This window comes from Rhododendron vialii, chromosome 6a (assembly GCF_030253575.1).
Source record: "Rhododendron vialii isolate Sample 1 chromosome 6a, ASM3025357v1".
Classification (NCBI taxonomy): domain Eukaryota; kingdom Viridiplantae; phylum Streptophyta; class Magnoliopsida; order Ericales; family Ericaceae; genus Rhododendron; species Rhododendron vialii.
In genome coordinates, this window is record NC_080562.1 from 9,363,143 (window position 1) to 9,478,685 (window position 115,543).

Below are 115,543 nucleotides of genomic sequence, written 5' to 3' on the forward strand. Positions count from 1 at the left end.
GCCTACACTGGCACAACAGGCTCCGGACATGGAGATCGAAGTAGGAATCCCGGGCAGGATCTTCGATTACCGATCACACGGCGCCGATGGCCGTGGAATTTCCCTTGCCGATCACCCTCTCTGCTGATGACAAATCATGGCCTAAGGCCAAGCCCCTGAACCTTATTTAGTCACCACCAACACCCGCTCCAACTGCCGCAGGACCACCGAGCAACCGGATTAGGTGCCCAACATCGACTCCATTCAGCCACCACACCAGAAAAAATGAGAGACAGTAGCAAACAACACACAAAACTTATTTGCCCACCATCACCACCCACCGGATATGGGGAAACCAGACCGGTACAAATTCGGACTGGGAAAACCAACCGGAGAGAACTGGAAAAACACTGGCAGAAAAAGCAGAACGGAAAAAGGAAAAAAACCCCAAAGCCCAACCACCCACAACCACCACCCACCATCGCCGCCCGTCGGACACTGCTACTAGATCAAGGGGCCGAGGGGAACCGAAAGAGAACGAGACCACAAACCTCCAGCCTGGGACTCATCTCCCGGACCACACCCGAGACCCATCCCAAACGGAGAGGGTTTGAACCAGGAGAGTAGAGAGGAGAGGAGAGAGATGGGGGGAGGAGCCGGGAGGGGAGGAGGGGAAAAGAGGAGGCGGCGCCCCCTCCCCCCGGCCAAACCAAGATTCAGTGGATTTTTCTCTGGATAAGGTAGAGAGAGAGTAGGCGGTTTATACAACCAGTCTGTTTGATGGATGAAAGCAACCTCGTCGATCAAAATTTTCATCGGTAAGCAATATTGGTTTCTCCTTAATTTCTAGGTTTGTTCAAGTCGGATATCAAACCATAAATTGTGTAACATATAGGCTATACCGTGGGAGTATATAAGGGTTCAATGTATTTGAATTTTGGGTTTGGTTAAAAATAGATCACATAATTCTCCGGTAATTAAATTCTCGCCTCTTGCTTTTAATTCTCGTTCCGCACTCTCGTCTTACTTTTACTCATGTTCACGCACACGCATTGCGTGACGGGTTAACGGTTCCTCTTCAAAGCAGTTGTGGGTCATGGCCGGTGGCATTTACTTGGACTTGGTTGTGCGTGTCTACACTCCTTGTTTGGACGGAATTGCCCATTTTTATGCTGATTCAAGAACTTCATTTATTTCAGCATTTAAGAGAAGAATAACAAATGGATCGGGCTTCTCTGCTGCGGAGATCGAAGGATGTATGATTCAATCTAAACCATTCATATTGACAATCAATCGTTCAGATTTGTTGAATATTTTGCCGGTAAAAGTCTTTTATTACCTGTAAGAGATTGAAAACAAATCTGAACTATTAAAAATATTATTCGACGGTCGCAACCACTTGGACTGCACCTCCTTGGACTGCAGATAAGCCAGATTCTAACAAATAACATGCCAGTCCATTGGCCAATCATTCAACGCTCCCAGGGTACGAGTACCATGTGATACTCCCTACAAATAAAAGATCGTCTTAACACAACGTAGGTCATTCATTTTCGATCTCCAGTATTCAGCAATAATGTCATTACTGCAAAATTTGTCACAACGTAAATTGTTTGGAGTACCACGTGGTACTTCAGGAGCGCTGGATCCCATCCCTTTAGTGCGTGAACATTATCAAATTTGAGTTCAATTTCCTTCAAACCAAATGGATCTGCCGATGAAGTTTCTTTGATTTTGGTCCCTCGAGTTTCTGCCAAGGATACACAAAGTTTATCAAACCCTAGGAAGGCTTACATTTAAGATAGAAGGAGACTTCTAATGCAAAATGTAGAAGGGATATTCTCTCCTCTAGTTATCCTCCCTCCAATCGTCTTCTAATGCAAAATGTAGACCTGACTCGAGTCTCACATTGATGATGTGATATTCTATTTTGTATGTCACAATTTATGTATAAATTGTCCTTGCAGGAAAATAAAACCCAAGTTGGTCCAACATGTTACTTGTTAGCAACATATAATTAAAATCACATTAATCTTTAAAAAGGATGGGTAGTGTTCGAACAGACACTTGCCGACTATTGATTGGCCGCCTAACTGGTCCTTTGAATATGCATGATTTTTGCAATTGTAAAGGCACACACAAAACAAAAAAAAAAAAACAGTTTGGATCATTTGTATAAGACCTTTAGTTGTCCATAGATATCAAAGGAATGGTCTCTCACAAAAGAAACCATATTTCTAGAAGGCATCCTCTTCCATTGACTGATAAACCACATACGTGTCCATAAATGATAATCTAAGAACGACTCCAGCTAGCTATAAGTCCTTCTTGATTGGGATTGGATCCCAAAATATATGCAAATAAGGTCATGAAAACTACTTGGAAAAATGACGGTCCAAGACATGTTTTGATAATTAATACCTGCCAAAGACATGCTGAAAATATTTGTTAATGCTGAAAATGTTCTTGATGGATATTAATTATCAAAACACGTCCTTGTCCGTCATTTTTCCAAACTATTTACAAGGGAGACCGTGCATGACCGGTCTGGATTGTAGAACGGAGTGGAGACCGGAGGGTCTATGAGTCTTTGGCACTATGAACAATATTATATCCTCTAGTTTTTGGGTACATACAACAGTAGTCTCTGCTATAACCGTATAGTCTGCTTTTGAAGGTGCTAGGAAATTTCATGTCCCCAATTAAGGGGAGAAGAACACAAAGAAATGTTATAACTCTATGAGCTGCTCCAATTAAGTGAGTAGACTAGGAAATTAAGGTGTGAGTGGACTCACTTGTTCAATGATTCTGGTACAAGTTTACTAGTAATGGTCTTCTCTCAATAAACTTAAACTTATCCATAAGGCATTTGGAAGAGAGAGAGAGAGAGAGAGAGAGAGAGAGAGAGAGAGAGAGAGAGTCATTACTAGGATTCATTGTTTGACATGACCCTTACTTCCCTTGTTTTTTTAAAGTTTACGTGAGTTTGGCCTAACTTCGCTTTTTAGTATGATTTTTTTAGTTGTTTTTTTTCCTTAATCTTTGTAAGATTCAGATCAAATTTTTACATCAAATTTTTATTTTTGACTAGAGAAATCAAAAAAGTATAAAAACATATACCAAAACTGAAAAAAAAAATCATATAAGACTACAAAAAAAGACCCTTATTAAAAATTCGACGTTTTCAACTTTCTGGACCTTGTTCGCTGATTGATGTGAATTTTTTTTAACTTTGGTCTATGTTCATATATTTTCTCGATTCTTGTAGACAAAAGATATGATACAAAATTTCACCTGAATCTTATAAAAAGTTTAGAGAAAGCAACCAAATAAGCTATGCTAAAAAACTCCTAAAAAATTAGGCCAAACTCACCTCAGTACTCTTAGTTTGGCCAAACAAAGAAGAAACCTATCCGTCTTTTCCATTCCACAATTTGCACCATCAAGACTTTTACAACATTTTATTGTATATTGTCCAAGAAAATGTATTGACACTCTTAAATCAGCGGGAGACTTAAACAAGATTGCGGTTAAGTTCTTACAACAAAGGGAGAAAAAAAAGGATGTGCATTTGTAACCATCCTTGTATTAGACTTCATTTCTTCTTTGAGTTGGCATCTTGCCATCTCTTTTTTTTGGGGGTTTGTTCGGCATGCATATGGTCGTCTGAGACTTTGGTGCCAACATTGTCGGGATGTTTGTCATCCTTGATTGTGACGCCTCTATCCCTTTCTCTTTAGTCTAATTGTAACTCTTTGAAGATTAATGAAATTTCTTCTTTCGCCGTTTAAAAAAAGAAAGAAACTCTAATGGATGCATCAAATGAGTGATCCTAATGCTTCCGACTCATCACCAATTTACAATCCGCATGTTCTCTATTGAAGGCAACAAATTAGAATGCACATGCTCTAGTGGTCCTTAGGATTATGACCATCCCTAGTTTACTATTGACTCTTGATGATGAATACGATCGATCATCACCGATTCAAGATTAAACAGCGTGCATACAAGGTTACTGCAAACTTTAATTCAAACGACGTGCATACAAGGTTACTGCAAACTTTAATTCAAACAACATGCATGAAGGAAACAAGAGTCTAACATAGCAAGAAGTACACATGCTCAAACTCAATTGAAGGCAACAACTTGTATTACGAACCAAATAATACAAACTACAAAGGGACTCTACGGTCCCAGAAAGGAAAAAACAAAATACAAAGAAAAGTCGCAGAAAAAACGGCTTCGGTGCAAGAACCCGCCAATCCGCTCATGGGAATGGATGTATAAATCTTAATCTGCACCCAGTTACGAGGTTTCCTATTTTCCGAAGTAACCCAAATACTTTTCCAATGCTTAAAGTCTTCGAGTGCAGCACTCTCATGAATCATCATGGCCTTATATATTTTTTTAAACGGCAAAAAAAATTTCATTAATCTTGAAATTGTTACAAGATTAATAGAAGTAAGAAAACAACATCATGTTCAAAAAATAATTATCTGTCTAATCCGAAACCCAAACCTATGATTGGCAAGAAATCAATCCAAAACACACATTTGGAACGAAACCCCCTGAAGATGCCGAAGCCAAAACACTCTATACGAGTGTTAAAAACTCAGATCAGTACAAATACAGCACATAAAAGCAAATGGGCCAAACTCTGATCATGACCTTGTACTACTTAATTATGTTGGTGAGCCCAAATCAGATTAAACTATTCAGGGTAGGTTAGAATGGATGTGGTCCATGTGGAATAAATATTTGGTAAAGTTCAAGAAAACAAATTCTGAATTCTCCCCAAATATTCTCAAAGGAATAAATGTTTAGGCCCAAATAAAATACTCCATGCTGCCTTATTTTGAAGTTTTTTTTTTCCCTAAGATTTTGAGAGTGATTTTGCCACTCTTCAAATTATTAACACTACTCCCAAATCAATATGGGTTGATTTTGCCACTCCCCAAATTATTCACATTTGGAAAGTAACAAAATCAATAAATACTTTTGGCACTTCCCAAACAATTTGGAGAGTGACAAAATCACTCCCCTATTTTAATTTCCATGGGTCCCAATTGGGCCGGTCTAGAAAAATATGTAAAGCCTGTTGGGAGGGAGCGTCTCCCACCACCCACCACCCACTTCTGACGTTCTTCCCGCCCTTTCTTCAATTTCAAACTTCAAAACTGCAAAATCCTCCTTTAATTTAGGCAATTACTAATCCCCCCGTCAGACCCCTGACACGGGTCACTGTTTCTCCCTTTTACCCCCGACCCCACCTCCCCTTAAACCGAAAATACCCCCGTTGGGCCCAAAAATATCCGAACCCATTTTCTGTTATTTATTTTTTATTTAATTAATAATGTTTATAATCTGTATCATTTTTCTTTTTTATTTACTTAAAAATATTTTAGTGTTCCGATTTTCAATCCAGTTGAATCGGTGAAAAGATCTTTTTTTTTATCATTTTATCTTTAATGGTCATAATGAATTTTTGGTCTCATAGAATCAAATATCTCTTAGGGCTAATCAACAAGAGCCCTAGAGTCAAAATTTAATTATGGTCATTTAGGATAAAATGATCAGGAAACTAAAATCTTTCCACTGGTTCAAATGGATTGAAATTTGAAACACTTATCTCTTAGGGTTAATCAACGAGAGCCCTAGAGTCAAAATTTAATTATGGCCATTTAGTATAAAATGATCAGGAAACTAAAATCTCTCCACCGGTTCAAACGGATTTAAATTTGGAACACTTAATTTTTTAACTATATTTTTAATATATAAACTGTCTAAAAAGGTTAAAAAAAATTAAGTGTTCCAAATTTCAATCCGTTTGAACCGGTGGAAAGATTTTAGTTTTCTTATCATTTTATCCTAAATGGTCATAATTAAATTTTGACTTTAGGGCTCTTGTTGATTAGCCCTAAGAGATATTTGATTTTGCAAGGCCAAAAATTCATTATGACCATTGAAGAAAAAATGATAAATAAAAAAGATCTTTCCACCGATTCAACCGGATTGAAAATCGGAACACTAAAATAATTTTAAATAAATAAAAAAGAAAAAAATACAGAGTATAAACATTATTAATTAAATAAAGCAAAAAAAAAAAGGTTCGGATAATTGGTTCTAAGTTGCAGGTGCTTGCTTCAAAGTTGCTTGCAGGTGTTTGGTTCAAGGTTGCAGGTGCTTGGTTCAAAGTTGAACCTGCAACATTGATAGGATTGTTGCATGTTGCAACAACTCGACAGAGCATTGGCATATATATTCAGTTGCCTATATATTCACTTGTATATGTCTTGGTCTGTATATTCACACTTCCTCTCATTTACCACATCTTCAAAATTTCCTCTACTTTTATTTCATTTTCATAATTTATAAAAGAACATTATAGATCAGCACAATTATTCATTTTTGGAAAGTTGGTCAGTTGGGAACAATATTGCGAATGATGTTCCTTGTGGGGAGAGCAGCTCCTACGTTGGCCGTGATTACAGAGCCGAATTTACGACTGACTAGGTTAGTTATTACTGTCGTTATTATACATATTTGTGACTTACTTTGAAAAATAGGCTGCATAATGTTGTGTGTAATATTACTGTTTATGATTGACCAGCCGAATTTACAATGCCTTTTTTTTTTTTTTTTATAACAAAAAGAGCATAACTCACTCATTTTTAATCCAATCAAAGTAAGACAAGTCCCCAAAGTTAACTAATCCATATATGTAACTCTAGAAAAAATAATATAGTGACTCTCTTTACAAAACAAAAGCAAAAATCTCAAAACAAAAGGGGTATTTCCAGATTCACCCTACAGTACTGGACAGCTTGCAGAAAAAAAATCATAACTAATTCATTTTAAATCCGTTTCAGTTGATTCCAGCGGCTAAATCTTTCCAACAAAAAGATCTACAACTTACTTGAAGAAACCCGGTAACAATTCGTAGCTTAAAAGAGTCAAAAATGGAAAAAACTGAAGCTTAGAAAATTTTTCCTAGAATTACAACATGTCTTAGCATCCCTTTTGGCTTGCATGCAAACCAAATCAACTAAAATTCAACAAAATAAGATAGAAGACAGAAGAGGTAAACTGTACCTAAACTCAAATGGGTTTTTCTCTCTCCTCCTAAGCTCTCTCTCTCTCACTCTCGGACTTCACTCTCTCCCTCTAGCTATATATGTTTTCTTTTTGTTTTGTAAAATGCCACAATCATGCAGAACAAATCTTTTATATGTACAAGAGAAATGGTAGTGGGTCAAAACAAGTGTCCTTGGTTTGGACATATGTTGTCTATTCCGGCCACTTAGCCATGCAAAATCCCATGCGTAGGCGCGCGAGCGCCTACAAAAACTGTCTGGAATTCGATCTCAGAAAAATACCAAATTCGCGTTGTAGACTAATTAGAAAATTTTAAGAATCGTCTTACTCTCGGAATTCTAAGGAAAAATCCAAAACTTTGAAATTTTAATGTTTTGTCATATCTATTACTCTTTTGTCATGTTTCAAGGAATATATCTAATACTCCCTAAACCAAGTTAAGAAAAGACATATGTAACTTCTAAAATCCACGGCAAGTTTTGTTTGATAATCCCAGTCACGTGAAATTCACTTGCACACACAACCCTCTTTGTTTTCGTCCCAAAAATGGGTCCCATTTTTTCAGCTTAATTTCACGTTCACACATACACATCCAACAGTTCATGTGCACAGCCTCACGAATTCGGATTTATTATAAATGAAAAGATTATTTTAATATACGAGTCAACCACCACCATGACCTGACTCAATAGAAAAATAGGGTACGGGTCTCATAACTATCTCTCATCTTAATGGTAAAATACCATTTGTCATCAAATTAAACTTAGTTAAATACGAAGTATTACAGTAAAGAAGGATGTGTAAAGACACGAGAAACGAGAAAAAAATAATTTAAGTAATTTAATTCCTCCAATTAATAGAATGTATTTTATGGGTGTTACATTTGTTACTTATTTTGTCATGTTTCAAGCATATCAGCTTCCCACGTGCACACACCCTCACTTATATGCAAGAATCAATTTTTTTTAATATACGGGATATTACATTGTGCTTATACGTATTCATTTTTTTGTTATAGATATTTGAAACTAGAGCTGTCATGGTAGATTGGGCGCGAAGAGTTGGTAAGGAAAATAGTTTTGTGATTGTCATAAGTAAATCTGCTCGTATAAAGGGCAACAAGATGCCGAAGTGCATTCTTATTTGTGAAAGGGGCTGATTGTACAAACCGCCACAGGAAGGGCATTCAATGCAAAAGAATACTGGAACTAAAAAATGTGATTGCCCGTTTAAGCTGCGAGGTGTACCACAACCTCTAGACGGTGTCATGTGGAGTTTGAAGGTTGTTAAAGGTTTTCATAACCATGAACCAACGGAAAGTTTTGAGGGACATGAGTACCCATTGGATACTTTAAAGAGATAGATGGTTGGAAAAGGGGCAGCGTTGCCATCGGTGGTTGTTTCGGATAGGGATCTGGCACTTCTTGGCGCCATTGAAATATGTTTCCCCTTCGCATAACACATCCTTTGTATTTGACACATAAACCAGTGTGTAATGAAGAAGTGCAGCCCTATGCTTGGTACGAGGTGGGACGAGTTTTTCGAGGCATGGCAGTTGCTTATTCATTCATCGATACCGATGTCTTTGCAACAGAGGTGGAATGCCATGTGCGAAAACTTTGAGCAATACTCTAATGCCATACAATACCTTTGGGATATATGGTTAGGTCCTTACAAAGAGCGATTTGTTGCAGCATATATAAACCAGTTTATGCACCTTGGGAGCAATTCAAGCCAAAGGTAACTTTCCTATAGTCATTGTACATTTACTGTCCTGCACTAAAGAATACTTTATGTAACTTTCCTATTTAACATAGTGTATTATTAAATTGCAGGGAGGAGTCTGCGCATACGAGGCTCAAACAATACTTGGGAGATACCATGTCCTCGCTTCAAATATCTTTTCAGAAAATAGAAAAGATGTGATGTAGGACAAAAATGGAGAGTTTTTGTATTTTATTTTCTTTGTTTTAGAATAAGATTTTGGTTAGGAATATTTCCGTTTAGGTTAGAATTATTAACTTTCCGTATTCGGTTTAATTTTGATTTTTGCCTTTATTAGAATTCTTGGTCTACAAGAATTAAGATTTTATTTTAATTAATTAGGAAATATGTTTTATTTAATGCCGCTTGTTTTGGCATGATTTATTATTTCTTTTACAGTAGGATTTCTAGAGTTAGGGTCTTATAAAAAGGGCTGTAACCTATTCAATTATTAGACTTTTAAACTTTTATCAATAATATTACAGAGATTTTCTCTTTATTTCTTGACGCGGCGGAATTCACGAGAGACTAGTTAGCGTACTAGTCCAAACGAGATAAACAACTCGTCGCAACGAGCAATTCTTGCGCACAAGAAAGAAAGAGAAAATCTCTGTAATATTATTGATAAAAGTTTAAAAGTCTAATAATTGAATAGGTTACAGCCCTTTTTATAAGACCCTAACCCTAGAAATCCTACTGTAAAAGAAATAATAAATCATGCCAAAACAAGCGGCATTAAATAAAACATATTTCCTAATTAATTAAAATAAAATCTTAATTCTTGTAGATCAAGAATTCTAATAAAGGCAAAAATCAAAATTAAACCGAATACGGAAAGTTAATAATTCTAACCTAAACGGAAATATTCCTAACCAAAATCTTATTCTAAAACAAAGAAAATAAAATACAAAAACTCTCCATTTTTGTCCTACATCAGTCTTGACGCGGCGGAATTCACGAGAGACTAGTTAGCGTACTAGTCCAAACGAGATAAACAACTCGTCGCAACGAGCAATTCTTGCGCACAAGATAGAAAGAGAAAATTTCTGTAATATTATTGATAAAAGTTTAAAAGTCTAATAATTGAATAGGTTACAGCCCTTTTTATAAGACCCTAACCCTAGAAATCCTACTGTAAAGAAATAATAAATCATGCCAAAACAAGCGGCATTAAATAAAACATATTTCCTAATTAATTAAAATAAAATCTTAATTCTTGTAGATCAAGAATTCTAATAAAGGCAAAAATCAAAATTAAACCGAATACGAAAAGTTAATAATTCTAACCTAAACGGAAATATTCCTAACCAAAATCTTATTCTAAAACAAAGAAAATAAAATACAAAAACTCTTCATTTTTGTCCTACATCAGTCTCCTTTTCTTCAAAAGAACTCGACCTCGAGTTCTCATTAGAAACTTGCCACCTTCCATTCCAAAGAAATAGATATTTTGAATACTTCAACCTCTTGTTCGTCTTCCAAAAATCATTTAAAGAAAAGTATTTATGCAATGATCTTTTCTCTTCGTACTTCAACTTGTTAACAAGATGTATTAGACGAATGTTCGGAACCCAATCAAATTGTTACACACCAAGAAAATCGACAAAATTAGCATCATTAATTCTGCTTTGCCCGCAATCATGTTTTGAATCCTTTCCATGAATGTATTCTTCGACATGATCGTTGGCTGAATCTTTTGAATCTACTTTTTCGGACACCAATTTACTTTCGTCAATGTCGCTAACCAAAATCTCCTCATTGACACTAATATTAGTATCAACCACCTCCAATGGACAATTATTTTGGTCATCAACAACTTGATCACCAACATCGATACCAATTTTTTTATTATCAACTTCAATTATAGTTTCCTTTTTTTCGCTAATACCAAGGTCAAATTTCTCTTTACCGTCAGCTTCAATGTGCCCACAATGACTGCATTCAACATCGACCTCCACTGTTTCTTCGATGTTGGGCTCAACAAATATCACCTCCTCTAGTTCAACTCAATCTCCTTCCTCTTCTGCGATCTCATATCCATCATAATAGCTGGAACATGATGAATCTGAGATTGAAAGATTTTTATCGGTTTGTTGACGCTTTGAGTGACCTGAACCCAACAGTCTCAGTGATGTGTCCCTCGAGTTTTCAGTAGCCGCAACGGTATAATTTTTATTACTTGAAAAAGAATAAGACAACTCAAGATTATCTCGGGACAATCGCTTGGACTCAAAATTTCTTTGATACTCTTCATATAACATCTGACCATGATGCGATTGAAGAAATCTATCACTCATCAATCGTCTCATCCTGAGCCATGTCTTGACTGGTTGTTTATACTGGCGCTCCCGATTATATTGCAATTCCTTCCACCATTTAGAAGCATAGCCTTGTAATTTACAAGTCACGTATCTAACTTCCTTTTCTTCCGGAATTTCCATATACTCAAGAAACTTATCAACTTTACGAAACCAATAAATTAAATTCTCAGGATGGCAATACCCATTAAAACTAGGAATTATTGGTTGTACCTGAAAAGTTGAAAAGTCGTCATCTGTGCGGTAAAACCTTTCAAACCTTGAATGTCGCTTATTCGACTGATATCCATAATAATCCTCAAATAACTCGTCTTCAGATTCATCCTCGCTATTAAGTTGATAATAAGAATATCTTCCGAAGACGTTTTGATTAATAGGTTGGTTGCGGGCAAATCCCTCAACACTGTTCCTATCAACTTTGCGTTTAACAGATTGACCATGGGCAAATCCCTTAGTGCGAGTCCTGTTAAATACTTCACCACGACGAACGTCAATGGGTGTGTCTTCAACTTTGTTTGGTGCCATCGAACCAGGTAAAGCCTTGCTTAGATACCACTTGACGCGGCGGAATTTACGAGAGACTAGTTAGCGTACTAGTCCAAACGAGATAAACAACTCGTCGCAACGAGCAATTCTTGCGCACAAGAAAGAAAGAGAAAATCTCTGTAATATTATTGATAAAAGTTTAAAAGTCTAATAATTGAATAGGTTACAGCCCTTTTTATAAAACCCAAACCCTAGAAATCCTACTGTAAAAGAAATAATAAATCATGCCAAAACAAGCGGCATTAAATAAAACATATTTCCTAATTAATTAAAATAAAATCTTAATTCTTGTAGACCAAGAATTCTAATAAAGGCAAAAATCAAAATTAAACCGAATATGGAAAGTTAATAATTCTAACCTAAACGGAAATATTCCTAACCAAAATCTTATTCTAAAACAAAGAAAATAAAATACAAAAACTCTCCATTTTTGTCCTACATCAAGATGTTGAGTAGCCAGTTCGAGGATTTTCAGGGGTCGTTTCAAAAATCTCTCAACATTCCACGACACATACATCTACATGAAGGCATTTATAGTGAAATCAGAGGTCGCATTTCATTACAGGCAATGAACTTGATCCATAAGTAGGCACAACGCACTAATAACGAAGCCAGCCTTTGCTTTTGTAAGATCAAAAGGACACACAGATTGCCATGCTTTCACGATATTGTACTTTATCGTTCTGTGGACAGACCAATTCCGCTAAACTCTATCCACCCTCACTGGAGTACGTTGTCCATGCACGCCCAGAGGCATACTGATGAGGGACCACGATCCGACAAGGCAGCTCAGCTTATTGAAAGATTAAATGAAATGGATTCCAACAGTCGAAAGTCTATGATGGACAGATTTCTCGATATGGCAGATCCATCTCGTTGCACAGTTCGACCTCCAGCATACAACACAGAACACAGGAGTCGACCAACATGCAGAGATGGGCAGCATAGAGGTTGTATACCTTCCTTCACAATATCCACTTCAGAATTTCAGGCCTCACATATTCAAACATCGCGAAGGAGCAATGGGAGGGATCACCTCGTTCAGAAATTTCCTCAGCAGTATCAACGTTATATTTCCCACTGTGTTGACGTTCGAGCCGATGGTCATTGTGGCTTCAGGGCAATCGTCGCGCAACTCTATGGTTCTGAAGATGAATGGGCTCAAGTATGACAGGACCTTATCCAAGAGATTGAACAAAATAGGGTCCTGTACGATTAGCTTTAGCCAGAACGTAATTATGTACCCCAGGTGCTATAAAGACTTTGTTACTTCCAGCCATCGGCACCAGAGGATCATTGGATGGATTCTATATCATTGGGACTTGTCATTGCATCAACGTAGAACGTTGTACTACATACATTCGATATGATTGCTTCGAGTTGTTTCACTCACTTGCCGTTGAGCTCCCATCCAGTTCCATTAGAAATGCACACACATATAGCTATTGGCCGTGTTAATGGCAATCACTTCGTGCAAGTTTTCCTATACCGTCATTACCCTGTACCACCCATCATCATATGGTGGAGGCCAAATGCATCAAATAAAGCACACGGATGGGCTCATCCTTATGAATCACGCCTCCAATTGTGGTACGAAGTGATGCAGATAGATCCGTCCGGACGACAACCATAATTTGGCAGAAATATTGATTAAATTTGTGTATTTATTTATGTTCATGTATTGGTTCTATATATTAAATTATAATTAAATGAAATTCGATTTCAGTTTGCATTATTGACTGTTCAGAGAAATATAAAGTAATTTACTTGAAAACTCAAATATAGAATTTTCAAAAAATGAAGGGCAAAAAAAAAAAGAAAATTGATATTCGCGCTCCAAAAATTACTTCAGGCGCTCCATGCTACAGTGTTTTTCCAAAACTATCCTTTTGCAATTTATTTGATTCTTCAGGCACTCCCTTAAAATTACTTTAGGCGCTCCAAAATTTACTTTACTCCTCCTCTGTCTCCTCGTTACGAAAGAAAAAAGAGGAATGCTTGTGCCTTAAGAAGGGAGGGCACAAAGGTGGTGCTAGTGGTGTATCACTATTTTGGGGTTTTCTAATGCTTAGTGTTATATATAGCTGTTATTAGTTTTAGTGGATGGATAGTTGCTACTACTAGTGTTTACAATATTTGAGATTGTGGTGCTTTTTCTTTAGGGGGATGGAATGCTTGGCCTTCAAAATTTCATTTTGTTCAAATTGGTTTTTTGTTGACACACCAATTGGTGTTGAACTATCTTATCTAACAGTATTTCTATGTTAATGGCGTTTGTTTGGTTGAAGATCTTGTTTTGTGGACCTCCACAAAACCAAACAGAAATAGGCATGACCAATGCAGAAATGTTCTAGCTACTGTATTTATTTTCACAAGAGAGCAAGAACGGGAGAGAATTCTAGCTATTTTATTTTCCGTTTGGTTGGGTCCATATTTCTGTTTGGAATGCCTTAGTAAATGAGGAGCTAATTTGGAGATGGAGTGCCTACAGTAATTTTGTATCTTGAAAAGTGTAGTGTTGTAACTTCATTAAATTTTGGAGTGCCTGCATCAAAACAGAGAGCCCTTAAATTAGCTCCCAAAAAAAAAACAAAGAGATAATATATTGGGCCTAAAAAAATTATTTAATTTTTCATATTCAATATTAGACTTGTTTGATAGGTTTCGTTGAGTAGATTTCAAATATATAAAATTTATTTAAAAAAATACGTGATTTCAACATTTTCAGACAGTTTATATATTAAAAAATATGATTAAAAAATTAAGTGCTCCAAATTTCAATCCGTTTGAACCGGTGGAAATATTTTATTGTTCTGATCATTTTATCCTAAATGGTCATAGTTAAATTTTGACTCTAAGACTCTTGTTGATTAATCCTAAGAGATATTTGATTCTACGATTTTCTTAGGATTAATCAACGAGAGCCCTATAGTCAAAATTTAATTATGACCATTAGGATAAAATGATCAGAAAACTAAAACCTTTCTACCGATTCAAACGGATTGAAATTTGGAATACTTAATTTTTCAACCTCTTTACACATTTTAAATTACCATAAAAATATAATTTTTTTGTTTTACATTATTTCACCATCAATATTAGGCTCGTTTGATAGCTTTCGTTGAGTAGATTTCAAATATATATAATTTATTTTAAAAAAATAAGTGAAAAAAAGTTATTAACATTTATAATTTTATAAAAAAATAAAATAAGAGAGACAGAATGCGGGGAGAGAGAGAGAGAGAGAGAGAGTATGGGTAAAACCGGAAACCGGATGGTCGGTGTCAGACCCCCTGACACGGGGCGCAATTAACAGCTCTCAAATTTAAGAGAGAGAGAGAGAGAGAGAGAGAGAGAGAGAGAGAAATTGCTTCATTTTTCTGTTGGGAGAATTACATTTCAGTGGAGAGAGGGGCAAAAAATGCCCAACTCATGGACCACTTTTTTGAAAATTCATCTAAATATGAAAAAGAGAAAAGTAATTCCCAATGCATGGAAAATGCTATGTAAAAGGTCTAATATACCCATACATATTTGAAACCTTAAAAATTAAGTTCTTACTTTGTGTTTTTTTCCCTGACACCCCACCCCGACCCTACAACCCCATTTCCACATTTAACCTCCCCCCCCCCCTTCCAGTTTGATTGTTTTTTTTTTTCTTTATTTCTTTTTCTTTCTTTCCTATTTGAATCTTCTTTTTTTTCATTTTTTTTCTCTTTATTTACTTTTCTCTCTTTCTATCCGACTATTTTTTTTCCCTTTTTTGTCCTTTACAGATTAAAAAATATAGTTACAAAAATAAGTGTTTCAATTTTCAATCTGTTTGAATCGGTGCAAAGATATTATTTTTTTATCATTTCATCCTAAATGGTCGTAATAAATTTTTCACTCTAAGGCCTTTCAATGTGCACCCTAAGAGAACTCTAAAACTAAATAATGAATCTTAGGGTGTTCGTTGAAAGGCCTTAGAGCCAAAAATTTACTACGACTATTTAGGATGAAATGGTCAGAAAAATAATATCTTTGTACCGGTTCAAACGGATTGAAATTTGAAATATTTTTTTTATACCATTTATTTATTAAAAATATAGTTAAAAATTATGTATTTCAATTTTTTAGTTAAAAAATATAGTTGAAACACAAAGTCCTCCTTTTATAGCCTCCAGAAATAGCATGAGGTGTAAGTATTGCCTCTAATGAATCCGACTGTTTTTTTTTTCTCCTTTTTTTCCTATATACATATTAAAAAATATAGTTAAAAAATAAGTGTTTCAATTTTCAATCCGTTTGAGCCGGTGCAAAGATGTTATGAAAATAAGATGCATCTTGTATCAAGGTATTAAGGTGTGTTAATTTAAGTTGTCCCATGTATGAATCTAAGTTGCCCCGTGTATGAACCTAAGTTGTCCTCTAAATTGCCCTGTGTATGAATCTAAATTGCCCCATGTATGAATCTAAGTTATCCCGTGTATGAACCTAAATTGCCCTTTAAGTTGCCTCGTGTATGAACCTAAGTTGTCCTCTAAGTTGCCTCGTGTATGAATCTAAATTGCCCCATGTATGAATCTAAGTTGCCTCGTGTATAAGCTTAAGTTGCCCCATGTATGAATTTAAATTGCCCTATGTATGAACCTAAATTGCCCTCTAAGTTGCCCTATGTATGAACCTAAATTGTCTTCTAAGTTTTTTTTTTTTTTTGGTAATTAATTGTCCTTTAAGTTGCCCCGTGTATGAATCTAAATTGCCCCATGTATGAATCTAAGTTGCCTTCTAAGTTGCCTCGCGTATGAATCTAAATTGCCCAATGTATGAACCTAAGTTGCCCCGTGTATGAACCTAAGTTGCCATGTGTATGAATTTAAATTGCTCCGTGTATGAACCTAAGTTGCTCCTAATTCATGACAAAAGGGAGAGGTAATTATTGTCTTCAATTCCATGTCTTGGGAATTATTGTTTTCCTTCCCATAATTGAGCAATTCCAAAAACATGGTCCATGAGTTGGGCATTTTTTGCCCCACTCTCCACTGAAATGCAATTCCACCTTTTCTGTTCAAAAAAGCTTTCAGAAATCACAACTGAAATTCTGAAACTAATCCATGCCGTGCAATGGAAATTCAGGCCACCCCTTTTCCAGGTATCACTTCTCTCTTCTTGTTTCGATAATTCAATCTCAATGTTGGCATCAACACAAAATGTAGTCTCAATTTCTTGTCAAATCGATAGATTATATTCATTATGTATGTCTCCATATTCACTAAATTTTGCACTGTACAACAAAAACCCAGGAAAAACACAGCCCTCGAAATCGAAAACAAACAAGAAAATCATCCAAGCACCAAAAGGGAGTGCCAAAGAACCGCCAATTCAAAGGTAAACAATTTAATCCATTTGCCCATTTACTTTATTACTTGAATTGTTGTCTCTAAATCCGAAATCTATAGCTTCAAATTCCTCTGTTCTGCAGTCAAAAGCGAGTATTCGGCACAACTCGAAACCAAAACATTCCTATCAAAGCAGTAAGCAACACCAATGTTTTAAAAACCAAACCGGACCGACTCGCGAAGCCTCTCAAGAAAAACCCATCAATTCAGGTCTCCCCAAAACTACCCGAACAAACCCGATCCACTCATGGTGAGAAGAAATCCCGAGGAAAACAGAGCAAAGGTGAGTAAAAAGAAGAAGAGTGTGGGGTTTGAAGAACAAATTGGGAAAGGCAGTGGAGTGGTTTTGGCGGAGGGAGACGGGAAAGGGCCGCCTCGGACGCCGGTGCTGGGTTCGCCGTCTTTGAACAAGCCGAAAAGGGTATCGGGTAGCATGCCGTACCAGAGTGCAGAGAGGTGCTGCAAGTGCCGGTTCGATAGGCTCGAGACCTCGGCTTACTGGCTGGGTCAGATCAAGTTGGCAGAGTCTGTGGGGAAGCATTTGCTTTCTTCCGGCTTGCCCGAATCGAAGGCCGAGGTTAGAACTCTTTTCTTACACCTTGTTAATTCAAATTGCTACACAAAAAGAACACACATATGGAGTATAATTCTATTGGCACATCGTTATGGGCAAAAATTTGAGTTTTTGAGTTAAGTTTCTTTAGCTATGCGCATTTGGACTGTATAAAGTCTCGTCCCGCTAAGATTCTTATTTCTTAACTACTTAATTTTTCACTTTACGAAACAGGACATTATCGACTAATGGTTGTTATGCGTGTGTGCTAGAATGTGGGTGTTTGTGATGGTGGAGTTTGGTTCCTTGCCGTATTTTCAGGACTTCTCTGGAAGCAAACTTAATGAAGTGAATGGAGATGAAAGAAGAACAACAAAATGGACTTTATTATTCTTCGGGATAGAAGTCGATCACAATGAGAACACAGTCGAACAGACAATTACGTTACAAGCTACTCCTAGAGCAAGAAATGTAAAGTACAGATAAAAGTAGAAGTCTTTGGGCGATTGATTGGGGGTTGTAACAGTTTTCAATTCTTGTATTTATAGTGTGTAGCTTCGTCTTGAAATTCAAACCAGATGGAATTCCCTCCTCCGGTTTGAATTGGGCGGTTACTTCCTTATTTTGCTCCATGATCACGTTCCCACTGTTGTAATTGCTTCAACTGCCTGTATTTATTGCCTTGTCCACAATCTGCTTGTGATTTGTTCTCCAAAACGTGTTTCGGATTTGAATAATTACTAACCGTCGATCAGTCTACTTGATTTTCCTTAATAGGCTTCATATTGAATTCAAATTAGTCTAAAACATGTTGACACGTGTCACATTTGACCTAGTCGATCATAATAGACTAAATTACCAAATTATGGTGTAAACAGTGGGCTAGGATCGTGACAGCTGTACACGCTGTTTGTACAGAACCTACTGTACTAGTAGCAAGATCCAAGTATTTCTTAATTTAGCAAGTGACTGATCAAATTCATGCCATAACTAGTAAACAATCCACACGTCAATGTTTTTTAGTGTAAATTATTTTTTAGCTCCCTGTATAAATACTACGCCCGGTTGGTTGTGCAGAGGACTACAGGGTTCCCGGTGCCGCAAGGTGTGTTCTCCAATGTTAACGTGACCTTCTAATTGTACATGGAAATGTAAAAATGATGCAGAGACAATGGGGTCAAATACCTAAAATCCCGAACATTCTATTGCAATTAGGTCGTGCTTAAAAATGATACAAGGCAATAATGTAGTTTCAAATGAAAAAAAAGTCAGCTGTCAAAGAGTCATTCTAGAAAGCCCAATGAATCCTTATGCTCTTCAAAAGTCTCCAATGACAATGGAGTCAATCATAGACAAAAAGTCATGTAATAAGCTTCTAGGGGGTAATAAGCTTTTCAAAAAAAAAAAAACTTCTAGGGGTAAGGTGATCATCCCAAGTAAGGGAAAACTTGGATTAAGCTCCCACCTTTCCATTTGAAGAGCAATTTTGTTCACCAACACCTTTCAAGAGGGTAAGTTTATCCCCATCTGAGGAGATGTACGTTGCTGTTAGATCTCGCGCGTTTCGTTGACTAGAATTGTTATCTTATATGTCTTGATTTGTTAGGAGTATGCAAAAATTTAGCTCGATTAAATGTCAAAATTAGTTAATAGAAAAACAAAAACAAAACCTACCGCATATATCACCAAATGTGGGTAAAATAACCTTTGCCTAAGGCGATGGAACTCTTTCATATTTTTTTTTTCAAATGTCAAAAAGATTTTATTAGAACTCGACAAAGGATACATCGAGGAAGCAAAAGGGACAAGTCCATTTGTATGTAGACATCAAGCGTTTCCAATCTAACGAAATTTAATCTCCAAGATCACAGGTTCAATCCTCACAATCAATAAAATAATAAGGGGGTCACTCAAATTTTATAGAGCTTGTCGAGAAAAATATTTGTTTTAATCATTAAGATCTGATGGAAGTTAATACATGTTCATAATGCATTTATCCTTCAAAAAATAGGTTCAGACTTCTGACACACACTGAATCAAATCCACCAAACCTTTTTTTTTTACAATAGGTAAATTCATTTTTAATACAAATTTATCAAGATCCAATTTTTATGATTTTAAACACGAATAATGTTATCGATGAATTTTACCAAATAAATAATTCAGATCATTAAAGCGACCCTTGCTTGTGCCACAAAAATGCTGACTGCACGTTACATCCCCGTTAAAAAAGGAAACAACACACCTCAAAAAGACAAACAATTATTGTTATTTTCCTATGATAGATATGAAAAGCTTAGTTGCAAGGTTGAAGGGGAGAGGGGAGGTGAGTACTTGAGGGTTGAACTATATATATAGAAATCTCGTTATTTGTATGTATGTATGTAGTCACTATGTATGGGTGAGAAAACTGGTCAACTCGCGTGTTACTCTTCCGGAAAATTTTTACTACTGATGAGAAATTTAAACCTCGTGGTCACTCGGTCACATCCAGCCATTTTACACAACACAATCTCACTTTCAACGTATTATTTTTTGCGACTTTTCTGTCACTAGGCAAAAGAAAATTTGATGAAAAACAAGAAATATGGTCCCATACCAAATAAAAACCAAGTCTACAAAGTCAAAAACAGGGTTGGCCAGAGAGAGAACTAGCTACTAGTTGGGACCTTCACCGGTGTCACCACAGAGACACAGAGAGAGAGAGAGAGAGGGGGGGGGGGGGGGGGGGGGGGGGGGGGGGGGGGTTGGGTGGGGAAAAAAAAGATGTTGATCGAACTTGTCCCCAATCTTGAATATTGACTTTGTCTTCCATATCTCCCCTTTCCTCTTTCATTCTTCTCTTTTCCTACTTCATTCTTGCTGATCATTCCCTTCCTCCACCCAACCCATGTATACTTAGAGCACTTCTCTCTCTCTCTCTCTCCTTCGATGATTACATAAAAGCCACTCTGTGGGACATAAAATATTGCAAGCAAGCATGGCCGGCGGAGGAGAAGGAGAAGCAACCACCGCTGCGGCGGCATCGACCAGTACCACTCGGTCTCTTCAAGAAACACCCACCTGGGCTTTGGCTACAGTTTGCTTCATATTCATCTTCGGTGGACTTCTCATTGAGTATCTCATCCACCGACTAACTCATGTGAGTTGTACTAATTAATTCACAACTCGTAAGATGGTTCTTGGGTGCTGTTATGATGATCAGAAGGTACTCTACAAAACAAATTTCACAATGAACCTTGCTTTGGACCTTAATATAACAATGATATTCCATCTTCTTCCCTTTTTTCTTTTCTTTTTTACCAATATTATATACATGAGCGAAAATTAGCGGAGAGTTATTAAATTAGTCCGCAGAGGATCTGCTGTACATAGCTTTGAACGCCAACCAGCCGCCCCTCGAGGAGCTCGAACCTAGGCCTCTACTAATGATATTCCATCTTAATTGGTTGCAGTTGCTAAAGCATCGTCGAAAGAATGCCTTGTATGAAGCAGTAGAGAGGCTAAAGTCAGGTAATTCATTTGTGTATTGGTAGCATTTTTTTTTTTTTTTACAACGTATATAAAATAAAAAATTGAGAAAGTTAAATGTATGAGAAAAACTCTAGGAACACAACAATTTGCACAATAAACCTATGTGGCAAAGTTTCACTGGCAATTAGATGGACAAGCTTGTTTTTAACTACCCATGAGATACTACTACATAGACATGCTGTGTAAATATTCTGCACGTTATTGTGTTTCTCGATCTCCTCTACATATATATAGCTTATGTTTTGAATTCCGAATATGTTTGGCTGTTTGGGGCCAAATGGAAGATTATATTTTTTTTTTTTATCATAAATGCAGATGATTTGGCCACAAAATTTATTTTGTATGCACTTTTATGCTTTCTTTGCATTAGGGTTTCTTCCACAAGGGTGTGTTTGGAATCGACTTTGCGGTTTGGTCCCGGCAAATCCAACTCGTGCTTCCCTCCATTAAGTTGCATCCAAAAGCGCCCTTATATCATCCTCTCTTTAGCCTTGTAATACCAAGATTACCCTCACATGATTGACTGATTTGGTGCATTCAAATGGATTGATTAATTTGGTGCAGTTTTGATGCTCTTGGGTTTCTCTCCTTGCTACTAGCTGTAACTCAAAGGCCCATTTCCAAAATCTGCATACCAAATAGCCTCGCGAATTCCATGCTTCCGTGCCGTAAAGCGGTGCAAACTAAAACAACGAAAGCTCTGGGATATTATTCACATGACCATGTCAGGGCAGCATATGATCAAGCTGATATTTCACATTGGGAGAGACGATTGGCGGAAGACGACTCTTCTTCCTCCTCGGATGATTGTGGTGAGGTATGTACTCCCCCGTCTTCACTTAATTTGCTCATTCAATGTGAGTGAGTTTGTGTATTTGTTTGTGCATGTGTTCGTGGTTTTTGCAGTACCACTAATCAGTGGAAGCATACCGCAACAAAATTAAAATAATTACATGCTTATGATTGGTTTCATGTTTAGAAATAATGATGCATGCTGAAAATCCATGTCAATCCTATAACTGTAGACAATATTTATACTAATAATTTGTCGTTTGAGCTTGGCTCCCGTGAACGAGTTTTAAAATTTTGTATTTTTACTTGACTAGTTTATAATATAATTAACTAAGCCAATCTCGAACGAACTTTTAATGAATCTCGATCGAATACGAAACCAGCTCTCGCAATATATAGATTTTATACATTTTACTAGTATATGTGATCAACTAGCTAGCTAGCCTAATAATAATTAATGTTATTATATTATATTCCAGGGGAAGACCTCTCTAATGTCAGCTCAAGGGATGAATCAGCTGAGCATCTTCATCTTCGTCATAGCAGTCATGCAAGTTGTGTACAGTGGTGTTACTATGGGTTTAGGAAGAGCAAAGGTTTTTTTTACAAATTAATCTCCTCTAATTAAACTCTCCGGCCATTTTGGTTTCGTCGATCTGTATTTCCAGGTCATCACTATTTTTAAATTACTATGAATTACTGTAGTATTTTCTTAATAGTCACCAAAATGAGACAGAAAAGTTGGGTAAGTTTTAGTCAAAAAAAAAAAAAAAAAAGTTAGTCAAGATCTATTAATTCATGTACGTACTGAGAAGTCACGAACCATAAATTCATGAGACCAGTTTTCCCGACACACATCCGTCGCGGGCCTTTCATCTTTAAAGAGCTTGACCTACTTGCCTTCTTGTACTACACAAGTTTCTACAACTCTTTTTTTTTTCCGAAGAGTTCATTGACATCAAATGTGAGAGTTTACAAGACGATTGAGCCCAACAAACTAAATCAATACAAGAAATAAGCTCATTAAATGGTAAAAAAAAAAAAAGAAGAAATAAAAAGACCATTAAGGGAAAAACACCCACACGCGTGTGAAGAGATTCAAACTCTTGACCTCCTAGAGAAATACAAGAGTCCTAGGCAACCGAGCTAGCCCCGGCTGGTGGGATGCAAGAACGGCCCTTTTTTTTTGTGGTCACAAAAATTCTACTACGTAATTAATAGACTTGTGGTAGGTCGTTTTTTACACCAAAAATAAATAATTAAAACTGAGCGAAAACCTCAATTCAAATAGAATAGTGGTTTAAGTCAAGGTATCGTACCACGGAGATCAAGAGGCTAAGTTGTTGTATTTCTGAAATTAATTCCTAATTCAATTCAAGAAAGAGTGATTGGATTTTGCTTAACTAAAATTATCTAAGTAATTAAAAGCAAGAGAGATGTTTGATTTCAAATATGAGAAAGGTCTTAGGGTTTCGAATCCACCCTAACTTCGTAACCAAACGATTATGTTAATTTTAAGAAACCAACTACCAAAACGACATTGATTCACTAAAAGCTACAAGCCCTAGTGATATCGCCAAGAAAATTGCATGTGATTGAAAACCGGATATAATCTATCTTTGGTTGGCACGAATCGTCTTCGATTTTATAACTAATTAATCTAGGCACGATTCGTCTTTCCTAGGCATAGATTATTCTAATTCTCAATTTCATGCACAAAGAATATCGGTGTATAACTATGTATTTGCAACCACAGAAAACAAATACATAATACTAGATTGGAAGAATAACGGTGAGTCATAAAAATAAGTCTTAATGTTATATAACCATCGTTTCGGCAATCGAAATCCAAAATCAACATAAATACATAGTTACTTGGTTAGGGTTTCATCACACCCTAAGAGAGAGAATTAGTTGCTCATGGAACGGAGAAGAGAATCGGAAGGCGCTAATGTGATCTCCATGATCAGTAGGCTTGAAAGCTTGCGCTCGTCCACGTTTTCTTTTCCACGGCCAAAGCTGCTGCTGACGTTGAAACCCAATTCCCCGTTCTTCCGAAAACTGCTGACTAAAGTCAGTCCATCCAATGACTTATATATAGGAGTAGGTTTTAATGCACTATTAACATAAATGCCCTTGGACTTCACGTTATCAAAAATCAGTAATTCAACTTCGAAGGACTTGCACTTTAACCTCGAACCTCTATAAATTCTTCTTTTTATCCAAATTCTTGAAAACTGAGTTCGAGCAACCTGTAAACAGAAAAACACGTAATAAATACCAACTAACAAATATAAAAGACTGATAAATATATATTGGAGGGCCAAAATATGTATATTTTGGCACTTATCAACTTGACAGTTGCACATTTTATGTTGAAATATATCCAATATATGCAGTGCGGTATTTAATTCCACCCCCGTTAACTCTTTAACGCAATTTCTTTTCTTTTCTTTTCTTTTCTGCTTTTAGTTTTTAGAGTAAGTTTTATTTCCTCGGTTATTAATAGATGAGGCGATGGAAAGCTTGGGAGAAAGAAACACAGACAGTTGAATACCAGGCAGCTAATGGTATGTATGTGTGCTAATAGTCTCATGTTTCTACAAAACATAAGGCTAAGTTCCACTAAGGGATTTTTTTTGGATTTTTTTGGGCTTTTTTCGTTTTGTCCCGTTTGTTCGTTTTGCGACAATTTTTTTCTCTATATTGATTTGCATGTGACGAGAGGAATCAGAAAAGTTCATCTTATGACAATTTCATAAACCAATGTTGTTCATCAGAAAGCCAAATTTCAAGGATTGAAAAGTTAATCTTATGCCAATTTTCTTGTAACCATGCATTCAGATCCAAATCGATTCAGACTCACAAGACAAACGACCTTTGGGAGGTGACATATGAACAACTGGACAACAACACCGGTTGTTCTTTGGATTGTAAGTTCACTAATTAATCTTTTGATTTTGTACTATTTCAATGAGTACTTTGTTTTTATTCTTCTTAGTAAATCGACGCAGTTCTCATCGATCTGTCTGTTGTTTTATGAAATTATGCAGAAATGTTTCTTCAGGCAATTTTTCCATTCAGTTGCCAAAGTTGACTATTTCACGTTGCGCCATGGCTTCATCGCTGTTAGTATTCTGATTCCGATGCCATTATCATTTCTCAAGGACACATGCATGAAACATGTTAAAAAAAAGTATTTGTTGTATTTTTAGTAAACGTACGTGTAAATTAGTGGACCTTGTGCGATAATACTTACTGGATTTGGTGGAATTTGTTAATTGTAGGCTCATTTGTCGACAAACGACACGTTCAACTTCCAAAAATACATACGACGGTCATTAGAAGATGATTTTAAAGTTGTTGTCGGCGTTAGGTACGAAAAAGTTGTTCTTCTTTTTTCGCAATCCATTGCACAATTATGTATTACAGTATTTCGTAGTAGTAATTTGAGGGTATTCTTTTTGTCCCAAGGTGGCATTTTAATTTCTAGAGTTTATAATAATTTTCTAATATTACACAGTTACTATTATTTTACGAAATTCACCTTACTAATTGATATGTGCAGCCCTTCCATGTGGTTTCTGGTTGTTATATTCTTGCTCGTGGATGTATATGAGAATGAATTACTCATATACCCCTGTCTGTATTATACACCAAAACATGCACTTATTTTTACCCCTTAATTCCTCCTATCACTATTTCCATTAATTATTCGTTTGAATGGTATTTATGGAAACAGGTTGGCATGTATACCTCTGGGTGTCGTTCCTCCCACTCATTGTAAGTGTCGAAGTAATTGAGAAATACAACACCGTCATAATTTTTTACTTTTTCGATTCTTCTCGTCGATACGAACTATTAATGCATAAAAATTTGACGAAAAACTAACAAACGCAAAAAAAAAATTGGATAAAAAAGAAGAAGAAGAAGAAGTGTTTGGATCTCAATATTACTCATTAGACATTTTTGAATCTTAGATTTTCTCGTTTTATACGGGGGATAATGTTTCGATTTCTTCTGCATCGCTAATATTTTCATTTTCTTTTGCATAATTAATTTGTTTAGACGGTGCTGTTTATCAGAACCAAACTTGAAGTAATCGTCGTGAAAATGGCGCTTCAACTGAGAGATCACAACAGTGTCGTCCAAGGAACTCCCGTGGTCCAACCCAATGACAACCTCTTCTGGTTCGGACATCCAGAATATGTCTTGACACTCATTCATTACATTCTATTCACGGTAAGAACCTTAGCGGAACGGGGCCTTAGTTAAGAAATTACTCTTTTTGTTTCGTTTATAACTAAAAACTAAACTGTTTGATTGAATTTTTTATTTTTGGAAACATTGTCTGATTGATTGTTCTGTGCAGAACACATTTGAGCTTGCCTTTTTCATTTTTGTGACGGTATTAATTCAGCGCGGCTTGTTCAATCTTTTTTCGTTGTATTTTCCCATTGGAGAGACCTTTTAATTTTTCCCTTGTTATTTCAGCTGCAATATGGGTTTCATTCTTGTTACCATGAACGGGTGGAGATCGTTATCATTAGGGTGGTATTAGCGCAAGTACCCTAATACATACACCGTGGTGCGCTCTCTCTCTAACACAATCACACAAATACACACAATTTGCTTAGAGGAAAATGGTTTGGTTTAGCATTTCAACCATTTACAAAAGCTTCTTTAATTTGTCTAAGACTTGCATTTTCAAATGATGTTTTGTAGGGTGACGGTTCAAGTCCTTTGCAGTTATATTACTCTTCCCCTGTATGCCCTTGTAACCCAGGTTTATTCTCTCTCTCTCTCTCTCTCTCTCTCTCTCTTAACTTTCAAAGAAAAAAGACTACTACTTCCGTTCATTTTTTAAGTGTCCTCTTCAAACAACTTGCGATTTTGGGATCAACAAATAAAGTACTTTCATGCATAATTTTTTCAATTTATTTGCAATGAAGCGTGCTTGAACCTTGGTATTTTGTTTTACACAGTTGGGAACGCATTTCAAGAGCGCAGTGCTGGAAGACCAAACTGCGCACATGATAAGGCAATGGCACACGGGGGTGAGGGACAAGAGGAAGAAAGAACGAGCCGGTTCAAAATCACCACGGCGAGATCGGGAGGATTCCATATGGAGCTATACTAACAGCCGTACGAATTCACCAGAGAGCTCTTCTCATTACCGAACGCCGACTCCGACCGAATTTGCCTCCCGTCCACTCACCTGAGACAATGGTGAAATTGTCGAGGAGGAGCACAGCCCGACTGAGCTTTCTTTTGCAGACGAGGTGCGGATAGAACTCCCCGGAGATATGAGAAAAAGCGCAATTGCCTGAAAGTACAGTAGGATAGAAAGAATGGGAAAAAAATACAAAGATTTGGCAATGAGATATTGATTACTCCTTCCATCTCAATTTGTTTTTCCGTGCGACTTTTTAGGAGGAACGGCAATTTGAAACGGATAGAGTAACTGAATGGCATTGGCCAATTATTTGTTAACTGCATTTATTAATTTGTACACTTGTTATTTTTAAGGAAAAAAAACCGAAATAATCCTTGTAGTTTAGTGTTTGTATCAACATGGTCCATGCAGTTTGAATTAACTCGATTTACACTCTGTAGTTTCCATTTTGTTTCAACTTTGTCCAATTACTAATTGTCGTTAGCCTCCGTTAACTCCTGACACAAATAGGTCCCTTATCTAGTGAAAATTACCGAACCCTTTCTTCTCTAACCTCGCAGACCTAAAACATTTTCCTAAAAAGCAAACGGATCGAGTCAATTTTTTCTAAAATTCGGGTTCTCTAGCCCGTGTTATTTTTTCTAAAATACTTGAATTATTCTTTCAATATTCAAGAGGTGACAAGACACACCTAAACTCTATACTCGGTGGAGACTCTAAGTTTTTTTCTAAACCCCTTTTATGGCCCGAACTATGGCCGGACCTGATTCTCCTTTACCCGGAGATATGTAGGCAGCTTAATAAAAGCTTGGTTCTTTTTAAAATAAAACCCACTTCATTTTCTAAAATTCAAACATTTTTCAAAAATACCTGAACCCCTTTTATAGAATATAAAACTCCTCATTTTTTCTTTTTCTTCAAGAACCACGTTGCAATCCATAGCAATCGGATAACTTATTTTGGCCATAATGCCTCTCATTCCTTCCCCCCGAAGGCAAACGAGACGCGTTTCGGTCGAAGGTAAAATCCTGGGCGTGACAAATAGAGAATGAAGGCTGTGAAAAATGAAGAATGGAACAATGAGGCTTTGTGTTTTGGTTTAGAGGTATATTAGGGTAAGAGGAGAATGACAAATTACGGTTTTAACCCTAGAAAAAGGGTCCATTCATATTTGGGGTTAATGGAGTCTAACGACAGTTAGTAATTAGACCAAGTTGGAACAAAATGAAACTACAGAGTGTAAATCGAGCCAATTCAAACTGTAGGGACCAAGTTAACACAAATACTAAACTACAAGGACCATTTCAGTTTTTTTCCCTATTTTTAGTCATTGTTCTCCTTGTACATCTATGACGTATGGTTACCCCTTTTTTTCATATATATACATACACACACACACACACACACACACACACACTTTCAATTTATGAAAAGTGCAACAGTTCGTTGAGAAAAAATAAAAAAGGAGAGATACTGTAGACGCTTTATTTTTATTATATCAATCACTAGGATAAGAATAATGGAAAACTACATCAATTATGTGTGATCTATACCAATTAAATCAAACCTAATATAGAACGACCCGAGAAATAGACTTATAGAGAAAATAAATAAGGGTGAGTTTCCCAAACGTGCACTAAGTTTCTTTCAAGCTACTTTGTTAACAATGTCTATATGGGCTTATGACAAAAATGGTCACATTAGACTCATATGACATCTAAGATCCAAAGACATACCACATACCCAACATCAAAAACCCTGTTTGGATGCTGCTATAGGAAGAGGGATTAGTTTTTTCCCCTTTATAAAACCGGGGCCCTACACTTTGCCCCAGTTTGGGAGCCACAAACTCAAGGGTATTCCATAATCCTCTTCCTTCGGTAAGACCGGAGAAGAAGGGATTGGCCGGTCATATTTTTGGACAGGGTTTGAGGTGTTATTAAGTTATTCTCCCAATACCCCTTCAAATTGGACCATTTTACCCCTCCTTATCCCCCTTCCCAAGCTCCCAACCCGCCTGAGTTTTTGAGTTTTGACAACAGCAAAACAAGAACAGGAAGAAAAGGAACAGTAAATCAGAGAGAGGGACACTAATCAGAGAGAGGGATAACTCTAAGCCGTAACCGTTCTCTCTTCTTCTTCTTCCCCTCCTTCTACTGTTGCTGCTGCCACCGTTCTTTCTCTTTTCTCTCTCTCTCTCTCTCTCTCTCTCTCTCTCTCTCTCATGGTGATAAGAACAAAGAAAAGGATAAAAGAAAGTGTCTGTTTCTTACAGTCCTACCACTATTCAATTACTGGAGTAATTGATAAAAGAAAGTGCACTTTGACCCATCTAAAAAAAAAAATCTGAAAAAAGAACACTTCCACTGGAAAAAAAAATTAAATTGAACACTATACTTGGTGGGGGGAAGCCCGAGCAAAAAAATTGGTGTTCCAAATTTCAATCCGTTTGAATCAGTGGAAAGATTTTAATTTTTTGATCATTTTATTCTAAAAGGTCATAATTAAATTTTGACTCTAGGGCTTTCGTTAGCTAGCCCTAAGAGATATTTGGTTCTACGACTTTCTTAGGGCTAATATTGCTTAGTTATGAAAAAGTAATTAATTTTTACAATTTTATATTAATCATAATGAATAATCTAACACTGCACAAGGGCAAAAGGGTCATTTGACAGCTTTTTATATCATCCATCCTTTCTTATACCTCCTATTAATCCTCCATCCAAACAAAGTACTATTTGATCCTCATTCTCTAATACCTCATCCAAACAACCTACTATTTAATCCCCCCTCCATAAACATCACATCAACGTGGGCCATCCCTTATTAACTAATACCTCCTACTAACTTTTTTTTTGAACAGCAAAAAAATTTCATTAATCTTGAAATTGTTACAAAACTAATAGTAGCAAGAAAATAGCATCATGTTCAAAGAGCAATCGTTTGCCCAATCCGAGACCCAAACCTAACAATTGGCAAGAAGTCAATCAAGGACACCCTTTGAGCCAAGCCCAAACACCCCTATGGGTCTAAAAACCCATATATTACAATTAGCTCAAACACAACAGCCCTAAAACAGCTACCAACAGCCCCCGTCAACAGCCCGTCATCGGCAAAGACAATCCTTGCCACCACCGCGACCCGGGGAACCAGCTCTTGTTGCTGCCCGGAGCGGCACAGACACCATTCACCTCTAACAGCATCGTAGCCTCCACCGGAACCCTGGGAACCAGCCCTGTTGTTGCCCCTGAAGCATACCCCCGTCGTTGCATCAAGCCGCCTCGCTGCCGAAAATCCCATGCTGTCGTTGAAACCCTTTCTGCCGTTCAAACAACCCCCACGTTGCTGCCGAGAAACCCTAATATTCCATGCCCCCTACCACCAGGAAACACCTGAAACACCACCTGCAAAAAGAAAACAAAACCCTAGCAACAGAAATCCATACCGCCGAACACCACTGGAGCAACGCCCACAACTCGACCACCCATTACGGCAACCGACCTGCTGGTGCGACCCCCATACCGTTAAGCAAACCGGTGAACACCCAACAGAGCAATTGGTGGGGGTCGCGAACCACCGAAACCGACCTCCTCTGACAGATCTTTCCAGCCAACGCCGTTAAGCCACAACCTAGGATCACCCAACAATGAACCCAGCAGCAGGAACAGATGCCGGAGAAGAAAATCAAAATCGGAGATCAAGCGACGCAAACAGAGGAAAAGAGGGTGCTTTGATGAAGCCAGGGGGAAAAGAGAAAGGAAAAAAGAGAGAGAGAGAGAGGATGAGGAGGTGCCCGGGGGGAGGAAGAGGCCCCCCCCCACCCCAAAGCCGAACCCTTAAACGATTTAATACTCTTTATTAACTAATACCCCAAATTCTTTTCCCACATCCAAACGGGCCATTAAATCCAAATATCCACAAAGAGGATGGTGAATTGGTATTAGGATTGATATTTGATGGTAGTTGTGGCGTCACTAGGTAAATTTAAAGATGATGGGTTTAAGGTAGGGATTAGTTACAAGTGTGCGACTTGAGACATCGATTGGTAGATTAGATGGAAGTTGACGACTGAAGTTTGTTTGATCTGGTATCTTATATTACTTTTTTTTTTTCTCAAACAAGAAAATCCTAATCGATTCTATCTTAGGAGAAAGGGTAATGAAGGGTGGGGTTTGAACACTCACCAAATGAAAATCCCTATTACCTTCTCGACCAACTGAAATATGAGACAACTTCCAGCATCATATTAGTTGGTTTGCTTTAAGGGCAAAATTGGAAGAAAAAAAACGGCAATAATGCCTCAAAACTAATGTCCGGGCCTAACTTTCAAGCCTTCTTGGGCCCAAGTAACGTCCAGACCCAAATTTATTTCTTTTGGGGCCAAAAAAAGCCCATGGGTTGGTTTGGATCCGGTTGAGGTTGGATTCCAGAAACAAAAAAAGAACTTATTTTTTGTTGAATAAGAAGGGTTGTTCCGAAAAATAAGAAGGAGGGTAATTATTTTGGTAGAATTTATATAGGTACCAATGGGCGGCGGGAGGGAAATCGTACCGGCGGTGCTAGGATCAAACACCCTACACACCTCGGATGCCATTGATTCCCGCGAAGGCCCCCTTGGTTTTTTTTTTTTAAATTTTTGGACAGCTCAGATCGGCTGTCCGGTGGTCGGAGACGGCCCGGCGCTGCCGCCGATACAATTTCCCTCCGCTGGCGCCCATTATCATAGCAACAGTTTTTTTTTTTGTATAAGGTAACTTCAAGCTCAAAATCATGTGTTTACGCAAATAATTTTTCTACTACTATGGATCTTCTTTTTTTTGATCCGCTACTATGGATCTTATTTGATAGATCTCATTGAGATCTTTAATATGGTGCAAAAAAAATTGAATTTTTTTTTATTTACATTATTTTTGAGTTTGAAAATATGAAATGAACTTTTTAAGAAAAATTTTCTGAAATGCTCCTTCTTATTTTTGGAATTAGAAATAGCAAAATAAATATTTATTTTTTAAAAAGGTTTCCGAAACGAGCCTGAGCTTTCCTTGGTTTTCTTGTCAGAAGGGCAAGCTGAGTCCGAAGTTCATAACTCTCTATTCTATTCCAGATCATAACCTAATTTTGCCTTGGTTTCTTCAGGGAAATTTCCCAAATCCCTCCGATCGAATCAATCTCCGAGATGAACGTAAGTCTCCGTTGCTCTCTCTCTGCTCGTCGTCGATGCTTGCACAAATTGTTGTTCTCATTAGTTTTCGTACTTTTTGGGGGCGTTATTTATGCAGTTGGTTGAATCCAATCAAGCTAAAAACAACTCACTGATCTCTGAAGCAGCATCAGAGAGAACACAGTATGTATTTCCATGTCTCTATTATATACATCTACGCGTATAAAGCAGAAATTATCCAGCTTAATCATCTAGCCGCATTATTTGGGTTCGAATTGGTGTTTAGGTCTCTGAAATAGAATAGGTTTAATTCGTAATTACCTTTTTGTTATCATCAGTTCCTAATTACGACTTATGCCTCCTAGTCTTACTTCTTGCTATAGCTCCTAATTATACTCAGCTGGACTCAATTTGTAATTCGCTTGTTTATGTGTTTCAAGTGAACTTCTTGCTATAGCTCCTAGACGAGTTTTCAGTAACAGAAGGCTCGCTTCTCTTCATTACATTTTATATGATTACCGTCTAGGTTTTTTATATCAAGGAAAAAAGGGTGAATTGTTTTTGTCTTGCTATGTTCTAGTACAACTGATGTATACACATTTAGGTATATGATTTAAAAATTATAATACATACCCGCAACTGAATGTTGTTTCTGGCAATGGGGATGGGGACCATCTCGTTTATTCCCATATGCGCATTGGACGGAGATTTCAGATGCTCTTTGGTCATTTGCCACTTCTGCTTCGTCGGAGACTAGGCACTTTAGTTGCCAAATATCTTTGGGATGCATAAGGCGGGCTTGTTTTAGAACCTATTTTTGCTGGAACTTCTCTTTCATGATTAGGAGTTGGAGGATGTTAGGGTGTCCATGGAACTTCTTTTATCAGTTTAGTGGTACTGGGGTGGGGGAGGACAAGCTCAAGTGGATAGGTAAGGTGGTGTCTTTGCACTGAGATCCTTTTATTCCCTGCTTTGGGGGGCTAGAGGGGAGAGGTTTCCTTTGAAGCATGTTTGGAAGACTTATGTCCTGATAAATGTTATTTTTTCTTTGCGGAAAGGACCCTAGCGCCATTCATATGTTGGCTAACGTGTGCTGTAGGGTAGGGGCAGCTTTCCCATTGTTTGAAAGGGTTCAAGCGAACTCACTGGGTACAGAAAATACTATAAAATTTTATTTTTTTCCATATAATTTAGTTTTTTCCCCCTAATATTGTCTACACTGGATCATTCGTATGAAGCCAAAGTAAATTAAAATTCACTTCATTTGTGATTAAGTAGACATTATAGCTCAACAATTCAAAATAAACTATGCCCAATTTATTTTCAACCAAAATAAATACTCTTATTTTTTACTTTTATATAGTGTTTTGAATAGAAAAATTATCTGAACATTTTTGTGGGCTGAAATCATGGAGCCGCCCCTGTGTAGGGGGTTTCTCTTGCATGCAAGAAGGGGGAGAATTTTGTGGAATACCTGTTGCTTCATTGTGAGTCGGCGTCGGAGTTGTGGAGAATGTTATTGTCGATTTTTGGGTTGAGTTTGCCAGCTTTGATTTTTCAGTTGTTTGAATTTTGGGCCATGACATGTTGAAATGGAAAGAGTAAAGCGGCGTGGAGGACTGCGCCTTAAAGTTTGTTGGGGTGTTCATGGAAGGGAAAATAAAAGAACCGGATGATGCACAGATGGGCATTGTAATCTTATATTGGGCTTACATTGGTTCATTTTTGGCGTAGGAAGGATTTTTCGTCTTTTGATATAGTAGGGTGACGCCCCCTTGCAATACTCTTATATTGCTTTTTAAACAAAATTGGGGTTATTGAAGCCATTTGAGGTTCAATATGGAAATGGTAACACAATTAGGACCCATGAAGATGAAGTGATGGGCTAAGCTAGTTTTGCCCTCCTTTATTAATTAGATATTGAGAGGTGTTCTGGTGTGAAAAAAGGAACCCAAATACATTACTATCTCTTGCTTTCAAAAAGGAAATTGTAAAAGTAAATCAGTTTTTACAAGTGTGTTGGGTTTGAAGGTTACACAAGTTTTTTAATTAACTAATTTTCTATTCCATGGATTTTTAGTTTGAAATTCTACATAGCACAGTTGACACATGATTGTCATAATTACTGAAAATATGTGTGAGACTGGTGGAGGGTGGCTCTAGCAGTGGTCTCAAGACTATCAACTCCTAGTTTTGCGGGTTGAACCACTGAACCAGGGCCCATAACATTCACCTGAAGATATATGCTCACGTAATTATAAACAAGCGCATGCATATGTGTATGTTGCATATTGTGGATATTCCTGGGTACGAAGTCTGCAAAGGACTAAATGATCCTTTGGGTTGTTGGTTATGGAATTACTAAAATGATGACTATTGGTACAGGTATCCATACGTCACTGGTACATCAGTGATTGGTATCAAGTACAAGGATGGTATTCTCATGGCTGCTGATATGGCAGGTAGCCTTTACTTTTCCATTCCTGAATTTTTATGACACGTTTATCTTGCAATAAAGATGAGTTGATTTTATAATATTCTGCGCTTGTTATTGATACTAACTACTACTTGATAATATGATTGTATAGATACAGACATGGTTGGGCTATGTGTCCACTAAGCTAGCATTTTTGGTAGTTCGATTTTACTATGTAATTATGAATGAAATGCTTTATTGCACCTTGTAAACAACATTTCACCATAGGAAGCACACAAGTATGTAAAGAAATATGAATGATCTGGTGTTCATGTGTCTTTAAGACAGGGAATAGATGAATCTCCCATGTAGATGCATTACCTGCGCCTCATGTTGCATGGACTCTTCAAAAGATAAAGTACTCATGTTGGACACTCCATACTCGGATAAGGGTATACGACCAGAAATATGTTTAGTTGGACATTCACTTAGCAAACACCTTTCATAATTGCAATAGCATGATTCAGGAAATCCAGGGCGTGTACGGTTGTACCCGTATCTTCATCACAAAGCCACAGCCTCACATTCAAATAAATCTTGGGGCTATGCAGAAGGGTAATCTTCACCAAAATCTTAGTGCTATGCAGAAATAGTAGCAATTTTGACTTTGAGAATCTGTGCTTATTGATTAACATGATTGTTGGGCTTCAAAAAAGCACAAGTTCAGCACCAGCTTTGGAAGCAATGTACCAGCATGCTCCCAATCGTTGCCTAAAAGCATCTCCACTCCTTGCTCAAATTTGAAACCAAACTCAAATTTGAGTAAAAATCACCCAAAACACCGCTCCACTCCTTACTTAAACTGATACCAAATTTGAGTTTTACTAAAATTTCTCCCCAAATTTGGTTTGAAACCAAATCTTTACTCAAAATTTTGAAGGCTATTTTCTCCCCTTCAAATTTACAACTATGCCATTAATGAAACCTTTTACTCAAATTTATGCTTAGTTTTGCATTTGCCAATTGGATTGCTTCATACAAAATCAAGTTTTTACCCAAATTTTTACTCAACGTTGGGTAGAAAATTGGGTAAGGAGTGGAGATGCTCTAACGGGTTAGGCACCCATTTCACATTTTGACGCATTTTGACACATTCAGCCGACTTTGTCTTGTTTTGGACTTCCTCAAGCTTTGATTTAAATATTTCCTCGATGGTTTTGGGCTTGGATTGCCCGTGACCCTAATTCGGAACAACTCAAAACTCCCGTTACATATACAACATCTTGTCCATTCTAGTCCAAAAAAAAACCTATGCATATCAACCGCGTATAAATAAATCCTTTTCAAAAAAAAAGATGACTCGGAAATAGAAACTATTAAAATTCATCTCTTAGTCCTTATGATCGGAAATCAGAACATTAGAGAGAGAGAGAGAGAACTAGAAATTAACGAGAAATTTCATACACAACAATACTCATGCAGATATGATAAAAACATGCAATAGAACGGAAATCAGACCGAATAACAATAAATCGAAGAGAATTAGCAGAGAACCAGCTCACCGGAGCAGAAGAGAGATGAAGTCAGAGAGAGAAAGAGACTCCGGTGGAACCCTGGCCGCACAAGCAAAAGGAATATGGAGAGAAGTAAATCGAAGAGAATTAGCAGAGAACCAGCTCACCGGAGCAGAAGATAGATGAAGTCAGAGAGAGAGAGACTCCGATGGAACCCTGGCCGCACAAGCAAAAGGAATATATATATATATATATATATATATATATATATAGAGAGAGAGAGAGAGAGAGAGAGAGAGAGAGAGAGAGAGAGAGAGAGAGAGAGAGAGAGAGATGAGTAGGGCTTCTAGAGCGTGCTCAGATTTTACGCAAATGGCCTACGTTTTATTAGTACCGTAAATGTCGTCCGTAAGTCGGTTTAGCTTTTCGTTTTTGTTTTGCCAAGCCATTTATTAGCCGGTTGACTTGCGTGATTGTGTTTGCCGGAGAGCCAAGTATAAGCTTTGAAGTGTTTATCTCACGGATATTAATACATTTTAACAAGGGATAAAAATCGAAATGGTCCATATAGTTTAGTATTTGTGTCAACTTGATCCTTGCAATTTAAATTGGCTCAATTTACACTCTGTAGTTTTCATTTTATTCCAACTTGGTTCAATTACTAACTGACGTTAGCCTCCATCTCATACCTTTTGACGTTCTTTTTAATTTTTTTAATATTACTTTCGAAACTAAAAATCAAATACATCCATTCATAAATTTTAAACTTTTGTGTACCAATTTAAGATCTCGATTAGTTCTTTAAACTGGTGGGAAAATATTTTGAATTGAAATTTATTTTTTACTTCAAAAAGTAACATTATTTTTTGAAAATAACAAATAATACATCGTCTAAGATTAGTCCGGCCTCTTCTTGATTTCCAAAACATTCATAGACGCAAGGGAATATTAACTGCAACTTTCACCAAGGAAAGTAAAACTATTTGAATTGAGGAGTAGATCGACAAGCTATTTTCATAGTTTATTTAGTACTAATTAGACCATAAACATTGAGATAAAAAGCACAATTAAATGCTCATGTCCCACCAGGCTTGCCTGTGGCTGGGCACACCGTGAGGTCTATCTTTTGTAAGGGTGAAATTCATTTTCTTTTTTGTCCATAACTCAGACGTTCCGACCGTCTTAACCTTTACAAGTTGGGGAAACTAAAAATGTATTGATACTTGCTGATGTGCAAAATGCAATAAAAAATATATGAGTAGTACATTCATGAGAAATAATTTAATTGACTCTAGACTCAATTATTTTGTAATAACTGAGGTATCCGGGCCAACTCAAGCACACTTTGTAGTAAGTTATGGGGGACAAATCCCACCACTCATTTGCGAGGATCTCAATTAAAATTAGAGAAAGCTTTGTATAAATTGACTTCAATGATCAAACTACTTCTTTATAGAGTTCGAGTTTTTGACACAAACGTCTATGAGCCCCATGATTGGTTGGTTGCCATATATTCTGAGGAAGAGTTTCCAAACAATCATATTTATAGGAAATCTTTCTCATTCCAAGACTGCCAACACCAATTAGTTTATTGTGCACGCTTCCAAAATTATCCTAAGAAGCAAGCAATAGAGTTGAGAAGAAATACAAAAGGGCAAATTACCAACTTGGATGTTGTTGGAGAGATGTGCAAATGTGCCACAACGAGCAAGTGCTAAAATTACCGTATAATCAGTGTAAACTTTGCTACGCATGTGTGACAGTTAGTTGAATGAGACGTACTAAATACTCATATATACATCACGAGGTTTGATGCAAACAAAATAACTTACCATATATTGATGTACCATGTCAAAAAGTTGATGTGGTGTGAACAATATTTTTTTGATATTAAAACGATTTTAAAGATATGGTTAATGACTTAATGTTGCTAAAATCAATGCATACTATAACCTTCAATCCTGATTTTTAACATTTTTCATTTTTGATATTGGTTTTAGGAGAGAGAGAGAGAGAGAGAGAGAGAGAGAGAGAGAGAGAGAGAGAGAGAGAGAGAGAGAGAGTTGGGTGTTGAATACGAAGGCAAAATTATTCTATTACCCTGCAGGAGTACCGTCACGTGCTATTTCAAATTCATTGTCCACCACACGTCTTTCAGTGCTTAGAATGAGACAATGCTAATGCGTGTGAATCGAACGTGGGACAAAAAAAAAGTAATAATTAAATTATCTTTTTTATAACTAGTGTTGTATCCGTTCGATATATATATTGGGCCAAAAAAACCAATGTGATTTTTTTATTTCGTGCATTGAATGGGTAGAACGCTGGTTTGCAAAAACAAAAAGAAAGTTGTAAGACAGGGAAGAAATGCAAAACGACATCTTATTCCGTTATTAACAACTCTCCTGAAAGGGCATTGAACAAAACAAAGCCGAATCCAAGTCCAAAAAGGTGAAAGCACAAAAAAGGCTTTCCAAAAAAAACCAAAATTGAAAGCACAAAAAAACCTCCTGCCTTGTTGCTCAAAAAACCAAGTCCTACCACCTAGTGAATTCCATCAAAAGCCCATAACCATCTCATCACCAAAGCTCCTAATCACCTCAGGAATCCTCTCGTTCCGCACTTTCTCCGCTGAGGCAGACCCCGAGGGCAGAATGGTAGATTCACTCTGCGCGTTAACGATTCTCTCGAGCCTCTCCTCGCTCACCCCAAAGGCAGCTGCAAAAGCGGGACCCCTCATGCTTTGTAGGACAGAGTTAGAACCCACCAAGAACTGAGGCCGGTTCCTCCGGGCTGAGGTGGTGAACCCGAAGAACTCGAATGGGCCGGAGTGAGATGCGATCTGGCAGAATGGGAAGTAGCGGGGGATCCAGAACACGTCGCCTTCGTTCACTTTAGCATTCATGGCTAAGGTTCCGTTGGGAAACACTATTTGGATTTTGCCACTTCCTCTCAAAACGATGCCGTACTCTGTGGCGGTTGGATTGAGATGTGGTGCCATCATTGATCCCTATATATTGTAAAAACAAGAAATAGTTAGCTAATTTTGAAGATAAAAATGCAGTAATTAATTATCTACCAATTAAAATAAAATACTCGCCTAAATATTAATATCAAAACTCATAACAACCATTGTAACTTTTTCCTTAGTTTTACGTAAGAGCGTGGAAATGAGTAACATTACCGCAGTGAGATTGACAAGATAAAGGCCAACATCGGATCGCCGGAGGGGCGAATAAACGGACTGATCAACGGCAACGCTCGACCCGTAGTCATTTTCAAAGTCGGGCTTCCTGTCGAAGAGGTTGTATGAGTCTGGCTTGCTGCTTCTCTCTTCATCTTTTCCACTCACTTGGTTTCCAAAAACAAACTTCAAAAGCTTCCTTAACGACCACATTATGGGTTCATCATCTTCCTCGGTTGCTTCTTCATGGACTTGGACCATTCTCTTCAAGCATTGTACTCTTTCATAATGCTTCATTTCCAAGAATTGGGTCCAAACTCTTGATTGGTGCGAGTTCGACAATGATATGATGGGGCCAGATTTTTGCCGGGTCACGATCTGCCTCACTTGTGATTCTGAAACCTGCAAAAGCAATTGATTATAGAGTTTTTTTTTTTTTTTTGGTGGTCCCCGTGTTGGAATTATAAGTTGTTATGGATTGCTTACGTTAAGTGCGGTCGAAAGAGTTGAGCGTTCGAAACCAGCAAGTATAGATGTTGGATAAGAGCCTCCACCAATGAAAAAAGACTGTAGAAACATAAAAAAGAGAGCATACAATTCAGCAAATTTTGTTGAAATAAATCGAAGTCAAAACACACACAAAATTCAGTACCTAGCTAGGTAACTGTTAGTTATTTTTTTCCCCAAACAATTCGAGGGTTATTATACCTGGAAGGTGCCCCATCCAATGCTATCAGATTTTTCAATGCTACAAATGACATGAACCTGTTGGCCATCGGCAGTGTTAACCAAATAGAATGTAGAACCAGCTGGAATTCTATACACATCTCCGCAATTCAATCTCTTCTCAATCAGCTCATCCCTGTAGATTGATCCAACCCTTGCTCCGCCTGCAACCAACCTCATATAATAGAATCAATATCTAAAGTAAAAAAAGCATTCCAAAAACTTAGCCCCCATCAAAGAGATATGAGTAACCAATTAAAATGATTTGCCCTCAACAGTCAAACGTAACAGGTCGAGTATTAACTAGATAGGGATGAAATGTTACCTCTGCGGATAAAGAGGATCAGGTCAGAGTCGAGATACTGAGGGATGAAGAGGGAATTGGGCTCCATGGTGATAAACCCAACATGAATATTGGGCTTGTCCGAAATCCACCCGTGAGAGCCCCTCACCACCTTCATTTCCCCTGCTTCAGTCCTCACAATCCGCTTCATGTCCCGCAACAGGAACATCCTCTCCCTCTCTCTCCTCTCTCCTCCCTCACCGCCCTCATGGTGATGATCATAACCCCACACCATTGCCACCACATAGCACATGGCCACCACGAACAGCAACGAAGCACTAGTAATTCTCCCCATCTCTCTCTCTCTCTCCAACTTTCTCTCACTACTGCTCCTTTTATTTGTTCAGTATAGTGTTTGGCACTGGAATTCAGTTTTTGTGTGATGATGGGTAGAGAAGTGGAAGGTTTATATAGGGTAAAAGGGAGAGAGATTTGAGGGTGGTTAATGATACGTGTTATTCATCCAGTTTTGTCTGGAGATTTGGGTGGCATATTGGAAAGTATATACGCTGTTGAGAAATAACCGGTCATCACATGACTACATTTAATCCATTCAGGACATGGTTCCATCCCCAAATAAATCTAATTATGGAATTTCTTTTTGGCCTATACAGAATTTCATTCGGACAATTTTGGGATAAAATTATTTTGTAGATGAACATACCTATTGCGATTATTACCTCAGTCTTGTAATTTTTCAAAATGGCCTTCGCTCTACTCTCAATCTTTGCACCACTCTCGTGCTCTCAATTCTCAAAACTCACGAGTTTTAGATTGATGTTTGAGAGGTTTTTGAAAGACGCTTTCACGCTCGCGCATTATGTGACTTTGTTACTATCCCGTGTCATCCTTTTTGTCCTTTTTAATTTTATTGATACTTTCCAAACTAAAAAAATCAAATACATCCACTCATAATTTTTAAACTTTTGTGTACCAATTTAATTAAGAGCTCAATTAGTTCTTTAAACTGGTGGGAAAATACTTTGAATTCAGATTTACTTTTTAATTAAAAAAGTACAGTTACATTAATTTTTGAAAATAACAAATACTCCACTTTATGTATAATACATCGTCTAATTAAGATTAGTCGACTGCCCTCTTCTTGATTACCAAAACATAAAGACGAGGAGCGCCAAATATCTCTTTGGATAAAGGTTGTTAGAGGAAAATATAACTTAGACCAGGGGTGTTGGCTGCCTTATTTTGCAAAGGTCAGGTTCAACTTCTAACATTTGGAGGGATATTTGCTCGGTGGGGGACCTTGATTCCTGCCTTGGAAGGGTGATTCAAGAGGGCTTTGGCGTGTAGGTCAACTCAGGTCATGAAACCACCTTTTGGAATCATATTTGGTTGGGGAATAAAGCTCTCAAAGAAGAAGAATGGGAAAATGATGGATAAGGACGTGTTTTGATAATTAATACCCGCCAAAGGCATTTTCAGCATTAACAAATGTTCTTGGCATGTTCTTGGCGGGTATTAATTATCAAAACACGTCCTGAACCATCATTTTCCCAAGAATTATTTCCAAGGCTGTTTTCCCTGTCTACTAAAATGGAAGCGATGATGATCGGTTCAGTTGGGGAAATTCTGGAAAATGAAAGGTTGGCTCTGACGTTTACAAGAAGTTTGCGTGTTTGGGAGAATCAACGACTGGAGAGTTCGCTCTTGAGGTTACAGAATGTGTGTCTAGACCCCTCCAAACCTGACTCGTTACAGTGGAAATGGACAGCAGACAGAGGCTTTACGGTGAGATCAGCGTATAGGCAGGGAGAGTTGCAAAATCTAGTCAAGGAACTTAGTGTTGGGGTCTTTGGGGAAGAACTTGAGTCCTCCAAAGGTGGAAATTTTTGCATGGATGGCTATTCAGGAACGTGTGGCAACCAGGTCAGAACATTGTAATATCATTACGGAATCTCAATTGCTGCTGTGCCCTTTTTGTTTACTGCATTTGGAAACACCCCACCATTTGTTTCTTCATTGTCATTTCTCATGGGATATTTGGTCGCTGATTTTGGATTGGTGGGATATTGAGTGGGTCTGCCCCTCATCTGTAGAGACTATTGCTAGCTGGTGGTTTGATAAAAGGTTTTCGAAATATAGAGAAAAACATATGGGAAATTGTTTGTCTATTTTCTCGCTTATAGTCGACAAATCGACTAAGGGTCGTTGCGTGTGTGTGTGTGCTGGAATGTGGGTGTTTGTGGTGGTGGAGTTTGGTTCCTTGCCGTATTTCAGGACTTCTCTGGAAGCAAACTTAATGAAGTGAATGGAGATGAAAGAAGAATAACAAAATGGACTTTATTATTCTTCAAAATAGAAGTCGATCGACGGTGGGAACACAATCGAACAGACAATTACGTTACAAGCTACTCCTAGAGCAAGAAATGTAAAGTACAGATAAAAGTAGAAGCCTTTGGGCGATTGATTGGGATCTGTAACTGTCTTCAATTCTTGTATTTATAATGTGTGTAGCTTTGACTTGAAATTCAAATCAAATGGAATTCCCTCCTCTGGTTTGAATTGGGCGGTTACTTCTCCATGATCTCACACGTTCCCAATGTTGTAATTGCTTCAACTACCTGTATTAACTGTCTTGTCCACGATCTGCCTGTAACTTATGCTCTGAAACGTGTTCCGGAGTTGAATATTAACCGTCGATCAGTCCACTTGATTTTCCTTAATAGGCTTCACATTGCATTTAAATTAACTAGTCTAAAACGTGCTGACATGTGTAACATTTTGACCCAGTTGATCATATTAGACTAAATTACTAAATTATGGTGTAAACAATGCCCCCCTATTTACCTAAGTTAAGGATTAACTTGGGTAAATAATCCCTTAGTAAATCACCGCCTATATAAAGCAGAGTACTTTAAATTTTAGGGCACGAATTTGAGTTTCTTCTCACACCAAAACCCTAAAGCAGCTCAATCCCGAATGGCACCGAAATCCAAATTGAAGGTTTCTAGCGATCCAGTTGAAGATCCGACTACCGAGTCAGTAACGGAGGACTCTTTTCGATTTCCTGATTTGTATCGAAATGGAATTAACCAGAACACCCAAGTTCTGATTCCCGACGATAACGTCAGTTCTCACTGTATATTGGGTCCAGTTTTTTCGTCGGCCATTCCGAATGGCCTTCCAGAAGTTTACCCTGTGGTGGAACGTGATCCACTTCTTTTACAGCTTCCAACGCTTGAATGGTCAGGCTGGGGTAAGAACACTTGCCTTCGTTCCTGGCCTTATACCGTCGAAATGGGATGGGTAGATTGGATAAGGCGTATGATGAAGTTTCTTTTCGAGGATTGGAAGACAATGGGAATTCGTGAGACAATCGAACTCTCACAATTTCCATTAGAAATGAACTCTGAACTTCTAGCCGCTGCAGCTTGTTTCTGGTCCAAATCATCCAATGCCCTAATTTTGCATTGTGGTTTATTATCTCCAACAGTCTTGGATATTTCTCATTTGACTGGCCTTCCTTCCTTAGGTCGTGAGGTAAATGCTCTACTTTCTCCTGATTCATATGATCCCCCATTTATTGTTCCATCATCTGGGGTTAGTTATTCAAAATGGTTAAAGACTCACTATAGAGCCAAAGCATCTGGACCTTGTTTCCATGAGAAAGTTGATTTTATCTATTTTGGATTTGTAGATTACTTATGGCAGTTCCTGGGCTTAGGGTTACCAAAGAATATCTCAATTTGGCCGTTTGTATGGCTCAAGTACAAAGGTTGGCCCTTGCTCCATTCGTTCTAGGATCCCTGTATAAGGGCTTGTTTACCTTTGTTGACAAGAAGATAGCAGACTCTTGTGGTGGTCCCTTTTGGATTTTCCAAGCTTGGTTGTATGCATATTTTCCTCAGCTGAAACCTAAGCTAAATAATTCTCTTCGATCAGATGAAGCCTTGCAAACATGCCGTAGCTATGCTGAACATTTCTTAGATTTTCTGACTCAAATAGAGGAATCATTCTTTCAAAGGTATTTTACTTTCTTCTACAAAGATAAAAGAAAGAATTGGCATGTTTTCTATCCATTCGGTAAATTCGAATATGCCTTTGAAAGGTAAGGCCATTTTTTGAGGGCATTCCATCAGCCTCACCTCAACTTGTAGAGAAAATGACTCATTCCAAGCGGTTATTCTGGGCCAGCATCCTTCTTCCAAGGCTTATCCCAGTCGGTTTTGCCCTGAATAACACTCCTTTTGGGAATTGTAGTTTTGAAAATTATTCTCCCTGTCAATTTGCTCGACAATTTGGCCTTTCACAAGGCATTCCCATACCTTTCGTTCATCCAGAAATTGCTGAGATGGCTTCAAGCAGGCTAACGATTAAGGCTAAGAACTCGCAAATGATATCCTTGATGGTTAGCAATTTTCACCATCGTGTGAAAGCCTTTAAGTTTATTGATTTCAAGACCAATGGTGGGACCTCGCCCGCCTTTGATGAATGGTGGTCGACTATGAAAGCCCTTTACTTCAGTGCTTCACTTTCGAATTGCCTGTACAGGCTTGACCCAGAATACAAGTATCTTCAGGACAAGGCTAGTAAGCAAAACTATTCATTGGATTTCAATTCAATTAGTTATTCTTCTACTAACATTGTTTCCTTAGCAGAGGAAACAGCTCAACTGCTTGATGAACCTTCCAAGGCCGTTGTGCCCCATGCAGAAGTAGTCATTCCCATATCATCTGTACCAAATGAGAATACCAGGAAAAAGAAAGCAGAATCAATCAAGGACTCTGAAACCGGGCCAAGAACGCAGACTCTCAGAATCAAGTCGGGTGTTCTGAGCCAGAAAGTTTCTAAAAGCCTTTCCATTGATAGATCCAAAAGACAGGTTGACGAAGTCTCTACCCCAATGAAGCAATCGACGAGAAAACACACCAAGAAACAAAGTTTGAGTGATAAAGGATTGACTCCAAGGGTACACTTTCACCTTCTTCTTCTTTTTTTATTGAGTCATGCTCTTCGTAAGCCTTTATATTCTCATCTTTTCTTTCTTTTACAGAAAGGTAAGGGAACAAAAATCGTGAATGCCTCTGAAGAAATGGAGGAGGATGAAAGTTCTTCGAAATCCTCACAAATTCAGAAGTATTCCCTTTCAGTAGGAGAGACGGTTGACACTGAATTGGCGATTGACCAATTCGAGTCTTTCAATACAGCAGTATCAGATCCTTTTGGATCAAGCTAATTGGTTACCAGAATTGCAGGAAAAACTTTTACATCAAGAAAATCCTTTGCTTCAGGACGACAGTTCTCTTCTGCAAATTGGTGAGGGCACGGTTTTGATGCCAGTTGATACTGAGCTTGGTGTACATATCAACCAACAATGCATTGACACAACAAACCAGCTTGAATCAGATTCAACCAATGCTGAACCAGGGAGGAAAACCACTGTTGACCCAACTTCTCAGCAAGCCCACAAGATTGATTTGAATCAGCAGGGTGACAGTAGGGAGGATTTGGCTTCCCCTCGGATGACGGATGTGCCTAATTTAGAGGTTCCACCAGCACCAAACGAAAAGGAGTTGGAAAAGAAGGGACCATTAGAGGGTCCCGTTCACATTGCCCAAACAAGTCCTAACAAAAGAGGTGGTCAGGGTGCAGAAGATGTAGCCTCTAGTCCTTCTGGTAATCAAGTTATATCACCAGCAGATGTGAATAATCCTAACCCTGTAGGTATTCCAAAGGCTCTTGCTTTAAATACATCCCCTCGTTCAGTGAACAAGGCTACAACAATTTCTGTAGGCATGGAGAATTCGGCTCAGGTTAAGTCTTCAAGTGATTCATTAAACCATCTGATGGAAGAAATAGAGTCGATTTCTCAAGCCTTTCGATCTCTAACTGAGGTCTCAGAATCCAGTAGTTCCTTCTTTTCCCTCCAGTTTAGTGAAGAAACTCAAATAGAAATTCAAAGTTTTTTTGACTTCTTACAACTTCCTTTTGAAAAATTGATGACGACGAAGTCTACAGAATTCAGTGCCTGTGTTGAATCTTTGTCTCAAAGGCATGTCTTTCCCCTCAGGGAACAAATTATTTTGGAAAACTATGCATCATTACTGGGTGATAACATTAGCCTTTTCCGGTACTATCAAAAAGAGATAAGCCAAAAGCAGGAGTTGATTGGTAACCTTTCCACCCTGACGATTAAGTTATCGACTATGCATACTGATGCTTCGACTTTGAAGTCGAGACTTGTGGCCATCGATCAGGAAGAACAGGAATTGTTACATCGACTAGGCCAATTGCAATCTGAGAAAGAACATCTTCTTGTAATAGCAAACCAACTTGATAAGGACTTCAAACATCTAGCAGAAGAGGGCAAAGGAGTTTCAGTCCATGTTTCCGCCGCTCGTGAGGACTTACAAAGAATAGAATTAAATGTGATGAACTTGTAACTAAATGGGAGGCTTTTAAGTCTTCTTTTCTTCATGAGTGACTGATGTTAGTTTTATAGTCATCGACTAGTTTTGTCAGTACAAAATTGTAATTACTGTTTGCTTTTATTACCTTTCAGCAGGTGGCATGCCAAAAAACTACGAATGACACTCGAATGGGTGTTAGGCCTTCAATGGCCCTTCTCTTACTTCTTGTTCGGAATGACTATCCCTTAACAAAATTTTGTGAATGTTCAAATTAAGGAATAAACCCACATAATTGGTTCGTATCCCTTTTACTTACAAATGTAATTCACACGATCAAAATCTTTGATCCCTATATATCTGGATCGTGGGCGCCTATAATCATGGCATCACCACGTCATGATTCATGGCGACGTTTCCTTTCTACTTTTAGGGAACATGCATAGTAATTAATGATGGTTAAGTACAGCAAATGATGCCGTTCTGCAGTAAACTAGCCGCCTTACCTTGGAAAACAACAATTGAGTGCACACTAACCCCATCAGTTGTCACGTCTTTTAATTTTCCCTCGGGGCAACTGCCCACAACCCAGACCTTTTTTGGTCTATAAATACCAACACTGAGTACAAGATCCAACCACTTGTGTTTCTACGTAATGGCTAACAACAGTTCTTCTACTCCTCTTTCTGCCCAAATCACTCCTGTTCACATCAAGCAGTTAGCCACTGAACTCTCATGGGCTCTAATGGAAGATCACAACGAGTGTAAACGAAAGATTCAAGCTATCCATGATCTAGTTGATAAGCACTCGTTAATGCAATGCAGGGTGCGCTAGTATCTAGTTTTAGTTAATTTCATCGCTTAATTAGTTGCTTCTGAATTGCGTTTACTCGTAAGGTATGTTTTTAGTGCTTTCAGGTAAATCGTGTGAATAAGGCATATTTTGACATCATCCATGGCCCGAGTGCGTCCAAGTACCCGAGGAATCAATGAAGACCCTGTCAGCCCCTGAAAATTTGTCTAAGTATGGAAAAATCACTTTTCGAAAAAATATCGATTTTCGAGATAAAAAATGGCGGTAATTGATCCTTGAATTTTTCTAAGAGCAACTTCAAAATTGCAAGGTTTTATTCAAAGATTAAGGTCATGTTTTGAGCCATTTATTCGATAGAAAAGTGTGATGTTTTCTATTTTACACTAAAAGCTGGGGGTCAACATTTTGATTGGATTGAAATCTCAAAATTCTGGTAATGTCATTGTTTCCAAATGGGGGGTACTTCCTTATTTTCATTAAATAAATTAAAGTAAAGAAAAGGTAAAAGAAAGGTTTAAAATGCAATCTTTACTTAAGTTTAGAGAATAGAGAATGAAAATAAGATGCTGTGGAGATTTGCCCGAGCAGAAGCAGAATTGCCCGAGCAGAAAGAGATTTGCCCGAGCAGAAGCAGAATTGCCCGAGCAAGAGGCAGGCAGCCAAGGCAGAAGATGACGGCCAAACATCGAGCTATTGAGCTCGGCATCGATGTCAAGGGAGAAGGTCCATCGATGCCGAGCCCCTTAGTGGTCCAGTCCCTTAACCATCTCGGCATCGATGGGATGTATTATGTTACATCGATGCCGAGCCCCATAGTAGAGCACTCTAAGGCCATTGCCATCGATGCCGAAGGGCTTAAGGGCGAATTTTCAGAGCATCTAAGGAATATTCCAGGCGCGGATCTTAGAAGTATAAAAGCTTATTTCATTGTTTTGTACAAACAAGTAGATAGAAAAGTAGACTTAGATTTGCTTACCTAATTTTAGATCTAGATCTAGATTCAAATTGTTCTTGAGTGTTCTTGTTGTTCTTCATTTTTCCAGCACTTATCTTTTAATTTTCTGTCCTTAGTTGTTACTTTTTGTTATTGTTGCCTTAATTAAAGTTGTTTATTTTCTCTCGATCTATCTTAATCTTTAATTTTCTTCTAGTCTTGTTATTTCATTATGTTAAGTAGATTTTCTCTTGCTCTTATCTCTCTAGATATGGGTGAGTAGTTTCCATGGTTAGGTCATGGGATGATTAGCATCTCATGGCTTGGGCAAAAATTGCATTTTGCACCCAATAAAGCTTTAAACTTTGATTTGAAAATTGATGTGGGGTTCGGGTTTGTTTGTCAAATTACCGAGGTGTTAACCTCTTTGATCATGTGTAGGTGGGAGCATCGCCTACCCACCACACATGATGCTTAGAGCTCTGTTGCTCGAGGTATTTGCCAAATGAATTCTAGAGCTAGCTTGATTCACAAATCATTTTATCTTCCGATTTGAGAGCTATAACCAAGTATCTTAAATTGTGTAGTTGGGTGAAAAGTGTGATTTAGCTCGGGTCTTGGGTGTTAATAATTCCTAGACCTAGCCTATCTTTTCTCTAGTTAATTCGTTTTTAATTTAGCCTTTTATTTCCACCGTTTAAAGTAAAACAAAGTTGGCTGTCTAAAAGCCGAAAGCCCTTACTTGCATCTACAAATCCGAGCAAGCCATATAATTATTCCCTTGGGTACGATCCCGGATTTCCGGTTTATTATGCTTCAACAGACGTTTTAGGCCCTACGCTTGGGGCGTTATTCCATTACATCGGAGCAAACGAAGCACTAGTGGAGGGTATGGCACTTCGTATGGAGAAGATGGAGTCTGCCATTAAACTCGTGGTGGCAAACTGGGACACCATCGACTACAAGCCTCCTCCAATCGATCCTGCTAACATCAGGTCCTCCATGGCTGGCACCTCTGGTCAGTGGAAAGAATGGCCTAAAGAATAGGCCTTCTTTTGTGGGGGAGTCCTGGTGTTTTTTATTTTCCTTTCTAGATCTCGTTTGAGATCTTTTCCTTTTGTGGTTAGGTCTCCACAGGGATCTTTTCTTTACTAGGTTCCCGTTTTGGGTTCCTTTCTTTTCGTTGTTAGATTCTTCTTGGGATCTCTTTTTTGTTTATGGACTGCCTCTTGTAACGTTGCCCTATCCATGGGTAGCTTTTGACTATGGAATGAATGTTTGTTTTAACTCATGTTTTCCCACATAGACGAAAAATAATGCTTTAAATATTTACCATTAATGGTTCTTTCGTGAAGAATCCCTTCGATTGATTCTAAATGATATGCACCTCCTCGTAAGATTTGAGCAATACAGAAAGGACATTCCCAATTTGGAGACCATTTTCCAAATCTTCCCTTCTTCCTTTTTGAATCGATTGGGAGAATTGTTTTCCAAACTAAGTCTCCGACTGCAAAAGATTTTTGTTTCACTCTTTTGTTGTAAGCCCGTTCCACTCTTTTCTTTTGGACTTGAAGAATTTGGTTCAGTGCATGTAACCTTTTTTCTTCCAATCCATCGATGTCCAAATACATTGCTTCTTCATATTGCAAGTTTGGATCATAATGACGTGCCACCCTTAACGATTGAACATTAATTTCGACTGGCAAAACTGCTGCGTGCCCGTAAACTAGTTCAAACGGAGTTACCCTAGTTCTCTCTCTTTGTGATGTTCTATATGCCCACAAAACTCTAGGCAACAGATCATGCCATTCTCTTGGGTTATCATCGATTACCTTTGCCAAGGTGTTCTTTATAATTTTGTTGGTCGATTCGACTTGCCCATTAGCTTGGGCATAGTACGGAGTGGAATTCAAGATCTGTATTCTATACTTTTGTGCATACTAGACAACTTCTCTACCATTGAATATAGATGCCTGATCAACAGTAATGGTTTTAAGAATCCCAAATCTACATAAAAGATATTCCTCAATAAAGTCAATCACTTGTTTTTGTGAAATGCCTTTTAAAGGTATTGCCTCTGTCCATTTTGTGAAATAATCAGTTGCTACTACAACAAATTGGTGCTGTAATGAAGATGCTGGGTGGATTTCTCCTATCATATCGACCGCCCAACCTCTGAACGGCCAAGGTTTAATAATCGGCTGCAATTGATGAGCAGGTATCCTTTGGATAGGTCCATGCTTTTGACATTGCTGGCAACCTTTAGCATACTGAATGCAATCAGCCCGAATGGTTGGCTAATAATATCCGTGTCTCTTAATTAACCATCTCATTTTATCACCAGCTTGATGGGCACCATAGGTTCTTTCATGGACCTCTCCCATGATTCTCATCGATTGGTCTTTGCTGACACACAACAATAGTAGGCCATCAGAAGTTCTCCTATACAAATCCTGTCCTAGCAGAACATAATTGACGGATCTGCATTTGACAATCCTTTCTGCTTTCTCATTAGGATTTATCAAATAATTTTTTATTGGAACCATCCAATCATCAGAAACATCAATTACTAATACATCCAATCGATTCTTCTCCCTCTCCATTGAGAAGGGTAAAAACCTTTTTTGAATTCTGATTATTTTCTCAGTGTCCCCTTCAGGAATTTCAACTCCTGAGGCTGCTTGAGCCATTTGATTGGCTTCACCATTTTGAAGTCTCAAAATATGCTGAAAATGTATCTCATCATAGTTTTAAGCAAGACGTCGAACTTTTTCAAGCTGCAAATTCAATAAGGGGTGATAACAGTTATAATGCCCTGTAACTTGTCGAATGATCAACTGTGAATCCCAAGAGACTTTCAAATATTGTATATTCAAATCTTTTGCTATTTCCAAGCCTATGATTAAGGCCTCGTATTCTGCTTGATTGTTTGTTAGAACTCTATTCTCATCGAGTTGGAAAGAGAACTAGAACATTTCTCCCTTTGGAGATGTCAAGACAACACCTGCCCCAACTCCATTGTCTATTTTTGAACCATCAAAAGATAATTCCCAAGGTTTAAGCTCCACAAAATGCACCTCGAAGGTATGGCTTGAGTGCACCAATGGATAGCCAAGGGAATGGCTTGAGTGCACCAACGGATATACAAAGCCTTTCCAGGCAGTTGGCACAGGTTTTGTCTAACCCAGAAGACGAAGTGGCACAGGAATTGATTACCCTGATGAGAAGGGTAGTTACACCTCCATCTATCAAAGATGTTGATGCGAATGGTGTAGTCCACGAACAGTTGCAATCTGGTGATTTGCCGAGACAGGCCCCTCAACAGGTATATTCAAACCCAACATTTGAGTCAAATATGAATGTGCATAGTCGGCCATTTGTAGGCCCAACTGCTCTACGATCCACAGTAAAGCCAACCAGTTTTTATCGGAATGTTCCATCTATATATGAAGTTGGAAACAGTAGTGGGTATGGCCAAAATAATAGTCTAAATCCTGGTCAGAATCCTCAGAATGGTTTCACAGGAGTCCATGATATGAACAATGGTCAGCATATATACAGCACTGCACAAACTTTGCCAAATCATGGCAATTACACGTACCATACAATGCCAGCTGTGTCAAATAATGAAAATAATGGTCAATACGTTCACAATCTGCCAAATACTGGCAATGGTAACAGTCAGAATGTCCCTTTCACACAACCTCATGTACCAAATGTCCTTAAAGTCCCGGATCCCATAAATATTAATAGGGCACAAATATTGGAAGTCATCCAAGATGTGTACGGACCAGGGCTACGCAGGGTAGAGAAACCTATGTTTAGGAAGCCTTACCCACATTGGGTTGACAATGTTCCTTTGCCAAGGGGGTACAAATTGCCTGAGTTATCACTTTTTAATGGCACAGAGAACCAATCAACAATTAAGCATGTAGGCCGATTTTGCCTTCAATTAGGCGAACTTGGTTCTGATGCTGTTTTTAAATTGAAATTGTTTCCGCATTCGTTAACAAAAGCAACATTCACGTGGTTCATAAGCTTACCTGCAAATTCTATCCATACATGGCAAGATATGGAAGAACAATTTCATGCTCAATACTTCAGGCACGAACCAGAGGTTTCAATCGCTGATTTGGCTAAGTTAAAAGAAAAGCCAATTGAAACAGCAGAACAGTTCTTGACTAGGTTTAAGAGATTAAGAAACCAGTGTCATTGTAATGTGCCAGAAACCGAGATAGTTCGAATAGCTCAGGATGGTCTCGAGTTTAATTTTAAAAAGTAGTTTAATGGATCTAATTTCAAAGATCTGTTTGAACTTTCTATGAGAGCGTCTCAATTTTAAGCTATTCTCCAGGAAGAAGAACAATTAAAGAATACGTCTCTGGAAACATATTACCAAGATGTAGAAGGGGATATTGAAATCGATGTAGCACAAGTTGTTGGAAAGTCCCCCATAATTTGTGATACTTTGGTTAAAGCAGAAAACCAATGAATATGCCTTCATCCCAACCCAATAGGCGTGGGGGGCAAGCAAATTATAGACAATATTCGTTTGATTTAGCACAAGCTGACTAGATATTTGATGAACTGTTAAAACAAAAGTTTATCACCTTAAGTCCTAGGCATATTATTCCTTCTGATAAAGATAGAAAAGGAAAAGAATACTTCAAATGGCACAATTCGTTTAGGCATAATACTAACAATTGTGTTACATTTCGGAATTGTGTACATGATTTGATCCAAAAAGGGCTGCTGCAATATGCTAAAGGTGATAAGGACCCGATGGGTATTGAATCAAACCCTTTTCCAAAGATTGAAGTGAACATGGTGATAGCCAGCCTAGCTAAAAGGCTGGGTTCTACTATTGCGAAACAGAAGAAGGGGATGAAGATCAGATGCAGACTGAAGAAGAATCAGCAAAGTTTCATTCCTCCAGATTCCCAAATGATTACCTTTGTATCAAGTGCGGACACGAGATCCAGTATGGAGAAGCAATTATAGCAGAAAAAGAGCAGAAAAGTGCATTCTCCAAGTCTGGAATAAGGTTTAACACAATGGGGGGAAACGATCTTCAAATATATGTTGGGGCTAAACTGATTTATGAAGGAATAGACCCAGGGCTTTTCAACAGTATAGAGTCAGAACATTGTTATGGGCCAGATGATGGACCATTCTTATTCAGAGGACACCCAGTGGTAATTGCAAGGCCTGGGGTACCTCCTTGCCAAGACCTTGAAGCAGTGGGGTACCAATTTTCCAATCGAGGGAGATACCCTAATCAAAGGGGTGCTGGTTTCAGAAGAGGTATTGGACCACGAGGTGGAGGACCTTATGGACGTGGGTGGCACCAACCTAGGATGGTAATGCCGCCTAATCACGATCACGAGGATTGGAGCACGCTTAATCATCCTAAATTCCCAGCAGAGGGTTGGTATACCAAAGTGTCAAGTTCACAGAAGAGAAGATTTCAAAGAAAGTTTGTAGCCAGGGCTTATAGTGACCCATGGGGTCATGTTTTCGAACCAAGAGAAAGATTGGAACCATCAAAGGTTTCAAACATGGTGTGGACTCGAGGGCAGGGAGAAACCAGTGGTCCAAAACAGCCAATTCTCAAGCATGGGGGGCAAGAAAGTAATGCTGAAGTTTCTCCCCAGTCGACTGCCCAACCAAAGGGTAGGAAAGAGTTGAAGCAGAGCTTGAAGAAGAAGATGGAGGAATTTCAGAAACTCATGGAAGCAGACGATGATGATCTCTTTGACGAAGGATCAGAACAAGAAGATCTCATCAAAGATGCTTCCCCGTCTCCACAGAGATCTACAACATTTGGCGAAAGTCTGGCCGCAATCCAATTCGGGTCAGTACCTATAAACTATCAGTGTAATATGATATTAGTTCTGCCAAAGCAGTTCAAGGCAAAACCAAATCAGCCCATGAACTTGGCAGGTGATGTTGAGGATACCACTCAATGGATTGTGAAAATAATGGATAAAGAGAAACATCCTCTGTCACAGCCCATTAACGTCGAGACGGATGAACATGGAAACAGTATCGTAGTTCTTAGAACACCTGATGATGCCTCAATAAGGCATTTGAAACCACTATATATCAAACTTCATATGAATGGCGAACCTATCTCGAAAGTGTTGGTCGACAATGGGGCAGTAGTCAATATTTTACCCTCTAGAATGCTGAAAGTCCTGAACAAAACCAATGACGATTTGATCCCAACAGAAGTTACAGTTGGCAACTTCGCTGGAGGATGTTCTCCTGCTAAGGGGGTCATATCTTTGCAACTGCAAGTTGGGACTAGGAGGATGAATGCAACGTTTTTTGTAATTGATTCTTCATCTAATTACAATGCCTTACTAGGCAGAGATTGGATCTATATAAATAATTGTGTGCCATCTTCTTTGCATCAGGCTTTGATCTTTCTGAAGCAGGGAGAAGCAGCGGGAATGGAGGTCTTTTGGGCAGACCGACATCCATTCAAAGTAGAGACCAATAATATCGAAGCGGATCTCTACAACGAACATTTGTGGCCAACAAGGATAGAAGACTCAGAAGTCAAATCTAATCGAGTTGGGGTAACTGAGAGTCAATTCCTCACATACATTAAGGAAGGATTCCAGGAGTTGAGCAAAGATTTCACCAGGTCTAACATTATATCAAGGCCTGTCAAAGTGGACCAACAAGTTTTTAATGTTTAAAGACCTATTAAATACAGGAAGTGAAGAGTTGGCTACCGTTAAAGCCACTTTTAAGAGGTTGTTTTCTTTTCTTGTTGATAGGAAGTTGCAGGCAAATGAGCCTATTTCTTGTAATTGGGTTGAGTGTGTTTTTTATGATAGCCCACTAAACATGAAAGAATTAGGTTTAGCATACTTGAAACCAGCACCGGCTAAGCTGGATGATGATGGGGCCCAGGTTAAGGATCCCACGGAAGAGGTAAACCTAGGAACTCCAGAAGATCCTAAGATCACATATGTAAACGCTACTTTGCCTGATGAAATAAAGGAAAAGTTTAAGTATTTGTTGCGTAAATTTAAAGATTGTTTTGCTTGGAGTTATGATGAAATGCCAGGTTTAGATAAATCTTTAGTCGAGCACAAAATACCTATAAAAGAGAATTATGTACCTTTCAAACAGGCACCCAGGAGAATGAAAGATGACGTTCTTCCTCAAGTCAAAAAAGAAATGGAACGCTTATTCGAAGCAAAGTTCATTCGACCGGTCAAATATGCTAAATGGGTTTCAAATGTGGTCCCAGTATTAAAAAAGAATGGAAACGTTAGAGTTTGCGTTGATTTCAGAGATCTCAATACAACATCACCAAAGGATGAATATCCAATGCCTGTTGATGACTTGCTAGTCGATGCAACGGTAGGGTACCAAATGCTGTCCTTCATGGACGGTAATGCCGGTTACAATCAAGTGTATATAGCAGAAGAAGATACGCATAAAACAGCATTTAGATGTCCTGGGTACATAGGAACGTTCGAATGGGTGGTTATGGCTTTTGGATTAAAGAACGCAGGAGCAACCTATCAAAGAGTTATGAATGTCAAAAGCATGGACCTATCCAAAGGATACCTGCTCATCAATTGCAGTCGATTATTAAACCTTGGTCGTTCAGAGGTTGGGCGGTAGATATGATAGGAGAAATCCACCCAGCATCTTCATTACAGCACCAATTTGTTGTAGTAGCAACTGATTATTTCACAAAATGGACAGAGGCAATACCTTTAAAAGGCGTTTCACAGAAACAAGTGATTGACTTTATTGAGGAATATCTTTTATGTAGATTTGGGATTCCTGAAACCATTACTGTTGATCAGGCATCTATATTCAATGGTAGAGAAGTTGTCCAGTATGCACAAAAGTATGGAATACAGATCTTGAATTCCACTCCGTACTATGCCCAAGCTAATGGGCAAGTCGAATCGACCAACAAAATTATAAAGAACACTTTGGGAAAGGTAATCGATGATAACCTAAGAGAATGGCATGATCTGTTGCCCAAAGTTTTGTGGGCATATAGAACATCACAAAGAGAGAGTACTAGGGTAACTCCGTTTGAACTAGTTTACGGGCACGCAGCAGTTTTGCCAGTCGAAATTAATGTTCAATCGTGAAGGGTGGCACGTCATTATGATCCAAACTTGCAATATGAAGAAGCAATGTATTTGGACATCGATGGATTGAAAGAAAAAAGGTTATATGCCCTAAACCAAATTCAAGTCTAAAAGAAAATAGTGGAACGGGCTTACAACAAAAGAGTGAAACAAAAATATTTTGCAGTCGGAAGTTTGGAAAACAATTCTCCCAATCGATTCAAAAAGGAAGAAGGGAAGATTTGGAAAATGGTCTCCAAATTGGGAAGCTCCTTTCCGTATTGCTCAAATCTTATGAGGAGGTGCATATCATTTAGAATCAATCGAAGGGGTTCTTCACGAAAGAACCATTAATGGTAAATATTTAAAGCATTATTTTCCGTCTATGTGGAAAAACATGAGTTAAAACAAACATATTCATTCATAGTCAAAAGCTACCCATGGATAGGGAACACAATCGAACAGACAATTACGTTACAAGCTACTCCTAGAGCAAGAAATGTAAAGTACAGATAAAAGTAGAAGCCTTTGGGCGATTGATTAGGGTCTGTAACTGTCTTCAATTCTTGTATTTATAATGTGTGTAGCTTCGACTTGAAATTCAAATCAAATGGAATTCCCTCCTCTGGTTTGAATTGGGCGGTTACTTCTCCATGATCTCACACGTTCCCAATGTTGTAATTGCTTCAACTGCCTGTATTAACTGTCTTGTCCACAATCTGCCTGTAACTTATGTTCTAAAACGTGTTCCGGAGTTGAATATTAACCGTCGATCAGTCCACTTGATTTTCCTTAATAGGCTTCACATTGCATTTAAATTAACTAGTCTAAAACGTGCTAACATGTGTAACATTTTGACCCAGTCGATCATATTAGACTAAATTACTAAATTATGGTGTAAACAGAAATATAGAGAAAAACATATGGAAAACATGCTTTTTTGCAATACTTTGGTCGATTTGGCTTGTGCGGAACGATTTTATCTTCAATAATGCATCTTCTCGGGTTTGGGATGTGGCAGATCTTATCAAAACTAGGGTGGCTATGTGGAAGAGAACCAAGCACGATCTCAAGTTATATATGGTGGAAAACTTTAAGGACTACCTAAATGGGATTTGTAAACTGAGATTTTAGTCTACCTTTGAGGTGTTATTCATCCAACTTTCTATTGGATGTTGTTGTTTTGGTAATTGATCTCTTTTGTTAGTATTCTAGTGAAGCACTTTGTGTTTCTCTTGTCATTTCCCTCGATGTATCCCTTCGAGTTTAATAAAATTTCGTTTGCGGAGAAAAAAATAAAAATCATAGACGTGTGTATTTAATTAGTTATGCGCAATGGAATATTAATTGCAACTTTCACCAAGGAAAGTAAAATTACTTGAATTGAGTAGACAAGCTATTTTCGTAGTTCATTTAAAAATTAGACCATAAACATTGAGATAAAAAGCACAATTAAATGCTCATGTCCCACTTGGCTTTGCCTATGGCTGGGCACACCATGAGGTCTATCTTTTGTAGGATGGAGTTCATTTTTATTTATAACTCAAGCGTCCGGACCAACTTATGCGCACATAATACTTACTAAGTAGATCATTCAAGTAATTTCATCATATAACCTACATAACCTTTACAAGTTGGGGAAACTAAAAATGAATTGATACTCACTTACATGAAAAATGCAATACAAAATATATGAGTAGTACATTCATGAGAAATAATTTAATTGACTCTAGACTCAATTATTTTGTAATAACTCTAGTATCCGGGCCAACTTACGCACACTTTGTAGTAATCATGGGGGACCAATCTCACCACCCACTTATGAGAGTCCCAATTCAAATTAGAGAAAGTTCTATATAAACTGATCTCAATGAACTACTTCTTTACAGAGTTTTGAGTTTTTGACACAAATGCCTATCTGCACCGGTTGGTTTCCACATATTCTGTGGAAGAGTTTCCAACAATCATATATATATATATATATATATGAGGAATTTTCAAGTGAGGGATCCTTCATTTTGTTAAAATGAGGGACTTTCATTTTCCGATCAAATTTTGAAAATCCGAACCGTTCAATGTGTGCAGAACGTAATTTTAAGGGTCCCCGCGAGAAATCAGCAAAAAAAATGACCGGGAAGGGCGTCATCCGAGCAATTTTTTTTTAACCGTTCAATGAAAACTGCTCGGATGAAGCCCTTCCCGGTCATTTTTTTTGCTGATTTCTCATAGGAACCCTTAAAATCACGTTCTGATCACTTTGAGCGGCTCAGATCATCGAAATTCAATCGGGAAGGGGAGTCCCGCATTTTAATAAAATAAGGGATCCCTCACCGGAACCTAACTCATATATATATATATATATATATATATATATATATATATATATATATATATATATATATATATATATTTATATTTATATATATATATAGACACACACACTCGGGATCCAATGAGGGATCCCGCACGGGCTTATCGTGCGGGACTCCCCTTTCCCGATCGAATTGCGATGATCCGAGCCGCTCAAAGTGTGCAGAACGTGATTTTAAGGGTACCCGCGAGAAATCGACAAAAAAAATGATCGGGAAGGTCTTGATCCGAACGTGATTTTAAGGGTTAAAATCACGTTCTGATCACTTTGAGCGACTCGGATCATCGTAATTCGATCGGGAAAGGGGAGTCCCGCACGGTAAGGCCATGCAGGATCCCTTAGGAGATCCGGACTGTATACACACACACACACACACACACACACACACTCCCTCCGTCCCAAATTCTTTGTCCGGTCCACAAAACGGAGTGTTAAAAATAATTCAAATTTTTTTCAAAAATTAAAAATACTCATTGATATCTAGTAAGTTGTTGAAACATTTTTGATTTTGTCTTGCAAAAATTGTATTATTTTTAACACTCCGTTTTGCAGACCGGACAGAGAATATATTTGGAACGGAGGGAGTATATTGGAAATCTTTCTCATTCCAAGAATGCCAACACCAAGTTACGCTGCCAAAATTATCCCAAGAATGGAGTTGAGAAGAAATACAAAAAGGCAAATTACCAACTTGGATGTTGTTGGAGAGATGCGCTAATGTGCCACAAGGCCCACAACAAACGAGTGGTAAAATTACCGTATATACAGTGTAAACTTCGCTACAGAGATGTGACAGTTAATTGAATGAGACGTACTAAGTAGTCACGTACGTATATATACATCACGAGGTTCGACGCAAATTGTTGAACCATGTCAACAAGATGAGTGTGGTGTGACAATTATTTAGTGAAACTGTTTTGAAGATACGGTTAATGATTTAATGTCACTAAAATTTGCAAAACAAGAAAGTCGTAGGACAGGAAATAAATGCAACATGAAGTCTTATATTCCGTTATTCACAACTCTCAAGCCTCAAGGGCATTGAACAAAACAAAGCCAAATCCGCGAGGAAGAAAAACAAAAACAACGAAAACAAAAACAAAATTGAAAGCAAAAAAAAAAACTGCTTTCGAAAAACAAATCCCACCTTATTGCTTGAAAAACCAAGTCCTACCACCTAGTAAATTCCCTCAAAAGTCATTAACCATCTCATCACCAAAGCTCCCGATCGATCACCTCAGGAATCCTCTCGTTCCTCACTTTCTCCGCTGAGGCAGGTCCCGAGGGCAGAATGGTAGATTCACTCTGCACGTTAACGATTCTCTCGAGCCTCTCCTCGCTCACCCCAAAGGCAGGTGCAAAAGCGGGACCCCTCATGCTTTGGAGCACAGAGTTAGAACCCACCAGGAACTGAGGCCGGTTCCTATAGGCAGAGGTGGTGAACCCGAAGAACTCCAATGGGCCAGAGTGAGACGCGATCTAGTAGAATGGAAAGTAGCAGGGGATCCAGAACACGTCGCCTTCGTTCACTCTAGCATTCATGGCTAAGGTTCCGTTGGGAAACACTATTTGGATTCTGCCACTTCCTCTCAAAATAATGCCGGGTTGAGATGTGGTGCCATCATTGATCCCTATGGTAAAAACAAGAAATAATTAGCTAATTTTGATGATAGAAATGCTTAGTCATCATAAAATAAAATACTCGCCTAAATATTTATCAAAACTCATAACATCCATTGTAACTTTTTACTTAGTTTTACATAAGAGAGTGGAAGTGAGTAACATTACCGCAGTGAGATTGACAAGATAAAGGCCAACACCGGATCGCCGGAGGGGCGAATAAGCGGACTGATCAACAGCAACGCTCGACCCATAGTCGTTTTCAAAGTCGGGCGTCCTGTCGAAGAGGTTGTATGAGTCTGGCTTGCTGCTTCTCCCTTCATCTTTTCCACTCACTTGGTTTCCAAAAACAGAATTCAAAAGCTTCCACATAATGGGTTCTTCATCTTGCTCGGTTGCTTCTTCGTGGACTTGCGCCATTCTCTTCAAACATCGCACTCTTTCATAATGCTTCATCCCCAAGAATTGGGTCCAAACTCTTGATTGGTGCGAGTTCGACAATGATATGATGGGGCCAGATTTTTGCCGGGCCAAAATCTGCCTCACTTGTGATTCTAAGACCTGCAAAAGCAATTGATTCGAGTTTTTTTTTTTGTTGGTCCCCGCATTGGAAATATAAGTTGTTATAGATTGCTTACGTTAAGTGCAGTAGAAAGAGTTGAGCGTTCGAAACCAGCAAGTATAGATGTAGGATTCGAGCCTCCACAAATGAAGAAAGACTGTAGAAACATAAAAAAGAGCAAACAATTTTAGCAAATTTTGTAGACATAAATCGAAGTCAGAAAACACACAAAATGCTGTACCTATAGCTAGGTAACGTTATATGCAACTGTTACTTTTATTTTTTTCCAAACCAATTCAAGGGTTAATGTACCTGGAAGGTGCCCCATCCAATGCTATCAGATTTTTCAATGCTACAAATGACCTGAAGTTGTTAACCAAATAGAATTTTTCAAATGAACACCCTATGTCGGTTACTGTTACTAACCGACATAAGCGGCCCTACAAAGAGCCTAAGGTATTCAAATGAACACCCTAGATAATTTTTCTTGTACATGATATTTCATATATTTTAAAGGTTAGTTTATTATTTGAATACACTATTCACTCAACTTTGAACACCAAACTTATTTAAATTCGAACACATGATAGTTTACTACCCAATCCAAAGCCATTTTGTTGAAAGAAACGGCGAATTTTCAGTTCAGAAAAGCAATTGAAGGATTAAAGTTCAAATGTTATGTCGAAAAGGGGAAAATTGATATGAATAATTGAAGGTTTGGTGTCAAAAGCAATATACTAATATATAAACTATTAAGTTATTTATTTGAGTCTTTTTATTAGAATTGATAGCATTTAAGTTACTCAATTATGATCACCCGAAAAAAAAAATCTGGAGCCGCCACTGCTAACCGATAAGAGAGTTGATAACACTTAGAATAACCTAAGGAGAGTAAATGTGTCCGACCTTGGGGGTATCTTCTTCTTGGCAACTCCAATTATTGTTGTTAGGTAGAGCTCTAGCTAACAGGATTTTTCTGTTTTCCTGGCTTTAAAAAAAATGTGAGGTGATCTGTAGCGATAGGTTAAGCTTGTTTTTTTTATATGATATGACGCTCCAAATTGGTCGAGTTTGTCATCTTTGTATTATACTCTTTGGTGTATTACTACAGAGTTTCGTTTTGTATATATCATGTTATTTATGGTAGGAGAACCTTTTTTGCTGATAAAAAAACTCCAATTGTTGTCAACTTAATTGGTGCTATTGTCGTCAAAATTGCGTTTTATGGCCGGGTCGAGAATTTGCCTCAAATTTTCATCCCTAAAGCTCCAATAAGGTGCTAAACTTGGTTCTAAAATAGCATGGTTCTATCTGGTTCCAAATATAGAACCACGAATGATTATAGCCAATCATTAGCTTTCTGTGACCAAATACACTGTTGGTCACCAAAAGTGGTCACTGAATGTGTATTTTCGATCCTGTAGTGAATTACCACACCGCCAAAACCCAACTATTTTCCATCAATTCACCGCTAAAACTTGGCCGGAAGATGCATGGCCGGAACTCTTCCGGCTCCGGAAGAGTTCAGTAAGTAGTTGACTGGGGTAGAAAAGGTAGGCAATTGAATGGGGATTGAGAAGGTAAGGAAAATGAAATGGATGAAATGAAAGTTAGTTAAATTTATTACAACCAACCTTTGAGGAGGCAGTATCGTAATTTGAAAAAAAAAAAAAAAAAACTTTTTGGTGTCAATTTTTGACAAAGAGTATAGCCATTTTGAAACTACCATTAGAGTCGCTCGTAAACTCATCTTCGGAAACTAGTAAATTGGAAACCAGAGGGAGAAATGATACTCCATTAGAATTACAGAACGGTGGAAGCATGGCATAATCGCAGCTCTGTATGGACTGTCGTCAATGAAGTACTCTAGAGAGTTCGAGTTTTGACACAAACAGCGCATATGAGCCGTATGATTGGTTGCCACATATTCAGTGGAAGAGCTTCCTACAATCATAGTATTTGCAGGTAATCTTTCTTATTCGAAGAAAACGCAAACACCAAGTTCATTGAAAAACGGTGACAAAATTATCCGAAGAAGGCAAACAATAAAGTTGAGAAGAAATGCAAAAAGCATCTTTCCAACTTGGATGTTGTTGGAGATCGATGTGCTAACAAACGAGTCATAAAATTACCATGTGATATATATATATATATATATATATATATATATATATATATATATATATATATATATATATATATATATATATATATATATATATATATATATTTCAAGATTGAAACTATTTGGACATTATGGTAAATGAGTTAATGTCGCTAAAATTGGCAAAACAAGAAAGTCGTAGGACAGGGAAGAAATGAGAAACGGCATCTTATTCACAACTCTCAATCCTCAAGGGCATTGAACAAAACAAAGCCAAATCCGCGAGGAAGAAAACCAAAAACAACGAAAACGAAAACAAAATTGAAGGCATAGAAAGACGTGTCCAAAAAACAACTCCTACTTATTACTCAAAAAACCAAAGCTCCAGATTGCCTCCGCGGGAATCCTCTCATTCTTCACTTTCTCCTCCTCCGAAGATCCCGAGGGCAGGATGGTAGATTCACTCTGAGCATTCACGATTCTCTCGAGCCTCTCCTCGCTCACACCAAAGGCAGCCGCCAAGGCGGGACCCTTCATGCTTTGTAGGACAGAGTTGGAACCCACCAAGAACTGAGGCCGGTTTCTGCGGGCTGAGGTGGTGAACCCAAAGAACTCGAATGGGCCGGAGTGAGACGCGATCTGGCAGAATGGAAAGTACCGGGGAATCCAGAACACGTCGCCTTCGCTCACTTTAGCATTCATGGCTAAGGTTCCGTTGGGAAATACTATTTGGATTCTGCCACTTCCTCTCAAAACAATGCCGTACTCTGTGGCTGTTGGGTTGAGATGCGGTGCCATCATTGATCCCTATTGTTAAAAAATATATATAGTTAGCTAATTTTGATGATAAAAATTTAGTAATTATTATCAAATTAAAATAACATACTCGCACATGTATTAATATTAAAACTCATAACATCAATTGTAACTTTTTGCTTAGTTTTACATAAGAGTGTGGAAATAAGTAACATTACCGCAGTGAGATTGACAAGATAAAGGCCAACACCGGATTGCCGGAGAGGCGAATAAACAGACTGATCAACAACAACGCTAGACCCGTAGTCGTTTTCAAAGTCGGGCTTCCTGTCAAAGAGGTTGTATGAGTCTGGCTTGCTGCTTCTCCCTTCGTCTTTTCCACTCACTTGGTTTCCAAAAACGGAGCCCAAAAGCTTCTTAAACGACCACATAATTGGTTCTTCATCTTGCTCGGTTGCTTCTTCATGGACTTGCACCATTCGCTTCAAACATTGCACTCTTTCGTTATGCTTCATTTCCAAGAATTGGGTCCAAACTCTTGATGGGTGCGAGTCCGAGTGAGAGTTTGACAAGGATATGATCGGGCCAGATTTTTGGCTGGTCATGATTTGACTCACTTGCGATTTTGAGACCTACAGTAGCAATTGATTAGAGTTTTATTTTTCTGGTCCCCTTATTGGGAATTTTAACTGTTATATATTGCTTACGTTAAGTGCGGTAGAAAGGGTTGAGCGTTCGAAACCAGCAAGTATAGATGTTGGATTCGAGCCTCCACCAATGAAGAAAGACTGCAGAAACACAAAAAAAGAGCAAACAATTCAGTAAATTTTGTGGAAATAAATCAAAACGTCAGAAAACACACAAAATGCAAGGGTTAATGTACCTGGAAGGTGCCCCATCCAATGCTATCAGATTTTTCAATGCTACAAATGACATGAAGCTGTTGGCCATCGGCAGTGTTAACCAAATAGAATGTAGAACCAGCTGGAATTCTATACACATCTCCGCAATTCAATCTCTTCTCAATCAGCTCATCCCTGTAGATTGATCCAACCCTTGCTTCGCCTGCCAACAACCTCATATAATAGATCAATATCAAAAGCAACAAAAACATTCCAAAAACATTGTTCAATGATATTTTAGCCATATAGCTTCTTTATGCTGTAACATTCTTGTTAGTTCATTATCCTCATTTTAGCGTAGATCATACGATTTTGAAAAACAAAACTCTCTCCACTTTACTCCCCATCACAGAGGTATGCGTACCCAAAATGATTTGCTCTCAACAATCAAACATAACAGGTCGAGTATTAACTAGATAGGGATGAAATGTTACCTCTGCGGATAAAGAGGATGAGGTCGGAGTCGAGGTACTGAGGGATGAAGAGGGAATTGGGCTCCATTGTGACAAACCCAACATGAATATTTGGCCAGTCCGAAATCCACCCGTGAGTGCTCCTCACCACTTTCATTTCCCCTGCTTCAGTCCTCACAACCCGCTTCATGTCCCGCAACAGGAACATCCTCTCCCTCCCTCTCCTCTCTCCTCCTTCACCGCCCTCGTGATGATTGTAACCCTTCACCATTGCCACTGCACAGCACAGGGCTAACACCAGCAGCAACAAAGCACTTGCGATTCTCCCCATCTCTTTGTCTCTCTCTCTCTCTAGCTTTCTCTCACTACTATTCTTCTTTTTGTTGAGTGATTGCTGCTAGAATTCAGTTTGTGTGATGATGGTAGGAGAAGTGGGAGGTTTATATAGGGATAAAGGGGAGAGATTTGAGGGTGGTTGGTGATACGTGTTATTCATCCAGTTTTGTCTGGAGATTTGGGTGGCATATTGGAAAGCATATACGCCGTTGAGATCAGGTGAGAAATAACCGGTCATCTCTAATTGCTAATTTCAACATGACAACATTTAATCCATTTAGGACATGGTTCCTTCCATCCCCAATAAATAAGTATAAAAAGCCGATGTAAATTCTTTTTTTGTTTTAAAAAAAAGCACAAATAGCATGGTATGTTAGACACAAAATATAATGAAACACAAAAAAATAATAATAATTCTTGATTGAGAAAGAGGAAGGAAAAAAGGAAGGCAAGAAACAAAAGAAGCAACACAAAGCAATCATCCCCAACTTGGATATGGTCCAGATCCTTTTACTCCGCCTTCAGAACCTTCGACCAACAACGTACGCAGAGGAAGCTGGGATCCACAGAAAGTCTAGTCATGAGCAAGGCCAAGGGAATTGGCTTGTCTAGGGATATAAGAAATGACCCAATTGTGCCAGGATGGAATTTAATTTCGAGGAAAATTAAGAGAAATAATTTATTTTCGACCAAAATTGCCCCATTGTATACATTGTTTAATTTTCTTTACAGTGCAAAGTATAAGATGACTTAATTTATTTATGTGTTGATAACTAAAACACTCTTAGGCTCCGTTTGTTTCGATGTAATATGTCTTACAATATAAAATGTTTTGCGTGTAAAATATTTTTAAAAAAAACAAACTTTAAACTTTTATTTTTCGGTGTTTGGTTGACACATTAATTTTTTTTTCTAGAAATCAATAAAATAGTGTAGAGAGAGAGAGAGAGAGAGAGAGAGAGAGAGAGAGAGAGAATTGAACGTGGGTTGGGACTGACGATCGAGGAAACTGAACAGTGAGAATTGCAGTAAATGTGTAACGCCCCGAATTTTGGGTACGTTAAATAGGCAATTTCATTGAAAAACTAAATAGAGTTTAGCTCAATATTACAACATAATTCTCCCAAGAGTACTTTATTAAACAAAAAGAGGGTAGACTAGGGTTCCTATCTACTGCTCCGCCTCTTCTTCCATTCTGGCCAGCTCCTCGGCTCCGAAAGCTTCCAAGGTATAATGTTCACCCTGTTCATCTATGAGGTCTGACACATTATACCGGCGTCGCCACCAATATAATATGTCAGGGTCACCAAAGGTAACACCGTGAGCTTACAAAAGCTCAATAGAGTAAACCCTACCCACTAACTCATAACTTACAAACAGTAAATCATATACGACGAATAGTAACAATCACACATCCATATTCACTATTCAAGTATCGTTGGTGTCCATGTTTTTCTGTGTTTCTCCTACGCAACTCATCGTAGACCGTGTCTCCATTTTCACTTTTCATCACCAAATCAACATTTTCAAAATCCGTTTTTAACACACCCAACCTCGGTTCCGCCGTTCCGGGTTCCCGAGTATCCTCACAATGGTTCCGCCGCACCGGGTTCCCATTGGCACACATTTGCATTGGCTCCTCTCCGCGGATAACCAAGCCACACACCCAACCTCGGTTCCGCCGTTCCGGGTTTCCGAGTATCCTCACAATGGTTCCGCCGTCTCGGGTTCCCATTGGCACACATTCACACACACATCTCACATAATGCCATCAAAATCGGTCATTATGTAGTTTCAAAAATATTTCCTCCTTCGAAACACATTTTTCTTATTAACCACACCCTAGGTGTCATGTTTCTATTTTCTCGATTTCCGTGTCTCGTTCTCATGCATAAACTCCGCGGTAGGACTTTTCACATACGCAACCATAAATCATTCATTGTAATCTAACAAGATCATCCAATTCTATATTGCTAAGCATGCTTGAAAAGATCAAAATATGAATACTTCAAATCAAGCGTTAAAATCTTATCTTTCGAAAATCGTTATATCTTACTTTTTGAGAAATTCAATACAACATATGTTTATTTAAGACAAAGTCATTTATCCAACATGTTCATACCTCCATTAGTGAGATAAACTTATTGACAATCATGCATTTTAAACGATAAACTTATTTACTTGAAACCAAACAATAGATAATCTTATCTACGATATTGATACTTTGAATCAAGAACATGCTACTTTCTAACGTAGATTCTATACTATACGTAGAGTTATTGGACTAGGGTTCTACGTATACTTAGGGAAGTGAGTAGAGAAAATCTACCTTGATCCGAAACTTAGTCGGGGCCGAATAAGCTAGTTGGAAGATTTTCTACGGGTGGTGAAACTTGCAAATCTGGACCGAACTTTGGATGGCAGTAACTTGGTCAATATTTGGCCGAATACGATCGTTCTTGGGTCGAAGTTGAAGCTCTTGAAGTGCTCTACGACTTTCATGAAGGAAGTTGATCCTAGAAACTATTTTAGGCAGGAGAAAAATGGTGAGAAAGGAGAAGACAGTATGCTGTCTGGAAATAGGAATCCGAGATTTTTATTGAACTTCGGATGCCAATATCTTTGTCATTTCTTCACCGATTTGGATGGTTCTTGGGTCTAACTTGAAGGTTTCGAAGTGCTCTACAACTTTTCCGAAGGGAGTTGGTTCTAAAAACTACTTTGAGCAGGAGAAAAATGGAGATTTTCAAAGGGCAGTAGGCTGCCTGGAAAAACAGAAATGGTTTCTAGAGAGAAGTGAGAGCAAGAAGTGATGGTGTGAGTTGAATGGAAGGCATGGGGTGCTATTTATAGCCAACACTTGAGCTCCTCCTCCCTCCTTTATGGCCGGCCCCCCCTTCTCTCCTTTCTCCCATGGATTTTGCTCCATTGTCATGTCCAATCAAGCTTGAAAGCATGCCAAGTCTTCCATGACTTGTCTTTTCCAATATAGGCCAAATCTTAGGCCATCGTGAAGGGTTTTTGACTTGTCAAGTCTATGGGGAGGTTGCTTGCAAGAAAGCACAAAATCATTGTACTTAGGAAGACTAGAATGGGTTGGCATGTAGTAAAAAATAGGCTTAAGGCTATAAAGGTTGCTTGTGTAAGTAATCAAAACACAAGCACACACTCCATCTCACTCTCTCACTCTCGGCCTCTCTCTCTCTCTCTCTCTCTCTCTCTCTCTCTCTCTCTCTTGTTCTATGTATAGACATATATAGGTATATAAGTACATGTATATATTAATCTAGGAAAGTAAAACCTAAGATAGTTAGGCTTAAGGCTAGAACATAGGTGTGCATGCATGGCAAGGCTAGTCTTGCTTCTTTTGGAAGCAAAATGATGAGATTCCAAGTATGACTTGTCTTGTCATGCTTATTGGCAAGTCAAAGGTCGATTAACCAAGGGACAAAAATTCCCCTAACAAATATGGACCAAGGGGTAAAGGAATATTAGTAATAATTAGGGTTTGAAATGACTTGTCATGGGGTATAATGATTACCCCTAAAAGTCTAAGGGTTCAATTAGGGTTCGGAGGTTCAAAAGGCTCCAAGACGGTCAAAAAGGTCCAATTAGGGTTAGGGTAATGTAACTAGGAGAAAAGGTAGTTTGGTTTGTCTAACTAGTCGGTTGGAAATTAACTCTACTAGCCAAGTAGGATTTCTAGCCAAGAAATATAATTTAAAGATTTTATCTAACTCGTTAGGAAATATACAAGTGCTTTTATAAACATACTTGTTTTTAGAAAATGACTAGATTGCTCGGCGTGAAAGATATAATTTTATAAGTCTCAAATCTAATTATGACGGATTATAAAAATTAAAAATAAATTTTTAGTAGTAAATCCAAGTAATTAAAATAAAATTTAAATATTTAACGAAATTTTTATTTACCAAAAATCTGGGTCGTTACAAAATGGCAGTGAGTTCATTTCGGAAAATAACTTACAGAAGATTTAAGGGTAAGTCATTTTTATCAAATTAATGAAAAATATTTTTCTTATTTTTTATACAACCAAATACAGGAAAATAGGTATAAAAAAAATTTACGTCCAAACAAGCATAGCCTTGGGGAAATATTAATTGACAGCAAATTTCACAGAGCAAAGTAAATTTATTTGTGTTCAAGACCACACAATGACAAAGCATTTGCAAAGTTCAAGTTACTGAAAATACATAACACGGTAATAAATACTAGTAATATACTCCCTCCGTCCCAATTTGTTTGTTCTATTGTCGAAATACGTGTCTTTCAAAAATATACTTATATCTTGCATTTTATAATGTTTTTTTTTTGAAGATTTTGTATAATAAAACTAATTGAGATCTATCAAACAAAATTCATATTGCATATTAAAAACATTACGAATTGAAAATTATAGCCAATTCTTTGAGAGGTCAAACGCTCTCAAAAAGTCAAAAAGGAGACAAACAAACCAGGACAGAGGGAGTACAAAACAGTAAAGATTGAGGTACAACAAAAGTTGTACAGTAGCCGTGTACAGATGATTTTTGCGCCCGTCTCGGGAACGGTTCCAAATACAGTTGTGTACAAAATTGTATTTAAAATTGTAGTGGTAATACTGCTCGTGTTTCTTCTAATTAAACAATCTAATTAGAATGAATCACTCAGGTACTGCAGTAGTTTGACCTTCTCTCATGAGGTTTTTATTCTCAAACTAGGTGCGTGCTAACGTGCAAAGCACGTTATTCATGCCCGTTGTGCAGATGGGTTAGGATTTTCCTTGAAATTGTGGATTTTGTTGATGATAGTGAAGGTTATATGGATAAATTTGGTCAAGTATATGAAAGGCAGCTTAGGGCTGGTTTGATTAATGGTTACAAAAGGGCTCAAAAAATTAGATTGTAACAAGCTTTTTAATTCAACAGCTTGGTATGTAGAATGTTAGGTTAGGTGGAGGAAAAATGGCAGTGTAATAGCTTGTGATTTGTGAAGTTTCATTCTAATGAAAAGTGGTAAATTGCAGCAACGAAATCAAGTTTGAACAGAGAGGATCTAAAAGTTTTACCTTTGATATGGAGGCAAGGTCAGTGATTTCGAAAGTGGCAGTCACCAGGACATATCTGAATTAAATTCCTTCTTAACATATGAGCCCGAACAGGTCAAGAAAAAGTGTATTCAAAGAAGAGATGAGAATGAGTGTGATCATTGTGATCGCATAAGAAATAGGAGGCAAGAATAGCAATTTGGCAAGTCCTAAGATGATCTTTAGTAAGTAGTCTGTTTGAACAACCAAGTTAAATAATAAAAGTGTATTTGGTGACATTTGTGTGAAACCAGAGAGTAGAACAGTAAGGTTTCTTCAAGCCAATAGTAGTAATAGCAGGCTAAGCAGATTGTGCAATATAGCAGCTAGTAGAGGAAGTAGAATAGTAGGCTAAGCAGATTGTGCAATATAGCAGCTAGTAGAGGAAGTAGAAGACAGAGCAAGCAACAAGTTAATGGCATAAGAAGAACAAGTAGCTAATTGGAGAAGTTATGGTCTACGATAAATTCTTGCATTTAACAAAAGGCGTGAAGCTAGTTGGATGATTTTAGTTAAGTACTAATATATACAACTGGTAAAGGGTCAGACCAAGCAAAAGGTAGAGTTCATTGTAGTCTGATACAGCAAAAGTTGTTGATCTTTGATTTGTTCATGCGAAAAGCTTCTGAAAAGTTGGAGTTGGTTAAGGATGATTATTTGTTTTTGCTGGGGCTAGCTGGAGTTTCTTCAGTTGATAGGGAGGACTTTGCTAGGTTGGTTTCTGCTGTGGTGTCAATTGTTGGGCTGGAGGTCGAGGTGCTCGAGTCGTTGTGTCCTTTTTTGCTTCTTTTATTTGGAGTGTTTGGTGGTAAAGCGAGCAGTGCTTCTGAACGGTTTGCCATTTCTATGCTGTTGTCAACAGACATGCTGTGGACAGTGAATTTCAATTGATTGATTCCGGCATAGTTGTGCATACTGGCTTTCAATGTGATGATGCATTCCTTAGGTTCAGCCAGCATGTGCAGCACCGGAAGAGCAAGTTGGCCCTGCATTTGGCTAGTAGTTAAATAGTTTCTAAATGCTAAGTAGTTGAGTTTATTTTGTATCAATCAATTATGTGTTTCTTACATCAATGGTATCTGCTGCTGTAATGTCGTAGAATTCTGATGCAACTTCTGAAAAAACTGTTGCTACAATTGTTCCAGTTGGATCTGTGATGTGGATGTTGAACTTGAGCCTGCAAATTAAGAGAATTTTCTTCGGTTTTGTTGCTATAGATGAGAAAATTAATGGAGGTATAAGAAAGGTTTTTTACTTTGTCAGAGCTGGTACTTTTTCGGCACAGTAGTTGCACCAAAAGTCTCCATTTCCATATGCATTTGTTGCTTTTTTGCACTTTGAGCAAGCTAGGTAATAAAAGTTTTGCGAAAAATCAGTAACCCTTGCTATGCCTTGGACATTCAGGTATTGTGTCTGCATACGAGGACCAGGAAAATCAGTAATAGTTATGTTTGATGTTAAAACTAAGTGTAGTGGTTTTAAATTTTACTATTTGTAGTACCTTATCCACTGATATGGGGAGGTTAGCAATTTTGATGGTATCATCTTCCAGATCTTCTGGTCCTTTTGGTATCAGAAGGTGTTCTACATCTGTTGTCGCTAGTTCTCTGAGTTTTGCTGTATTTGTTATAGCCCTGCATTAGGTGGACATAAGTCAAAGAGTATACAGTTAGTATTGTATAAACTGAGAGAATAATGTTCTGATAGGTCTTTTACTGTTTAGACAATATAGTAGTTACCATGATTGTAGTGCGGTTGCCTCTGGCAGTACTGCGTCAAAGATGAAACTCGATGAGTTTCGTGTGGCAAGTGTGCGACCTGTACTTGCATAATTCTGTGAGCATTAATGTGGTAATTGTGATATCAAATGTTGTGAGTAAAGAGTAGAGTACCATAGTATTTTGAAGTTTTCAAGCGCAGGCCAATTGCCACTGGGAAAGAGCCTGGTAAATTTGCCATTCCATGGGCTTCATATTCTGAGAATTGGTCCCAGAGTGACAGAATTGAAGGTTGTAGGCTACAAAGATTTGATAGTAATATTGTCAGTAGTATTCGCAACATAATTACATTAGTTGCATAGGTATTAGTTAGGATTAGAGTTTTTTAATAGCGTTTACCTTTGATCAGTTATGCGAACATCGACGACATATGAATTGTTTATAAACTTGCGTGGCCCAACATTCAGAATTACAAATAATACATCTGCAATAGAGTGGACATATGAATAGTTTATAATTAATGTAAATTTGTTAGTATGGAGGCTTACCCAATCTTGGATTAGCTTCTTTGATTTGTTGGAGACTGGTGATTGGAGTAAAGTTGTATTTCATTGTTCTCATTGTCAGTCCATCGATCTCTATTTCCTCAACTGGTGTGCGTGCGTTGATTCCCAATTGGTTCTTGTTTTCCAGAAAGCGGAACATTTCTGGAGTTGGGCTAACAGTAGGATTTGTTATGGAATATGTATGGTATAGCTTCAGTGAACTTTCGAAAATTTTGATGTTGTATCCAAAGACTGTTGCTTGCATTCTGTTTTCCTGTTGAAAGATCGATCATTGAAAGACTGTTGCTTGGATTATGTATGGAAAGGTTGATCATTAAGCTCTCATGATTATTACCTCTTTGTCTTGCAACATGATCCTCTGATATAGGGAAGTGCTACTGCTTGACATTCTTGGGATGTTTTTTTCAACCACCATAGCTTGAATTGTGAAGTTTCTGCTTGTCAGGGTAATATCTGTCAATGCTATGATGTTTGGAGCCATCTGGACCTATGAAATTAAGATGGATTCAAATGGATAGAGCAAATAATAAGGTTAGAAATGAGTAGCATTAGGATTCAGGAGAAGTGAATGGTGTTCATGATGACTCTTAATGGAAAACTCAGTATGTTCATATACAACGATTGATAGTAACAGATAATCAGTGTGTATTTGAATGCATCTATGAACAAATGCAATGTGATATACCTTCTTGTTCCTTCGATTGTTTATCTAGCTATGCATTCTATTATAATTTATTTGGCTGAATTATAAACAGTTAGCTTCTTCCAGCAGCTCTTTGTATACGATATTCTTAGTGCAGTTGGACGATAACATGGGATTTTCTGATTGGTTGAGATGCACTCGTATCTTGGCTGCTGTTGTTGCTCGTGACAAAGCGACATACAGTTGACCATGCGCGAAGACTGGTTCAGGGAGATAAATGCCAACGGTAGATAAAGTCTGACCCTGGGCTTTGTTTATTGTCATGGCGAAACATGCTCTGATAGGAAATTGACGACGTGTGAACTGCACTGGGTAATGTTGGGGATCATTTGGCTGTAGAGGGATTCTTGGAATGAAAACTGTAGCTCATTTTCTTTCGCCTACAGCTATTTGAGCAATAATCAAATGCCTCCTAAATTCTTTGCATATCAATCTCGTGCCATTACATAATCCTTGGGATGGATTTATGTTTCTAAGCAGAAGAATTGGGCTGTTCTTTTTGAGATTCAAACGGTGAGATGGCATTCCTTGAGGTGTTACGGAATTTAGGAAATCGATGTAGAGGCCTTGTTGAGTAGGATCAGATGTCTCATCAAAACTTAAGTATGTGTGCTCTTTCCCTGGGAATTTTTCAATCATAAGCTCATTGATTTCATCGACTGCTTGGTTCTTAGGTGTGAGGATGGCAGAGTTGGTTAAAGAAAGTGGATCTAATCTATGAAGATCAAAGGAGGGGAAGACAAATTGGATTAGCTGTTCTATAGGTGGTATTTGTGTGTTTGGTTCTAGGATCAAAGATGATGGTAATTTGATTTCTCCTGCCTCATTTTCCTCTGCCAAACCATTTCCAACTTGGAGAATGTATCTACTGAATGCTGGATCAGTCTTTGCACGCATATTCTCCTTCAGTTTGAATTTGATGAGTGATTGCCATATGTATGATCTGACTAAGCTTGCATTGATGCAATCAATCTTTGTTCCTTTCGGTATGATAGGCAATACCTGCCGAAAATCACCTCCTAGGACGACAACTTTTCCTCCAAATAATATATCATTTTCTGTAAGATCACGTAGGAGGTAATCCAAAGCTTCAATTGTTTCTTTCTTTGCCATTGATGCCTCATCCCAAATGATAAGGATGGCTTGTTTAATAAGAGTAGCCAAGCCAGATTGCTTTGAAATGCTACAGCAGAGTTTGCCATCAGCATTTATTGGAATTTTGAATCGAGAATGAGCTGTTCTTCCATTAGGTAGAATCGATGCTGCAACACCAGAGCTGGCTGTTGCTAGTGCAATTAGATGCTGTGAACGAACTTGTGCGAGTAAAGCTCGATAAAGAAATGTTTTGCCAGTACCTCCAGGTCCATCAATAAAGAAGCTTTTGGCTTTTCGATTTAGAACAGCATCAAGAATTTCATCATAAGCTATTGCTTGTTCGGCATTCAATAGAGCTGGGCTTCTTAGATCATCTTCTGATATCAAAAGATTCATTTCATCCTGTACTTCTTTTGGTATTACTCTTGTGGTTGAATCAGAAGTAAGAAGATGTGATAATTGGAAATCGCGCAGATTTTTGCCCATAGATTCAAGCTCTGCATTTAATGCTTGGAGTAGAACTTGGCGTGCAGCATCTCTTGTGAACTTTTGCATGGAGATATAATCTTCAGTCATATCATCTTCAAATTTGTAAAATAGCTCTAATGGATTGATTGGAGCACAATAAACAAGGATAGTGCAGAATAGTTGTCTTAGTGATAGTGGCATTCGATATAGGCATGCCTCTTGCATACACTTTTCATTGGTGTTATCATCTTGTAATAAACCATGGCTAATAGCTGCTTCTCTATATGAATTGAAGGTGATACCACTGGCTGTTCTAAGATGTGCATAGGAGGTAGGCGCTGGAATGTGAGTGAGCAATAATCGCAGATAATATCTTTCACCTTCGCTTGGATTGGCTGTCACAATTCGGCCAATGACTTCTTGCTGTTTTCGCTCTGTCCATGTTCTTGATGAAGCAGTCCATACGAAGTGCTCTGGGAAGTTTGTGTAGAGCAACTGCAAAGACTTTGCTTTTTCATTGTGAGCATTCATCCAGAAAAATTGTGTGAGCATTGTTCTTGATAGGAAGTCATTATTGACTATAGTATGCAGATTTGTATCCTTCTTTAATGGTATTAACTGGCAACCTTCCAAGTGCAACTGTAAAGTAATTACAGCAGGTCGGATTTCGTGCAGAGAGAATCGATATATTCGCCACACTGCCTCTGGGGGTGATATCCATCTTGCTGCTTGAAATTGCTGGATCTCATCAACATCTTGAGGGAATTTTGATGTTACTAAGCGGTAGATGATCTTATCATGTCCCTTGTATATATATTTGTAAAGATATTTGACTGCTTTAACAGTAGAGCAAACTTCAATGTTAATATGACAATCAAACATAGCTAACAAATATGGATTATACGGGACTACCCATCTGTTATCAAGCATTTGACCACGAATCTGCACTACTTCACCAGTTGAACGTCTTCTATATATTGGATAACCATCTGCATCTATAGAAGTTTCTGAACAATAGCTTCTTGGATAATGATTCTTACACTTGCCATTTTGCATACATGCTCTTGTTAGATCTAGTTCTCCACATGGTCCATGCATCATATGCTTTAGGACCATTGCATATAAATATGGATACTTTTTCTTGTCTGGTATTTCAGCTGAAATGGATGCATCAATTTTCTGAATTGTGTCAAGCTTGAATGGTTTTTTGAGTATCATCAACATATGTACATGCGGCAGGCCTCTTTTTTGAAATTCAACCACAAATGTATATGCAGCTATTGGACCAAAGAGTTGGTTTCTTACTATTTCTTTCTGCAAATGTTCAAGTTTGCTTCTGAAAACTCTGGAGACCAAATCAGGTCGGTTCTGAGCCTCTTCATGTGGTTTCATTTGATCTCTTATTTCTCGCCAATTTGGATTACATGTCATTGTGAGGAAAAGATCAGGTTTTCCATACCTTTCCACTAAGGTCATGGCATTCAAGTATCGCTTCCGCATGTCCCTTGGTCCTCCTATGAAAGTACCTGGAAGAACAATTCGTTTGCCAATCTTAGAAGGATCAGCTTCACCATGTGCAATGCTATCAACGATTCCTTGGTATAAATCAGCTCTGATCTCTTCTTGTCGATTTCTGAAGTAGTCTAACCTTGAAGTCTCAATCTTAACATACATATCAACTGTGAATTGTTGCAGAAGCCGCGCGGATTCTAATAATATTGCGTTTGTATTTTTCCTGATCTGTAGTCGATATGCGTAGAACTCTCGAGCTGAAACCATGTTAGCTTTCTTTGCATTTTCCTGACGCACTGAACAGGTAAGAAGATTTTAGGTTTTGCATAAGGTCAATATATTTACTCTTGTAATCACATGGTTAATACAATGTATATAAGAAGTAGGAAGATTTACCTGTTGTTTCATTGCTGATTAGTTCTTCTGCTGTGGATGAGTGCTTTGCTAAGATACTGCTTTGTGCCAAAGACGACCTTGAAGTACTTGTTCTTTTAATTTTCTTAATTCCTTGATGCCATCCTGGTTCGCCCAATGGAAACAACAATGGATACTGAAGAGGATCATAACAGCCAAAATAATAACTGATTGTTTGGCTATGCCCATCATGTTTGTGAACAATTATATCACGCTCTTGTAATTCTGGAGCCTCTTCATTCTCTAACCAGATAGCTGCGACTTGTGGCACAGTTGGTGGCAAAACAGTGTAATCTGGAACTTTAGGATCAGCTTTCAATACTATTTGACATTCATTAATATTTGGTAAATGAGTAAGACCACGGAAAAACTGAGAATATGGATTTCCCTCTAACAGATGGATCAAACTTGAAATAATCTCGGGCTGCAATTTATCTTTATGACCTCTTCTGAGTTCAGCTTCCTTTTCTGTATCGTAAAAATATAGTTGCAAATATGATGGCATTTGTCCTGAAGGATAAAGACTATCAATGAAATGATAGATTTGTCCTTGTGCTCGGAAAGTGTAGACTCCATTAACTCGCTTTGCAAATGCTGGATCAAGATGCGCTCCCATTGATGTAAACGCCAAAATCTCATTGTATGGTTTTATGTATTGCAGAAAATGCATTGAATCTGGCCCTGAACCTGAATATAACTGCTGAAGGTTTGGAGGAATAACAATTGGATAAAGAGAAACTTCTCCTCCAGAGCAGCAGAATTTTGGTGTTTCATAAGGGAATCTTCTGGCACCACAATGTTGACAATCTTGTATATGTGGTAATTTGAATGCTTCTGCTGGTATACTTTGTTGTCATGAAATTTGTACAGGGATGCAAGTATGTACTGTAATAGATATACTATAATTTCAGCTATTATCAATTGCACTTTATAAATGAATCTTCAAAAAGTATGTAAAGTAATTGTATATCATACGTTGATCATGAAGTCTTGAAGTTGATCCTGCTGATACCAAATCTATAGGAGTATTATCCTCATCAAGCCTTTCCAGCTCATTAGAAGCATTATCTTGGATATAGCTATTGGCTAAGCTTGATTCAACATTTTCTTCTGCACTAACTTGTTCTCGTATCTGAACCGGTAGAAGTGTATTTTCTCGTTGCGATCTCCTTTCTGCATACAAAGTTCTCCTCCGTGCATTTATCCTATTTTTTTCTTCTTGTGATAAGTCACAATATGGTTTTCTTACACGTTTGTTCTGAGACATTGTTCTTTGGTTGCTAAGAACATATTAAGAACTCTGTCAGAGTAATGTTTTTTGCATTTTAAGCATAGCCTATTGTTCTTATGTCCATATAGATATATAAGCAAAATAGTTATGAACATGCATGCTTGATCTGAGTGGATAGAATAAGAATCAACTTTACTTTATTAGTAAAAGGGATATGGAGAGCAAAATTTTCAATTAGATCACCGGACAAAAAAAAAAAGTCAAGCCAGATGTTTGAAGAAGAACAGACCAACTTGCGAGGTAATTATTACATTATTACTATTCTATTCTAAAGTGTAAAAAGATATAATCCAAGGCTTTTTGGTATAGGAAAAGCATTTAATGACAGTCATAAACTGACATGCATGGTAATTTGACAAAATAGTTCAGGTAAGAAAAAGAGATGAAGGAGAGAATACGTGTACCAGCAAATGGGAAGCACTGGAAATTAGTGAGAACGAACTGGATTAGGAAAGAACTGGATTAGCAGCAGATCAAAGTGGAAGCTTTCTTCTATGAGTTGCATGACAAATTGGATGTTTCAGAGAAATTATTTTTTTGTGGAAAAGGGAGAACAATTGTAAAGGTAAAGAAGTAGAAGAAGCTATTGAAAGAGGCAGTGTATGTAGTAAGAGGAGCACGTGGCAATGGGTAAGAGTATAAGCACAAAACTTGTGTGAGTTGCATGACAAATTGGATGTTTCAGAGAAATTGTTTTTTTGTGAAAAAGGGAGAACAATTGCAAAGGTAAAGAAGTAGAAGAAAGCTTTTGAAAGAAGCAGTGTATGTAGTAAGAGGGGCACGTGGCAAAGGGTAAGAGTATAAGCACAAAATCCATGGTTAAGTTGGAGTAAAGGAGTGGGGTTAGAGATGTAATCCAGAGATACACTGTTTTGTCTCTGTCAGGTAAAAAGATGAAGTGGTGGAGTGGAAAATCATAGCATTAACTAAAAGGTTAAAAACGTGGCAACGATTAAGAAGTGTAAGTAAGAAATGGATAGTGCAGGTAGAGTAAGAAAGGGACAACTGGTAGAGTAGAAAAGTGGTATTAGTCAGTAGGCAGGGGTAAAAAATGGATGAATACTTGACTCTTGTCTTATGGAGACATCAAGATATATTCTGTCTTTAAGAATGTGTTTTTTTTCCTCCGTTTTTTTTTTTCCTAGTATAAAGCTGCTTTTTATTCTCCAGAGAGAAGAGAAGAGGGTTAAATTAATCTTCTTTCCAGAAAAACAATACAATCTAGTAGAGAGTTCTATATCAAAACTGGTTCTTACTAAAAACCAGTGGGATAGAGTAAGGTCTTTGATCAAGCATTCATTGATTAGTACGACTTTGTAATTACTAAAGGATGCTTACCATATTTTCACAATAAATTCAATACTGCAGAGGTGAGAAATCATACTATCCTAATCTAAGACTGGCTCAATCTATAATGATAAGGACAAATAAAATTTTCTTTGTCGAGTTGCCAAATTTTTATGAGATCAGTACCACTTTCCATAGAAAACATACAATTAGCTTAGCTAATTTCTCATACTATCCTAATCTAAGACTGGCTCAATCTGTAATGATAAGGACAAATAGAATTTTCTTTGTGGAGTTGCCAAATTTGTACGAGATCAGTACCACTTTCCATAGAAAACATACAATTAGCTTAGCTAAATCCACAAGCAGTATATAATCCCAAAAGTGGACATATATTAATACACTTGTACGAAAACAGTAGAGTTCATCCACACAAAGCAACTTAAATTGTCATATTGCTAGCTAATTACACAAGAAAACGAAATACATAGCTGAGGCAATGTATCAGAAGCTGCTAGTAGCAATTTGCTATTACAAATTCAAGTCCAAACAGAAGCACACAAGGTAACCAGCAGTGGTAGATGTCCCCAAAAAAAGGCATAGTCATGGACACAGATTGTTCATCCATCTTTTGATAATATCCAAAAACCACCAAACATAAACTTTTAACTAAACTGAGTCGTAGATCCTTGCGCTACCATTTCCACCATCGAGGATGACAACTGTAATCTGAAAACCATCAGTACTTGATCTGCCCAAAAACACGTACTGGTGCTGACATTCTTCAGCTGTGTCTTCATAATATCCCAAAACGACCAGACATTAACTTGAAGCTAAAGCCAATCATAAATCCTTTCCCTATCGTTTCCAGTATCAAGAACGACAACTCTAACCTCAAGGTTTGGCAGCATAGTGATGAAGAGATAATCATAGAGCTGAAGTTGCAAAGCATTCAAGAAAAGATTGAACATAGCAGCATTCAGATATCCACTATCAATAGATATCCTCCAAGTTCTATTTCCCATCCGAACTGAAATACTCTGCAAGTTTAGGTCTTCAAGCACAGGTTCAAGCCTCGTTTGGAATTCCTGCATCATAAATAGATTTTGTAAAGTTAGGAAGCTGATAGTACATCAAATAAAACTGGCCCATAACTATAGAAAACTGAGCAAGCTCAACGATACCTGCAGATAATTCACTTCTGGGATGCAGCAATAACCTGACTTTATGAGCGGTAAATTACGTAGGATTGTTGACGGTGAACAAGCAGTTATGAGATTACCTAAAGTTATCAATGCTACTATTAATTGTAAGTTGAACAAACTAATAAATCATAGCTAGATACTTTTTAAAAAATAATGATAATGAGCTTTAGAAGATTCTGGTATTTTTCAGATAAGTTACCTTGAACAGAGTGGAATTCACGCCAATGTTCATTTACTAACATTGTCCAGTTATATGACACTTCAATATCATTTTCATCAAGGATTATCACATTGAACACCCACTTCCGTTCACACATTAAAATAAGCTTATAGTTAGATGCGATGCCATGGGTTGTACGAAACTCATGCCAACCATTCCGCATCACAGTATCCACAACTTGAATAGGCCAAGCCTTAGACCCATGTCTTAACAAAATCCAAGTGCTTCTAGCAATCCCTTCGAAAGAACTCCATAAACTTTGGGGTAGCAGCTATGCAAGATGGAGAAGTATATTTTCAGTAATTAACAATATAGGAATACTAACATATAAATCACAGAATAGCAATTGAAGTAATCATAATCATCAATTAAATGGACAAACCATGGTAGGAGCAAACACAAGGAGTTGTGAGATACGCTTAATATACCAGCATCGGTCAACATCTACAAAATACAAAATACAAAAGACCATTAAAATCAAAACCAATAGAAATTTAAACCGCTGTCAACTAATCGGCATACACTATAATCCGATGACTATATCAACCAAAAATGAAGATATTAAATATATTCAAGTAAAGAAATACCTGGAGTGCTATAGCGTACGAATGAATTATGCACGAGAGCATCCAACCATTTGACTAAATCATCACGTACAGCCCATATCAAATTATCACCCAAACCCAATACATCTCTATATTCACGCACAAACATACTATAAGCTTTATACTCCAGCTGTCCACCATGTCAATACCTTCCAACAGCAGCAATCACCCTTTGGCCACGAATAGGTAGAAGACAGTAAAACCCTCCATGTAGAGTTTGAGGATTCCGATGCTTTACATGCACCCAACGGCGAAATGGAACAGGAACAACCATCCCACCTGCAGAGAACAACACATGCAACGACCAAAAAGTTTGACTATGGCCAAATAACTCTAGCACAAATAGCTCTACACAGGGAAATCAAACACTGAACCTGCAGAGATCAAACACTCAACATGCAGGTGCGAGGTAATGGGTAATTTCTCGTTTTTGATTTTGTGGATCAGATTAGTGGGCCTTATGTCTTAATTTGAAATATATAATCCTCTGCTCTATAATAAGGAGCAAAATTCGTGTTGCTAAATTAGTCCAAATGCAGAAAACAACACATGCAGCAACCAAAAAGAACAGGGCAACGACCAACGAGAATTTGTGTTGCTAAATTGGTCCAAATGCACAAAAGAACACATGCAGCAATCAAAAAGAACAGAACAATGACCTAAATTGGCCTGCATTCAGAATCAGAAATGACAAATTAGGCAATCAGAAAACAACACAGGCAGCGACCAAAAAGGTTGAATATGGCCAAATAACTCTACCGGCCAAATAATAACTCTACCACAAATAACTCTACACAGGGAAATCAAACACTCAACCTGCAGAGATCAAACACTCAACATGCAGAAATCAAAGACAGAGGTCTTGGCAGCTGGTGATTCGGGTTTACGCCATTTGTTTCTTGGATTTTTGCCATTTCTTCGGTCGTTCCGGTCCCGTTGGTGAGAGGTAATGGCTAATTTCTCGTTTTTGATTTTGTGGATCGAATTGTGGCGGTGAGAACTGGGCTGCGTGGCAGTGAGCAGGAGTATTAGTGATCTCTTTTGCTTGTTTAGTGGGCTGCGTGGCAGTGAGCAGGAGTATTAGTGATCTCATAAACTGAGGTTTTGCTTCTTCAGTGGACTGCGTGGCAGTGAGCAGGAGTAGGTTAGTGGGCTGGTTTTGCTTCTTCAGTGGGCTGCGTGGCAGTGAGCAGGGGCAGGTTGGTGGGCTGCGTGGCAGTCAGAAAGGAGTAGCAAAGCAACCTTCAAAAAGCCAAGCGAAACCACACCAAAACTGATTCTTATTTAAGAGGAGTAGGAAAACCTGTTTGAAATCGTTTTTCTTCATTTTATAAAACTGAAACGATGATGTTATTCTTCCACCATGTTTTTTAGATATATAAGAAATGCGGTGACAATGATTGGCCAATACAATACGCATTGATTCTTTGATAAATCGAGAATTGGTCTAATGGAAGAAAGTGCTTTGAGTTTTGAGCAAACAATGTGTGCGGAGATGAATTATTTTGTCTTCCTAAGACATGGTCACGTGTTGTACTTCATCGATAGTTAGTCTAGATCAGAAAAAAGATAGACAAGGTGAATACATGATTATTCACCATCAATTAGACGCCAAGTTCTTTATAGTCAGAAAACTGAATATTTCAACGCAATTGAGGCTTATCATTTACTTGGTATATATCCGAGTAGAGACAATGACATTTGGAGGGAATCTTTATCCTTTAAAAATGCCGTACTTATTAAACGCCGTTAAAGTTATCCAAACGAAAAAGCAATGCGATTGGGAGGAAATGCAGAACGCCGTCTTATTAACAACTCTCAAGCCTCCTCAAGGGCATGAACAAAACAAAAACCAAACCTGAAAGAAAAAAGAAACAAGAAAACGAAATTGAAAGCGAAAAAAAAAACAACTCTACCTAACCTTTTAACCCAAAAAAACCAATTCCTACATCTGCACCACCTAGCTAGTAAATTCCCTCGAAGCCCATAACCATCTCATCACCAAAGCTCTCCATCACCTCCGAAGCGATCTCGTTCTCCAATTTCAGTACCCCTGAAGCAGATGTCGGGGGCAAAATAGTAGATTCACTCTGAGCATTCACAATTTTCTTGAGTCTCTCTTCGCTCACCCCAAAGGCAGCTGCGAAAGCAGGCCCCCTCATGCTTTGTAGAACAGAGTTGGACCCCACCAAGAACAGGGGACGGTTCCTGCGAGCTGAGGTGGTGAACTCGAAGAACTCGAATGGGCTAGAGTGAGACGGGGATCTGGCAGAATGGAAAGTACCAGGGAATCCAGAACACGTTGCCTTCGTTCACTTTAGCATTCATGGCTAAGGTTCCATTGGGAAACACTATTTGGATTCTGCCGCTTCCTCCCAAAACGATGCCGTACTCTGTTGCTGTTGGGTTGAGATGTGGCGCCATCATTGATCCATATCGTAAAAACAAGAAATAGTTAGGTAATTTTGATGATAAAAATGCTGTAATTATCATAAAATTAAACTACTATACTGGCCTATAAATTAATATATCAAAACTCATAACATCAATTGTAACTTTTTGCTTAGTTTTACATTAGAGCGCGGAAATGAGAAACATTACCGCTGTGAGATTGACAAGATAAAGGCCAACACCGGATTGCCGGAGAGGCGAATAAGCGGACTGATCAACAACAACGCTCGACCCATAGTCGTTTTCAAAGTCGGGCGTCCCGTCGAAGAGGTTGTATGAGTCTGGCTTGCTGCTTCTCCCTTCATCTTTTCCACTCACTTGGTTTCCAAAAACAGAATTCAAAAGCTTCCACAAAATGGGTTCTTCATCTTACTCGGTTGCTTCTTCGTGGACTTGCGCCATTCTCTTCAAACATTGCACTCTTTCATAATGCTTCATTTCCAAGAATTGGGTCCAAACTCTTGATTGGTGTGAGTCCGAGTGCGAATTTGACAATGATATGAAAGGGCCAGATTTTTGCCAGGTCAAGATCTGCCTCACTTGTGATTCTGAGACCTACAAATGCAATTGATTAAAGTTCTTCTTCTTTTTTTCTGGTCCCTGTATTGGAATTATAAGTTTTCATCTATAGATTGCATACGTTAAGTGCGGTCGAAAGAGTTGAGCTTTCGAAACCAGCAAGTACAGATGTTGGATTCGAGCCTCTGCCAATAAAGAAAGACTGTAGAAACACAGAAAAAGAACAAACAATTCAGTAAATTTTGTTGAAATAAATCAACGTCAGAAAACACACAAAATGCAGTACCAAGGCAACTGTTGGTTTTTTTTATTTTTCCAAAACAATTCGAGGGTTAATGTACCTGGAAAGTGCCCCATCCAATGCTGTCAGATTTTTCAATGCTACAAATGACATGAAGCTGTTGGCCATCGACAGTGTTAACCAAATAGAATGTATAACTAGCTGGAATTCTATACACATCTCCGCAATTCAATCTCTTCTCAATCAGCTCATCCTTGTATATAGATTGATCCAACCTTAACTTCGCTGCAAAGAACCTCATATAATAGATCAATATCCAAAGAAAAAAAAAAGCATTCCAAAAACATTGCTCATACAAAAATTATAGATGGTGGAGTAATCCGTAAATGATAGTTTAGCCAAATTCTTGTCAGTACATTATCCTCATTTTATCGTAGATCATGCTATTTTGAAAAAACAAAACTCTCTCCACTTGAGTCCCCATCAAAGAGGTATGTGTACGTAAAATGATTTGCTCTCAACATTCAAACGTACCAGGTCGAGTTTTAACTAGATAGGGATAAAATATTGTTACCTCTGCGGATAAAGAGGATGAGGTCGGAGTCGAGGTACTGAGGGACGAAGAGGGAATCGGGCTCCATGGTGACAAACCCAACATGAATATTGGCCATGTCCGAAATCCACCCGTGAGAGCCCCTCACCACCTTTATTTCCCCTGCATCAGTCCTCACAACCCGCTTCATGTCCCGCAACAGGAACATCCTCTCCCTGTCTCTCCTCTCTCCTCCTTCACCGTCCTCTTGATGATCGTAACCCTTCACCATTGCCACTGCACAGCACATGAGGGCTACTACCAGTAGCAACACTTGCGATTATCTCTCTCTCTCTCTCTCTCTCTCTCTCTCTCTCTCTCTCTCTCTAGATCTCCCTATATACGTACTATTCTTCTCTTTGTTGAGTGATTGCTGCTAGAATTCAGTTTGTGTGATGATGGTAGGAGAAGTGGGAGGTTTATATAGGGATAAAAGGGGAGAGATTTGAGGGTGGTTGGTGATACGTGTTATTCATCCAATTTTGCCTGGAGATTTGGGTGGCATATTGGAAAGCATATACGCCGTTGAGAAATAACCGGTCATCTTTAATTGCTTTCAACATTTAATCCATTCAAAAAAAAAAAAAGAGTACAAATAGGAAGGTATGTTAGACACAAATTAAAATTGAGAAGTTGACAAGGGGGTTTCGGGTAGGGGCGGCTCCGGCATTTGTTGGATTTTTCAAAATAAAATTGGATTTTGATTTGGAATTTCTGGAAAAGTACTGAGTGAGATTTTTGTGAAAGTTTGTTACACCTTTTCACATGAGTTGTGACTTTTTGTAAATGATTGTAACACCCATTAAATTGTGGTGTGTTCGTTTGAAAACGATGTGATTGTTAGGAAGATATGTGAGTCATGGGGTGCCTTCAAAAGGCATAACCCTTCCTAATTATTTGTTTAAAGGGTGTCTACTAATAAGCATGTTCTTTCCATTAATTGTCTTCAATAGACATGACCATTTCTTATGGTTGTTTACTAGAGACACAATCTTTCACACAAGGGTGCTTATAAGTCTATAAATAAGTCATTTGTAAAGTCATTCGATGGACTGGAAAATTTCATACTGAATTGCTCTCTTTCTCTCTATACATTCTCTTCCTATAATGGCAAACCGATATTCTATTATTCCACATAAATAGAATATCATTTATTGATTCTTTTACATTTGCTTAGCAGATATTCTGCCTGTCTTTGTTTGTACAAACGCAGACAGAAAGAATCTAGAGTTCCGATTCGATTTATTTTAAAGGCGGATTTACTGTAACCCGATGCACACCTTTTGGTGGGGGTAAATACTGTCTTTAGAAAAACGTTCTCCTAACGTGACTCAAATGGTTTCTATCGTTTCCAGATTTTGAAGAGACAACTCCATCACATTCATCATTTTGAAGACTGGATTTCCAGCAAGATTTTTATGACAAAAGTATGGAATATGTAAATGGCGAAAAGCTCAAGACAAAGAATAAAAAAACTCTAACTTAAGTGAGATACTTATATTACACGGAAAAGAAAATTGTATACATAGATCCCTCTAAAATTTATTGGGGAACTTGGTTTAGTTTGTTAGGCTATATTATTCAGTTATCCAAATTTAAATGGACTTTCATGTAGTTTACATCTTTATTATCACCACACATCCACAAGCACTTGTAGTTACCCACCTACACACACGCAAGCACTTAAAACCCATGCTCACATTGTGAAAGCAAAACACGTAAACACACTCACATTGTGGGTGGGTGCGCACTACAAGTGTTTGTGTATTTGTGTGCGTGATTTTATAATTTTTATCTATTTTAACTCCGCACAAGTGATCTAATGCCGACAATATATAGACCATTAAAATTAAACCATTTTTTTTTAGGATCGAGGGGGTTCGTTGAACCCCTTGTATAATGGTGTAGCAGCCCTTGGTTTCTAGAATGTGATTTACCTTGTTATACTTTTAATAGTGAAGGATGTTCGGGCCATTTTTCACGTACCTCGATTGACTCCACCTCAAGATGACGAATGGGACATAAAGCACTGCGTGAACATTTCCACTTGAAGAGATTTTCCTTCAAAGCAATAGCATTGTGGGGCATACATTGTTCAATTTTCGCACAGATCGTTCTATAAGATAACTTCATTTCTTTTATGAATCTTGCTACACACACAAATTATATATACGCGCACAGATTATGCACAGATTTTTTTGTGGCCCACCATGGGTCCCACATAAACTATCCGAGTCGTTCATTAAATGTAAAATATTTTTTTTGAGGGTCTACGCTAAAAATCAGCTGAATCCGACACCTATAGATGCTTGATCTAATTATTTAACTTTTTGCTTTTTAATCACTCAAGGGCAATTGTTTGCGTTTGACCTTCTCTCATGAGTTATATTTATTCTAAAAACAAAATTAATCTTTTTTTCTAATTTGTTTAAACTGAAACGATGTTGTTATGAATTATATTGTACTTAGTTATGTCAATCCGCCATGTTGATTAGCTAAGAAATGCAGTGACGATGATTCCAATATGCATTTAGATATGTACTTACAAGTAAGAAGACATATGATGCTGTCAAATTCTTGTTCCCTTTAATTTTTGTAAACAATTTCAAAGATTAATCAAAATTTTCTTTTGCCGTTCAAAAAATAATCATCCCAAACCTCGTCACTTGTCTCCATAAAACACAAAGATGGAAGTAGTAGTAGTATATATATTTATGTAGATCAAGAATTAGTTTGATGGAATGAAAGTGCTCTGAGTTTCGAAGCAAACAGTCCATGCGGAAAGAAATTAGTTAGGGGTGTTTTCGGTAGTGATAAAAAGTTCGTAGATTTTTATTTGTGATTAAAAGTTGTTCGGTGTTTCCGGTAGTGAATAAGTTGTTGAGAAAAAATGTCAAGTTATTTCCGATAGTAAAAAAGTTTTTGATGGGTATGTGAGCAAAAAAGTTGTTGAGTTGGTAAAAAAAAAAAATAGTGAAAACCAGTTAGCAATGTGTTAAGTTAAAATTTTGTCCTTCAAAAAAGTTAAAATTATCAAAACAAGAAAGCAATGCAATTAGAAAGAAATGCAAACCGCCATCTTATTCACAACTCTCGAGCCTCAAGGGCATGAACAAACAAACCCAAAAACCAAAACCAAAACCAAAACAAAAATTGAAAAGAAGAAGAAGAAGATTGAAAAAACCAAAAAAAAAAAAAAAAACAAAAATCTTCCTACCTTATTTTACCCAAAAAAAAAAAAAAAACAAGTCCTACGATTCCGCCACCTAGTAAATTCCCCCGAAGCCCATAACCATCTCATCATCGAAGCTCCCGGTCATGTCTGAAACCCTCTTGTTCTTCGCTTTCTCCACCGAATTAAGCAGATCCCGGGGGCAGAATGATAGATTCACTCTGAGCATTCACGATTTTCTTGAGCCTCTCTTCGCTCACCCCGAAGGCGGCTGCGAAAGCGGGCCCCCTCATGCTTTGTAGGACAGAGTCGGAGCCCACCAAGAACTGGGGCTGGTTAATGCCGGCCGAGGTGGTGAATCCGAAGAACTCGAACGGGCCGGACCCAGAGGCGATCTGGCAGAATGGGAAGTAGCGCGGGATCCAGAACACATCGCCTTCGCTCACTTGCGCGTTCGTGGCTAAGGTTCCGTTGGGAAACACTATCTGGATTGTGCCACTTCCTCTCAAAACGATGCCGTACTCTGTTGCTGTCGGGTTGAGATGTGGTGCCATCATCGATCCCTATATCCAAGAGACAGTCAGCTAATGTCATTATCCAAATGTAGTAACAATTAACAACAAAGGTACAATCTGTATAATTGAGTAATTGGTGTTCTATATATATATAACAATTCCACGAAACTCAAACTACCGATTGTATGATTTGAGCTTCGTGAAATTGTTATAGAACATTAAGATTGAATAAGTTAAACTATAACTTAAAAGTGAGTGAATATTACCGCATTAAGATTGACTAAATAGAGGCCAACACCGGAGTGCCTGAGAGGCGAATAATCGGACTGGTCAAGAGCAACGCTGGAGCCATAGTCGTTTTCAAAATCGGGCTTCTTGTTGAAGAGGTTGTAGGAGTGGGGCTTCTTGCTGCTTCTTCCTACTTCATTTCCACTCAATTCCTTTCCGAAAACTGAGTTCAAAAGCTTCCTGAACGACCTCATAATCGGTTCCTCCTCTTTCTCGGTTACTTCTTCTTCTTCGGAATGCATTGCCATTCTCATCAGACATTGCACTCTTTCGTGATGCCTCATTTCCAAGAACTGGGTCCAAACTCTTGATTGGTGCGAGTCCAAGTTGGAGTTTGTGTTTGACAAGGAGATGATCGGCCCGGAACTTTGTCCGGTCAGGATCCGGCTCACTTGCGATTCCGAGACCTGCAATTAATTAGAACTATTTGAGTAAGGTTTCTTTGTTTTCCACTTATCAATGTAAAGACGGGATGATGTATTGTTAGTTTTAAGTGTTTTCATTTTGCTTACGTTTAATGCGGTAGAAAGGGTTGAGCGTTCGAAACCAGCAAGTACAGATGTTGGATATGAGCCTCCGCCGATGAAGAAAGACTGCAAAATCATTAAGACGAAGCAAACATTTCACTAAATTTTGCAAAAAATATAATCAAAAGCCAAAACACAAACAACTGTAGCAGCCTAGAGCAAGCCCATAATACGAGTCATATGGTTTTCAAATTCATAATTTGACAGTTCTATTTTTGGTAAAATCCAAGTTTATTTTGTACTATCTTTTGCTGCCAAACAATGGCAAAGTCGCTTTGCTACAAATTTTAGGACCAAAGTATATTTTGCGCGCCAATCTTTAAGATTTTGTAAAAATAAAGACAACGAATCGTTGCAACGATGTCGTATTTTTACTTTTTGATCGTGTAACAAGTTGAAAATTAACTTTCATAAAGTCATTAATATTGAATAAATGGCTGGGTTTGTTTCGAGTCATATGCAATTGGTACGTTTCATAGAACTTTTGTGATCGAGCTTTCGACGCTTAATTTACCTGGAATGTGCCCCATCCAATGCTATCAGATTTCTCAATGCTACAAATGACATCAAGCTGTTGGCCATCGGCAGTGTTAACCAAATAGAATGTCGAACCAGCTGAAATTCTATACACATCTCCGCTCTTCAATCTCCTCTCTGTCAGCTCATCCTTGTAGATTGACCCAATCCTTGCTTCCCCTACAACCCAACCTCGTAATAAGTCAATGTTCCAATGAAAATTTATATCTTTTCTAGTATTTCAAATTTCAAGTTTTATAAACATGTGGCTAGAGAGAAAAAGAGAGAAATTAAGAGGAAGTGGAGTGGTAGACACCACGTACTCCCACGCATTCGGCTGGTATTCAACGATACTGATTTTCACTGAGAGAGAGCATTACCTCGACGAATGAAGAGGATCAAGTCGGAGTCGAGGTACTGAGGGATGAATAGGGAATTGGGCTCCATGGTAACGAACCCGACATGAATATTCGGCCACTCCGAAATACACCCTTTAGAGCCCCTCACCACCTTCATTTCCCCTGCATCAGTCTTCACCACCCGCTTCACGTCCCGCAACACGAACCTCTCTTCCCTCCTCTCTCCTTCGCCGCTCACCACTGCCACCGCATAGCACACGGCCACCGCGAGCAGCAACAAAGCACTAGTAATTCTCCCCATCTCTCTCTCTCTCCAACTTTCTCTCACCTCCTTTTCTTTGTAATGTGATTGCCACTGGAAATTCAGTTTTTGTGTGATGATCGGAAGAGAAGTGGGAGGTTTATATAGGGGGAAAGGGAGAGATATTTGTGGGTTGGTTGATGATACGTGTTGGTCATCCAGTTTTGTTCGGTTTTTTTGGTGGCCTATTGGAAAGCATATTACGCCGGTTGTCGGACGGCGAGGAATTTCCGATCGACTCCAAAGACAAAGTCAGTAGTGCCTTCCTATTCATTAATTTGTGTAGTTTTGTATGACTTCTTCTTTTGCCTCCCCACAAAAACGGAGGCATCTCATCATTCGAACGTGATCGTTTGTGAAACAATAAGTTTAGGAACACTTCTGCCGACCACAAACATTGTTGTGAAACGATAAATATACATAGAATTGTTATGAAATGGTACAGCATCGCCCCAAGAAACAAAGCAAAAGCAAAAAAAAAAAGTGGGAATTTTTGGGAGGTCCCATTTTCGCAATCAAAGTCTACCCATGTATGTTTACCTTTAAAACACAACCCCAGACATGTATACCATTCAATGCACATGAACCGTCCGCAATTGTGTTTCAAAAGTTGTGTGTGTGCAGCATTGTTTTTTAGCAACTACTAGCATTGAGTTTTGCTAAGCAGATGCTAAAAATTTGAAAATTTAACGTGTTTTTTTAATTGATATTAATGCATTTGCACGAATATCTATACACTCTCCCCCCGATATCATGAACTTTTGCACATAATCAACTAACCGTTGGGTTGGGGTTAGCATGTTGGGTTGGGGTTGGCATTTTCCTTTAGGCTTTTTATTTTAAATTGGGAGCTTATTTCCAAATTGAAAATACTCTCTGCCCCAATTGCATATTTGTCCAATTTAGGAAACCTAGCTTATTAAGGGATATATAATCAAGACTTTCATACAGCATTTTTCTTTAGCTTTTGAAAATGGACAAATAATTTGGGCATTGAAAAGTCAAAAAGTAGACAAACAAAATAAGACGGAATGAGTACAATAGTACTAAGCAGTTGGTTAGGTTATCTGGATTGATTCTACATATATAGTATTGGTTATGTTTTGATTCTCGATTTTCTAAAACCATTGCAAATGGTCCAGTTACTGGATTTTTAAGAAATCGCACCAATACAGACCGTGTGCACCCCTAATTTCGTCTCCTCTCTTTTTTTCTTGTTAAGCGGAGAAAATCCAAATAAAGGAGAAAAAAACCATTGGAGCAACTTCAGCCGATGGACAATCTTAAATGAAATTTCTGATAATAAACAAAGGGATAGATTGATTTTTACATTCCCTTTTTTGTCTTTTAGCAAAAGAATATATACATACACTTTCAATACTAAAATCCAAAAAGAGAGAGTGTAAAAATCAATTCTCCAAACAAAATGGTTGACAAAAGTCACTAATCGTCACTGTCAATCCAAAACAACCCTTTCAGGTGTATCACTAGCAACATTATGATCACAAATGATGGTTTTTTTTCTTTTGTCCGCATCACAAGTGATGTTTAGAGAGATTTAAAAGAGACACAAGGTTGTTTTTTTTTTTTTATAACTCAAGTGTTCGAGCCAACTTTTGCGCACATCGACTAATTCTGGGAGCTCAATCCCACCGCCCACTTGCAGAAAGCACAATTAAAGCTGAAGCAAAACTCCATATGGGCTGACCCCAAAGGAGATGATTACATATGAAAGATTTCGAATCTAAAACCTTAGAAGGAATTAAATTCTTAAGTTCCAAGTCTCGATCACTTGGCAAACCTCTTGGATTAAAAGGGGGAGGAAGCTATGGTACACAGGGTATACCGTATGCCTAAATTATGACAATTTGTGATTTTCATTATGTCGATTTTTGGTTTTTTAATGCATATTTATGATTCTAGTTACGACTTGTATATTAAAATTTACCTGTTGAACAGGTCATTAGCAGGTTATCCATAATTAAAAAATATTGTTATTATGTAACCATAATTATTCGTACCGAAATCCATGATAATTGTACCCTAACCAAATATATGCGTACAATATCAAAAATTAAATAATGTTACCCACAAATGTTATAACAATACCATAAATTGATATTATCTTACCACAATGAATCGTACCAAATTTTTTTTGACTCGTATGATATTTCGTAACAAAATCAAAATATGTCGTACCAGAATTAACAATTGTTATACTCAAGCCAAAAATATTTGTAAAATGTCACAAATTTTATAAAATAACCATAATTATTATAACACCACCTAAAATTATCATTTTCTTAACACAAGGTGTCGTATCAAAAGAAAACATATTTAAATACCACAAATTATATAACAAACCATAATTATTATGACAATACCATAAATTAACGTTTTCTTACCACAATGTGTCGTACCAAAGGAAATTAATTAAAATATTCCGTAATAACACATGTCTAAAATACCACAAATTCAGTAATGTAACCAAATTTGTTATGACAACACTATAAATTGACGTTTTCATACCCACAACATGTCGTATAAAAAAATTCAATCAGAATGTTCAATTAACGATAGTTATAATCAACAAAATATCATATCACAAATTCAGTAATATAACTAAATTTGTTATGACAACACCATAAATTGGCGTTTTTATACTCACAACGTGTCGTATAAAAAAATTCAATTGAAATGCTCAGTTAACGATAGTTATTATTAGCAAAATACCATACCGCAAATTCAATAATATAACCAAATTTGTTATGACAACACCATAAATTGACGTTTTCATACCCACAACGTGTCGTATAAAAAAAATTCAATCGGAATGTTCAGTAAACGATAGTTATAATTGGCAAAATACAATATCACTAATTATTTTCAATTCCCGCCACATTATTTTTTTTAAATTTAAAATTTCCACCATATTATCTTAATTTTCGATTTCCTCCATACTATTTTTTCGAATTCTTATTTGTCCTTACACAATACCTCAATAATTTAAACTAAAAATGAGGTTCTCGCACAAAATTTTCATCCAAGAAATTCACCAAAAAGTAAGTATTATACCCAAATTTTTGAATACAACTACAATTTCCTCTCAAAATATTGTCTAAATCAAATTCTTTCTCTACAAAATTTAATTCAAAAAATCAAAATTCCTTCGTGGAAAAATGAGAGGTCACTAAAAAAATAATTATCCTACTGTCTCAAATGCATACACTTTCGACATTAAAATGGAGTACAAAAAAATAAGTGTGAATATCAAAAAATAGAGTGAAAATTACTCCCCTTTTTGTAATTGGTGGAATTAATTATATTAATACCCAATCTTATTAATATTCAGGGCGGTGCACTTAACAATTGGCACTATATATTTGACACATGGATCGGTGTCAAACCTTCACCCTATGCATACCAATCAAAATTTAATGGTGGTCCTTGGAACTAGGTCGTGGAAGTAAAATCTAAATAACTTTGTAAATTTATTGTCATTGTACTTTCTTTAAAAAAAATTATTATAGTCGACATATTGATTTACACCAATGACATAGGCTATAATATGATCTACAAGTGTAGGCCCAACACTGGAACGAAGGCATTTGAGGTCTTTGTTTTCTCAAACTTTTAGCCTGAAAATAAAGCCCCTACATACAAGAAAATATTATATACAATAATTAATAGCCTTTAGAATTACAAATTCTCAATTGTGTACCATAGTGATAAAGTGTTGGAGTTTAGACATTTATCTAAAAGATCTGGAGTTCAAGTCTTACACCTTTCGTTCCTATTTTTTTTAAAAGAATTTGTTATTTTTTAGGATAAATTACATAGTTAGTCCTTAAAGTTTCATACTTCAACAAATCTCGTTGTTCAATTTCAATACAACATTAAAATATAATAATGCACCATCTGAGCCTCACGTAAGGTGTTTATTTTATTTTATTTTTTATTTTATCAAAATCGTCTATCTTTTACATAATATTAATTAGGTCATTCATACCAAGAATGAAGTTGATGACTTATAGCTAGATACTATTGGATGAAAAATATCATTCTATTATTCAATTTGCGTGCCGATGATGGAGCTTTCTAAACCTGATTGAGACAAAAATTTATGTAGGTGACTTAGGTCCCGTTCCAGAAACCTTCTTAAAGAATAAGCAGTTTATTTCACATTTTCAAACTCAAAAACAAAATAAATGAAAAATAATTTTTCAAATTTTTTGCATCGTATAAAAGATCTCATCAAAATCTTTCAAACAAAATCCACATTGCATATTTTTAGATTTCAATAAGACCATAATTTTTTAACTTGAAATTGTCTTCTTAAAAAATAAGAACTTATTTTGGTTTCCGGAACGGAGCCTTAATCAACAAACATAAAAAATTCAACTGATTTGATCTTCATTATTGTGTCACGATCGCATGGCTACATTACATTCAACTACAACAGAGGACAAGGTTTCATACCAAATACTATAAATGTTTCCGGAACGGAGCCTTAATCAACAAATATAAAAAATTCAACTGATTTGATCTTCATTATTGTGTCACGGTCGCATGGCTACATTACATTCAACTACAACAGAGGACAAGGTTTCATACCAAATATTATAAATTGATTGTATAGTCTAAATGTCGTTAGTGAGTATATTTTTAAAATGATCGATCAAGACTGTTAGGATATTAAGTTATACAATATTTAATTTGTGATATTTTAGATATGTATCTTGCTTGGGTATAATAATTATTGATTGTGCTACGATATATTTTGGTCTTGTATCTAGTATCTTTTGATCGATTTCTTTTGGTACGATACATTGGGGTAAGAAGTGTCAATTTTTTGTGTTGTCATAACAATTGTGGTTATGTTATATAATTTGTAGTATTTTACACATAAGGGAGAGGGAGAGAAAGTCAATGAGGAGAGAACAACTTGTTACCTGCTAAGCCCTTTTTTTATTTTATAAATTGATTTAATAAATGGATGGTCTGGATTATTTACTTTGAAATCGAAGGATTTAAAATCATGATGCATACGGTACACTCCCTAATAAGGGGTGTGTACCATAGAACTACCCTTAAAAGGGACAGAAGTTTTTTTTTTTTTTTTTGATCCGCGGACAGAAGTTGACAAGGCCGATTTTATCACTTTGTCAGAATAGCATTGCTTCAATACAACTACTTAACTTTGCTAAAATAGCCTGAGATGAGGAAGGGGGTGCCTTGCCTCAGGCCCGAAACAGACTACATGAGCAGAATAGCACTCAAATTCTTACCTTGGGCCACTACACACGCTATTATTCAATTGCTTGCTTAAAAGAGTAAAAATTCTTTCTACATGTGTGGTTTTTAAGGTTTCCACCACCGTCCGTTCTCAGCCTCAACGTGCATTCTCCTGCCTTTGAGAAAAGGCACATCTGTTCTCATTTCATTTTTGGAGGATTCGTTTCCTGTTCCTGCGGCTGAGAAGCCTCAAGCCCCGCCCCCCCCCCCCCCCTTACTCACCTCTCTGTCTATAAAAAAGCCGAACCAATTGCTATCTTATAGGGACCGTAGAGTAGTGTATATACACACAAAAATGAGTTTTATCATACATCAATAGATACATTAAAAATCAATTTTTGTGTATGAAATGGTCATAGACACTTTTAACTTTCAAAATCAATGACCGTCCATTCTGTAAACCAAAATTCAAGTTTTGATATAACTATCAATATCCAACCAAGCTAGTTTTTTACATGAATATACTACTCTACAGATCCTAAAAGATGAATGGTTCAGTTTATAACAAAAAAGGTCTTGTGGAGCTCATTGGAGGTGGTGAAAACTCCACATCATAACAAAAAAAGGTCTTGTTGAGCCCATAGGCGGTGGTGATTTCCACCTCTGACGGATAGAATTTATTCTGCTTTAAAATGCTCTTTAAAGTGGCATTCTTTTCATCTTCCTTTTTTTCGGCAATCCTACGTTTGGTTTTTTTTTTTTTTTTCTCTTTTCTTTCTTTCTTCTTTCCTTCCAAGTTCCAACTCTGCTTCTAACAAAAGAGGCAGGTCACTAGGCCCACACCCACATGTTCTTTAGCTTATCAAGGAAGAAACCTTAAACTGTAGTATCTTTATAAAAGAAATCTAAAAGAAAAAGCAAGGGGAAAACTTGCATGTAATCGCTCATCCGACTCAGCACTGCGTTTTCACTAAAAATCACTAAATTTTGCCATGTTCATAACTTGACATTTATGAACAACAAGAAATTATTCATGACTTATTGACTAATGAAAACGCCCTTAAGACACGCTGTCACGCTGAAAAAAAGTAAGAGCATTCAGAGCATACTTTGATATTGATACGACCATTTTAATTGCTTGTCTTTAGTTGAACCTTGATCCCATGAGGTCAACTTCTTAGATGAACTAACCACTTATTTAATTTGTAGCACCTGTCGAGCAAATCGACTAGAGACAATTTACTTGTGCAAAAATGGAAGTCTTTTCTTCAAATCATACTACAATTCAGTCCATTTTTTTCGAAAATAAAAAATGATACTCCTTGGCTACAAGTATTAATGGTCAAATTACATTTGTGATGCATCATGATTTTGGCAGTATGTTAATTGTCCTCTACCATTCGATTGTGTGTGGTTCTAGCAAAATTAGTATTTGTTGAATAGTGAGCTTGACGAGGTGAAGATTCCGATCAGTTTGCCGACTTAGTATATGAACATTACTCTCACTCTAAATTGATGAAGAGTGCAAGGTAGATGTCACCTTTCTTTTTGTGGCAATGAGTTCATTTTGTGGTTGGACTCATACTCCATCTATAAGATCGAATGCACAATCCCTAGGGATTGATATAAAGGTTTGTTAGCTCCCTACAATCTCATGTTCGAAAGCTCTCATCGTTTGCCATTTTTTGCAGCTAATTCATATAGAGTTTTACCCGATTTTACTTAGGTCCCATGTTATTGGATGCTAACATTTGACGGTACAATGTAATGTGAAACTTGACTCGATTTTAATAGAAAATAAGGGAAAATAACAACGAAAAAATACTGTAAGAAAAAGTCACATGATAGTTAGCGGATCGGTGGTCTCAAACATTGCAGCTATAAATTTTTGGCAAATTTTATTTTATTAATTTTTAATGTTTTTCTTTGTATGTTTGTGTTTTGTAGTTCAGACTTTTTGGGTCCTAGATTTGGTTCTGAATATATGTTTGTCTTTTTCTTTAAAAAAAAAAAAAAGGAACAATAATCTAGTTACCAAGATTGCCACGTGCCCTCATCCGACACGTTAGGATAATAATCTGTGTATACTTGGGCAACACCCAAACGAAGCACTAGTGTCATTTTAATGGGCTTGAATTTCAGTTCATAAACACGCCCAGTACCGGATCAAAAAAAAAAAAACACGCCAGCACTCTCCGCTCCGATCGCAGCGGTCACCCCTCCGGGAAGCAATCCAAAAATGACGGAGCCACCACCCACTCCCTCTCTCTCTCCTCAAACCGACAAAAACAAATCCCCAGAAATCCCAATTGAAATCGTGAGCGACGAAGAAATGGCCCTCATCGAAGCTGCCCTGGCCGCCGCCGGCTCTTCTCAGCTCCGTAAAAATGCGAGGTCTATTACGTCCATCACTCTGCTGGCGAAGCGGAGGTTGTCGACGGGGGAACAAGCCAGTTCGGCCGGCGGCGACATCGAGGACGCCGGCGGCGGTTGTGGTTCCCGCAAGAGGAGCAGGGTTTTTGAGTCGTTATTGCACCGGTTTAGGAGGAAGAGAGGCTTGTCCGTTACTGATATTACTTCCGCGGTAATTGGGTCTCTTTCTATGTGATGCGAATTTGGTTGTTTTCTTCTTCTTTTTTTATAACAGATCAAGGCGAGCTTAGGCATACCTAGACTACTCCGGGACCAATACCACGGTCCACTAGTTGCGCAATTAAAGCCTGGGTGAAGCCCATATTGACTAGTTCTAAAGTAATTGATAGCACCTGAGATATTTTGAAACTTAGACCTCCTAAGGAGCAACCCATTGGGATTTGAATTTGGTTGTTTTCTAATTTCTTAACGAGGTTGATGGTTGCGGTTGATACAGATAATTACATTGTTCTCTTTTTTTGAATCGTATGAATGCTTTGCTGTTGATTAGCCGCTCGTGCAGCACTTACAGCTGAGATGAGTGTGAGGGGAAATTCGCAATCCTTTGTTAAAAATCCTTCACTTCATAATATGTGCTTTCTTGATTGGTTTGTTTCTTCGTCACAACTTTCTTCCCCGTTGTGACTTGTGAGGCTCTTATTTGATTGAATTTGTGGGTATGTACTATGCAGGGCCGGCCCCAAGGTTTTGGAGGCCCTAGGCCAATCCTAAAAATTGGGCCCTTACTAGATAGTTTTTACCAAAAAAAAAAAATTCAACAAACAGTCACAATATAAAAAGGAAAGACTACAGAAAATACTCCGCTTCATTATATAACAAGAACACAAAATACGAACACTATCTTAAATGGCAAACAAACACTACCTCACGATATCTCATGACTATAAAATATATATCATCACAATTAACAAGAACGCATGACCATTACTTGAATATTACTCTTTTTACATTTTTAGAAACAAAAGTATCAATTACATTTGTATAATCAATTACTTTTTTGGTATTTGAAAAGAATTTATTAATAGCCCCTTTTTGAGAATTGATTAATGCTTTTATTTTTTGCTTCTTTTTTTCTTTTTTCACACCCAGATGGGTAACTTCTAGGAGGCATGTGAGGAAAAAAAAAAAAGAGAGGCATTATAACACCAGTAATGTATGCGTATACTTCCTAATTAAAATGCTACAAGTTTCATTCCCTATAACTAACTGATTATAATACTCTTAAGTTTTTAAAACACCACATGAATAATGAATTCAAGCTTATATTAAGTAATCCATCAATATCAAAACAAGATTATTTTAATATATCTACACAATATTCGATACATAGTGTATTACACACAAACACATATAGATGATACATATGCAGTGATACAATATTTTAAAAATCAAATTTAAGAAACATACAAGGTAAAAAGGGGATAATCTGATTTGGGGAGGCAATCACCGTGGTCCCATTACAGTATTACACACAAACCCATATTTGGGGAGAAATTTAAGAAACCTACAGGAGTATTTTATATATGCTGCGTGGTCTCAAACTTCAATCACTGTGGTTTCTTGGGAGTCCAGGAGTGGAGTTTTGCTGCGTGCAAAAGGGTTTCAGTTTCTGATTTGGGGAGGAAGAAAAGAGAGTAAAGCTTTGTCTTGAACAGTTAAGTAAAAAGTGGTAATCTGTTTTTGGTACTGCGCCTGCGTGCAAAAGGGTGAATTTTGGTCAAGGGACCCACCCAAAAAGCCAACAAATGGGCCTTTAAAAAGTTCTTGGGCTCAATGAATTAATAGATTTTGGGCCCTTTAAAGGTATTGGACCAGTCACATTGGACTAAAAAAGACTCCTACTAAACCTAACTAGCAAAAATATTGTGGGTGCCCTTTTTTTGGGCTGTTTTTGAGGCCCAAGGCCTAGGCCTCTTGGGCCTTGCCCAAGGGCCGGCCCTGGTACTATGTATTGAACATTTGAGAAAAATGGAGCTAACTTATGGGATTGTGCATAGGTAGAAACTTACTCTTTCAGTCCCAAATTGGATATCAATTTTTTTTTGATATCCGTGCTAATTTCAATTTCTTATATCTTTCGATAAGAATCTCAAAAAATATGTAATATGGATCTTGTTTGATAGTTCTCGACTAGTTCTATTTTACAAAATTTTCAAACTCATGAAAAGCATTATAGATTAAAAGATAGAAGCGATGAAAAATGACGCGAGTTTCAAAAATTGTCATCCTTTTTTGGACGGAAGGAGTAATATTGTTCTTGGCATTGGCCATCCTCAACTTTTTGTGAAGGTTTCAAGCAATAATTACCCTTGATTAAGCTAGTGTAGAGAGACAACTTGGGTAAAAAGACTGCATCGTTTGTATTAGTTAGTTTCCTTAATCAGATTTTTTTTATAAGCACATGGTCAGTAATCTAGTTAGTTTGCTCCAACAGATTGACCAATTGGCTCTTGAATCTTGATACATGTGGTGCATTTACGAGTATAGGAATTTTCTTTTGAAAAGCTTCGCAATCAGTGTGAATCATTATTGTAATTTCCTTGATGTAAACCTTTACATGTCATCCCTTGATCTCAATAATCAATTTGATCAAATGAGATCAGCCCTTCAACTATGAGGAATGTGTTCCACAATCCTATAATCCGATTCTGAGACCTCCTCCACCCCCCCTATCATCTGCGCCAAATACTCTTATGGTATTGGCACCTACGTTACATGGACTTTCAAAATGAATCAAGTACCCAGTGGCACACACTTCACAGGTGTGGGGGTGTCCCTGATGCATTCTGTTGACATATTTTTCTTTGTTTTACTGCTGTCAATGAGTAAATGCCTGCTTTGATACTCTAGTTAGAGAAAAACCAATTTATCCGTCAAAGTGGAGTAAACCTGTAAGAAATAATCATATTGTTGTTCAGCACATCTACACCGAACATGCATACCCGAGTCCATATAACATAGGTTGGTACTCCTTATCCGAGCACCACTGATGTGGGTCGTGGCTATTCTGAGACTCAAGCACCCTTTTTTATGCACAGATGAATGCCGGCCAACCAAACTTGGAAACAAATCTTTATTGGTCTCCTCTTGCATTGAGTTTTTAGGACTTGAAATGGGAATCAATATGCTCTGGCAGCTGTGTCCACCCAACTCCAACCAAATCATGTACTAGGTGATATGCTTTGGCAGTTGAGTCCACCCAAATGATGTACTGGTGTCACACCACATGCTTTAGTTTTTTGGCATTCTTGCATTAGTCTGTACTCTTGTAAGGAACTAGTGACTCAAAACTTGTTAATCATTTCCTTATCGAGAATTTGTGTCTTGATGCAGTTTTGTTGTTGTGAAATTGTTCTTAACTTTGAAATGGTATTCTATTTTTTGAAGTTTTGGTGCTGGGATCATGTCATGTTAATCCTCATTTCTTCTTAACATTAGGAATGGTGTGAAAAGCAAATGGAATATTATCTACTGTTTGGCAGACCAAAAGTTTCTAAAGCTATGAAAGCAGGTATTGCTCGCCATACAGTACTTGAGGAAGAGGTATGCTTTTCAGTCCTGTGCTATTTAACATTTACATTATTTGTCATGCTGAGCTCATTCAGAAAATTAGTATTCTTTCATGTGGGCGTACTTTGTAATGACTATGACTGTCAGGTTTCTTACCCAAGCTTTTAAAATGTTTCTTTTGCCATATTTGATTACTGGGAACATTCCATCATCTTGACGATTTTTTTTTTGAACTAAAGTTAATTACGATATCTCCTCGTGAAGTGCATACTTCAGTAATCCTTGGTATTTGGCGAAGTAATTTTTTTTCTGCAGAAGCCAGTTTTGAAGATGGAAAAGAGTCTGCATATTTAGATGATTCTTGGTTTGACCCTAATTTCCCATGTGTGCAGGTTGTAAAACGCGTAGAAGTTCGTCTCAAAACAGTCGAAGATGAATGGGCTGTAAAACTCATGAATTTCATGGCCGGTGTAAATCAATTATTGTTTGAGGGCTTAACACGCGAGTTACCTCTGTAAGTGAGCTTGTTATCATTGTAATTACCTTATCTTGAAGTTTGCCGCATTCAATTACAGTAGTCTGATGATATAATGGACTAACCAGTGATTGAAAATGTAATTGAGCTGTTCATGTAATGGGCCCGATGGCATTATCTTGGGGGAGCATGAAACATGTGGATAGTTTTAGTAATTAAGATGTGATTGGAACATCAGGAACATATGGGTTGAAAAAAATGGCCTGGATTTTACAGATTTGCTAATTTTTGTTAGGGGAGTCTAAAATGTTCCTGTATCACTAGATGCAAATTATATCTGATCTATTCTGAACTGTCATGTTAATGTGTTTTTGTCAGTGAGTTCTTGTTCTTGTTCTTATCACGAAATTATTTTGGTGGAAGGAAAAAATTGCCACAAAAGCAATGCCTATAAACTGACTCTGTTGCTTTTTCAAGTAAGAGGAATTTTGCTTGGAAGCATGCCAAAATATTCTTGAGTTTCATCTCTCTCTCTCTCTCTCTCTCTCTCTCTCTCTCTCTCTCTCTCTCTCTCTCTCTCTCTGATATACCATAATCTCCTTGTATTTCATATCCCTCCTTCCAAAACGGTCACTTATTATTTGAATGTTGTTTTCCCGGATTTCCCTTTTATCTTGTCTATACTCTTTTTTTCTTTTTTGACCTGTATGTGTGCGCGCTTGCCTGCATGCATTGTGCTCAATAATTTACTATCCCTCTGTCCCAATTTTCTTTGTCCTATTCATTGAGTAAAACGCTTTGATCGGGAGAAAAAAAATATGTATTTTGTGAAAAAAGTTCAAGATTTTTTCCACCAATCAAAAGATTTGAACAAAAATTTCAAAATCACCTAAGAAACAATAAATCGGTAAAAAAAAAAAAAAGAAAGTAAAAACAATAAACTGTAAAACATAGACAATTTTTTGAGATGTTAAAAACTGTGAAAATGGGCAAACAAATTGGAATGGGAGTGGTGTGCTTCAATCCTATAACATAGTTTGACTTTTTTCTGGGTGATTGTTGAGTAACTTGTGATACCTGCAGAATAGGCTTTGTGGAAGGTGTCTGGATGGTGGGAGTTGTTGATGAAATTCAGATGCCTGCAATTGAGACTGAAAAGAGTCCGACATTAGTGGAAACAAAAACTCGTGTACAAGCAACCCTGCCTGCTGAACCACAGCAGAGAAATGCGAGGTATGCATATTGACACTGCTTCCCTTTTGCTGCTTCTGTAACAACTGCTCTAGAACTTTAGTTTTTCCTCGTGATAGTAGTGTGATACGGTGATACTATAGTCAAGTAGAAAATAGAATGGGAATTCCTACAACATTTATGAGTACTATTTTGGCAGGCTGCAGTTAATGTGCTACAAGTTTTTGTGGGACAATTTGGTTGCTAATGAATTCCCCTCCAGAAAATTTCTTGATTTCTTTTCTTTGAACCCGCACTCCAATTTATCCGAGGAAGTCATAGCACACAGTTGCAAGTCTGGATTTGCTGCAGAGGTAATAAATCTCTCTTCCTTCTGAAGTGTTTCCCAGAGATTAAATGATACAGAAGATTAACAATGAGGTCCAAGGCAAGAATAGAAAATTGGAAGTCCTAGTACATAATGGCTCATATTACCATTTGGCTTCTACATGAACCTGAGATATTAGTGTATCAGAATTGCGATCTACCAATACCACCTAAGCAACTTGTGCATCATAACACGGGTGTCCCCACAAGGCAGGAAATGGAGTCAAAAACAGGAAACAACGGATAAGATTAAAGAAAAACAACAACAACAACAACAACATAACATAACCTATCTAGTCCCCAATCATTGGGGGTATGGGCAGGGGATGATTGGAGACAGACCTAACCTTTGGCAATATATGCACAAAGTGGCTACTCTCAGAATACCACTAAAACAGTGGCCCATCTAAACCTCCAAGAACCGAGGAGCTACAAGGACGTTTTGTTGTAAAACCATACCCCCAAATCAAAGTCAAATGGCATCAGAGAGGGCAGGCCTAGAGACCCAAATCAATTTATGTGCACGTTACCATGCTTCCTTCATTCGAGCCATGAGCTGGAGCTTAGTCCATGTTTTTCAATCGTATGATCTAAAGAATCTTGGCTATGTGCAGACTCTTGACGATTTGATGAGGTACTTCCAAAATACTTGCAGCATGCTCCCTCCAGCTCACGATCAGCTATTGTTGAGGTGAGCCAAAATCGAGGGATTCTCACCCCATTTCTCTTTCCGGTCATGGTTGACATTTCAATTTTCAATGCATAAGTTTCTGAATTCATGCGTCATGTGCAAAGACTATTATCACCCTTTGGATATTTTTTTAAGCGATTTATCTTGGAAGCTTTGTCTTGTTTTTGTATAGATAACATGCTTTTAATTAAATGCTCACTAATTTGTGCGGTTATCACTCCTTTTTGTAGTTTTTGGGGCCTGTTTGATTTTTCTTACTAGCCGTGGGATTGGATTTTATATCCCATGGGATCACATTTCCAGCATTTGAATGCAACAATCAGTGCAGACAACCTAACAAAAACATCTGGGATATAGTAGTGTAACTTGGGGGATACAGTGTCTATAATCCCTCACTACTAGCTTAGCGTGTTTACTCTTCCTATTAATATTCCACTCCAACAGGACGTTAGGATCCTATGATTGCATGGATTGACAAAATTTGAGAGGCCTTCAGGTTCTTATTACGCTTGTACTTTGCAAAAAACACCCAATTGGCGGTTAACAAATATTTTGGGCCTTATTTTTTGGCGGTTGCAGATATGAATTGCAAGAAGACCATTCGTTGCTCCATGAATTTGACTTCACGTATGACCCTGATTGGGTCAAGGGCCAGACTCAGTGTACTCTTGAGTTCTGGCAGGGAGAGAGGGAAGCCAGATACACCGCCGAGGTGGAGAGATGGAAATGCAAGTACTGTCAGTTTGCGTCTGTGTGTCCAACAAACGCAGACTCCAATCACTCCATTATCAAACCACTGCTGAGCAGTCCACTTAGTTCCCCTAAATAAAGTTTTGGCCGGAATATATCACATTTCGGGACAGAAATAATATGGATATTTATCCAAGCTTCTTTCTAGCATTGTTCAACAGCTGAAGGCCATATACGTGCCAATTCCGAGGTTATGTAGTACTTATGCATCGCGTTGTTGATTCCTATTTGTTGTACAGTATCCAGGTCCACTTCAATGAGCTTAGTGTAATGTATAATTTATATAGAAGCCCCACAGTAGGCTCTGGTGTTTATTTCATCATTGTAATTTAACATTATTTCTGATATTGGAATGATATCTAACCATGTATAAGTTTCTCTCTCTCTCTCTCTCTCTCTCTCTCTCTCTCTCTCTCACACACACGCGCGCGTGCGTTATGGTCCGTATGGAACAGAGGGCAAAAATTTGGCACCTTCTAATGCAAATGTTCTTATTTTAAACAAGAGAAGTTTGCTCCCCTCTAGAAAAGATCAAATGGAGCCGATAAACAAACTGAACTAGTATGATTGGTGGTTACAAAGTACTCTTTCTGTCCCTATATTTTAGGGATTTCAACTAATTGTGAGAACACAATCATTGCACTTTTGAAAACTTATTTACCTAATTTTACTCTTCGATCATTACATTTTTTTACTTTTTTAGTACTATTAATTAAATAAAATAAAGGATAAAAGAGGAATTCGTGGTCTATTGTACCCATTAAGTTTTGACATGGGAGGATCTTTTTAAGATGAAAAATGGTACTAATTGGTACCAAAAATGGAAACGGAGAATAATCATTATTCAATTACCAATCATTCGGTGCTACATCAACATATAATGTAAATAGTTGTGCAAAATATTGTGTTAGCTGACTTTCTCGAAGGTAGGGCTGAAAACGAGTCGAGCTTTGTCGAGTTCGAGTTCGGTTCGTTTACTAAATGAGCTAAAAATTCGAGTTCGAGCTCAGCTCGAAGCTAAATCATTTACTAAAAGAGCCTTTTTAATCGAGCCCAGCCACCATTAACGAGCCGAGCTGAGCTCGCGTGTAGAGACCCGTATTTTAGGCCTATATTTTTTTTTTATATAACTGTACGGCTTGTCGAGATAAACGGTATGGATATATGGATTGACGCATTTGTGGAAGGATATAAAGGTAAATAGATGAGAGGTGCATGTGTGAGTGTGTGGTGTGAGGGCATGGGATTATTTCCCCCACCTCTATTATTCCCAGAGGAATGCTTTCCTCTTTCTCATTTCTATCTCTCGGCTCTCTCTCTAACTCTCACATATCTCTCTCTCGGCTCTCCTCCACTCCCACTCAAAATCAACTCCAATCAACCTCCACTCTCAAAACTCATGAAGATTGACCTCCATTCCACCCTCCGTACGTGGTCTTGAGCGTGTATTCAGTTGGGTCTAGCTCGGAGAGGAGTATTCAACTGATTTTGAGGTTCCGGAAGCTAGGGCTTACTCAAATTGCGTGGGTTTCGCTTCCCGACTTGAGGTAGGGAATTCTACCTCTCTTTATATGTTTTATGAGTGATTTGGTGCATGAATCGTGCTTGTAATGTCGTGTTTAAGTTTGGATTGAAAATTCGTAGTCGCTGTCAGAATTGTCTATTTTTCCTGGATTCCTACCGGTAGGCCCGTCCTTTCTACCGGTAGAACGTTGTTAATTTACCAGAAAATCGATTCCCTACCGGTAGGAACTCTTCACCTACCGGTAGAACGATTGAGAAATTCCTTCGTAACCAGCTCAAACGTACAGCAGCAGCTCAAAAGCTGCTCAACGAATTCGATTCCTACCGGTAGGAATTCATTACCTACCGGTAGGTCAAGTACAAAAATTATTTCGTTCAACTGTTGACCTTTCTGTTCCCAATTTCTACCGGTAGGAACTTCTCACCTACCGGTAGGTCAAGTGCTTCTACCGGTAGGAACTTTTTACCTACCGGTAGGTCAAGCGGCTTTGTTCAGATGTTGGCCCTTTTGTTTTCAAGTTCTACCGGTAGGACTTGCCTGCCTACCGGTAGGAGATTAGGAGTTTGAGCTGCTTTCAGCTGCTTTCTTGAGCTGCTGCAGTATCTTTCAGCTGCTTCCATAAATCTTTCAACTCGCATGTCGAAGCTTTTCATTGACTTTAATGGGATTGTTTACGCATCCTTCCAAGTGTTTTGGCGAGTATTACTCGTTTCTGACTTAGAGTGGCATTCAATGGACTAGAGCGAACATGTCTAGGGATTCGACGAGTAGTAGTGCAATCCGTTCTCTCTCTCGACTCATAAAATTCTTAGATTCCTTTAGTACGTTCTTTTACGGACTCCGAGTATAGAAACTAGATAATCGGGCATCGTAGAGTCTAGTCGTGGGTTGATATGTGGTGTGCGAAGGTACGGGAAATGTACATAGGGGTACGGTGAGGACGTGTGTATTTGAGTATATGCGATATGGTAGATTGTTGGTCTTATATTACCATGTGATTGATTAAATGGTCTTTGGATTCAATTGAATGAATGGATGTTTGTGAAAATGGGAAGCAGAATGAAAGTGAATAACTAATGGACAGAGTATTGTAGGATTTTATGTATGGGCCTAGTACGTCATGTAAGATGCGGGTATGTAAACAAAGAGGAGGCATAAATGTGTCCAATTGTGGAATCACGTAATGATTAATTAAATTTCAGTGGTATAACCGTCAAAGGGATGATGAAATTGATTATGAAATGATGTCGATTGTGAAAAGTGTGAAAGGTGACCCAAGTGGTCGTTATTGAGGGAAAAGACTCGGGGTGACCCTGCGCTCGAGGGAACTAGACCCGAGGTGACCCAACTGATTCACATTATTGGAGGAAAAGACTTGGGGTGACCCTGCGCTCGAGGGAACTAGACCCAAGGTGACCCCACCTGATTATTGTTATTGAGGGAAAAGACTCGGGGTGACCCTGCGCTCGAGGGAACTAGACCCGAGGTGACCCTAGTGATTATTTGATGGGAAATACCGGATTAAAGGAAAAGAAAGGTTTTGCAATTAAGGGATTTAATGAAGATCAATGTGGACACGAGAAAGATTGTACTATCATACGGAGAATAATAAGATGTTTTGATTTGATTATAGACAAGTGTGAGATGACGTGAGTTTAATAATGTAACTAGTTAAAGAAGTAAACGGCTAGTGACATTGATGTGAAGTCTAGGACTCTTAGGCGATAATTCGCAGCTTGTTGGTAGTCATTTGTGGTATAGGCGTATCTGTCAGTACTCATTCATTCTCGGTGCATGGTTCATTCAAATTGCATATAGCTTGAGTTTAGAATTTTCTACTGGGCTAGTGTAGCTCAACCAAATCTTTCTTTTCAGGTTCTGATGCCGGGCAATAGATTGCATGCATTATGTGCTTGACAGTAAAAGACTTTTGGAAGCTGACATCACTGGTTATTTCGTCATCTTTGTGAAGATCTCATTTTGTTAAAGGTGGTTTTGTAACTAATTATTACTAAATTTTCTTTTGACTAAAGTTGTAATTATCTAAACTTAAGGACTTGTTTGTAAATTAAACAGGTGGGAAACTCATTTGGGTAACGTATATGATATGCGAGGTTTCTCTTTTATTGAAATGTATTACTTAATTATGTTGAAAATCGAGGGCGTGACAACTTGGTATCAGAGCATAAGTTTAGAACACCTCGAGACCGTGGGGAGACTTTTGGTCTCATGGGTTCAAAAAAATCGATGCATCTTTTTACAAAAATCACATGTGTGCTTGCATGAAGAGTCAGTATGTCGATGTGACATTGCATATATATATCACATAGAGTGGCACAAAGTTGTTGACTTCGGTTGGAAAGGTTGGAGACCTGTAGCACATAATTAGGTGGCTAATGTTGATGATTTCATTTCTTATGCTTCCATAGTAGGATGTCTTCGAGACGTGGAGATAGGTGTGGTGAGACTGGGGATCGTGAGCACCAGGGCTGTAGTGCAAACGGGGAGAATGAAGTGAGTCAATGTACCAGGGATGAAGCGATGTTTCCTGAGATTGCTGAGTGCGGAAAAGGTGTCGAGACACTGGAAGGTGCGCAAGGTGGTGTGAATGTGGGAGAAATTAGGCATCGAGTCGTTAGCACAAAATCATCTTCTAAGAGTGTTGAGAGTTCAGGAAGGCAGAAACCTAGAGTATTAAATCACTTTACTCAGGACCAGCAGGGCTTTAAGCCACCTCTTTATATCGGGACTCCAAGAGCTCTTCTCAAGTGTCAGACTATGTGTTATCGATGTCGTCAGTTTGGCCATATTCGTTCTCAATGTCCACGGCGTGGGGGATCTTGTTATACTTGCGGTGAACGTGGCCACATGGCAAGGAATTGTCCTCGGGGATTGGGAGTACATGGTGAGTCGAGCTCGATGCAGCAGGAAACACATACGTCGAAACAGCAACAGATGCAGTTCCGCCGCTAAACTACCACCCCCCCTTATTCTCTAGCTCTTAGAAGCGTCACTTGTTTGAGGTATCATTTATTCCTAGTTGTGCTACTCATTCTCTACAATACCTTTGATTTGGAAGCATTTCACTCATTGAGAATCCTATTCTTGTCCATGTTTGGAATAGAAAATAAGAAATCTTAGTCCACGCGTGTTGAGAAATATCGATAGATCATATTTGCCGAGATTAGAGGTTAATCATTCCGTATTGAAGTGTTGTCTTTGACCTCTTTAAATTGCTTATATCGAGATTTGGTCTGATTTGGACAGGGATTGTTTGTATCCATGATGATTGGTGACATCTCAAATGTGAGTTTAGAAGAGTTGTTTCTTTTATTACCATCTTTCATTGGCCGAGCTGAATATTGCCAGAATTGTATCGTAATTTATTCTTCCATGAAATCCAGTGGGTGGATGACCCGTTATAATTCTCAGTATTTGAGTCAATTGTCATGCGATCCCTTCCTAACTTTTCTTGGGCATATTTAAATTCTTATAGCAAAGTATCTTATGACACTGTTGCTATCAAATTTGACAAGTGTTTCTCGTTCCCTATTCGAGGTCTTATTTGACATCATCCTGCTTGAGATAAGTTTTCATTGGTCAGTTTAGATTTCCTTGATGCGATTATCATTTTCGTCGTTTGCTTATAACCGTTATTCCATATGAGTATTTAATTTGCAACATCAATCTGTTGAACCCAACCTTTAGCTATGTACCGTATGAAATACAAATTCGTTAACACTATCAAAATTTAGACCTTGTACCCATCATTGCCTGCTTGGGCCATCATTCATTGTGGTCCCATGACTAAGAAGTCATATGATTTGAACTCATATCCTCTTTGTATCTATTTGTTTGCCCTTGCCTATTTGGTTGGTTCGAATTTCCATTGTTGGAGTCAAATCTTGTGGTGACATATCTATTGATGTCTATTCATTGACACCGTTCAATACAAATTCAATTGTGGAAATTACTTTCAATGGTATTTTACTCTGTCGTGGTTCCTCGATTCTGGAGGCACATGATTCATCTTGTGATGCTTAGTCTCAAATTGTTGAAAGTTCTACTCATTTCTAGTATGGAAAATTTCCTATTTTGGATCAATTGGTTTGCGCGAGATCAGTCTCATTACCTGGAACTTATTCATAATATCGAAATCTTTCGTTTGAAAAATGTTATCCGTTGACTCCTCTGACTTGTAAAGCAATAAGAGAGTTATGACCTGTCACTTCAAATTTCGTGAGTTGGCATAAATAGGTACTTCGAGTTTGTTGCCGAACCGCCGTAAAGATTCCAAGTGCTCTCTAAATTTCAGATGCCCTATTGCTGTTCTTCAAATTCTTGATTAATGCTGCTTGAGTTTTGTAGCTTATTCGTTTCATTTGAGATGACGAATCGAATCCTTCTCGTAATATAGAATGACCCAACCTAGAGTGAAAATTTGGTGCGGCCTTTAGAAGGATTGGCTTGTGTTATGGACCCGCTAAAACAATTAATTCGATTCGCCAACGATAGTTGGAAGCTCGAGGGAGAATGACCGAAAAGAGAAAGGTAAAGATCGTCAAAGATTGCTAACTGCGGAGGGCTGACCAAAGGATTATGTTGACCGTCGACGTCACCCAATGTTATTTGAAGAAGGGAAGTCATGAATTTCGTAAAGCATAGTTGCGTTGGGGTTTGTCTCGTTCTGGGCAGAAAAGAAGCGTTCACCGTAAGAAAGATAGTTTAAGTGTCGGACACTATGTGCGTGTTTTGGGATACCCAGGCGACAACCGGTGAAATCCACTTGGAAGAGGCGCTTGATCACCGCCCATTCTAGATGGAAGTCTCGGGAAGTCAATTGGATTATCTGGTTATACTTAGGAGGTAAGATCTCAATGGTGAGATAGATGATTGTGTATGGGATTTGTATAATAAAGAAAAGTTTAGAAACTGTGAACCGTTTGACGTTGCCGCCTAACTTTTTCAAAATATATGACGCATTATGTATACGGAGATTGAGGAGGTATGAAATAAATCCTTTGCATGTGTTAGAAAGGTCCGAAATTGAATTAGGAGCTTAAGTGTCCTATGATGAGAAACCGATGCGTACCGTAGACTCGTGTAATCCATTGTTGAAAGGTAAGCCGATGTTGTTAGTGCATGGTTACGTGGAAATGGGGGTACGAAGTTCGAAAGATATACGCGTGTTTGTTGTGGTTTGCTTGATGTGAATCTAGACATAGACTTTGATGGTAATTGAATTGTTGTATAATGGATAGTGTTACAGTTGGAGTATGTTGATGTGATGCTTGGCATGATTAGGCTTGCCTTATCTAATTTCGAGGACGAAATTTTTTTTAAGGAGGGTAGGGTGTAGAGACCCGTATTTTAGGCCTATATTTTTTTTTTATATAACTGTACGGCTTGTCGAGATAAACGGTATGGATATATGGATTGACGCATTTGTGGAAGGATATAAAGGTAAATAGATGAGAGGTGCATGTGTGAGTGTGTGGTGTGAGGGCATGGGATTATTTCCCCCACCTCTATTATTCCCAGAGGAATGCTTTCCTCTTTCTCATTTCTATCTCTCGGCTCTCTCTCTAACTCTCACATATCTCTCTCTCGGCTCTCCTCCACTCCCACTCAAAATCAACTCCAATCAACCTCCACTCTCAAAACTCATGAAGATTGACCTCCATTCCACCCTCCGTACGTGGTCTTGAGCGTGTATTCAGTTGGGTCTAGCTCGGAGAGGAGTATTCAACTGATTTTGAGGTTCCGGAAGCTAGGGCTTACTCAAATTGCGTGGGTTTCGCTTCCCGACTTGAGGTAGGGAATTCTACCTCTCTTTATATGTTTTATGAGTGATTTGGTGCATGAATCGTGCTTGTAATGTCGTGTTTAAGTTTGGATTGAAAATTCGTAGTCGCTGTCAGAATTGTCTATTTTTCCTGGATTCCTACCGGTAGGCCCGTCCTTTCTACCGGTAGAACGTTGTTAATTTACCAGAAAATCGATTCCCTACCGGTAGGAACTCTTCACCTACCGGTAGAACGATTGAGAAATTCCTTCGTAACCAGCTCAAACGTACAGCAGCAGCTCAAAAGCTGCTCAACGAATTCGATTCCTACCGGTAGGAATTCATTACCTACCGGTAGGTCAAGTACAAAAATTATTTCGTTCAACTGTTGACCTTTCTGTTCCCAATTTCTACCGGTAGGAACTTCTCACCTACCGGTAGGTCAAGTGCTTCTACCGGTAGGAACTTTTTACCTACCGGTAGGTCAAGCGGCTTTGTTCAGATGTTGGCCCTTTTGTTTTCAAGTTCTACCGGTAGGACTTGCCTGCCTACCGGTAGGAGATTAGGAGTTTGAGCTGCTTTCAGCTGCTTTCTTGAGCTGCTGCAGTATCTTTCAGCTGCTTCCATAAATCTTTCAACTCGCATGTCGAAGCTTTTCATTGACTTTAATGGGATTGTTTACGCATCCTTCCAAGTGTTTTGGCGAGTATTACTCGTTTCTGACTTAGAGTGGCATTCAATGGACTAGAGCGAACATGTCTAGGGATTCGACGAGTAGTAGTGCAATCCGTTCTCTCTCTCGACTCATAAAATTCTTAGATTCCTTTAGTACGTTCTTTTACGGACTCCGAGTATAGAAACTAGATAATCGGGCATCGTAGAGTCTAGTCGTGGGTTGATATGTGGTGTGCGAAGGTACGGGAAATGTACATAGGGGTACGGTGAGGACGTGTGTATTTGAGTATATGCGATATGGTAGATTGTTGGTCTTATATTACCATGTGATTGATTAAATGGTCTTTGGATTCAATTGAATGAATGGATGTTTGTGAAAATGGGAAGCAGAATGAAAGTGAATAACTAATGGACAGAGTATTGTAGGATTTTATGTATGGGCCTAGTACGTCATGTAAGATGCGGGTATGTAAACAAAGAGGAGGCATAAATGTGTCCAATTGTGGAATCACGTAATGATTAATTAAATTTCAGTGGTATAACCGTCAAAGGGATGATGAAATTGATTATGAAATGATGTCGATTGTGAAAAGTGTGAAAGGTGACCCAAGTGGTCGTTATTGAGGGAAAAGACTCGGGGTGACCCTGCGCTCGAGGGAACTAGACCCGAGGTGACCCAACTGATTCACATTATTGGAGGAAAAGACTTGGGGTGACCCTGCGCTCGAGGGAACTAGACCCAAGGTGACCCCACCTGATTATTGTTATTGAGGGAAAAGACTCGGGGTGACCCTGCGCTCGAGGGAACTAGACCCGAGGTGACCCTAGTGATTATTTGATGGGAAATACCGGATTAAAGGAAAAGAAAGGTTTTGCAATTAAGGGATTTAATGAAGATCAATGTGGACACGAGAAAGATTGTACTATCATACGGAGAATAATAAGATGTTTTGATTTGATTATAGACAAGTGTGAGATGACGTGAGTTTAATAATGTAACTAGTTAAAGAAGTAAACGGCTAGTGACATTGATGTGAAGTCTAGGACTCTTAGGCGATAATTCGCAGCTTGTTGGTAGTCATTTGTGGTATAGGCGTATCTGTCAGTACTCATTCATTCTCGGTGCATGGTTCATTCAAATTGCATATAGCTTGAGTTTAGAATTTTCTACTGGGCTAGTGTAGCTCAACCAAATCTTTCTTTTCAGGTTCTGATGCCGGGCAATAGATTGCATGCATTATGTGCTTGACAGTAAAAGACTTTTGGAAGCTGACATCACTGGTTATTTCGTCATCTTTGTGAAGATCTCATTTTGTTAAAGGTGGTTTTGTAACTAATTATTACTGAATTTTCTTTTGACTAAAGTTGTAATTATCTAAACTTAAGGACTTGTTTGTAAATTAAACAGGTGGGAAACTCATTTGGGTAACGTATATGATATGCGAGGTTTCTCTTTTATTGAAATGTATTACTTAATTATGTTGAA

The 115,543-nt window shown here is 38.0% G+C and overlaps 7 protein-coding genes, 1 long non-coding RNA gene, 1 other non-coding gene and 1 pseudogene across 13 annotated transcripts; 4 read left to right on the forward strand and 6 right to left on the reverse strand.

Annotated features, from left to right (window-relative positions):
- Window positions 1-16,750: 16,750 nt before the first annotated feature.
- LOC131329852 (uncharacterized) lies at window positions 16,751-17,615 on the forward strand. Its single transcript, XM_058363252.1, has 3 exons — window positions 16,751-16,836; window positions 16,988-17,072; window positions 17,167-17,615. Exons 1-3 carry the CDS (start codon window positions 16,809-16,811, stop codon window positions 17,372-17,374), a joined length of 321 nt encoding a protein of 106 aa, XP_058219235.1. The 5' UTR covers window positions 16,751-16,808; the 3' UTR covers window positions 17,375-17,615.
- A 2,811-nt stretch (window positions 17,616-20,426) lies between these two features.
- Window positions 20,427-27,436, forward strand: LOC131329282 (MLO-like protein 3; annotated as a pseudogene).
- A 4,743-nt stretch (window positions 27,437-32,179) lies between these two features.
- LOC131329307 (uncharacterized) lies at window positions 32,180-35,105 on the forward strand. The gene is made up of 3 exons (XR_009200714.1): window positions 32,180-32,320; window positions 32,418-32,482; window positions 34,685-35,105. It is a non-coding gene; the product is annotated as an uncharacterized LOC131329307 (long non-coding RNA).
- A 3,666-nt stretch (window positions 35,106-38,771) lies between these two features.
- LOC131329887 (vicilin-like seed storage protein At2g28490) lies at window positions 38,772-65,855 on the reverse strand. 2 transcript variants are annotated; one of them, XM_058363304.1, is made up of 5 exons: window positions 65,456-65,855; window positions 65,003-65,184; window positions 64,827-64,907; window positions 60,866-61,258; window positions 38,772-39,239 (listed from the first exon to the last, which is right to left on the reverse strand). In XM_058363304.1, the coding sequence occupies exons 1-5, from the start codon at window positions 65,763-65,765 to the stop codon at window positions 38,787-38,789; spliced, it is 1,419 nt and encodes a 472-aa protein (XP_058219287.1). In that variant the 5' UTR covers window positions 65,766-65,855; the 3' UTR covers window positions 38,772-38,786. The 2 variants fall into 2 exon arrangements, with proteins under 2 accessions (XP_058219287.1, XP_058219286.1); XM_058363303.1 differs by lacking the exons at window positions 38,772-39,239; window positions 60,866-61,258 and adding exons at window positions 63,568-64,170; window positions 64,338-64,751 and having other exon boundaries at window positions 65,456-65,853.
- Window positions 65,856-72,123: 6,268 nt separating this feature from the next.
- Window positions 72,124-78,268, reverse strand: LOC131329885 (uncharacterized). Of its 3 annotated transcripts, XR_009200877.1 has the most exons (7): window positions 77,315-78,268; window positions 75,199-77,214; window positions 73,475-73,627; window positions 72,749-73,393; window positions 72,596-72,674; window positions 72,358-72,490; window positions 72,124-72,269 (listed from the first exon to the last, which is right to left on the reverse strand). XR_009200877.1 is itself a non-coding variant. In XM_058363302.1 (2 exons), the coding sequence occupies exons 1-2, from the start codon at window positions 78,000-78,002 to the stop codon at window positions 74,210-74,212; spliced, it is 3,693 nt and encodes a 1,230-aa protein (XP_058219285.1). In that variant the 5' UTR covers window positions 78,003-78,268; the 3' UTR covers window positions 73,488-74,209. The 3 variants fall into 3 exon arrangements, 1 of the variants encoding a protein (XP_058219285.1); XR_009200876.1 differs by having other exon boundaries at window positions 72,596-73,393; XM_058363302.1 differs by lacking the exons at window positions 72,124-72,269; window positions 72,358-72,490; window positions 72,596-72,674; window positions 72,749-73,393 and having other exon boundaries at window positions 73,488-77,214.
- A 2,311-nt stretch (window positions 78,269-80,579) lies between these two features.
- LOC131328367 (uncharacterized) lies at window positions 80,580-82,215 on the reverse strand. The gene is made up of 6 exons (XM_058361316.1): window positions 81,923-82,215; window positions 81,718-81,779; window positions 81,315-81,606; window positions 81,095-81,192; window positions 80,804-80,998; window positions 80,580-80,639 (listed from the first exon to the last, which is right to left on the reverse strand). Exons 1-6 carry the CDS (start codon window positions 82,047-82,049, stop codon window positions 80,580-80,582), a joined length of 834 nt encoding a protein of 277 aa, XP_058217299.1. The 5' UTR covers window positions 82,050-82,215.
- A 3,466-nt stretch (window positions 82,216-85,681) lies between these two features.
- On the reverse strand, window positions 85,682-86,010 carry LOC131329889 (vicilin-like seed storage protein At2g28490). The gene has a single exon (XM_058363307.1). It carries the CDS (start codon window positions 85,991-85,993, stop codon window positions 85,697-85,699), a length of 297 nt encoding a protein of 98 aa, XP_058219290.1. The 5' UTR covers window positions 85,994-86,010; the 3' UTR covers window positions 85,682-85,696.
- Window positions 86,011-88,936: 2,926 nt separating this feature from the next.
- Window positions 88,937-91,465, reverse strand: LOC131329888 (vicilin-like seed storage protein At2g28490). The gene is made up of 5 exons (XM_058363305.1): window positions 91,142-91,465; window positions 90,760-90,941; window positions 90,231-90,311; window positions 89,697-90,125; window positions 88,937-89,478 (listed from the first exon to the last, which is right to left on the reverse strand). Exons 1-5 carry the CDS (start codon window positions 91,419-91,421, stop codon window positions 89,101-89,103), a joined length of 1,350 nt encoding a protein of 449 aa, XP_058219288.1. The 5' UTR covers window positions 91,422-91,465; the 3' UTR covers window positions 88,937-89,100.
- Window positions 91,466-98,774: 7,309 nt separating this feature from the next.
- LOC131330154 (exonuclease V, chloroplastic-like) lies at window positions 98,775-106,454 on the forward strand. 2 transcript variants are annotated; one of them, XM_058363650.1, is made up of 8 exons: window positions 98,824-98,977; window positions 99,140-99,240; window positions 102,528-102,632; window positions 102,992-103,113; window positions 104,158-104,307; window positions 104,465-104,618; window positions 105,246-105,322; window positions 105,902-106,454. In XM_058363650.1, the coding sequence occupies exons 1-8, from the start codon at window positions 98,896-98,898 to the stop codon at window positions 106,149-106,151; spliced, it is 1,041 nt and encodes a 346-aa protein (XP_058219633.1). In that variant the 5' UTR covers window positions 98,824-98,895; the 3' UTR covers window positions 106,152-106,454. The 2 variants fall into 2 exon arrangements, with proteins under 2 accessions (XP_058219632.1, XP_058219633.1); XM_058363649.1 differs by having other exon boundaries at window positions 98,775-99,240.
- Window positions 105,070-105,177, reverse strand: LOC131331618 (small nucleolar RNA snoR100). The gene has a single exon (XR_009201428.1). It is a non-coding gene; the product is annotated as a small nucleolar RNA snoR100 (small nucleolar RNA).
- Window positions 106,455-115,543: the final 9,089 nt, after the last annotated feature.

What these genes read in the sequence shown, in the direction of transcription:
- LOC131329885 (XM_058363302.1), bottom strand. Translation starts at nt 78,002, where the DNA reads ATGCATTTTCTGCAATACATAAAACCATACAATGAGATTTTGGCGTTT. An exon ending in AATCAGCAATGAAACAACAG is followed by an intron (nt 77,215 to 77,314) that starts GTAAATCTTCCT and finishes TTACCTGTTCAG; the next exon opens with TGCGTCAGGAAAATGCAAAG.
- LOC131330154 (XM_058363649.1), top strand. Translation starts at nt 98,896, where the DNA reads ATGACGGAGCCACCACCCACTCCCTCTCTCTCTCCTCAAACCGACAAA. An exon ending in TTAACACGCGAGTTACCTCT is followed by an intron (nt 103,114 to 104,157) that starts GTAAGTGAGCTT and finishes TGATACCTGCAG; the next exon opens with AATAGGCTTTGTGGAAGGTG. An exon ending in CCACAGCAGAGAAATGCGAG is followed by an intron (nt 104,308 to 104,464) that starts GTATGCATATTG and finishes CTATTTTGGCAG; the next exon opens with GCTGCAGTTAATGTGCTACA.
- LOC131328367 (XM_058361316.1), bottom strand. Translation starts at nt 82,049, where the DNA reads ATGTTTGTGCGTGAATATAGAGATGTATTGGGTTTGGGTGATAATTTG. An exon ending in CAGAAGTGAATTATCTGCAG is followed by an intron (nt 80,999 to 81,094) that starts GTATCGTTGAGC and finishes TTTATGATGCAG; the next exon opens with GAATTCCAAACGAGGCTTGA. An exon ending in CTATGCTGCCAAACCTTGAG is followed by an intron (nt 80,640 to 80,803) that starts GTTAGAGTTGTC and finishes GATGGTTTTCAG; the next exon opens with ATTACAGTTGTCATCCTCGA.
- LOC131329889 (XM_058363307.1), bottom strand. Translation starts at nt 85,993, where the DNA reads ATGTGCTGTGCAGTGGCAATGGTGAAGGGTTACGATCATCAAGAGGAC.
- LOC131329887 (XM_058363303.1), bottom strand. Translation starts at nt 65,765, where the DNA reads ATGGGGAGAATCGCAAGTGCTTTGTTGCTGCTGGTGTTAGCCCTGTGC. An exon ending in CATCCTCTTTATCCGCAGAG is followed by an intron (nt 65,185 to 65,455) that starts GTAACATTTCAT and finishes GGTTGTTGGCAG; the next exon opens with GCGAAGCAAGGGTTGGATCA. An exon ending in TTGGATGGGGCACCTTCCAG is followed by an intron (nt 64,908 to 65,002) that starts GTACATTAACCC and finishes GTGTTTCTGCAG; the next exon opens with TCTTTCTTCATTGGTGGAGG.
- LOC131329888 (XM_058363305.1), bottom strand. Translation starts at nt 91,421, where the DNA reads ATGGGGAGAATTACTAGTGCTTTGTTGCTGCTCGCGGTGGCCGTGTGC. An exon ending in GATCCTCTTCATTCGTCGAG is followed by an intron (nt 90,942 to 91,141) that starts GTAATGCTCTCT and finishes GTTGGGTTGTAG; the next exon opens with GGGAAGCAAGGATTGGGTCA. An exon ending in ATTTAGTCAATCTTAATGCG is followed by an intron (nt 89,479 to 89,696) that starts GTAATATTCACT and finishes TCTTGGATATAG; the next exon opens with GGATCGATGATGGCACCACA.
- LOC131329852 (XM_058363252.1), top strand. Translation starts at nt 16,809, where the DNA reads ATGGAAATTCAGGCCACCCCTTTTCCAG. An exon ending in TCAGGCCACCCCTTTTCCAG is followed by an intron (nt 16,837 to 16,987) that starts GTATCACTTCTC and finishes ACAAAAACCCAG; the next exon opens with GAAAAACACAGCCCTCGAAA. An exon ending in AAAGAACCGCCAATTCAAAG is followed by an intron (nt 17,073 to 17,166) that starts GTAAACAATTTA and finishes TCTGTTCTGCAG; the next exon opens with TCAAAAGCGAGTATTCGGCA.